This window comes from Vipera ursinii (genome assembly GCF_947247035.1).
Source record: "Vipera ursinii genome assembly, chromosome: 3".
Taxonomy (NCBI): Eukaryota; Metazoa; Chordata; class Lepidosauria; order Squamata; family Viperidae; genus Vipera; species Vipera ursinii.
Genome location: NC_139516.1, coordinates 52,542,819 through 52,664,714, shown reverse-complemented (window position 1 = coordinate 52,664,714; position 121,896 = coordinate 52,542,819). Strand labels below are relative to the sequence as shown.

General features: G+C 39.6%; 3 protein-coding genes across 5 annotated transcripts; 1 reads left to right on the top strand and 2 right to left on the bottom strand.

Moving 5' to 3' along the window:
• Nucleotides 1-1,290: 1,290 nt before the first annotated feature.
• GNAT2 (G protein subunit alpha transducin 2) lies at nt 1,291-25,095 on the top strand (the record flags this gene model as incomplete). 2 transcript variants are annotated; one of them, XM_083357811.1, is made up of 9 exons in its annotated part: nt 1,291-1,408; nt 12,120-12,162; nt 13,316-13,457; nt 15,977-16,134; nt 18,859-18,987; nt 19,646-19,775; nt 22,554-22,707; nt 23,746-23,960; nt 25,055-25,095. In XM_083357811.1, 8 exons carry the CDS (start codon nt 1,291-1,293, stop codon nt 23,934-23,936), a joined length of 1,065 nt encoding a protein of 354 aa, XP_083213937.1. In that variant the 3' UTR covers nt 23,937-23,960; nt 25,055-25,095. The 2 variants fall into 2 exon arrangements, with proteins under 2 accessions (XP_083213937.1, XP_083213936.1); XM_083357810.1 differs by lacking the exon at nt 25,055-25,095 and having other exon boundaries at nt 23,746-24,068.
• A 3,174-nt stretch (nt 25,096-28,269) lies between these two features.
• Nucleotides 28,270-61,303, bottom strand: GNAI3 (G protein subunit alpha i3). The gene is made up of 9 exons (XM_083357809.1): nt 61,094-61,303; nt 43,205-43,247; nt 41,531-41,672; nt 40,527-40,684; nt 33,227-33,355; nt 30,065-30,194; nt 29,401-29,554; nt 28,712-28,923; nt 28,270-28,623 (listed from the first exon to the last, which is right to left on the bottom strand). Exons 1-8 carry the CDS (start codon nt 61,209-61,211, stop codon nt 28,733-28,735), a joined length of 1,065 nt encoding a protein of 354 aa, XP_083213935.1. The 5' UTR covers nt 61,212-61,303; the 3' UTR covers nt 28,270-28,623; nt 28,712-28,732.
• A 9,385-nt stretch (nt 61,304-70,688) lies between these two features.
• GPR61 (G protein-coupled receptor 61) lies at nt 70,689-81,344 on the bottom strand. 2 transcript variants are annotated; one of them, XM_083360652.1, is made up of 4 exons: nt 81,294-81,344; nt 79,554-79,677; nt 78,912-79,035; nt 70,689-72,651 (listed from the first exon to the last, which is right to left on the bottom strand). In XM_083360652.1, exon 4 carries the CDS (start codon nt 72,272-72,274, stop codon nt 70,910-70,912), a length of 1,365 nt encoding a protein of 454 aa, XP_083216778.1. In that variant the 5' UTR covers nt 72,275-72,651; nt 78,912-79,035; nt 79,554-79,677; nt 81,294-81,344; the 3' UTR covers nt 70,689-70,909. The 2 variants fall into 2 exon arrangements, with proteins under 2 accessions (XP_083216778.1, XP_083216779.1); XM_083360653.1 differs by lacking the exon at nt 78,912-79,035.
• Between the last annotated feature and the right edge of the window lie 40,552 nt (nt 81,345-121,896).

The window sequence follows — 121,896 nt, the reverse complement described above, 5'->3', positions numbered from 1 at the left end:
GGTGGGAGGATTTGCTAAATGAAGATAACACTTTAAAGAGCTTAAGTGGCAGGGTGGAGAGAACCATAATAAGCCTGTGCAATTCTTCTTGCCAGCCTTTAAGGATTAAACTCACATATTGCCCATCTTTTGAATTATTTTGTTATTTTCTTCTTTCCAGGAAGAAATAATGGAAAACGTGTTCCTTTGAGGAAGGGCGGAATTCCACCCTTTATGCCAGCCTACACAGCCAGCTGATGCAATTGGAAACACTGAAATGCAAGACAGGTTCATCCCAATTCAGAGTCCAATGTTTCTAGGATTAATAAGTCATATTCCTTTCCTGTGTAAAGGACAAAACAAACAAAAACCAAAGGCCCCCAACCCTATCACTGTCTATCACTTCTATGTTCATCTCAGAATCTTTGGGTAAGGTCTTTTTTCTTTCTTTCAATCACATCAGGCTGACAAAACTGGGCCCTCGAGACAGTCTGTTGAAAAGTTCCCGATGGCAATCTTCCCTGAAGATGTTCTTGCTGCCATCTTTATTCCAAGAGCAGGAGGAGGAGGAGGAGGAGGAGGAGGAGGAGGAGGAGGAGGAGGAGAAGACTCTGTCTAGTAGAGAGTGAGAGATGCTGTCAGAGCCTGGTACACTTCCTGACTACGTGGGAGAGATCAGCAAGGGAATGTTGATAACTCCATCCAATTGCACATGCTTTCACTGCTTGGGATAACTGCTGTTCAGTTCTATAGGACTGCATGGGGACATTGGTGTATAATTTTGCCATAAACGGATACCTTTAAGTATTAGAACATACCTTAATAGTCCTTTATTTAAGAGACCCAGGAGTACTTTTTGTCAATAATGGTAATCCATGGTTTGCATGAAGGGGAAGGGGGCTGCTAACAAATTTTTACATTATATAACTCTCTATTCCATACTGCACCACTCCTCCATGTCAGTCTAAGTTCTTCTTTTCCCCGCATTAATCTTGGACATCTTGGCTTTTTATAATTGGATTTTGCAGGACATGTGATGAGATAAAAACTCCTCAGAGCTATCGTAACAAAACTGGGTTACCCTACAAGTGGGAGGGAGAAGGAGAGAAAAAGTGCAGGGCAAGGCAAACACTTTGACTTGATGCTACCTTCTTAACAGTCTTGGACCAGCAATCTGTCAGCGTACCGCTTCTAAGCACGGCACATCTAAGAAGCACCTTCTTTATCACTATAGCTGAGACCAACAATTTGAAGACCTGGAAAAAACAGGAATTGGAGGAGCCAAACAAAGTAGTAGAAGAAGAAGGTGATATGGGTAGTGGAGCAAGTGCTGAAGACAAGGAACTTGCTAAGAGGTCAAAGGAGTTGGAAAAGAAGCTTCAAGAGGATGGAGATAAAGAGGCAAAGACAGTTAAGCTACTCCTGTTAGGTAAGTGTAATGTAACAGGCCATTTATCTTCATGAAGAGGGTCTTTATCTCTTCATTTTTTGTGGCTCCTATCATCCTTACCTTGGGTGGGGTCAACAAGTGAAGACTAGTGTAGAACTACTCTTCCTGCACATTTTCTAAATGCTGTCCACAAAGCATTCTCAAGTTAGATACCAGTTGCTCAATATGAGCAACAGCAGTTCAGATGGAAAAATATTTAATTTGGTTAGATTTGGTTAGAAGTAAGGTTTGGGGTGATTCTGGTCTAAACAAGAAATTTAAAAAATTAGAAGCTTTGATTTCTGTTCCCAAGGCAAATCTGTATCAATGGCAGAAGATAGAACAGTGGGACAAATAACTGCAGTCCATTGGTTTTAATGAGAGGTCACACAGATCCTTTTCAGAAGTCAATGGCACCATGTCTGTTAGAAAAGATTAAGTATTTCCAAGAAAGATAATATAATGTTAAGAAGTGAGGAAAGATATAGCTTATGTTTCAGAATCAGTAAAATTCTCCCTCATGCTGAAATATTTTCCATGATTAAAAATAAAAGTAAAAGTAAAATTTTGGGGAGGAAGGGAGGAAGGATGGATTTCACCTAAAATAGTTTCCTATACAATTGGCTCTTTTCAAATGTGTGGTGAACTTGCTATGTAATCATTGTTAAATTTAATTTTTGCTCTATGAAGGAGGCATTGGCAAACAACTTCCAAAAAATTGTTTGCCAAGAAAACTGCAGGACCTTGACCCAGCAGTCATTAGGAGTCAAAAATTGACTAAAACACACACAGACACACATCCAAAAACCCTTAATTTTACCAGCAGTCCATAAGTACAGGGCATCAAAATGCATTGACATGAAAAATAATAATAATAATAATAATAATAATAATAATAATAATAATAATAATAATAATAATAATAATAATAATAAAATGAATTATTAAATATATATGCTTCTCGACTGCTAGCAACTCTGGTTGATTTACTATTGTTCGAAATATTTAACAACAAAAAAATAAAACAAAAAGTAGCACAAAACAGAAAAACAACAGTGGCAAAGAAAACAAGCCCAGAGGGGAATGGAAAGCAAGAAAGGGGTATCACATCCTCATCAAAGGCCTGAGCAAAGAGACAGGTCCTTAGCACTCTTCAAAATACCATTTGAATTTTGAGAACTCTTATTTCAGAAGGCAGGCACTGCTACAGAGAAGGCCTGCTTCTGGGTTCAGACAAATGGCTTTATTTAATTGGTGGAATTCAGAGCGCATACAAATCGAACTGGCCAGATGGATACTATGGGAGGTAAAGCGACCCCAGGTACCAGGTAACCTGTGCCATAGAGGGCTTTTATATGTGGCAACTGACACCTTGAATTGCACATGGAATTAAACTGGCAACAGGTGCAGAGGTGTTCCATAGGCATACTAAGGAATGTCTGTCACTGCCTATATTGCTGGATTCTGGATCAGCTGAAGCTTCCAGATGTCTAAAGCATGTTGCAGTAATCAAGCTATGAAGTGACCTGAGGATAAATGACTGTCTGAAGGGTCCACTCATCTTGGAAAGGAAACAACTGGCACATCAGGTGAAGTTGGCTAAAAGCCTTCCTAGCCATAGCTGTTCACTGAGCAGGAGCTGTGAGTCCAGGAAGACTCCCAAAGTGTGACCCCTCCAAGGTCAAAGTTGGAATATCCCCAGATCTGGGTGATCCAAACATCCACAGTTATTTGGTCTGGGAAGGATTGATGTGGATATGGTTTCTTCCGATCCAGACCTGCACAGCCTTCAGGCACTGGAACAGAACCGTGACAGCTTCACTTAGCTGGTTCAGAGTTGAAAGACATAACGATGTCATCAGCAATCAGTGGATGATCTCACCCAGAAGTTTCATACAAATGTTGAAAAGGAAGGGAGAGAAGCATGCATCACCCCACACATGAAGGACTTAGGGGACAATTTCTCCCTGCCTACTAACATCAAATGCAACCAGCCCAGGACAAAGGAAGAGAACCACTGTAAAACAGTGTCCCTAACCTATAGAACCAGCTTAGAAGGATACTATATTTAATGTTATTGAAAGCCATCGGGAGCTCAAGGAGCTCAAAGACAGATGCTGCACCGTCATCCCAGTCATCCCAGTTCAACAAGTGCAACCACAGCTGTCTTACTAAATCCCACTCTGGAACCTGACTGAAATGTTATCTATTTCCCATCAGCTGCAGGCTGATTACCTTCTCAACAACCTTCATCACATTTAAGATTTGGCTGCCCAGGTAGCCAGTTCTCAGTTGTGCCTTCATGCTGTGCTCATCTCATTTGTCCTGTGAGCCATATCCAACAACTTTGCATAATATAACATAATTGAAAGTGTTATGGCCATGACAACAGACATGCCCTCAGTACCATCCATCTCTACTGGTGCACAATAAAAGACATGTAATTAACGCTCACTTAACTTGACTGGAACATATGTCAGAGGTGAGGTGAAAATAACAAGTGCAACTACAACTCTGACTACCAGCTATTTGGGGCAGTTTACAACACGTTGGATTTTATTTCCTGTATTATCAGTGCCCTAATCCATCTGCTGAAGAATGGATATGGTAACCAGGAGCAACCAGATGCAGAAGCAACAATCCATCATCCTCTACCAACCTGAATGGCTATAATACATAATGTCTTTGGACCATCCTGTACACCTGATGGGTGCTTCAACCAATGTGCAAGGATTTTGCTGGTCAGCAACCCAGGATCATAATGCTGCTGAGAATGGAAAGGACATCTAGATAATACCTAAAAGATGCTTAAAGCTGAAAAATGCTTGGTGCTCTTCCTTCTGCTGACCTGTGCCTTGCAATAGCTGAAGATAGTTTGAAGTTCTCCCATACCACACTACCCTCTAGCCCAGGGGTAGGCAACCTTGGCTCTTTTATGACTCATGGACTTCAACTCCCAGAATTCCTCAGCCAGCCATGCTGGCTCAGGAATTCTGGGAATTGAAGTCCACGGGTCATAAAAGAGCCAAGGTTGCCTGCCCTTGCTCTAGCCCTAAATGTGCCTGCTTCAGTGGTGGAGGTGCGTGAGAGGCAGCACTATCATTGTGTGCTATAAACTCAAATTCCAATAGGGGTAGCTCCCTTATTCTATATAGCTCCTGAACCTTGACAAAACCAGGGCACACACATCTACATACACAGAGAGAGCTAACCAGAAGACTTGACTTCCCCAACGAAACGGGCTTTAACAGGAAGCTAGAAACAGAAATGTTCTTGAAAAATTAAAAAAAATAATAATTTTAGAAGTACCAGTATTAGGTAGTCCTCACTTAGCAACCATAAATGGAATCAGCAACTCGGTAGTTAAGAGCCACTGTCCTAACTGGGAAAATCACATGACCACAAAGGGTTTGTAATCTCACTTCCCCTTTGGTTGTTAAGCTGCAGACACTAAGCCCCCCCCCCGAAAAAAGCCTTTTGGATTAACTCTGCTTGTCACAAGACAGTTGTGAAGTACACAAATGGCAATCATGTGACTGTGGAACACTATAACCATTGTAAATGCGAGGATTGGTCACAAAGTTATATTTTTAGCACCATTGTAACTTCAAACAGTCGCTGCATGAGGAAGCTAGTAAGAGAGGACTACTTGCAATGGAATGGGTGGAAGGGTGATGTTCCCTTCCCTTTTCATCTAAGACAAATCACCATACACCCAACTATATTGAACCAAAACTGGTAGTAAAAGTATTAACTAAAATGAGATTGGTGCTAGATACTATTAGATATTATTAGTCACCACTGCTGCAACAGAAGCAACCAGTACAGGGTTGAGTCCAATGGCTTCTAGTAGCAATTTCTTTTTCGATAGTTTGTTCTCCACTCTTACACATGAATTGTTGACCTAGAATTGTTCGATCTGTCCAATGGGCTCTTTCATTCCTAAACTCAGATCACCTCTTCCCCTAACAAGTACAAGTAGTCCTCAACTTATGATCAGTTCAAAGTTACTACAGATCTGGAGGCTATTTAGGATCTTGAGTCGAAATTCCAATGGTTGGGCTCCCATCCATGAACACGTGATCAAACTTTGGGTGCTTGACAACCACAGCATATGACAGCTTTTTGCAGCATCCCAGAGTCATGTGACTTCATTTAAGAACGGTGTTGCTGAAAACCAGCATTTACTTCTGATTTTGGAAAGCCATTGGTTTATTTAACGACCACAGCACTTGCTTAACAACCATGGCAGCTACTTGACAACTGCTGTGGCAGCTAAACCACCACCAGGAAAAAGGTTGTAAAATCATGCCAATCACATGACTAACTGATTGTACAACCATCACAAATTATGACCATGATGGACTCCATTACATTGAAAAGTCCAGCGCTACCTATATAAGCCACTAGCAACAAGTCTCCCTTGTTTACTGACACAGAGACAGGAGAATTCAGAACTCCCCAACTGAAAGTGTGAAGACAACATTGAATGATAACTAAACCAGAATGAAACTGAAAAGACCTTTTTCCCCAAAGTAATTATGTCTAGAACAAAAATATCTGGGACACAGCTGTTTTTGGTTCGGTTTGGTTTGTGCATGAATCTCCCAAAACCTGTCTTATTCCTTTCAGGATTGCCTTTAATCCATTAACTGATGAGTTAAAACATGGAAGCTTCATTGTAACATGGCATTACCATTTCCCTGAGAAAAATACAAAAAATTGGATTCAAGTGCTTAGAATACTGTTAATCATTTTAGTCAATGAGAGCTCAAGTTAGTAGTGATAACTACAAGATTTTTTTCCTGAATATTATTAAATCTGGACTCAACCCAAATTTTTATTTTTTTTAAGTGTGATGCCAGAGACCTTAGTTTCTTATCTCCAGCCACATTTTCTGCTTCTGTGAAATTGACTTGTTTATGGAAATTCTCTGAGTATTAGCTTCAATATGCAGTACTCTTCTGATACACACATTTCTAGGTTCTCGATTGACACAAATATGCTAGAATTCAGTCAGATGTTATCTAGTTGGAAGTTGTAATCAGGTTCCATACATGCATCTATAAAGTTAATTTGTTGAATGAAAACTGCCAGCAGGTTAATTTATTTTAAAAAGTAGCACAAAGAATACTTGAGACATGGAAAATTTAGGCTCAGATGTGTCTTCCAGCCAGTTGTATGAGTTTCTAGTGGTTTAATATCCACTTAGCAAGCAACAAGGAATAATTTTTATGATTAGATCAAGGAAAGGGGTTGGAGTGAAAGAAGTCATGTCCAGTCTAATGTTCTCCCTATGCCAGGGATCTTCAAACTTGGCAACTTTAAGACTTGTGGACTTCAATTCCCAGAATTCCTCACCCAGACATGGCTGGCTGAGGAATTCTGGGAGTTGAAGTCCACAAGTTTCAAAGTTGCCAAGTTTGAAGACCCCTGCCCTATGCATTGAATTACAATCCTCATTGTCCCTAGTCACCTTGCTCAGCAGCTGTTTGTAATTGAGCTTCTAATTCAATATACCTGGAGGGCACCAGTTTGAGGAAGGCTTTAGGAGGGAGTGTATGAACAGAGATGTTACTATGGCTGGGGTAAAAATCTGCACTCTGCTTAATTCCTGGAGATTTAGAGGCCACAGTGAAGGCAGGCCTGGCCTACTCTGTTGCTATTGTTGCTGTTTAGCTCAGCCCACCCTAATACCTGAAATGGAAACCTCAGTAATGAACAGATGGAGGTTGGATGAGGTGTCCTCCCATATGTAGAATGAAAAATATTTTAATCCTGGCTTCTGCTGCATGGCTTCATGAGACAACATTGCTGTAGAAACAAGTGTACTACAGTTCATGCAGTAGAAGTCACATAGATCAGCAGTGCTGCTTGTGGAGGCAAGAGGCATGCATAATCGGTTCCTATGTGCCTCCTGGCAACATGGATTCATCACAGTAACAGCAGGGAAACTGGAATTAAAGTGTTTAAGCTCTAATTCTAAGCAGCTTCCCGGTTTGAACTAAACAAGCAGCTTAATGTGATGAGATCAAGAAGTGGTACAATGGTTGCTTAAATCAGTGAAGAGCAACAGAAGAAACATTTTGTTAAGAAAGAAAAGGAATGTGTTTTAGGAAGGCTGGTGCTTCTGGAAAGCAAATATCTAATGATTTGGAGTAAAAATATGAGCCAGCACTTGCAAAAATAACTTAGTCTTGCAGCTAGGAGTCACCGTATTTTATGTAAATGCATTTCTGAATATCTACAGTATATGTGTGCATATGATTACATTTTAGTAACTTGATAAAATGCTTAATAACCCAACCTAAAATAATGTTTTCTCAGTTTAAGGCTATTAGTAAAGGTAAAGGTAAAGATCCCCCCGCACATGCGTGCTAGTCGTTTCCGACTCTACGGGCTGGTGCTCATCTCCGTTTCAAAGCCGAAGAGCCAGCGCTTGTCCGAGGATGTCTCCGTGGTCATGTGGCCGGCATGACTAGACGCCAAAGGCGCACGGAACGCTGTTACCTTCCTACCGTAGTGGTCCCTATTTTTCTACTTGCATTTTTACGTGCTTTTGAACTGCTAGGTTGGCAGAAGCTGGGACGAGTAACAGGCGCTCACTCTGTTACGCGGCACTCGGGATTCGACCCGCCAAACTGCCGACCTTCTGATCGACAAGCTCAGCGTCCTAACCCACTGAGGCTATTAGTCCTCATTAAAACTGGAACTGTAGTTGTAGGTATAGTCAAAGACAGAGGGGAGAACATTTATAGTGCAATCCTATATACTGCATGTCTATGTAAAAATAAAACTCATTAAAGTTGGTATTACCTATAGAAATTCTGGGTATCAGGTTGAAGCCTAAAGATCTTATTTATTCCTGTATGCAAAATGTCTTGGTAATCAAAAGGCAAGTATTTCCATATAATGACAAATTACTACAGAAAATTCTAGCAGTGAATCTATATGAGCTTTTATCTTCACTAGATAAGCCTCCTAGATTATTTTTATGCAGACAGAGATATGCAAATATTTCATCCATATATGTTTCATATTTCATAGAAAAACCTTTTTGCATTGTAGTAAAGATTCTTGTAAGCAAGCTGTGAGAATAATTCATTCTGTTACAAATTAAGGTAGCAATAGAAATCATTTGGAAAACATGATCATACTTGGCCTCTATGTTATCAATCTACTTGAGTGCTTCCAGGTACAGGATTTTTAACAAGTCTTTTGAACGTTTATATCCCAACCATATTCATGCTATGGAAGATTCACCACAATAGAAGAAGTCAGACTGGGCCTGAATTCCCTCTAATTCCAGCTCGTGGTCACATCTAGTGAGATTGAAAAGGCACTCCCAAATTTCACCACAAAGAATTACAAAGGAAAGGCAATGAGGTTGTGTAAGGAAGCTGCTCACGGTGAGCTGTCCCACATCTGATTTGATTTCCATGGTAATTTCCTCCTTAATAATTAGTGTGACTGGTTTTTTTTAAGGACTGTGTGTCACAGTAACTCCCACAACCATTTTAATTTTCCTTCCTGGCATTTCATGCTGTTAAATTATGATCCTTCGTTTTTTTGTAAGCACGTTTAAACTATTCCATTCCAGAAGACCTTCTAGAACAGCGTTTTTGAAACTTAAGAACTTTTAAGATGTGTAGACTACCATTCCCAAAACTCCCCAGTCAGTGCTGATGAGGAACTCTGGGACTTGTAGTTCATATATATTACAATTACCAAGGTTCAAAACACTACTTTAGTTTAGGCAGTCATAACCGGCCCCGATAAGGAGATTCATCACCTTATTCTTAGAGTTTTCAGGGCATCTGCAGAGAGCTTATTTCCCCTCATTTTTGCCACTCTCCCTCCCAATCCTCTGATATGCTAGCATCATCATAGTTGTTGGAAAAGGTGCCCAAATGCAGAATGCTGTCATAGCCCCATTTCAAGTCTTGGTCACAGACTTGCCATGCAATGAAGGTTTCGTTCTGGGTGTCTGGGAAGCTTTTCATGGCTCTCATTGCTTTGGCTACCATTTTCTACACTTGTTCTTTACACACATTGGGATTTTTGGCAAAACGAGGAATAAATGGACAGAAATAAATGTGGAGCAATAATGGAGGACTTGTGTGGGTTGCTAGCCATTCTCTTTTCTTCTGTGACGAGAGATCCTTGTTTACCCATAAACCAGGAGGACACCTTGCAGGCCTAATAAGATGCTTGGTTGCTTATCTTGGAAGACAGCAACTAAACACTGTCAGACACTTCTCTGGGTTCAAGCATTGGCCCATGAATGCTCTCCACTAGCTCTAGGCTTCCAAGCATACAGCTGTGACTTTGCTCATGGCATCATAAGGTCATCACAAATTAATAGAGAGTGAAGAACACATTCATCATGCTTGAGTGGACCTGGAGATCAACCCAGAGAAAAACATTTCTCTATCTTTAGCTGGATATCATCTTTAGCATGCAATAACTTCAGTGCTGACATAACTCTGAGTGTCACAGAAATAACTAATGTATATTATTTATTTAATTAATTAATTTAATTTGTATACCGCCCTTCTCCCGAAGGACTCAGGGCGGTGAACAGGGCAATAAATACTAAAATACAAAAGTACAAAAATTAAGAAGAGATTAAACCATAATGCCCAATAAAACAGATAAATACATAAAAACATAATAAAATCCCCAAACCCATCAGACCAGGCTGGCTTGTTCAAACAAATAGGTCTTTAGATCACGTCGGAAGGAGCGAAGGTCGGGGGCCATCCGGAGCTCTACCGGTAAACGGTTCCACAGATCAGGCGCACCCACAGAGAACGCCCTCCCCCTGGGGGCCACCAGTCGGCACTCTCTGACCGGTGGCACCCTGAGGAGGCCCTCTCTGTGGGAGCGGACTGGGCGGAGGGAAGTTGACGCCAGCAGCAGGTGCTCCCTAAGGTACTCTGGACCCATGCCATGTAGGGCTTTAAAGGTCATTACCAGCACCTTGAAACTCACCCGGAAGACAACTGGCAGCCAATGCAGCTCGCGGAGCAGAGGTGTAACATGGGAGTATCGGGAAACCCCCAACACAACTCTCGCGGCTGCATTCTGCACCAGTTGGAGCCTCCGAGTGGTCCTCAAGGGCAGCCCCATGTAGAGAGCGTTGCAGTAGTCTAACCGATAGGTTAGTTATTAGTTATTTGTTCACACTGGGGCCTGCCTAACAGAGAGCATCTTTAAAAACATTTGGCCTAAGAGAGGCATTTCATTTATGGGAATGGGAAAATGTAGGCTGCTGTTTCCGTAGCCCGGGGAATTAAAGGGAAGGCTCCCTTTTATTTACCATTTAAACCAGTGAGGTTTTTTTAGACTCAGATGATACATCCTACTAAGCCAGGGGTAGGCAACCTTGGCTCGTTTATGACTCGTGGACTTCAACTCCCAGAATTCCTGAGCCAGCCTACCCCTGTACTAAGCTATGGTTTGTTTAAATCAGGTTTGTTTTAATCAAACAAAGCTGATTAAAACAGGTTTTAATTTTAATTAAAATAGAATGCTCAGAACGGAGTTCTGGCACCTTGTAGGGTAGGCAAGGCGGGTTGTAGGAACGAGTGTGAGTTCCGGCACCTTTTTCTTTTACAAAAAAAGCACTGGTTTTAATAAATTGCTGAGCCAGATCAATGACAGAATTTACATTAAATTAAGATCAAACAAGTCATATTATGGCATAGTACAGTGTATGAAGCTGGTATCCAATAGACTATAATATGGTTTAAGGTTAACTTATGTGAAACATACTGGTTTGTGTTAACAGTATATTGCAGAAGGTTAGCCAAATGTAGTTCGTTCAGTAGATATGATATAATACCATATTTGAGCTAAGTCAGTTTCACATGTCACCTTTTTAAGCTTTTTCCAAGCACTATAAATGTAGTCCTCAACTTACAACCATAATGAAGACCGAAATCAGAATTGATTGCCAAGCACTCTAATTTTGATCACATGACATGTGAATGCTGTGACTGGTTCTAACACACTTTTTCGATGTCATTGTAAATTTGAACAAATGGTTGAATGTCAAAGACTACCAACTGCTCTCCTGTAATAAGATTTAACCTACAAGTATGAACATCAGAGAAGAATCTTCTGAGATCACTGATCATTGATCTTCCTTCACAGAAAAATATGTTTCCCATGATGTTGTCTTTATGATAGGCCAGTCACAATGGCTAATTTTTCATGTTGCACTAAGCTATCATTCTATTTTTTTTTTACTTTTGCCTTTGTGCAAGGCATGAATCTAGCCATTTCTTGCAAATGATGGTGTATGATCTAGTTATAATGCCTGTTGTCTGTGCGTGGAAGCTAGGAGTGGTTGAAGCATATTTGGAATTTGAATGAGAGACAACAAGAAAATCTTCAAACTTAAGTAAGACTGGGAAGTTGAAGAATATTCTTGAAAAAGCAATGGTAAGCCATTATAATATTGTTGCAAAAGAGACTACTTGAATGAACCACTAAGACAAGCTTATTGAGACTTGTGCATGAACAAGGACATTATGGTTGATTTAGCAAACCAATCCACCATGTCCTAATAATTCTTCAGTATAATAGTTGAATATGTTTCCAGTTGTGATCTCACAATAATTACAGTAGGAAAGCAATTCATAATTAACTCAGACCATCCTCTGTCTGCAAAGCAATTCTGACATTAAGCTGTTTTTCATTCCAGGTGCTGGTGAGTCAGGGAAGAGTACAATTGTCAAACAGATGAAGTGAGTATCTCCTTCAAGATCAGCAATCAGGAACTCAAAAGTTAGCTGTACCCAGCAGCATTTTTAATTAGGTGTTGTCCCACATTGGTTCACATTTATAGATACTTTTCAGGTTGTTGGCAGCAGGAGCGGGCTGAGGCAGATAACTTAAACTGATTATGGAAGGCTTAGTACACATAAAAATAGCATCTGGTTAAACCAATTGAGGACAACGTGGCAACTGCTTGCTTCATAAATTGATTTTGAATAGGATCAAGAGGAAATACCTTTTCATAACAACAGTATGTCATGGAGCAATCAATAACTGCTCGCCTGCATATATGATTTAAAGAACTCCCATAAGGTTTAGGATGTCCCCTTTTTTTAGGCTGGTGGATGGAAATGACCATTTAAAGCCAGGTGCTCTTCCTTTAGCCTGGTTTTCACTAACTCTTTTTAAATGAACTTTGTAGGAACTAAATTAGGTTTAAGACTAGAGTAATTCTAGGTAAGTGCAAGCTGCACTGAAGACGGAGTGCACAATTATCCACAGGATAATTATCCACAAGATAATTATTTATTGCTACAAGATGTCCCCTCATCAATTGACTATCAAAATTGGAGTGGTGCAGCACTTGGCACTGAAAAGCCTAAAAGTGCTTCAGAGCGCATAGGGGTAAGAACATGGCCTTATCAATAACACCTTCTTGGGGGAAAGTGCATTTGCTTTTACCTGTTGCATGCAAGAACTCAGATCAGAGGCTGTGCTCAGCCTTCTTCAGCAGAAAACGTATGTGCCAAGCTGATGTTTTTGATTACCCAAACTGACACTAGTACTCATAGCTTGGAACAAACTAAGCACTCAAAATCCCTGCAGTTGGTAGAAGACAGAAGAGTTGATATGGAAGTCATGATGTTGAGAAGGTTAAGAAGGAATAGCAGAGGAGACCAGGGTTTAGACATAACAGGCTGCACCAGATGTTAACATTTTTACTTAGTGAATGAGTAACAATACTTGGATTTGTTTCCAGTCCTTGTTGAACCATACAGACTCCTTGGCAGGTGGAGAATAAAAGCAAAGGCAAAACTAGTACTAAAGCTTTGGAATAAAATCAATGGTAGCATTCCATATTCAAGACTTGAGGTTTCCCCCCCCCCCCTCTTTGTACTGCAGAATTATCCATCAAGATGGTTACACAGAAGAAGAATGTATGGAGTTCAAAGCAATCATATATAGCAACATACTTCAATCCATCCTATCGATCGTCAGGGCCATGACTACTCTGGGCATAGATTTTGCTGATTCAGGTCGAGGGGTGAGTGTTACCAACAGCACACTGTACTTCTAACATGTGTTCCCCTGAAAGCAATGACAATGGCTAGAAATTGGGATGCAATACAAGCAGGGTGGTTGGAGGTGTCAAAAAGTGGCTGCTATTGTATAACTGAAGTCTAGATATATTTTTTTGACATTGCCCCCCACTGCACATACAGAGCACAGAACATTTTTTTCCCCTTTTACATAGGAAAAATATTTTTGATTTGATCAGGCTGGGAACAGGATTGATGTGTATGTGTCTGTATATATCTGAGACAAGGTGACTGATACAAAGCTTTTTAAATTTGAATCTAAGAATGACCATGGGATGTTTAAATGATAGTCCAGAATACATATGCTGTCTCACTAATTTTATTCTATGGTTTATACATATTTTTCTTATCGGTTAAAAATATAGAAAACGAAAGAATGTACTTTTATATAAAAAACTAATATTGGAGGATATTTTAGAAGCCTAAAAGATGTACTATGTTCAGATGCAATATATAAGGATAGGATACATACACACAGTACTAGAGCAGGGGTACAAGTGAGGACCCAGATTGTTGGGGGCAATTAAGCTGACTGTGTAATAATGCCGCTTGGGGGTGTGTATGAAAGCCCTAATAAGCAGGCATATACATAAAATGAAGGCTACTGCTAAGCTTGTAAGCCGCCCTGAGTCTTCGGAGAAGGGCGGGATATAAATGGAATTAAAATAAATAAATAAATAAATAAAATAAATACTGACAACATGCATCAATTACAGATGGTCTGTGGAAAACAACCATACTCCAGACTGCTTTTTGGTACCAATACAGTCAATGCCCAAAAGCTTATGCCACACAAAATCTCTTAGCCTGGAACATACCACAAATAGAGTGAACACTGCATTTTGATGTAGTGTATTATGAACCGTGTAGAATAATTTGAACTTAGACAATGTGGTTTGTTTATGGTTCAGACAACTCCAGACATTTGATGAACTGTTTAAATCATGGTTCAGTAACCATGGTTAAGTGTGTTGCACAAACACGCCCATCACTTTTTTTTTCCTACACAACCTAAAGAAGTTAGCCCCTAGAAGTGTGCCTAGTGCCATCTGGTGATTAAAGAAAAGTTTTGGAGAGCATTGTTTGTTTTCTATCCATCAATGTGCAAAAGCTAATTCATAGAATAATTAGCACAGCACTGACCTGAGTTATTCTCAAAACAGTGTTACCTCTTACAGTTCATAACAGGAAGTAATATACTTTAAAAAAGAAAAAAAGAGAGAAGATACTGCTGAAAATGTATAAGACATCAATTAATCCAACCTTGACAACTTTAAGACTTGTGGACTTCAGCTCCCAGAATTCCTCAGCCAGCCAAGTCTTAAAGTTGTGAAGGTTGCAGTCCCCTGAACTAATCAACCTTATGGTACTGAAAATATCTGTGTTGGAAGAAAGCACTACACAGATTGCGCCAGAATGGCAATACACAATAGCACTTCACTAGAGGAAATACTTTTGGTGGACAATCCAGGCCAAACCAAAGTTTTCTCTCTGAAAAAAGCTGATGTATTGTCAAGAAAGTTATTACTTTCCTCTGTTTTTTTTTCTCATGTACGAATAATAAAAGCAATAGCATTTAGACTTATATATCGCTCTGTAGTGCTTTGCAGCATTGTCTGGGTGGTTGACAATGTCAGCATATTGCCTCCAACAATCTGGGACCTCATTTTGAAGGATGGAAGGCTGAGTCAACCTTGAGCCCCCACCAGGTTCAAATTCCAGGCTGTGGGCAGAGTTAGCAGCCTGCAGTACTACATTTCAGCCATTCCACCACCGTAGCTCAGTGTTCTTCCTTCCACCTGGTTCTCTGCTTTGGTGTTTTCTAGTTTGATGCGTGGGTCATATAAAGCCTTCCCAGCTGAAAACAGTGGACATCTTGTATAGGTGACCTCATAACTACATTTATTTATTTATTTATTTATTTATTTATTTATTTATTTATTTAGATTTATATACCGCCCTTTCCCGAAGGACTCAGGGTGGTTTACAGGGTATTTAAAAGAAAATCAATACAAAAGTTAAAACAAACTTTAAAAAGATTAAATGAAACCCTGAGAAAAAATAAAAACCCAGTTAAAATTAAAAATTAAAAAATTCTCAGCCTGGGCCAGAGAGCTCGAAGAGCCAGGTCTTCAGGTCCCGGCGGAATGAACGGGGCAGTCCTCAGCTCCACGGGCAGCTGGTTCCAAAGAGCAGGCGCGCCCACTGAGAAGGCCCTACCCCTGGGTGTTACCCTCTGGCAATCTTTAACCGGCGGCACCCTGAGAAGACCCTCCCTGTGGGAGCGCACTGGATGAAGGGAGCTTGATGCTGGCAGCAGGTGTTCCCTCAAATATCCCGGACCCTCGCCATTTAGGGCTTTATAGGTCAACACCAGCACCTTGAATCATGAAGATGAGCCTGGCATTCCATATCCAGCCACCAAGGAAACAAGATTGTGCTTATGGGCTCTGTATTTTTATAGGATGAGCAACGGCAGCTGTACTGTTTGGCTGATTCCATTGAAGAGGGTACCATGCCTGCAGAATTGGTGACTTGTATAAAGAAACTTTGGGCTGATGGAGGAGTTCAAGCCTGCTTTGATCGAGCAGCTGAATATCAGCTCAATGATTCTGCTGCATAGTAAGTCTGAGCCAACCACTGCATCTATGAAAGATTACCTTATTGGGAAGGCAGTTAGGCCCACCTCAGAGGATTGTGATAATGAGATAAGACATTTGTGCAATCACATTATCACAACTCCTCAACTTGATAATAGGAAATTCTCCTTGCACAGTTCCTTGTCTTTTCAGATAAAACCAGTTGTCTTGTCCATGCTTCAAAAAGGATTTGGAGAAGTGGTTCAGAATATGTGGAAAATTAGATCAACGTCTCTTTGAAACAGCTACGTGGATGCTTCAAAGGGTGTTGTGCTTGCATTTCTTAAATCCTGCCAAGAGTACTACAAAAATTTGTCCAGGCAGTAGCCAGGAGTCAATACTGACTGAAAGACAAAAAGAGAGAGACCCTTTTCAATCTAACCTGGTTTAGAAACAGAGAGAGAGAGCAACTCTATTGAATTTGCTTGATATCTCAACACTTTTGATGCTGTCAGTCACCATATCCTCCTGAGCCAGGGGTAGGCAACCTCGGCTCTTTTATGACTCATGGACTTCAACTCCCAGAGTTGACTCCCATGAGTCATAAAAGAGCCGAGGTTGCCTACCCCTGTCCTGAGCCATTTCTGTAACCTTGGCAGGGAGAGAGTTTGGGCCAGAACCAATATACTGTGGTAAAGCAATTCCATTCCTATTAATAGGGATGGTCCTAGAGTGTCTCCCTGCTTTTTTGTGGAATAATAGCAAGTATTACATTAATCCCCGTGGGATAGACATTAGCGAGAAATGTTGTCGGTATGCTGATGATGTTACTGTTCTACTTTTCTATAATGCCTGAATCAAGAGGTGTGGCATTTATTCTGGAAATTGGGGTGATATGGATGATGATCAAGAAGTTAAGGCTGAACCCTGGAGAATTAGGGAGTCTGTATCAGGTAACTGTAGTTCCTCAGAAAGAATGGATACATGGTTTTGCATGTTCCTAGAGTCATCCTTGCCATGGGACTCACAAGGGATTGCTGTGGCCAAAAACATCTATTTCCAGATTGTAAATGGGAAAAGTCCCTGCTCTAAATACCCAGCCCTTCTGTGAATGTTGTTTGGTTTTCACTTATTTTCCTTCATTCTGTCTTTTTTTAAAAAAAATGAATGTCCTATTTTATTCTTTTTAATCTATTGTGTATACTACAGTTTACTAATTGTTCAATTTACAAAACTGTACAAAGTAAAATATAAATATTAACTAGACTACCCCGATAACATGGATAAGGCTGATCATATTTATTCCTACATGCTCTATCCTCATTAGTCAATTTATTATAGTCCTAAGCTGCTTTTGCACTGGTGGGCAGATTTGTACTTTTGAAAGCATGTTGCGTGCGCTTTGAGGAAAAGGCCTTCACAGTGAGCACAGAGAAAATCTAGTATTGGTTCCAGCACGAGCCCAACGCTGATCAGAACTTGCATGGCTTTCTAAATCCTCTTCTGAAGATGCGTATTTTTATTTCTTAGGGAATAGTTGATTAAGATAAAGGAGAAAATGTTTTCTTAGATTTATTTTCAGCTTTCAATTATTGCTTTTCCAAACTCTTTAGGAAGGAAAAGATTAATAGAAATGTCATTATTTTGAAGTCAGTCAGGTAATAATTTAGAATTAGGGGAGAATTCAGGAAGGAGACATTCTAGTTAATAGTCTTGAATAAGTACAATGGAAGTTAGTGAATAAAGTTTTGAATAAATTAGCTCACAGCCCAAGGAATTCTTGTTAATCATATCTGATTTAGGCGGAAAAAAACAAGTACTGTAAGTCAAGATACAGCCCGCTAGTTTTCCATGGTTATAATCTTCTTTAACAATCAACAATGTCACTTCTGGGACTGCAAATCCTGATTATATCAGTCACTGAATTTCATTGTGCACTTGGTTTTGGGTATACATATCTGCAATATTACACTTACCTGATTGATCAAACATGATTCAAACTATTTATTTGCATAATTCTGTACTAATATTCAATTTCAAGGGGGAATTTAGCATTTTGGGACCAACTATTGCTACAATATAGAGATATAAGATGGGATGCATACACCTCCAAATTCCTACTGGTATTGCTGACTAAAAGTTGTGTCTCTTTTTGCCAATTAACATTTTGCAACAGAAGTCTACTAAATCCTTTCAGGCTTCATTCCTAAGCTAATATCCTTTATATGTGATGGGCTATAGCTCTTATCTTCCTCAGCCAGCATGACAGCCAACAAGATTTATCATTCAATATATTTAGAAGGCACTAAATTGGCAAAGGCTGTATTTACAAAATGTTTACGCAATTGTAAGAGTAAATGGAGCCAAATATATAACACTATACAATACAATAAATGGTCAAAAATCTGTTAATCTGTTAGCCTTAACAATATAATAACTTGCAATTGCTGTGCAGTCCTAACCAAACCTCGAACAGCAGAGGTTTGCCATTTCTGCTCTTGCTACATTAGCCAGCTGTTAACCAATGCTTATACCACATTTTCCTTAATGTTATATAAAGGAAAGCAGAATATGTTGACATTAAATCATAGTAATTTCAGTTTTATATTTCTGGAAGATATGAGTTCAAAATCCTACTCAAGCCATTAAAGCTTTAGGAAACTTTGACACAGTTCTATCAAATCATAATATAGATGGCATATGATACATGCTATTATATATTCCTACACCATGCTAAGAAATTAAATTGCATCTCATTCCTCTGTAGCTATCTTAATCAGCTGGACAGGATCACTGCTTCCAGCTATCTTCCCAGTGAACAGGATGTATTGCGATCCCGCGTTAAGACCACAGGTATCATAGAAACAAAGTTCTCTGTCAAGGATCTTAATTTCAGGTGAGCAAAACCTCTTGATGCCTTCCTTGCTCTGAAATGATAACTTTTTCTTTCTATTTTCTCCAACTAATTTTTAGGACATTTAAATCCTATTTGAGTTCTATTTTGCCTTTCCTCCTCTTGTATACACTTCAGAGTACTTCGGCATCCAGAAGTCTTTTTCGCCACACTTTTTTATCTAATGTGTAAAGCTGGCCATTAGCAGCAGGGCATTCTTAGGAGCAACATTAATTCCATATCTCTTTGTGCCCCTAGCAAAAGCTTAACTTTTCAAGGTATTTCTATTTCTAATTTGATATCTATTGTTTCAATTTTTTTTGTTAAATGTTTGACTGAAGAAACATTGTAGTCTTCACACCTTTGCTTAAGTAGATTGCCTCAAATTTGTGTCTTCTGGATGACTTCACGTTCAATCTCATAATCCCCAAGATCCAAGGATTTTGGAAACTTATGAATTGAAATCCTACACAAGTGCAAATTGTGGGAAGCTGAACAGTTGCTTCCATATGCATCTTTAACCAGTGTGATAGACTGCAAATATGCATCATTCTAAAGTTTCAAACATCTGTTCATTGAAACTACATTGCTTTGGGAAGATTTTCCTCTGGTTTCAAATGTTCCAACGTCATTTTTACATGCACGGTTCTTCTTTCTTCAGAATGTTTGATGTAGGTGGGCAGAGATCAGAGCGCAAAAAGTGGATCCACTGCTTTGAAGGGGTGACCTGCATCATCTTCTGTGGCGCTCTTAGTGCCTATGACATGGTCTTGGTAGAAGACGATGATATGGTATGTTTGCTACCTCAGGCTGTATATGCGACGAATGACAGTTCCAAACATATACTTGGTTCTGCTTTGAAATTCATCAGCCCCATAAAGAAAAACCTAGTTCAGTCATCCTTTCTACTTCATGCTGATAAAGAATGGCAGGACTTTATAATTGCATTAGCAGCTTGATTACAGCCAAAGAAGAGAAAATTAAAGGAACTTAAAGGTAGCCAGTCAGGTGGTTTTTGTTGTTTTGAAATTGTGCTGCTCTCATTCAAGCCCAAGTTAAAAAAAAAAACAATCTGGAATAAGAATTCCATTTCTAGTTTTGCTTAAGGAGTTGCTTGCTGTAGGTCAAAGTGGAGTCATTTTTTGTCCAATTTCAGAAAGTCTTTTATCATTTTTTAAAAATTATTATCTCTGAAAACCCACTAAACCCACTAAACCTTCACCAGCAGCTATTTGAAGGATCATCTCCAACACACACATAAAATATTTCAGCTATAAAAATGTTTCAGTTGCTTGTTTTTCAGCAAATTGAATTGTAGATGACACTTTCTCTCAATAAAGTGAGAGAAGATAACTAAAAAGAATTTGCTGAAATTAACCGCTGTTTTCTTGTAACCAGGGGAAAGACTACCTAGTAACCATAGATACAGGTAGTCCTCAACAATTGAGCCCAAAATTTATGTTGCTAAGTGAGAAATTTGTGAAGGGAGGTTTGCCCCATTTTACAACTTTTCTTGCCACATTTGTTAAGTAAATCACTGCAGCTGTTTAACTGGTAACACGGTTGTTAAGTGAATCTGGCTTCCCCATCGACTTTGCTTGTCACATGATCAAGGGACACTTGTCACATGACCTCAGGGACACCGGAACCGTCATAAATGTGTGTCAGTTGTCAAGCATCCAAATGTAAATTACACGATCATGGGGATGCTGCAACTGTCGTTAAGTGTAGTTATAAGTCACTTTTTCCAGTGCCGTTGTAACTTCAAACAGTCACTAAGCAAAATGCTCTAATTCGAGGACTACCTGTATTTCTTCTGACATGCGCTTAAAATATGCTTTTGACAGCAACAATTAAAAGCTGGCATGCAACAAAACAGTCAGAACTTGCAGCATCGTGCTTATTTCTGGGTCTCTCTCTGCCCTTCACCAGGAATGTTTCAGAGAGATTCTTAGAAAATAACAAGGTGAGGAAAGCACCTCATGGCTTCTGGAATTCTGTCCAGACCACTTAGCAATGCAGCCAGGAGGGAAGTGGGGTGAGGTGGGGGCTTCAGTTGAAACAGTCAGCAATGGATTAAAACCACTGCTGAAAGACTTCTCTCTCCTGGGGATGTACTATGGGAAGTCCCCCCCCCCCGCCCTCCAAGCTCATTTTCAACACAATTTTTATTTTGCCAGTTCTTCTCCTGCGCCTAAAATGTAGTCCCATTCCATTCCATTCTTTGCAGAGCTATTCTGTTAATAGACCAGTGGACAAAATTCGGACCACCTTCACAAATTTCTTGCCAACATTCCATTGGAGTTAGAATATTAATGGATGCATAGCTACAGTCTGTTGTTTTGTTTACAAGTGTGTCCAACACTTGAGGGGGGATTGGTGGGGTTTTTATTATTTTTATTGGGGTTTTTAGTATGTATTAACTGTATTTTTAATTGGGCATGTATTTAATTACTTTTTATCTTTTGTAATTTCTGTGTTTTATTCTTGCCCTGTACACCACCCTGAGACCTTCGGGAGAAGGGCGGTATAGAAATATTAATAAATTAAATTAAAAATTCAGAAATCAAATCCAAGCTAGATGGCAAAGAGCACTCTGAGAGACTAGATGAGGATCTAGACCAGGGGTCCCCAACCCACTGGTCCATGGATTGGCACTGGTCCACAGCATGCTAGCAAGCGGGCCGCATAAGCAACCAAAGCTCCATCCTCGGGATGCCGGCAGTATTGAAAACCACACCCCCTCTGGTCTGCAGAAAAGCCTTTCTCCATGGCACCGATCCCTGGTGCCCAAAACGTTGGGGATCTCTGATCTAGACCAAGTACTCCTTTGTCATATTCACTGGAGCAAGCATTTTGAATGTGCCTCTCGGGGCAGGTAGTTTAAGCTAGCATGACCTCAACATCTCAGTGATTTCACCATTCTGAAAAGTTGCTTAGCCTTTAAGATTACTGAAAGATGGAGCATTTCCCTTCCTGCAGAGGAATTAGGAGTGGCAAAGCCACAAAAACACCTCTGAACAGCTCATTTTCATCTTTCAGCTAGCATTATAAAGACTTTGATTAAATGCAATAGGTTGATAAGAAGATATAAAATCAGTTTTGTGAGTTCAGTATTATTTTGTATTCCAAAACCAAAATGCACTGGGGTGGGGGGAGGAATACAGGATTTAGATCAGCAAAAGGAAAGGAAAGGGCTGCTCCCTTGAGACACATTTTGTCTGGATCCAACCCACTTCTTGCAAGTTGTCTGAAATGTTGTTTTAATGTTAGCAATTATATATGATACTGTTTATTTTTTGGTAGCTTTTTGCATTTTTCAATGTGAAGTTAAGTCTACAAACAAACAAATTTAACTCTAAGGAAATCATCGGTAGGAATTTGACTTTTAATTTAATCACTGCTTCTTTGCTCCCATCACTGTTGACTGCATACCATATTTTGCATATTTATTGAAATGTTTATTTTTTGTTTAAATTAACAAACAGCAGAATATTTAATAAAATATTAGGTAGCCCCGGGTACCACTGTTCCTTTTAAACTTAACTTTTTAAAGTTCTTCTCTTTAGAACCGCATGCATGAATCTTTGCATCTCTTCAACAGTATCTGTAATCACAAGTTCTTTGCTGCCACTTCCATAATTCTTTTCTTGAACAAGAAGGACCTCTTTGAGGAAAAAATCAAGAAAGTACATCTCAGCATTTGCTTCCCTGACTATGATGGTGAGCTTGGGAACATTTCTCTCATTTTCATGAAAGCCAAAATAATTTGCTAAAACAGCTAAATGAGAAAAAGGCAGTTTCCCCAACTAAGTAACTTCCACATGGAATGGATTAACCACCAACATTCCCAAATAGCATGTCCAGCAGTTTGGCTGGCTTGAAGTTATAGCAGTTCAATACATTTGGTGAGGATCAGGTTGAATATACATAATGCCTAGAGTTGTTCGATATGAGATGGGCAGCAAATATATTTCATAATAAGTAAATGATACTTTGTACATTGATGAACAAAGTGCTAGGTTTGAAGTAATTTACTATTGAAATTGAAATGTACCAATTCAATAAGAAATTCACATACATACATTCAATTGATTCAAAAATGGCTTGTTCTATAAAATAGCACAATAAAGAACTTATTACAGTTAAGAAATGTAAGCTTTAAAAATGACTCGTTACATTTTAAAGGCTTGTCAGGCTTACTGTCAGAGAACTATCCATTTCAATTTACATGTTCCATTGAGTTACTTCCTATGCTATGTAACATTCATACGAAAGAAACTGGGAATATGAGCATTTTATTGGTTCCCTTTTGTTCAAGAACTGCTTATAACAGTTCTGATAATAAAATAGGTTGTGGGTTGACACACCAAAATAATGTAACACTAGTATCACATAAAAATCATGTTTCAAGATGCAGATGGAAACACATACGACTGGATTGAAAGATGTGTGGGATATTTTCTTTGGTGCAAGAAATCTGCTAAGTGATTTTACCTGCCCCCTCAATATGTAATCAAGGGTTGGGAATAACGTAGGCAACAATATGGAGGAGTAAGCAAATTGTTACATTTACACTGCCTTTCCTCCAGGAACTCAAGGCAACATGTAGCATATACCGCTTCTTTTTCATTTCCACCAGGAGAAAATATTGTTAGATCTAAGGCTCTTCTTGTAAATGGGTAACTCAGGATCCAAACTATAAGTGATACTTTTTAACACTTGTTTAGTTTATGTTTTCCTACTTCCTTTCCCCAACAGGCCCCAATACATATGAAGATGCAGGCAACTACATCAAGCTTCAGTTTCTTGATCTAAACATGAGAAAAGATGCAAAAGAAATTTATAGTCACATGACTTGTGCCACAGATACACAGAACGTCAAATTTGTATTTGATGCAGTAACAGATGTAATCATCAAAGAGAACCTAAAGGACTGTGGTCTCTTCTAAGATTGCAGCTTTTTAAAAGAAAAGGTAATTACATTCAATTATCAGTTCCGAAAGTAGGAATTAGGCAGTAAGTATACTTTAGCATTTCCTTAACTTATGCTTGTAACTATACTTCTGAACAGCAGTGCTTAAAGTCAAATGACTTTAAGCTGACTTTGTAATAATGCCGCTTGGGGGTGTGTGTGAAAGCCCTAATAAGCAGGCATATACATAGAATGAAGGCTACTGCTAAGCTTGTAAGCTGCCCTGAGTCTTCGGAGAAGGGCGGGATATAAATGGAATTAAAATAAAAAATAAAAAATAAATGTGCACAATAACTAAATGAAAACAGTAGCCAAGTCAGCTGGGCTACATATATGATAGGAAGCAGCAGTTAAACTGCAACAGGATGCTTGCATTAAAACTATGCAAATACTCTGCTATCTCACTTCTTTTGCCATAATAATGTATAATAATTATTACATCAGAAGAGTTAGCACCATTGCCAAATTCTTCGCTTAGCAATTATTTCCAAAACGGGTTTGAAGATACTAATGCAACAAAGAGAAATTTTAAGGAAATCACAGGTAATAAAGGTCCCCTGTGATTACAAAACAAGCTCATGTAAGCAAAATCAAAGTTGGTGCTCAGTAAATGACTCAGGAGTTTTTAAAGGTAAATAGTCTCTCTTAAATCAACTCCTAGTAACTAGTCACATTCATGGGGAGAGGAAGCAGGATTGAAAATGACATGGAAGTGGTCAGCCCTTGTCTTCTTTCAAGATGTTTTTTCAGCTTTTCAATATACCTGAGATTTCCTGCCAAGAACTAGCCAGGTACAATTCTATTTAGCTATTTCAAGGTCATCCACAGTGCTTACATGGTAATAGATGTGTAAGGATGCAACTGTTTCCAAAACATCTGCAGAATCTGTAGATATTGTGAGACTTCACATGCCATGATCACTGAACATGATTAGTAGGATGTTAGGCTTGAAGCTGAAAAACACCTGAAGGTATGCATGCATGTATGTATATACATAAAGTCTGTCTTTACATCTTTGACATTCTCTTGACAACTTCAATTTCAAATGTAATTTGATTTCATTAGTCAAAATATCATCTCATCTTCATCTGTCAGGAACGAGAGCTTCCAGCGAGCTTCACCATTCTGCTAAGCAGAGCCAACAGAGAAACCCATCATTCAGGAATCTACACTTCTCCATAGAAGATAAACAATTCTAACAAGATAACAGTTCTCACCCAAGATAAACAATTCTACCAAGAACATGCCATCAAAAAAGCTAATGGAACAAAAAGTTAAGAGTCTCCAATTTCTGAATAATTTTCTTTGATAAGTTTCCTTTCTCAAGTACTCTGCAATCTGTGAAAGTGGAAATTGTAACATGGGCAACAGTGAAGACAAACTTGTTTACAAACAATGAATTTATGTCAAACACTGAACCTCTGCATTTAACTATTTATAAATAAGCCATAATCTGTTCACTGGAAAAACACAAATAGTGCTTTGGGGTTTTATTTAACAGAACTGTTCATTTTAAACCAATGGTCTGAATGTCCAAGCCCAAAAACTGTATATTGTACATAGAAATGAGGCATTTCCCAAATTTACATCTATTAAAATAGATCAAACACACAATTTATTTGCAGTTGTCTGAAGCTGGTGCAATTAGAACCCAGTGTCTTAAATAAAAGTTTTCTAGAATCTAATTCAGTGAACTAGAATGGGTCTGTCCCCCCATACCAATTAAACTCATAGAATACAGCAGTGCTTCAATACCTGCTGTGGAGACAACTTGTCTACTTGTCCTACTAATCCTGTGGTAATGAACATACACATATACAGCTTTGAGCCATTGACATCACAGGGGCAGAGAACTTCTCCACACCCATATAGGGAACAGAGGGATACAAAAACAAAACAGTTGTATCAGGCTTTGCATCCTATTTAGAGCTCTGTTGTTTCTCAACATTTGTAAAAAGGTTGTATTGTTAGACAAGATACCACTTGCATTAAGATGCAACTGCAAGTTAATTCCTCATGCAGCTTCAAATAAATGTTAAGAGATAAAAAAATAAATTTGCATTAAAAAGTATGGGTGCGTGGTTGAAAAGTAATTTCTTCCGTTCCTCTTCATATTCCTTTTCCCCAGACATTCCTCTTCACATTTTCTTTTCAAAAATATCTGCTGTGATTCATATGCTGTTTACAAAAAACTGAAGTGGTGGTGGCTCAATACATTATTAATTCATACAGTATCTTTCCCTGATTTGAATACATATTCATGCTTATATGAAATTGGTCTTAAACCGATTAAGTAACCTGTAATATGTTCCCATTTTAAAAAAAAAATGTACATGTCAACCTTAGATGGTTGAGTTAATAGATTCATGCATTTATGAAGAGTGTTCTCCCACTGTACACTCAGAAACCTAGTAAGATATTTATTTTTAGCATCATATATATATATATATGATATATATGATATATATATATATATATATATATATATATATATGATATATGATATATGATATATATATATATATATATATATATATATATATATATATATATATATATATATATGTGTAGAACATTATCACTTTTTTTGCTAAAGTATTTGTAACAGTAGCAAGAGACCCAGGTTTGGTGTAGGGCAGGGGTAGGCAACCTCAGCTCTTTTATGACTCATGGACTTCAACTCCCAGAATTCCTCAGTCAGCCGAGGTTGCCTACCCCTGGTGTAGGGGGTTAAGGCACCAAACTAGAAACTGAGAGACTCTGAGTTCTAGTCCTGCCTCAGGCATGAAAGCCAGCAGGGTAACTTTGGGCCAGTCACTCTCTCTCAGTCCAACTCATCTCACAGGGTTGTTGTTTTTGTGGGAAAAATAGGAGGAGGAAGGATTTATTGGAGTTATTTACAAAAATAATAAAGCAGGATATAAATAAACCGTTACAATGTATCATTTCAAAATAGCCACTGTAATACTTTGTTGATGTGACAAATGATAAAAACTGACAACTGACTTGCCACCATTCTCAGATGTTATTATTACTCTTTGTAAAGGTTACTAGTACCAATAAAATGGTATTAAGTTGGTTCTGTTCTGTCAGCAACATCAATTTCACTAGTAGCTGGATTTGCCCACTGTTTTGCAATACCTTAACTCTGTTCTTAGGCAACACAGAGAGGGGGGGGGGAGGAAGGAAGGAAGGAAGGAAGGAAGGAAGGAAGGAAGGAAGGAAGGGAGGGAGAGAGAGAGAAAGAAAGAAAGAAAAAGAAAGAAAGAAAGAAAGGAAGGAAGGAAGGAAGGAAGGAAGGAAGGAAGGAAGGAAGGAAGGAAGGAAGGAAGGAAGGGTCTACCTCAATATTTGGTGCAGACTAATGAACTTTTGTCAAAGCAAGATATAACCCTACAACTATTTATATAACAGTTTAGCAATAGCAAATAATTAATCAGACTAACTAACATTTTAATTTGCAAAAGTCAGAAATGCAAGTAAGAAACTAACAAAGATTTGCATAAATGGCACCAATAAAGTTAGGAACTTGTAAGTTTTTTTAACTCACCATTTTAATATTGCCAATAACTACATCATCAGGTTGAAACTGTACATTAAAATTGGGAAAGAGTCTCAGTGTAATGGTTAAGCAAAGAATTACCCTTACTCTGCTTAATTTTCATTACAAGAAAAACAATGGCACACAGGAACTTGGCACCACATTTACATGCTGTTGGTACATTTCCAAAATCTCTTAAGGACAAAGGGCCCTGGTAAATGCAGAACAAATTCCACTGTCTACAAAACTCCCCACTGCTTTAAGACCAAACACATACACAACAATTAAGTGGTTGATACAGTAGCCCTGTAGCAGCATATATTCTCTCCCTCCAGCTCAGAATTTTACAAAGCACTTTGCTAACTGGTACTCACTTCAGAAATTTCATATAAGAATCAGATTTTATTTGCTACACCAGCTGCATACTCAGCAAATTGATACTCGGCATAAACCAGGCTAAATCCTCCCAACCCATAAGCCACACATAATTTGTTAAACCTGCTACAGGAAATCTACCTTTTAAGGAAGGGGAAAGCCTTATAGTATATGTAGCAGAATGTTGATGTAGTATATATTAGAAGTAAGCCACAGCTTTAGCCATAAGAATTCTAAGGCCCTTTTAAAGTAGTTGCAATACTAGCAAGTTCTGACCATACCAAGTATTAAAAATAAAAGGTTCCTGCTAAGAGGAATACTTTCTGCATGATCTGGTCACATCATGTGCATAGTTAAGTGTTTTTTTTTGTTTGCTTTTAAAATGTAAGATTCATTGCGAAGAAAATAAAATTTAATCAATATATAGTTTGATGGAAAAACTTTAAAAATAGAGCAATGATGACTTATTAAAGAAAGCTACATATTGAAGTTCTGGGATGAAAACTTCATAACAGCTGTACATATTTCAAATTATGCAATCCAAGTGATGCCTGGATGATAAAAAAAATCACACTTAACAATAGTTCCATTTTTTTTTTGGAATCTAACTTCACCATCCATACCAGTAAAATATCCCTAATATAGAAGATTGTGCTAAAGAATGCAAAGTTTTGCATGCTGTTTTCATTCTCCAGTCCTGTTCATGCTTGCAGCTGTCTCACAAGGGAGCAAAGAAACAGTCCACATCCTGAAAGGTAAAGAAGAAAATTCAAAAATTAGCACAAGTTCAAATGGCACATATTTGTGCAATGCTGAAGTTCAGGCTCACAATTTACCCTTTCTCTCTTTCTTTCCTTTCAGTACAGTCCACATTCCTTCAGATTGTTTTTAATTATGACATCTGTAACAGCATCAAACACAAACTGCACATTCTTGGTGTCAGTGGCACAGGTGAAATGCGTATAAATTTCCTTGGTGTCTTTTCTTCGGTTCAGATCTTCAAACTGGCACTGGATGTATGCAGCAGCTTCTTCATACGTATTAGAACCTAGAAAAATGACACCGAGCGTAAGAGCAGCTCTTAACGAATTACATCAAAATCTTCTCGAGCCCATCACCTTTAAAGCCCACAGTGCCCAACCACTTTACTCTGGAAAGTAAGACACACAGGGACTAACTCTGCTGCTGCTGTTTTCCAAATCTGATATTCAGAGGAATGCACCATCACGATCACCACTTTTAATGACTTTCCGAAAGTCCCCTTTCCCACAGTTAACTTTTTTTTCCAACGCTGTTGCAACCTTGAACCATTGTTAAAGGTATGGTTGTAAGTCGAGAACTACTGTATTCTTACTTTTCTTTCTTATTTTCCACATCATTTACTCTTTTTCTATTCTTTCATCTTTTAATTTAGATTAATTTTTATTCTTATAATTATCATCTTTAATGAAATTACTATAAAACACACACACACACACAAACACACACATGCTGACTTTCTGTTTTGCCTTAAGACAAATCTTACTTGGATACTCCGGATAGCAAATTGTTAGTGGACTCCTCCGTATCTTTTCCTCAAACAAATCCTTCTTGTTCAGGAAAAGTATGATTGACGTATCAGTGAACCACTTGTTGTTACAAATGCTGTCAAACAGTTTCATACTCTCATGCATTCGATTCTGAACAGAAAAAAGAACTAATGAAAGTCAGCATTGAGACTTCATATAATCAGCAACCCCAACCAAATTACTAGGGCAAATTTTGTCAAAAATAATCCCAACGTTAAAAGTAGAACCATCCCTTCAAACCTGCTAAATAATGTCTACATTTTTTTTCAAATGTTACAAAAAGCCTCTGAAATATCACTCTTTTTTTTTTGGCAGTTTTCTGTCAGGAACCATTTCTCCCCATGATTCTCAAATCATGTACGTAGATTTAAATGTTCACATTCAATTATGAAGAGGCAATTTTATTCTCCATAACCTCCCAACTTCAAATACATTCACTGCACAAATTATGGGAATGCAGACAAGAAAAGCTTGCCCCTATGCGCTAATGAAATATTACCATTTATAATGTTCGAGGAATAAAAATAGCAAAACATGGGCCATTTGATTAAATTATAGTGTAGTAAGGTGAATTTCTGTCGCAGTCCATATTATTTAGAATATAATTCTACAGCAACATACCATTTCTTCATCCTCAGCAAGGACAAGGTCATAATCACTGAGAGCTACGCAGAATATAATTGCGGTTACGCCTTCAAAGCAATGGATCCATTTCTTACGTTCTGAACGCTGACCACCAACATCGAACATCCTGGCAGAAAAATAAGGACTTGAAGATTCATTTAGCAAGAAAAAAAAACCCTAAATCCATCTGTTTAGTTATCACACAAATACACATGCACAATAGGGGCTCTTTAATAAGCTCGTAAATGATTTTGCCAGCCCTGAGATCTAAAAGTTCATTAAAATATCCACTGCTATATTAATTTTACCACAAAAATTATAAAAGGCCTTAATAACTTCTGTCTGAATCTGTTTGAACACATTACTTTATGTAAAGGTAAAGGTAAAGGTAAAGGTTCCCCTGCACATGCGTGCTAGTCGTTTCCGACTCTAGGGGCCGGTGCTCATCTCCGTTTCAAAGCCAAAGAGCCAGCGCTTGTCCGAGAACATCTCCGTGGTCATGACTAGACGCCAAAGGCGCACGGAACGCTGTTACCTTCCCACTGTAGTGGTCCCTATTTTTCTACTTGCATTTTTACGTGCTCTCGAACTGCTAGGTTGGCAGAAGCTGGGACGAATAACAGGCGCTCACTCTGTTACGCGGCACTCGAAATTCAACCCGCCAAACTGCCGACCATCTGATCGACAATCAGCGTCCTAACCCACTGAGCCACCGCGTCCCTCTTACTTTATGTAGCATTGGCTATTTTGATGCTATTTTTGCTTAATCATCAAATGCTAAATCATTATTTTTCATTTAGTGCTATAAAGGGAGGGGGGAAGACTATGATATAAAAATAGGATGACGGAAATAACATAATTACATTGTTCTAAAAAGCTCTGATACAAACCATATCCCTTTAAGCCCTCTTTCCTCCAGGCTCAAGCTTTTGTAACCTTTTGAGGCCTTATCATGAACACAGTAGATACTACACAAATAAAATAGTTAAGCTTTTTGTTCCAAGTGCTCAGGGCAGAACCAGCAAAAGCTGGCAGTGAAGAAACAATACTGACTGGCATTTCTTTACTACTTGACATTGTAGAGCTGGACACGGAAATATCTAGGCCTCCCACGAAAAAGTTACACCTAAGGTAAAAAGGTAAAGGTTCCCCCGCACATGCGTGCTAGTCGTTTCCAACTCTAGGGGCCGGTGCTCATCTCCGTTTCAAAGCCGAAGAGCCAGCGCTTGTCCGAGGACGTCTCCGTGGTCATGTGGCTGGCATGACTAGATGCCAAAGGCGCACGGAACGCTGTTGCCTTCCCACCGTAGTGGTCCCTATTTTTCTACTTGCCTTTTACGGGCTTTCGAACTGCTAGGTTGGCCAACACCTAAGGTAGATTATGCCAAAAATACTTGCCCCTCATTAAAAGAGAGAGAAAGAAAAAAAAATAAAAACAAGGGTAACTGAAGAAGAGCTTCAATGCTTTTTCAGTGGAATAGACTGAAAAGATTCTGCAGTACATAAATTACGCTGCATCTATGTTGTTTTCAGTACATATAATTCATAAACTCTGTCTCGTTCATCTTTGATGCAAGATTATCATCTCATTATACACAAGGGGTACACAAGGGTAGCAGAGGCTCAGCCACAGTGATTTTTCCACAGCTGATTATTATCTACAAGAGAGTCCTTGACTTATGATCACAACTGGCACCAGAACCTCCATTGCTAAGTGATGCAGTGGTTAACTGAATCAAGCCCATTTTACAACCACAGTTGCCGCAGTTGTGAAGTGAATCGCCACAGTTGAGTAAATTGTTGAGTAAATCATTAAGCGAGTCCGGCTTCTCCCATTGACTTTGCTTGTCCGAAGACTTCTGGGAAGGTTGTAAATGGAAATCACATGACCTGAGACACTGTGGAACCATTGTAAACGCTGCCAGTTGCTGAGCCTCAACGTTCTGATCACGTAACTGTGGGGGATGTTACAATGGTCATGTGATGATAAGTCACTTTTTTCAGTGCTGCCATAAATCAAACAGTCATTAAACAAATGGTTATAAGTCGAGGACTCCCTATTGCAATTTCAAGCAATACTTTACCCAATCCCAATTTCTTTAGGTTTACTTTTAGACTTTTATTACAGCTTTAACATTATAATCAGCAAGATAAGTGTGGCGAATGACGGGGAACTATTTGGCTTGAACAGAACCTTAAGCTGGCGTGAAAAGATGACTGTGAGAAATTCAGTCAAAGGAACTACTACCTAAGTCTAACTAAATAGCACCAGGAAGAGTGGCAGCCTGACAGACGTGAGTATGCCCTATGGTTTCACCATTTGGTTCTTAGACTATCTAACACTTTGGAACTCCAGGAACTGTGAAAGCAAAGGTTTCTTATCCCACCATGAAGCATGAGGATGCTGTGCACCAGGAATAACATGAATTTCTTATTGTTCGCATTCAATCTACATTTTGTTGTATTTTACAAATCAGATCCAGTAGTAGCAGAGCCCAGATGTTTGAAAGTATACAAAAAGAAAACATCACAAGTCCTATAAGGATCAATCAGGAGACGAAGTGGCAAACTACATGGAGCTACATGGTTAATATGTCATTCCGTCATGACATAAATAATTAGGTGTATCACAGTGGAAAATAACACAGCCCCATTCTACATCAAGCACTTTTAAGCATTTAAATAATTATGCATGCTCCTTGCCAATGTTCTCTACTATTGACTGGTTAATGCTATGTCTATTGTTTTGCTGAGAAAGCCATGCATTGTTCAGAGAGCCATGTTAATTTCAACTCCCACTGCAACACCAGAAAATAAATGCATGGCAAATTATAAAGTCTCTATGTGGGGCTTTTGTATTTTACACTTCCAATCAACAATATAAAACAGAAGCCAGTATACCATTAGTATACATGCTCCTGTAAAGCAAGGATTCTGTACCTGTGTTTGTGATCCCCACATAAAAGCAGCTGAAAAGAATGAAACAATGAAAATAAAAACGTGGATTTATCAAGAATCACTAGTAACAGAATCGGAAAGATACGTGAGCCAAAGTCAAAGACTGTACCACAAGTGCAGAAGAGCAATAAATTTTACACCAAGAAATTGTGGTTTAATAGTATACATAAATGGCAGCCTGCAACTCTTAATGCCACTTACTTGAAGTACAAGTCCTTGAAGGTGAAATGTGTTTCTACAATGCCTGTAGTTTTCACTCTGGTTCGCAGAACATCTTGTTGGGTTGGAATGTAGTTCTGTTGGGATATTCTGTCCAAATCATTTAGGTAGCTAAAAAAGAATGGGAATGAAGAGGGGACAAGAAAAGGGAAGAAAATATTTAGGAACATTTTGCAAACTGATACTTTAATACAGCATACGTTCTATAATTCTATGTTAAGCTATGTCTTAGTTCAAAGTTCTAATTTAAACGTATTTAAACTAGAATCAATGGTCATAATTTAGGTTCTTATAGGAAGCCTAGATAGAGATCTGCTTTAAAATATAATTTATAAAACAGCAGTCCAATACTTCACGCAAAACCCTGCTGAAGATGTTACCTACTTTGGTAATGAAATGTCCAGGACCTAAACAACAAGCTCGGAGAACAGACCATTGCCAAAACCTACAACCTGAGCTACAAATATTAACAACAATTTCTAGTCCAATAGTTTCCAGAACCCATACTGTAGTTCTCTATTTTTAAAGAAATTAGGATCTTGTATGCCTAGTATCAATGTACTTTCTATTTTTATTATTATTTAGATCAGAGAGAATCAGCTAGCTGTAGTTGTTGGATTCCAACTCTCACTACTCCAAGCCAACAAGGGGAATGGGAGTTGTAGTGTAACAAGATTTCTATGCCTATAGGTTGCCTGTTTGTAAGTTAAATATCAAAAAACAACCTTACCTTTGTACTCTTCAAAACAAGTACATTCATGGTGCCACACAAAAACAATTATAGTAGTATATTTCTTCTGTTGTTTAAATTCTCACAGATATTCAACTGCCCCCATGTTCACTTACAAGAAGACGCCACCTATACTCCAAGTTCCAGTGTTCAGTGGGAAAGTCTTTGTCATAACAAGCATTAAGAATATTATTCTTCTCTATTTAAATGTTCAAGGTCTTTCTCTATATTTTTGAGATGCTTCCAGTTTACCCTTTTAAAGTTTTTCACTTTTTTCCTACTTTCTCTCTCCTGGCTTGTTGCCTTCTTATTTCCTCATGTCCTAAACTCTTACATATGAGATGATGAATCTTATATTCAGTTATCCACAAACAGTTACAAGTTATTTAAGAAATGTGGTGCAGAAAGAATGGACAATGACTTCTATCAGAGTGAGGAAAGGGAAGAACAACATGCACAAACGGAAAATGCAATCCTGCCGATCTCTTATTATAAACACTATGCACAGCCAGAGCTACATACCACTGCCTGATGAAAGAAACTTCAGAGAAATCAGGAACTGGGTGTAATGCAGTGTTTAAGAACACAAAAGATGAACAAAATCCTCTGTTAAAATCTCACTAAGACACAATTTATCTAGGAAGCTTTAAGAAGTCTCAACTAGGACTCACATAATAGCCTATATTACAGTTATATTCCTAACTTTTAGGATTACCAAATACATACCGTCTATGAATTTCTTAGACAATGTAGAATAAAAATAGTATGAACATCAGATATATGGGCATTGGGTGTTAATATAAGGACCATTTACCAGACACCAAAGTTTGCAGTTATATCTACATATGTCTTAAAGCAGAGGTCCCCAACCTTTTGGGCACTAGGGACCAGTCCCACAAAGAGGATTTTCTGCAGACTGGAGGGTGCGTGGTTCTGTGTGCTGCCTGCATCCTGCGGATGGGGCTTTGCTTGTTCGTGTGGACCGTTTGCTGTGGCCCGGTACTGGTCCACGGACCGGGGGTTGGGGACCCCTGTCTTAAAGAACGAACAGATTTCTGTCTAACCAAAGATCGTATACCTTCAATTGTCTTTACCATTTAGTGAAGAAACATTTTGGGACCACAGCTTTAAACAATTAAATTATATAATGAAGTAAAAGTTAGCAGCTGAGATTCGATGCATGTTCTGAATTTCAGTGTGTATTTTCGGGGTGATCTAGAGTGCTGGGGGCTTACAAATAAGTCATATGTTCTACGTTCTACAACCATTTGTCTGAAATGGTATACGGTATAGGACAGGGGTAGGCAACCTTGGCTCTTTTATGACTCGTGGACTTCAACTCCCAGAATTCCACTAGTCATAAAAGAGCCAAGGTTGCCTACCCCTGGTATAGGATCGCGTGCTTGAGCAGGGGATTGGACTAGAAGACTTCCAAGGTCCCTTCCAACTCTATTATTCTATGTTCTATGACCAGACTTGCACAAACTAAATGGAAGCACTGTTACAAGCATGGATCTTTCCTGCTAGCTAGTGCCTTTCAGCATAGCATGTAGTACAGGTAGTCCTCGACTTACAACAGTTCATTTAGTGACCATTCAAAGTTACAATGGCACTGAAAATAGTGACTTATGACAGTTTTTCACATGACCGTAGCAGTATCCCCATAGACACACGATCAAAATTCAGATGGTTGGCACCTGGTTCATCTTTATGACGGCTGCACTGTCCCAGGGTCATGTGAGCACCTTTTGCGACCTTCTGGCAAGCAAAGTCAAGGGGGAAGCCAGATTCACTTAACAACCGTGTTACTAACAAATGCAATGATTCACTTAACAACTGTGGCAAGTGAAGTCATACAATGGGGCAAACTCACTTAATAAATGTTTCACTTAGCAACCTAAATTTTGGGTTCGATTGTGGTTGTAGCTCAGTGATTACCTGTAGTGTATTAACGGCCTTTGGGGAATGTGTGTTAATGCACTTCAGTAGTTTTACTTGTTATTTTACATGTATAACATTTCAGAATAGAAAGTGTTTCATTTAAAGGTGACAGACAAGCTAAAATTGACCAATCTGATACGGAATACAGTAGTATTCAATTCAGTACAGTACTGAGGTAGTCCTCAACTTTGGACCACTTGCTTAGTGACCGAATGAAGTTACAAAAGTTCCAAAAAAGATACTTACAACTCAGGTTCAAAATTTTAATAGCTCCGCCCCCTGCCCCTAGTCACATTTCAGGCACTTGGCAATTGGGCTGCATTTATGGCTGTTTGCAGGATCACACGGTCATATAATGGCATTTACTTTTTTTGCTGAAAACCAGTGTTTACTTCTGGTTTCCAGCAAAATAACACGTATTGCAAACAATGGATTTGCTAAATGACTATGGATTTGTTTAATGACCAGGTGGTTTACTTAATGAGCACTACAAACAAATGTCATAAAACTGGATGACCCACTTAACAACCTGTATTAATAAAACCTAAGTCAACAATGTATGAAAAAAATCATACATCTTTTACTGATATATATATATATATATATATATATATATATAAAATTTTTTATTTTTTTTATTTTATTTGTATACCGCCCTTCTCCCGAAGGACTCAGGGCAGTGAACAGGGCAATACATGTTAAAAAGACAGAATACAAAAATTAAAAAAGATTAAACAAGTGCCCAGAACTCTTAGATAGATTAAAACGCATTTAAAAGTAATAAAAACCCAACCCCCTCCCATCAGGCCAGGCCAGCTTGTTCAAAAAGATACGTCTTTAGATCGCGCCGGAAGGAGCGAAGGTCGGGCGCCATCCGGACCTCAACCGGAAGATGGTTCCATAAATCCGGCGTGCCCACAGAGAACGCCCTCCCCCTGGGGGCCACCAGTCGGCATTCTTTGACCGGTGGCACCCTGAGGAGACCCTCTCTGTGGGAGCGTATTGGGCGGAGGGAAGTTGATGCCGGCCGCAGGTGCTCCCCAAGGTATTCCGGACCCATGCCATGTAGGGCTTTGTAGGTCAATACCAGCACACAAGTAAAATTACTGATTTCATTCATGAGGGAAGTTGCACATTATAACCGAACTCTATGGTACTGCAAAGTTTGAGAGTCTGTACAGTGATCTTTTGATGTGCAATTCATTATGGAAATATTATTTAGCATTTTGACACCATGGCCTAGATATATCTTAGTTCTCTTTATTTTTTCTTTAATCAGAATGGTCCATCTTGCCAGAAATGCTTGAAAGAAAAGCACAATTGTCTAGCAATGTGACTATTCTACAGCTGGGGGGGGGGAATGTAACTTTACTAGTTACAATGAAACCCATTCCAACCTATTCCTTCTGTCCACCCGTTATTTGATCATACTGTATGTACATACCAGAAAATCAGAATATAAGTCTACTTTATGTCTTCCCTTATCCTTATCTCTCTCTCTCTCTCTCTCTCTCTCTCTCTCTCTCTCTCTCTCTCTCTCTCTCTCTCTCTCTCTCTCTCTGTGTGTGTGTGTGTGTGTGTAGGTTTATGATCAACTCACAATCAAGAGTTTTTCTAAAACAATACCTTCCTTTATGCCATTTGAAAACAGATTCTGAAGAGGGAGAAGTAATATATGCAGCATCCACTATCATGATAATGAATAAAGTTCAAAGCAATGTTTTTGAAGAAAAAAATATTTTACATATTAAATCTACCTTAGTTGATTCCACAGTAACTTTAAAAGAATAAAAAAGAAATCAATACTACTATAACAAAATAGCAAAAGCAATACTCTGCAACTGAAAGCATTTGGAAATTTCAGAATTCAATTTAAGGATATATATTTAGGCCTATAAAATTTCTGCAGGCATATTCCTAACTAGGATTATTGTCAGAATAAAATAAAGGGAGCATATGGTTGAAGAAAGGCTGGGACAAGTAGCAGGTTAAGTAGACGTAGGCTCAAGTATACCCTATTGTGATTCACCCAGCCATATGAAACAAACAAGTGTCACTGCTAGGTTGCAGTTTCAGGAGCAACTGACCCACTTATTCGAACAAGCTGGCCTGGCCTGATGGGGAGTTAATTTAGGGTTTTAAATATTTGTATATTTTATTGTTTTATTTTGGGCATTAATTTAATACTATTTTATTTATTTATTTATTTATTTTATTTTATTTCCATTTATATCCCGCCCTTCTCCGAAGACTCAGGGCGGCTTACAAGCTTAGCAGTAGCCTTCATTCTATGTATATGCCTGCTTATTAGGGCTTTCACACACCCCCTAAGCGGCATTATTACAAAGTCAGCTTAATTGCCCCCAACAATCTGGGTCCTCATTCTACCTACCTCGGAAGGATGGAAGGCTGAGTCAACCTTGAGCCTGGTGGGATGCGAACCTGCACTAATTGCAGGCAGCTGGTGTTACTTAAGGAGGCATTAGCCCACTGCTCCACCAAGGCTCTTTAACTTTTGTATTTTTGTATTTTTATTATATGCCCTGTTCACCGCCCTGAGTCCTTCGGGAGAAGGGCGGTATAAAAATTTAATAAAAACTAAAAACTAAAAAAACTAAAATAGCTTGATGCATAATTTGGACTATGTCTGAACACAATCCAAGTTTCTGAAATCTAACCCCAACAGCCATTAGATGATTCCAGCTTAGTTGTATGATTCTAGATTTCAGAAAAATGTCAACAACTTCCAGCACAAAACATTTAACCTAGACCCTTTAATGCCCACTATATCCCCACCTGTTTCTTAAGTCTTTAAATCATCAAAGAAATTTTAAACTCACTGTATAACTGTTTCACTGTTGAGGCATATTCTTAATTATAGATTTGATATTAATTAATTCCATTGTAGGGAGGGCAGAGTATGCTTACCTCCACTAAAAAACAATAATCTTTTTTTAAAACAATATTAGAATAGTTACATCATTCACATTTAATACTCTGGCTTCTATTAGAAAGAATACACTGATAGCATCTTGTCCTGCTTAAAAACTAAACAACAGACAAGCAAGCTGACAATTTAACCAAAGTTCAAGCCTCACAAGGTCTAAAACAAATTGCCTGGCATAAAAACACAAGAACTTTTCCAAGCCCTAAAAACAGCTTAGAGCTAAACATTTAACCCACAAGGGCCTGTGGATTGTTTCAATATATGATCTATGTCCTCTACTGCAGGGGTCTTCAAACCTGGTCCTTTTATGACTTGTGGACTTAACTCCCAGAATTCCTCAGCCATCGTGCCTGGCCGTATATAGCAGAACTATCAGTTTAGAGCAGATTAGGTTTTCAGAAGCAAATGGAATAAAACTAACATAGCAATTATCAACTTTTTTGCCCCTCATGTTTCATATCCTGGAGGATTACAGTGCTAATAAAACCTTTTGTTGACTTCAATTTAGAGAAACCATAGATCCTGAAACTCTACACACACACACACACAAAAAGAAACCTTGGTAAAGTAACTGGAACCTTTACAAACCATTATTTCAAGAAAGATTAAAATCCCTGACAGTTTGGACCCCATTACAGCTGCTTCAAGAAAGAAGAGAAGTATAGCAATGGGCAACCCAAAACATTCCTAATGATCCTAGTCAGTTTCATACCACTTTACAGGAGTTCTCTCTTCCACCTAAATGAATGTGAAGTCATGAAAGAGGTAGAGATACTGCAGAACCATAGTTGGATACACACAGAAGAGCCTTTAGGCTTGGTGGACTCCTCCTTTCTTCCAGCACTCTCCCTCCTTCAAAAGGATCCCTTGGAAACTAAAAGAGGGAATGAGTGTTTGTTTCCACTGGGGAAGGGAATTTGGGACAATTCACAATTATCTTTTAACTGTCAGCTATGTTAGCTTGGTTCATTTTTTCACATAGCTCCTTATCCTTATTCTATTTTTTTATGGATTTTAAACTGTTGATTAGAAATACTTCTCCAGTGACAAAATAATCAAAATTGTCTCCCAGTATCTTAGCAATGCAATTATTATGGTATAAACACAAACACTTATTCCTATGTAAACAAGGTACCTTACTGTGGATTTCCCCCATTTCAGTCAAGATAATAGGATGATGGACAGTATGGAAGATGACAAGTTTAGCAAGAGGAGGAGGGAAGAATCAATATCCCTTTGTTCTGTTGTGCACTTCACTTCTAACAGGAAGACTCCAAAAATGCAATTAAAAAGCAAATTTCCTAATGTCCTTTATAGCAGATGATAAGAGTAAATGTTGTTAGACTTGACCGTTCAGCCCTTTTATGTGACCCACAGAACTTGCTTTGATCAACTAAACATAATCCAGGGAATCTTCAAAGCCAAGCCTCCATCAACTGTCCATTTATTTAACAGTTTTCCTGAAATGAATTTGTATAGCTTCATACAGAGATTTCCCATAGCTTGTTGAGAAATACCACAACAAATCTTTAGAGGTATTCCTTCATGCCATAATAATGCTGCAAAATAAATAGTAGTTTTCAGATTATAACAAATATTTATGAGTTATTAAGAGCATGAGGTGATCAATTAAGCTACTTAAATCTATAAGAAAGTTTTCTTACTAGGATGCAGAATCATTAAGCTGATATTCTCTTGATCTGCTGAAACATGCTTGAACTCCTGGATCTCTCCATAGCCGTTTAATCACTCCTGCTAACTCAGGAGTCATAACTCCTTCCTCTGCACTTCCAGCCAGTACAAACAACTGGCGGGCATCATCCTCAAAAAAAAGAAAAAACAATTTAAATATTGCTGTGGTCATTTGCAATGGCATAATATGCTGCTGAACTGCCAATATCAGAAGTGCTATTTAGGTAAAATATAAAATTATCGGAAACATTATCTACTAGCTACCAAAAATGTCCTTTTTACCCCTTTCTCTGTAAAGCTTCCCATGGGAATAACCAAGTAATACTGAAGAACTCATTATTCGAGGCATAATTTTATATAAAGGATTAGAATCACCAAGAAAATGATAGTTGTGATGTGTATCATTCAAGTTACTACTCAAGTACAAAATTGTCACAACCTATCATTACCATAAACCTTTAAAAAAAACTCTCTTATACAAAAATTGATTCAGTGTCTCTGGAGTGCATTTTCTTGCCAATGTGCAAAAAGGCACATTGCCAGAAATTATATAACTGACAAATATGGTATATGTATATGGACTACCTAGGAAATTAAGCTATAAGGACAATTAAAACAATATTAACAGTAGATTAAGAAACACAGAATACATTAAAAAGTTAATTTAAAATGTGCAAATAAAAGTTTTTCCTAATACCTATAAGAAAGTAGGTAATAAGTTTCCAAGTGTACAACATTCCTTATGTAGGGACAATAATGAAAAGGTCTTATTTACTTTCAATACTTGTCAAAAATTTCTTGGTGCATGATCACATTCCACAACATTTTCATGTCTCCCAAGAAAATTATAATTGCAACTAAATTTTCAAAGCAGATTATCCCCAACTTTTGTGTGTTATATCAGGTGCCTGCCAAAACGGTCTTTTATTTATTTTTGAACTCTAATATTGTATACAAAACAACTATATATACTCACAGCTCTGGCAACTTCTCCAAAGTCAATCTTTAGTCTTCCCATTGCTCTTATTATTGCAATGATCGATTGAATTGTATTGCTGTAGACAACTACTCTGTATTGCTTGCATTCTTCCTCTGAGTAGCCATCCTCATGAATGATTCTGGAGAAAAACAGAATTAAACATAATCCTTTACTTATGACCAGTCACTTAATAACCATTCAGAGTTATGATGTACTCAAAAAAATGTACTTATGATGATCCTCAAAGTAATCACCATCCTTGTGGTCATTTGATTTGCATTTTGGGTGCTTGCCAGTTGGATAAATTGAATTTGAACTTATGATCCTGTGATTGATCTATCTATCTATCTATCTATCTATCTATCTATCTATCATCTATCTATCTATCATCTATCTATCAAATTTAGATGTCACTCATCTTGCGATGTGAGGTGACACTGAGCATAATAAAACATAATAAAACATGGAAATAAGAACAATTATAACATATAAAAACCGGTGAAGCAGTTATTCACTTAATATCACTTGATTTGCTTAATTACTGCGGTGACTTGCGGTGACCATCATAAAAACAGTCACAGAATTGAGTCCAGTCATGAAGTGACTTTGGGATTCATGGCTAAATGGATTATGACAGTAATTTTTGAATATTCTAATCTACATCTCACAGGATTGCCATATGACATGTGTTTTGACCATGCAATTTCAACCATCCTTACTAGCGTGGGCATGTTACAATGACAACAGCAATAGACAAACATACTTGAAGAATACCAGGTTGGAGAAGATTGTTATTTGGATATGTAAGAGGAAATAACCCTCTTGACCTCTCGTAGGATTCTTGGAGAATGGTCAAATAAATAATGACTACATTTAAACCTTTGCATCTACATGGCAGAGAGTATGGTTACTTGAGGGACTGTCTATCTCCCATAGTATCTGCCTAGCCAATTAGATCAAGCAGGCTTGGTGCACTTCAGGTTCCCTTGATTATACAATACCATTTATCAGGACCCCTGAAAGGTGTCTTCTGTATAGTATCTGACCTTTGGAATGAGTCCCCCCCCCCCTGACCCCACTCTGGTATTTTGAAGGACTTGAAGATCTGGCTTTTCACCCAAGCCTTTGGTGAGGATAAGCTCAGTTGGGTTGTGTGGATCTGTTTCTTTTTCATTCCAGCTTTTGTCATATTTGCCATCTTTTCTCCTTTATTATTGTCTACTCTCCCTCCCTCCCTCCTTCTTTCTTTCTCTTGTGAACTGCACAAAGTCATTGGGAGTCAGGTATATAAATCTTACAAATACGTTTAATACTTTACTTTGATTTCAGTTATTTAAAATGATAGCTTTTTATTGTCTTTTTTTCTATTCAACTCATATGACCTCTGAAAAGTTAAGGCTTTGAGCCAACCAGAAATATTTGGTACATGCTATGTAATAGTGAAGCTGCATCTAAAAAATAAAAAAGGGAGGGGGGCTTGCACAAACAGAAGTACCTTTTGTTTACGTAATAACCTCACCCAATCCAGTGAGATCCCAGTTTGCATAATTTATACGGTATACATTATAGTTCAGGTACTGTACAAGGAGGAAAAAGGCTCTTTCGTATGTAGGCGCTATGCTTCAATTCAAATGAATTGTGTCAATATCATATATTGCATATTTTACTTACTTCATCTGCTTCACTATGGTACTTTTACCAGATTCTCCAGCACCTGAAAGGACAAAGAAAAACTGAGATTATTTGATGTATCGTCTGAGCAAAAGTGATTTTTCCTCTACTAGTCGATGGATCCAGAAGCATCAAAGCGCTAGATATAATTTAAGCAATTACACATCTAAAGAACAATCATAAGTAATCTACTGACAGTTTACACTGAAGAATTCTACTTATTCTCCCACTATACAGCCATTAGAAGTGTGAATTACAGACTGGAAAATCTGAGAGGATATGATTTCAGTCAAAGGCAAAATCTGTCTCTATTCGTATTTTGTGGAATGCAAAAATTAAAAAAAAAGACAAAATTGGCCTCTCCAGAAAAGGACACACTTCCTCACTGGTTTCTTATGTATATATGGGAAATGATTGTGTCAACATCGTAGCTAGCTATCAATATAGTTAGTAAAGGCAGTAGAAGTAAGTTTGCATAACAATGTCATAGATATATGCAGATCACTCAAAAAGTGGCATTCAAATACTTGCCTCCTTCCCATTCTTAAAAACAGTTAAAGGTTCAGGTCTGTAAGGATTAACCTTTAAGACTTAATCTGACTCCCATTTACTCCTTAACAAAGGACTTAAATCTGCCTTAGTGAAGCTGATTTTTTTTTAAAAAAAAAAAAACAAAAACAAAAACCAGTTTGACCCAAGAGTACATATGGACTGGTCAAATTTGAGTCAGATTACTGAAAGCCGAGTTAAATTTCTAGCTATTTCAACAGAGCAGCATAGGTTTGTACTACTGATTAATGCAAGAGAAGGTAAAATGAAGGTTTGTGCTTGATCACCTTAAAAGAAGTTGAGCTGAGAAACTGAATGAAGTTCATAGCAACATTATCCGTGCCATCTTAAAAGAGTTCTGATAAGCAAAGTTAAGGAGATAGTACATTACATACAGTAGCTACATAAGACAATGCCAGAACTCACCACACTTCTAAATTCCTCAATTAGCACTGCCAATATATGAAAGTGAAATTGTACCACCTAATATGATCATGTACCAACGCAGAAGCAGAACAATACAGTAATCAAATCTGCAAAGCACTTTATAAGCACCTGATACAACTCACCACTAAAGTTGGTCTCCATTTTGATTTGTGAATCAGGAATGATATGTTCATGGAATGAAGCCTCATTTAAGCTTTGCACAACCCTAATAACTACTTAATTCATCACACACACACACACACACACACACACACACACACACACACACACACACTGCTATCATTCTCTACTGGAGTAATCATGTTTTAAATCAATTTGAAATAAAAAATCCCTCCAACAGCTTTTATATCTCACTGCCAAAGAGAGAGAATTGGAGATCCAAATCCCTAAATATCTTTGTCAGATTCCAGATAGATCTAACAAGTATTTCTTGTTTGAACATAGGTTCTTTATGTGTCAGATCAGTTATGGGTTTTCAGACTCTCAAGCCACATAACTAACACACATATGCAATGCAAATAAGGAAGGAGGAATATAGTGGGCTTGGGGTTTAATTAATTCGTTTTCTTCTGATATGAATCAACGGAAAGGAAGAAAAATCACCTTCTATTCTGCAACCGACAAACTGGAAATATTTCTTCCTTTGATCCCTTTCTCTACTTCTCCTTAGATTTACTATGAATATCATATACATCTACATCATCATCATCATCATCTTTAGCCATTGTCTATCCTCTGCAGAATGAAGGCTTCTTCTGCATGTTTCCAATCAATACGGTTCTGAGCTTTCTTTCATCAATTGGGCCCGCAATACTTGCTGATGTCGTCAATCCCTCTTGTTTTAGATTTCTTTTGTGAACACTTTTTATCAAGTGGCATCTATTCTATGACTGCCAGGGGTAGGCAACCTCGGCTCTTTTATGACTCATGGACTTCAACTCCCAGAATTCCTCAGCCAGCTATGCTGACTGAGGAATTCTGGGAGTTGAAGTCCATGAGTCATAAAAGAGCTGAGGTAGCCTACCCCTGGCCTAGGCCCACCTGCCATCAGGTCTTCTATGTGACCAGCTCATTTCCATTATATATTAAATAGTAAATTGTACCACAAGCATATTTTTTACATTGTGTATTTGTCGGTGGGTTCTCAAGTATTACAACACTGGAATTAAAGTAACTGAAGCCTATTATGTATCAACAATATATCCTTTTTGCTGCAGAGAATATAACAAATTAATTTGTTAGGTGAGCTTGGTATTATTCCAATTATTTCAGTGCTTTAGCTTTACAAAAAACAGGAATCCTGTGAGTTCTGTAAACTGAAAAAGGGTATGTAAGACCTCCCAGATTTCATAGAGCAGCTCAGATTTCCACTCAAAAGAGTCACTAAGTTAACAGAAAAGCCCAAGATTATTTAAACATCTGCCTACATCTAACAGCTTCCATATACAGACTCATATCTTACTATTAAGAAACAATCCCTTCAGAATCCAGTGCAGATTTGGGAAAAGGAAAGCTACAATTGGAAAATACAATCACTCAAAATTATATTATTCCCTATTCTATAATGGAAGATTCCATTCTTCGATCCTAGCTAGATCAAAGAAACTCCCATTATTAGAGAGAAATATTATTTGGAAACAGCTCCAATTATTCTAATCACCACCTCAATTTTTTGAGAACTGCCCCCTGTTGAACTTTAGTCCACTTCATCCCTTCTATGCTTTAGGACAGGGGTAGGCAACCTTGGCTCTTTTATGACTCATGGACTTCAACTCCCAGAATTCCTGAGCCAGCACAGCTAGCTGAGGAATTCTGGGAGTTGAAGTCCACAAGTCATAAAAGAGCCAAGGTTGCCTACCCCTGCTTTAGGAAATGTATAAAAACCATCCTCTTCCAGCTGGCAAAAAGGAAAGCACTTTACAGGATGCAAGTAGTGGAGGCTGCGATGGGTGTGTGTGTAAGGGGGAGAATTCTTTTCATTTATACTTGGGTTTAGCAGGATCTTTAAAATTATTCATATTAATCACCTAAAGCCTTTGGGGAATGGGACATACCAATATCATAAATAATTATCTTTCACTAAGGCTTGAAGTGGAGATGCATAAAATCTCAGGCAGTTAATAGAAAATAATCTCTCTATTACAACAAAATAATGAATTGGGCAGCCTATAAAATTAATAAACAAATAACTTAGTTCTTAGAATTAGATATCTTTAACCCGAAACCTTATTTCTTGGAATGATAATTAGTTGTAGTAATCTTGTTTCTTTTTATGTACTGTTTCCTAAGACAAACTTCAAGTAATGTTGGCTCAATATAATATTTAATGGTGTACCTATATTATAGTAAGATAACAAAATGTATATATGTATAATGTTCTTATTATATATTGAATTATATAATTCAGTATACTGAATTACCAATGGACAGCTTTGCTAAGTAGGCTTCTCTCAAAATCCTCACAGGACAATCATATATATGTCTATTCAGAAATAGCTGCCTCCTTCAATTCCCAAGTCAGAGGATGAACAGAGTGTTTAAAAAATTATTATTATTTCACAGGATTGCATCTATTACAGTTATAAACTAGAGGCAGGATGAAGCAGGAAGTATAGTGTAGGTTAGCTTTCTAGCTCCTGTGTTATCTTATTACACAATTCTTCCACTGCAGCAGGATTCTTAATACCTACTATTTGAGCAAAGGGAGAGGTCATTATAGTGTAACATACACCCACTCATCCAAATCTGTACATACGGATGTAAACTGTACATCTTGAACTGTAAGTTTAAATGTAAACTTTAAATTGAATATACTGATGTAAAACAAAGAATTATAAACAACATAAAAACACATGAAGATATTAATTCTGAAAGTATACAGTATTGAATGCATGCTATGCAATATTTTAGAACCAAATATTGCTACTTGTTTACATACTTTAGACTCTCCTGGGAATAATAATCTAACAATTACATTTTCCCACAGGGAAAAAAGGTTGTCTCTTAAGTATGTTATACAAACCAAGTAAATCCAGTCCTGGATTGGGGTATGGGGATTAGAGTTTGCATGTATTTCATCATTATAATCTTTTGTTTCAGGATCGATTCTCAGCTGTGGTGCTTCTGAATCACTTCTAATTACACTTCTAATATTCCAGTGCAATTTTCCAGGACATAACATGGGCAAAACAAAACAGAAAAAAAGCAGCAGACAGGGAAAACGTTAAATAATTTCTCTCATACTGCCACTTTTCAACTCCATTGCTAAGCTATTACAGCAGTTAAAGTTACATCACTCCAGATGAACTGAAAATATGCAGTTCTTGTACTGTTTGTAAGTTCCACCTCAAAAAGGAATAAAGGTATTATCTCTCAATGAGCAGCAAATTTTCTTTAATAAGAACAATTATATAAGGGGTAAATTGTCACTTTAGGGAAAGTATGCTGCTGACTTTAACTTTGTCTCTCCATTCTTTTAACACAATTAAGTACTATTACTACTCAATATCATCAAAAATATTGTAACTGCAAGAGTTTTATTACAAGCAATAATAAATGTCTTTTTAACTACAAATAGCTCTGGGCCTTCATATATATGCGGAGTATGGCATCTCAATTTTTTTTCTAACCCCCTTAACCGCTCTGTTCTGACTAGGAGGGAGGCAGTCTTAGAACTGAGGATTTGGCAGCATTCCAAGCTTCTGTCCAATTGCCTCACTGATTGGGAAATTTGGGGGCAGTTCTCCGAAGTTTTCAGATGGATCTGGGCCAGTTTTGAACTCAACCTTTCCTCTTCCGTTCAGCTTCTGGTTACTTAATGTTCTGACAGTCAGATTCTGAGCCCCTTTATAGAATAATGTTTCTAATATTATGTTGGGTTAGAGAGAAAAACAAGGCAGGTAAATGCATACAGCGCAAGGCTTCTGGGTTCTTTCCAATTCCTATATGCCTGAGAATTGGTTTGTGTGCAGGCACATGTACACATATTTTCTTTCTTCAGGGATTAATCAAGATGTTTATAAATACTGCCTGCACCTGGGTGTATATGCGTATATAAAAGACAGGTGCAACACACAATTCTTTTGTACATATATGTGTGTGTTTCTACATAAAGAAGCACAGGGCGGATTGTATACACTCTAATCTAGATCACACTACGAGGATGGGATGGGAGCTTAGAATGGAATAGACAGCAGTATTTGACATTGTTGCCTTTCCCGTAAATTGCACTGGGGAAATGTTGTTTCTATGCAGGCTCCTGCCCGATTAATTTTGGTGACTTCTCTTACCATACCAAATTTGGTCCTATTCAGTTTTGTTTTTAGAAAATTATCTAAACTGACAGAACAAACTGACAGACTTAAGAACAACTGCAACACTCTGACACGCATAGGCCTAATATATGTTGTCTCTTGCAAAATTCAGTTAGATCAGGGGTGTCAAACTCAATTTCATTGAGGGCCGCATCAGCATTGCAGTTGCCCTCAGGGGGCCGGGTGGGTATGGCCAGGGTGGGCGTGGCCTACTGGGTGGGCATGGCTAGAGTGCGTATGGCCTACTGGGTAGGCATGGCCAGCTCTACATCGTTCGCATCAAGGGTGCCTATGGGGGCCTGGGCAGGTGTGGGACAGATCTGAGGGTCTCTGGCAGAAGGAGGGTCTCTAGGCCAGGGCCAAGGCAGTGGGGGCCGTTCCCTCACTGTTTCCAGGATGGCTTCGCAGGCCACATGAAACCACTTCGCGGGCCGGATCTGGCCCCCGGGCCTTGTGTTTGACATGTCTGAGTTAGATAAACAAGTTATTTTGACTGGAATTAAATAAGACTTAAAAGTACTCTGGCTCAACTGGGTCAGTGGATTGTAGGGTTTCTCCAAATTACAGTAAGAAAGGGAATTTAAAAATAATAAACATTAAGTGAAGCAGGTAGATCAAAACAACTGCTCTCACATATCCAGGCGCTTTATGTAATAGGAAAATCACAAAACAATACGCGTCAGCTAACTTGAATGGTTCTCCACAACAGTGTTTTTCCTGGAAGGTTTCAATAATGGAACAAAAGGACAATAGACATGTTGTCTAATGCAGAAAAGAACATACTGAGAGGAATAGAGGAGGGGTAACAGCAGCATTCCTTGAAATCTTTTGTTTTCTCACTTTGTCAGGAAAATTGACAAGATTCCAAGGCCTACATAAAAAGAGTGAACATTGGATTTTATTTTAGCATCCAAACAAAGTATCGTACTCTTTCAGGCAGTTATTATTATACAGCACTATACCAATAGGCAGCAACTCATTTATACATACCCAAGGACAAAGTTAATTTTATATTTATTTAGTAGTTTTCATTGAATATAGACAGGATTATTGTTTGCGGGGAAATATGCAGTTTTTATATGAGTTAAAAGAAAGAGAAAAATATAACTGATTCAATACTTTATGTAACTGCTTCCAGAATAATCTTCACAACAAAAAGCACAAAGTGGTCACAGCATGTGTAGAAAAGCTTGCTTTCCCACCACTTCTGAAGAGAACAAAACTGCAACCAACATACAGAACAAGGACTATGATAGAAGTATAATCATAAAATATTCCGACATTTTTCTAGTGAAGGGGGCATTGTATTTTTGTTTACTACCGTGATATCACTTTTAATATCTTTTTTTTCTTGGTTAACGCATCAAGATTGATTTTTCAATTACATATTTCTCAAAGTTTTTGCCAAGCTATTTTTATAACATAGAAAACAGTAGTGATCATTATCCAGCAAACTAACAAAGATATCTGCAAAATAATAAAAGCTGTATTGAGAATTATGTAATAAACTTTTATTCTTCTTGGATTTGCAGGATTCTCCTTTCTTTTAAGGGAAGCAGAGTGTCAACGCTGTGACATACTGAACTGAAGCCATTTTTCCATTTTGTCTTCATTGCCACATTTTAGTTTAGAGATTTTAGATAAAGGAGGGGGAGGGGATGTTAAGTTTCTCAGTTAGCCATAACAATACTTCTGTATGAGAACCAAGGTCAGTCCTGATAAAGAGTTTTTGGTGGACTGAGAAGCTGGGAGGAGAGCCTGTGTTTTGAAATAATTGGTGAATGTGATTTATGACAGCAATTTGGGGTGAGAATTGCAACTTGATACTTTGTAGCCTAAGGGAGGGGATTTTAGTCTTGGGTTCACCTTTGTATGTGCCGATATCTAGTTTCCTAAATAAAATGTTCTTTAAGGAAGAAATCCTTGCCTTGAAGTTCTTTTAAATGGTTTCATCTATCAGAACCGTGATATAGCCATTTTATGTTGTTTGAAATTTAAAACAATAGAGTAAAACAATTGACCGCAATTTTGGGGGCACCAGGGACCGGTTCTGGGGAGAGGTTTTTCTGCAGACCAGAGGGGGCACGGTTTTGTGTACTGTCTGCATCCCTTGGATGGGGCGTCGCTTGTTTGTGCGGCCCAGTTTCTGGCATGCCGCAGACCGGTGCCGGTCCGTGGACCGTGGGCTGGGGACACCTGAATTAAAATACATTTGGTGTTGTGTAACAACCCTAAAAGATGGCATCAAAACTGTAACATGTATTGAAAAAAATGTCTATTTTTTGTTAATCTTAAATCCACTACCTAGAATAGGACCGAAAACCTGACGCCCTCAAATTGTTTGGGCCCCATTTTCCAAAAGATACTTACAAGACTGCCTACTCCAACCAGAAATAACCTGTCCTGGCAGAAGGTATCGATACTGAAAAGGAGTAGGCCAAGGCCACAAAGCACTATTTATTGACTATAGTCCTGGTTTATGTTACCCTTTATCCCCAAATTAAAATTGCCCCTTCTTTAGCAGCATTCTGGTAGATATAAGGACTGAGTTCTTCTGGAGGACAACTGCCATAGTTGTCCTCCAGAAGAAGCTACTAAACTTGCCATAGATTGCTATTATTGCCATCTGCTGTGGTTATTCTTATTGTGTTAAATTTTGAGGATGGCTCCAATAGAATTGTTACTATTATTGCTGCGGTTTAACGGGTTTACATTATTACTATTGATATTTAAGTACTGGCTTCTTATAAACCACCAGGAGTCCTTGGCAGATTTAGTGGTATACTAGACAATGTGTAACCTGTTGGATCATCCTCTGAGAGCTATTTCCTTATTAAACAGAGAAACAGAATCCTATGAGTGGATTGCTATTGTTTTGGTTATAAAATTAAAGAAGAAAGCTTCATTTTATTACAGAAGAAAGATGCATAGCAAGACAAATGCAGATGCTTTTCTTTTAACAATGGATGTTTTTGATGACAGCATTTGTGGTTGATCTCCCATTCTTTAAAAATAATCTAACGTTTTCACTTCTTTCTTCTTGGCTTAAAGTGACATACCACGATGCTGAAATACTGGTTTTTCCAAATAAACCAGCACATTCTCCCCAGTTTGTCCTCACATTTTATGTATAGTGAGAGCAAAGCATGGCTGAAGGATGGCGTCCTCACCTTCTGATAAATTAAGTGTAATTCTTGGTATCGTGACAATATCACTCTTGAATGCACTAATCTTTACCTTTGCTATAACATGATACTTGTGAAATTCTTCTGTGATCATCCAGGTTCCATTGCAAAACCTTGGAAGATCCAAGTTCCTTATTAAAATGATGGGAGATATTGTTTCCAGTTCTGGCTTATATGGTGGCAATCCAGAAAGCTCAGTTGTATCAAGGAATTCTGCTGAAAAATGAGTAGCATTAGCTCCTACATTGACAGCATTAAAGAAACAATATTCTTTCAATATTCCAGGGAACTATCTCATCCATGTGGAATTGTTTTTTTCCTAACATTTCATTAAGAGGACCAAAGATAGAGTTTTTTGTGAATATTTCTACAGGATTGTCAAAAGTTGGGTGGATAAAATTAATACATTCTTCCATAGCAGAACCATACATTCAGGTCATTCTACAGGTAGTCCTCAACTTGCAACTCAATTGAGCTTGAAATTGTGGTTGTAAGCCACTGAGGTCATAGGTTGAGGCAGCATACGACTGGACCACATTTTTCAACATTTCACCATTTTCAACATTTTTTCCTATGGTCAGTAAGCAAATCCATTTTCGCCAGTGGGCATTTTTTTTCTAGAAACCAGAAGTAAATGTCCCAAACTGGCAAAAAATATTATGTCATGGTCACATAATAGGAGACTACAAATGACTGTACAGGTGAGCCAGCTGCCAAGCACCCAAAATGTGACCACATGGCCACAATGGAAGGACGGCTGTTGCAACTTCAAAAACTGATCATAGGTAACCCTGGGGCGGTCCTTCATAACTTCAAAAAGGTGCTAAGGTGTAAGCCAAATATACTTGTATTTCATCATTTTGATTTTTGTCTTCTCCCATATCCAATATAAATTTAGAATATCTTTGTTCTCAAACACATATTTTTCTTCAGCTGAAACTTGACAAAGCTTCTTCATAAGTATGACTTTTTTTGGTGCATGAATTCTCCACATCAGCATCATCATTTCCTCTTTTCACAACTGGCAGAAGCTGACAGAAATCACAACAAATAGTTAAAGTTCACCCAAAGACCTAATTCTTGCCACATATATTGTGAAGAGCCCTGCCTATGGTTTCAAAGCTCTCCCTCCTGACCATGGGGCTCTCATCCTAGACATTAAGTCTCACGTGTTAAAGCAAACTTGCAGTATTGGAGGTTTTTTCAATGTTAAAAAGGGCATTTTCATTTACTTGGGGGAGTATCTTGAACCATGAATGTGCTGTCCTACCAGCATGCATCAAAGTTGCTGCAATAATGGATACTATAGCAATAACAATTATCCAGAGGTTGCAAACTGCCAGTTTCTCCCAGGAAACAGGAATGCACAACAGTGAAGGCAGACTTTGACATCATCAGAAATACTACAATAGGCAAGCCATGAATTTTGCCTCACTCTTTCTGTTAAGGTCTTGCTGCTGAAGGAGGGTATTGTCATGTTGAGGACCTCTTACACTAATTAGCATTTACCACATTTTCTCAAGTTGATCTTCTTTGTCCTCCTCCATCTTTTTTATTCTGTACCTTTCCTTGTGATTCTAGAGAGGTGCAGCCCTTTCCTTCCTCCATTCCTTTATCTCTCCTCCTCCTTGCTGCACCCCACTTACTTTTGTTATCATCTCTTGACCATGATACCCACCCTCTCTCTGCACATGGAATAATTACGTTATTTTAATGTGCTTTTTAAAGCCATAACGTTGCGCGTTGCCGTTCTCACCTCAGAACAGTTTATAGAATGCCTGATAAGCTTCTTCAGTGTGCTGTGGGAAGCTGTCAAGGGACATTTTTTAAAAAGGATCATGTGTCCTCCTGGGGGCTAGGGTGAATCTGCTCTACATGATCTCTAGCAGCCAAAAGAGGAGTTAGGCTACACTCAATTTCAGAATAGAAACAGTAAACAAAAAACAAAAAACAGGATGAACAAAGGCCAAAGTATAATGGCTAATGTATTTGACTGACACCAGAGAGATCTGGTTTCTATTCCATTCTGCTGCCAAGGCGGTCACTTGGTGACTTTTAGCTCAACCTACCTCAGAGGTGGTTACAAAGAAATGCAGGAAGATGCAGCACTATATAAGTGCCTAGAGTTCCTGAACAAAAGCAGATGTAGATATATGTGCATGTTTGTGTAGCAGAGAAAGGGCACATAAAGCAATAAAAATATCCGGGTCTTTCATCATGCACTTTAAAGCTGTTGCTTTTTAAAGAACCATACGATGAGTCAACCCCTTGTTGCTGTGTGGGGGAGGGAACAAGGGACTGTGAGACTGGCTTAGAAACTGTCACAAAACACGGAAAAGGAAGATCACATGAGCACAGCTGCTGCCGTGCTGCTTGGCTGGTGGAGATCAGTAGCACCGAAGCAGTCACAGTTTCCCCAAATTTCATTCCCTTGGAAGTCATGGGTCTCAGATTATGGAACGTTCTGTAAGTTAGTCCATTTGAGATACCTTGATTCAAAAATTGTCACCCTGTGATGCACCCTTTCACCCAGGTAAAAGTCATGACAACAATATTGTTGTTGTTGTTAGCTGCAAAGTCGTGTCTGAGCCATCGCGACCCTATGGACAACGTTCCTCCAGGCCTTCATGTCCTCTACCATCTTCTGGAGTCCATTTAAGCTCACGCCTACTGCTTCAGTGACTCGACAACAATATTAGAAGTATATAAATACAATACAAAACAGTACCATGCACGACAATACATAAATACAAGGCTGTCCCTTGACCATGCTAGCTACAGGAAATATCTGAAGAAGGGTTGCTAATCCCTACCTTGCAAGTCTATATTAATAAATTTACTATACAGTTTGGATAGCCTTTAAAAGTCTATTGAAAATGTCTCACCAGGAAAACCCTTTCCTTGAGAATGTGCCAACATTCACATTAGGTATGGATCCTCAAATAAAGTTTTTACCAATGACCAAATGCTGGGATATAAACAGCCAAGCCACCTATGGTGAGTTCTTCTTCTGATAATTTAAATGAGCATTTTCCCCAAACTGACTTTTTAATTCCAAAGGAAAAAAGCATTAAGTGTATGTAAAGAGACATAATATATTGTGTATTACAAAATAAGTGCAAATAGACCTTGACTTACAATCATTTATTCAGTGATTGTTCAAAGTTATGGTAGCACTCAACAAAGGGACTTATTACTGACCCTTGAAGTTACAGCCGTTTCAGCATCCCTGCGATCAAGTGATCAAAATTTAGGCTCGGGCAGCCCACTCACACTTAAGACTGCAGGGGAACTTCAACTCCACCTATTTATTCATCCTCCCCTACCCCAGTCCTGTGTGCAGTTTTGGCCTGGATACTCTGTGGCCCCTGCAACCTTAGCTGCAGTCTTCTTGCTCTCGCTGATAACCAAGCATGCCCAGCCTGACCCTACATGAGGCAGCTACTAGCAGCACAAGGCTGTCTGTAATCTACATGAGGTCATGCATGGTGAGTTCCTCAGAAGACCTGGGGAAGATGGCCTTACGCGGTTAGCAACTGCATCCTGAATGGGTGGGCATGCCTCAGCAGCAGCAAGAGCAAGAGCAAGACCAAGAGCAAGACCAAGAGCAAGAAAAGAGTGAAGGTCAGCTACAGCAGTGAAACACAGAGTGGTGAGGGCAACTCCAGCTGAGACTGGGCAGAGACAGCTGAGTCTTCCCAGCCGGCTGTGGTTTTGCACCACACTGCTGGGGGCGTCTGAGGCTTCCTGGGTTGGCTGCAGCTTCAAACCATGCCATACTGCTGGGCCGTGGCCTAGGAGCTTCGTGCAGTTCCAGAGCCCTGCTGTGCCAAGAAACCCCTGAGCCACAGCATGGCAAGCTGCCCCAGAGTCATGGGATGAGCCCTCGGCTAAGGACTGGTGGAATTCAGTGGAAAGCAACAATGGGCAATTGACAGCAATAATGTGATTGCTGTTGCTCAGTGATGCAGTTACATTTTATGACTGCATTGCTTAGTGATAGAAATGCCAAAAACCAAACTACAGCTATAATTAGGAAGAAAATAGCTGCTAGTGCCTGGAAAAGATAATAAAGGTATGGGAATTTGTTTGCAAGTCAAATACAAACTTTTAACTCAGGAATGTTTTAGATCTTTTGTAAATTTTAATATTTTAGTGAATTCTTACCAATCAAGACTATACACTAACACATAATTTATCACTCTGCACAACCTTTCTGTATCAAAGGCATGGCTAAACCTTTATATTAACAATATATTAGGAATCCTTACAGAGGATATTGAAATATAATTAAGAAAGAGATTATATCAGTTATGAGCTCAGTTATTATGGGCTCAGATATCACATAATTTATACTTCAATGCCACAGTTATATTTACCAAGAACTAAATGCTGAACCTGTTGGTAAATAATTGCAAACAGGATTGTAAATTTGTGCCAGCTCCTGGCGGTAATCCAGACAGGAAACCCAAACCATGAGTACTAACGCTACCTAAGGGCTACAGTAAGAGAAACTTACAAGTCTGGAAGCCCTTTTCCCCGCCCCTTCCCCTGCCTTTAGTTTCCAGAGAACTAGGGAAGGTCCCTTATGAAGTGCTTTCTCCACCCGCCCCCATCCTTACTTTGGACTCCGACTTCTCTTTATCAGACCATTGTCTAAGCTGCAGCTCTTCCTCTTCTCTCCCAAGGTATTCTCACAGCTCGTTACAGTTTTTTCCCTATGTACTGCTGACTTTTTCCAAAATGTATACAGAGGAACATCCATGATGTCCTCTGAACATTATTTTTAAATTATATCATGCTTTATAAGATTCTTTAATAAATCTACTTTTTCATTGCTTTATTATACCAAAACAAAGTGGAGAAAAATGAGGAAAAACACAAATGGGGGAAAAAATATAGTAATATGCTTACAGGAAATCATTACGCCTAGGTTTTAATACACAATTAAACCTTGATGACAGGGAATAATATTGTTCAATCTTTCCACTATGCTGACAGAGAGCCAGTTCATAAACAGGAAGCAAACGTATATGGGTTTCAAAGATTCAAAACATGGAACTGCACTGTCTTTCTAAAATGAAAGATAAATGTTTTTCGTTTTGGTGTTCCTTCCCCCCTGACCCCCCCCCCCTTAATAACATAGAGCTTTTCAATTTGCTCAATTGTATTTTTAGTGACTTGGGTAACATATAAAGATATTATAAATGACATTAGTGGAAATAAATAAGGCAACAATTCCTAAGCCCCAGTATGTAAGAGCTTGCCTCAAAGAGCAACCCTGAATCACAAAAGCGCTCCAGTTTTACTAATTTAAAACAGTAATTCAAACCACTACATACAATGTATGAACTGTATACGAGAGGGGAAATACTGTACATAAATAAACTTCCCCTAACAAAATCTTCAGAGAACTCTCCAATTTTTTTTTTATTTTAATCCCATTTATATCCCGCCCTTCTCCGAAGACTCAGGGCGGCTTACAATCTAAGCACAAATCAAATGTGCTTAGCAATAGCCTTCATTCTATGTATATGCCTGCTTATTAGGGCTTTCCCCCCCCCCCCAAGCGGCATTATTACAAAGTCAGCTTATTGCCCCCAACAATCTGGGTCCTCATTTTACCTACCTCGGAAGGATGGAAATGAAGTGGAAGGCTTGTTTAGTCCACTGTTTTATTTCAACTGTAACTAGTTAAATATTCTTAGGGCATAATGTTGATAAGTATCATATTGTTATATCATATGGTAAGCAAAATAACTTCCTAAGAATACAGAATTCTCATTTTTATCTACAGCTGCTAATAACCACGGAGTTACATTCAAACTAAGACAGTTATTTTTTACTCAGTTGAATATAAAGGAGACCAGATCATGATCCTGATCTCCACTGTTAATAATTTTTAACAGATGCAGCTCCATTTTGGCTTCTCTGAGAGTTTTGATGTTGGAAAAACAAGGGTTGACAAAATTTATCTTATGATTTTTCATGGCACTACAACGATCATAACACTACCTACCAAAGATGGTGGGTCAGGCCAAGGGAATGAATACAACTTTTCTGTTCTGAGCCTATAATCAATCATTTTGACTGCCTGAGTCAAAGGTAAATTTGAGTAATTTTATAAAAACACTGCTTATTTAATTATGCTTAATACTTCATGTGAAAGTGATTTTGTATCTGCATTATCCATTTCCTTCTTTTTTCAGCTCTAGAATGTATTTTTGAGATTGGCATGCTAAAATAAATTAGAAAAGAGCAACACAGAATTCTTAAATTATAACTTTAACTGGTGTTTTAAAAATCCCCCAAAGTAGATTTTTCTCATTTTCACTGCTTCAGCACACTAAACTGATTCTATTTCTGTGAAAAACCACCTTATTTTGAGCATAAAACAGCTGCAATAACAATTTTTGAAGCTTGTGCTCAGAACTGGGATGTTTTAAACTTGAAACATTTTCATAGTGTTTGAAGTAGCCCATGTTGTATCTTTTGTAAGCATTTGACAAATTAAGAAACAGCAAATTAAAAGGAGGAATCTATGATCTACTAAACATAAGTTGCCCAACTGATCTGGAGTGCTTTTTTCACACCCAAAAGAGCTGTTTAGGGTTAATATTTCACTGTTTGCCAATAACTTTGCATGTAGATTAGGGGTGTCAAACTGCCAGCTGGATGCATCATAGCAAAACCGCACCCACCCCATTGCTGGCAATGGCAAAAAAAGTCATGATACATTGCGACACATGATGTTGCGAGTTTGAAACCCCTGATGTAGATGTTCCTCAATGTTAAGTTTTATGCTAGATACATACTTGTAAGAGTCTCCCACTTTCTATTGATATTCCTAAGGAAATCTCTAAGTTTCTTATTCTCTGGCTTGTTTACCTCCATTCACTAATTTATAATCCTCTACTTCAGGGGTTCCCAACCCCTAATCTGCAGACTATTTGTTACCTGTCCTTGGCCTGTTGTGAATGGGCTGTGCAAGTGGCAGGTGGGCTCACAAAGCTCCATTTGTGCAAATGGCAGGCACACATGCAAAATGATCTTCTCCCCCTCCCCCCCCCCCCCGGCCATTGCTGCCACTGGAGCCAGAAAGGTTGGAGACCATTGCTCTATTTGATCTCATGAGTTATATGCTTTTATATAAGGCAGTGATATAGGCAGTAACTTTTCTACGGAAATTTTCTTATTATTTCTGATTTTTATTTTAAACTTTTTTTTAAAAAAAAATTGGACAGAATGGCAGTGTTGCTAGTTTTACTAGGTACCTGCTTATTTTGCTTGTTAAAAACAGTTCCATTTCAATAAATACCGGTACATTACAAATTCATACCATTTGTCCCTAGGATTTTTTCTAATTTGTCAGTGTTTTGCTTCAGTCACCATTGTGTAAAACCTACCGTACTTTAAAGGAACCACAAAAAAAAAAGAAAGAAAATGTAGTAGCAATATTGGTAACGGTAGCTCAGGTGTAATTTTTCTTGTCATTCCTTTTATAACAAAGAGCAGAGAAACCTTCTGCACTTGAAAGCCACCCCTTTTATAACCAAGACCATAGAGACCTACTACAAATGGAATTCACCATTTCTAGAAGTTAACCTTCTCTTATGATCCCATAGATATCTTGATATAACCTTTTTCTTTACTTCCTTTTCCATTTAAATAGTTGACGAATAAAGAATGTAATCCTCAAAGAAAGTACAGGTAGTCCTCAAGACTAGCTACTTAGTGACCATTACAAGTTATGACTGACCCCCAAAAGAGGATTTATGATCTGGATTCAAAGTTCTGACAATCGGTTTCCCTTTGTAGTCTCATGACCAAACTTTGGGTGCTTGGCAACACAGATGCATTTACCGCATTTACGGCAGACTCTATTAGTGTAGTCCCATGGTCACATGACCATATTTTAGAAGAGTTTGGCTAAAAACCAGCTCTTGCTTCCATTTTTGGCAAAAACGTGCCCTTGGCAAACTATTGGTTTGCTTAAAGACTGCACCCAAAAAAGTTCATAAAATTGGATTGTTCGCATGGCTGATCCATGTTACGACTTATATTATGGTCATATGTCAAGGACTACCTGTAAATGGACTTTCGGTTAGACCATTAACACAGGAAATAAAATGGCAACCCTCCCTCTGCTGTCCAGGGTGCTAGGGGTCTTTATCTCGGTTGAGTAAGAGGAAACCTCATCCGGTCTCCTTTGTCTTCGGTTCCAAAGCTGCAGTAAGATGGAACCACTATCAGATACTTCCTTTTTCTTTTAAAGACGCAGAGTTGTGTAAGTTACAATTGAAATCGTCTTTCAAGCATCCACGTAGAGACGCGCCTACATGCTTACCGTTTATATAGCAGCTCTTTTTTCCCCGCATTAACTGTTTGTGTAGTTAACTCTTTTAAAAGAAAAAAAAAAAGAAACGTTCGCTCGCTATCTCCTCATTCCACACACACCCCACCATCCAAATCAGATCTGACTTGTCTAAACCAGGGGTCTTCAAACTTGGCCCTTTTATGACTTGTGGACTTCAACTCCCAGAATTCCTCAGCCAGGCACGCTGGCTGAGGAATTCTGGGAGTTGAAGTCCAGAAGTCATAAAAGGGGAAGTTTGAAGACCTCCTGGTCTAAACAAACCGAGGCCGAACGCCTCTCTCTGGACCAAGGCTATAGATTTGGGGAAGGAAGGAAGGAAGGAAGGAAGGAAGGAAGGAAGGAAGGAAGGAAGGAAGGAAGGAAGGAAGGAAGGAAGGAAGGAAAAGGAAGGAAGGAAGGGAGGGAGAGAGAGAGAGAAAGAAAGAAAGAGAAAGGAAGGAAGGAAGGAAGGAAGGAAGGAAGGAAGGAAGGAAGAGAAAGGAAGGAAGGAAGGAAGAGAAAGGAAGGAAGGAAGGAAGGAAGGAAGGAAGGAAGGAAGGAAGGAAGGAAGGAAGGAAGGAAGGAAGGAAGGCCTGGAAACCTCTCCTCCCATCGAGCTGCCTCGGAAGAATCGCCTAAAACTGTCAGGCTATAAAAGCCGTTCAAAATCCCGTTCGGACAAGGCCTTTCAAGCAACAACTCCCTTTCAGCTGAAAGGAGGCAGCGCGGATCCCGAAGATACGCCTGGATTGAGGTCGGACTCACTTCCGCTGTGCCCGCCCGGGAGGGGGGGAGGGGGGTAACGAAAGTCCAGAAGCCCCGAAAAGCCCACCCGCCCGAGGCCGCGGAGGAGCAGCCGGGACGCAGAGCGAACAAAAGCCGCTAACGAGCGAACAGGCCACCCGGTGCGGCCCCTCACAGCCGCCGTCCCCGCCGCCGCCGCCGCCGCCTTTCCCCTCACTCTGCCCAAGACGCTCAGCGGGGCAGGCCCAGGCCCCACCCTCCGCCTCAGCCCGTTCTTCCTCCTCCTCCTCCTTACCGAGCAGAAGCAGCTTCACCTCCTTGGACGCCTTTTCGCCGTCCTCGCGAAGGTTGCGGTCGATCATCCGACTTCGCTCGGCCGCCGCTTTATCTTCGGCGCTCAACGTGCAGCCCATGGCGGCAACGGGACGGGCGACTCGGCAGCCCTGGCGCTCCTCAACGGCCGCAGAAGTCGGCAGGGGAGGAAACCGAAGAGGCGGGGATGGGGGGGGGGGAAGAGAAGCGCCACCGGAAAGCTGCCTACTTCCCTCTTTCCAATCGCAGCCCGAGCGAAGCGAATGGCCCTCTGGGAAGTGTAGTCAAAGCGCGGGTCTTGGCTCAGCGCCAAGCACGGAAATTTGGGGGGGGGGACGACGACTTCTGGACGCCCGCTGCGCTGGGCGCAGTGCAAAGTGGGAGCTGTAGGACCCGAATCGGTCAACGATACCTGAGTTTGAAGGCGGAACGTCTCGATTGGAACAAAACCTTACATTTTGTTTCCCCCCCCCAAAAAAAAAAATAATCAGGAGTTTAGCAATACCTTTTCCGACTAAGCAATGTTATTAAAAGGCATCAGTTTTCCATGAATTGCAGTGCACTTCATGACAGGTGCATACAGTGGCTAAGTCAGGGGTAGGCAACCTCGGCTCTTTTATGACTCGTGGACTTCAACTCCCAGAATTCCTGAGTCAGCTATGCTGACTCAGGAATTCTGGGAGTTGAAGTCCACGAGTCACAAAAGAGCCAAGGTTGCCTACCCTTGGGCTAAGTGAACCGTAGCTCACCAACGTTTATGCTTTTTTAAAATGGCTAGTAGTTGAAAAACACGGTATTAGGTTCCTGGTTTTTTGTTTTTTTGTGTTTTTTTTGCCACCATAGACTAAGATAGCTTTTCTCCTACAAATTTTTTGTACCCCGATCCAAAGTCAAGAGAAGCAAAGCAAGGATTTCGTTAAATGTTTGTTGTTATTATTAAGAACTTGTAATTGATATACAAATGCAGTCCTAAACTCATGCACAGTAAATATTATAAAGTGCATCATCTTGAGATTTTAAAGGTATTTTACAAAAACACATCTGGGCTGCAAAAATTGTAATGACCACTAGAAGTTGTCAAAAGTTTTAGAGTTTTGGATATCTCTTGGTGGTAATCTAGTGATTGGGTATTTTCGGCCTATATATGGCAACTGAAAGCCCCCAGTCCTACTAAGGGCTTGATAGATTTCAGTCCAATGTGGAAAAAACACAAAATCCCAGCACAACATACTAAGATATAATGGGATTTATTTGGTTTTGGCTTAAATTTGATGGTCTTTGTCAAAAATCAGCTGTTAACATTTACAAAGCCAAAGAGAAGTTGAACCTATTGCCCAGGTGTTTTCCTCAGAGTGTTGGCAGATTCCCCTCAAAGGTTGAGCTCACTTTATAGCAGGGGTGTCAAACTCGCAACGTCACGTGATGTGTTGTGATGTATCGTGACTTTTTTGCATTGCTGGCAATGGGGTGGGCGCGGTTTCGGCATGATGCATCCGGCCCATGGGCTGGCAGTTTGACACCCCTGCTTTATAGAATCATAGATAAACATTTATGTTCTTGTACACCTCAAAACTCCTATTGAAGATCACATTCTTATTATATATGCAACAGTGTGAAATCACAGCTGCCAGTGGGGTTAGCCTTCATACCTATCAGGTTACTTCCTAGAATGTTGTAATGTATCAGCGTAGCATTTGTGTGGATTCAAGCAGTGTGGCATTTTGTAACTGACAGATGGAAATTTTGTCAATGCACAGATTTTCTAAGCATTGTTCAAGATTTGGGGGTATGGTCCCAAGTGGTAACCACTAGCATCGCCATGGCCAGTTTATGTCATAATCTTTTAACTTTGATTTTCAGATCTTAATACTTTGCAATCTTCTCCAATTCTGTTTTCTATTCTACTGTAGCCTGGTATTGCCAATCAATAATCTATGCTTTCTTCTTTTCAACTATATGTTGAAATAATTTACAAAATAATAGTAATAATAATATTAAAATGTATATGGTGCCCAACAGCCAGTGACTCTGAACTTTAAGTTCTGGTCATCCATAATAGTTTGTACTTTCTGGACTTCTGGGTGGCAAGGCTCCGTTGCCGGCAGCCATTTAGGCTGTCAGCCCCGTCATTCCGTAGAACCGCCGAAAACAGCGCCGATCAGCTGTTTTGGTGGCTCGGAAGCCCGCTACTTGGAAGAAGAGGAGGGGGTGAGCGCCCAGGCAGGGGTAGAGCTCTCCCAGACCGCCAGAGTTGAAACTCTGGTGGTTGAAGGATTGAGCCGCCCCGAAGCCTGAGTTTGCTCCGGACCTCGGGACGCCTCTGCTCCAGGGCTTTGGAGCAGAGCAGGATGCAGCAACCATCCCTGCCAGCGAGAGTGAACTTTGGATTACTTGGATGCAGGGAGAGCTGTACAGGAGAATCATGTCAGAACAAGTATATGATCTTTAACTCAGTGGATTTTGTGGAGATTTTTAAAAAGTGAAAGTGCGCAACAGAATCGAGTGGGTGAAAATGGCTGCCAAATCATCTAAAGTTCCTAGGAGTCCGGGGGCTTCCCTGGTGCAGCAATCTTCGTTACAGGCTTTAATGCCCCCTCCCCCTGCACCTGCACCTGCACCAGCTTTGACAGTAAAAGATTTGCAGGATGTTTTGCAAGAGGCTATGAAAAAGCAATCCCAACAATTAGTTGAACTTATGGATGACCAGGATGTCACCCAAGCCAAAAATTATAGGCCAATATCACTTTTGAATACGGACTACAAGATATTTGCAAAATTTTTAGCTAACAGATTAATGAGGGTAATACAAGTAATTCATGGTGATCAAACTGGATTTATAAGTGGTAGACAAATGAAGAACAACGTGAGACATATTGTAGATTTATTGGAATTTTTGGAAAGAAACAATCAGATCCCTGCAGCGCTGATCTTTTTGGATGCTGAAAAAGCCTTTGATCAATTGGATTGGCAATTTTTGATGAAAGTATTAGAGAAAATGGAATTTGGGGATAAATTTTTACAACCAATTAGGGCAATATATCAAAAGCAAACAGCCCATACAATAGTTAATAATAGCCTGACTGAATTATGTAATATTGAAAAAGGTACAAGGCAGGGGTGCCCGTTGTCACCTCTATTATTTGTTTTAACATTGGAAATATTACTGATTAAAATACGTGATTCGGATAAAATTAGGGGAATCCAAATAAGAGATCAGGATTATAGATTGAGGGCATTTGCAGATGATCTGGTTGTTACAGTAACTCAGCCCGATTATTCAGTTGTAGAATTGATGGAGATAATAACGCAATATGGAAAAGTTTCTGGATTTAAGATCAATATACAAAAAACTAAAATATTGTCTAAAAATATGACAGTATCACAAAAGGCTGTTTTAGAAGAGCTAACGGGATTTGAAATAGTTAAAAGGGTTAAATACTTGGGGATATATTTGTCAGCCTCAAATGTGAAGTTATATAAAAATAATTATGAAAAGTTATGGGGAAAAGTACAAAAAGAATTAGATAGTTGGAAAAAATTACAATTATCTTTACTGGGGAGAATCGCAGCAGTGAAAATAAATGTTTTGCCAAAATTTTTATTTTTATTTCAAATGATACTTATACTTAAAAAGGATTTAAATTTGGAGGAATGGCAAAAAGGAGTTAATAAATTTGTGTGGGCAGGGAAAAAGCCACGAGTTAAATTTAAGATAATGCAAGATACGCGTGAAAGAGGTGGTCTTAAAATGCCTAATTTCAAATTATATTATGAGGCTGCTGCTTTGTCAGCGATAAGCGACTGGTTTAATTTAACACAAGTGAGATTATTAAATCTTGAGGGTCATGATTTGTTATTTGGATGGCATGCATATTTATTGTATGATAAGAAGGTGGATAATGTGTTTAACATACATATTTTAAGATATGCTCTGTTGCGAGTCTGGAAAAAGTATAGACATAAGTTAAATTATAAGATACCTATTTGGGCAATACCTAAACACGCAATAGAAAATATAAATGTTGGATTTAAACATGATGTGACTACATATAAGGAAATTTTAAGTCTTGAGAGGAATGTATGGCAATTAAAGTCATATAACATTTTAAAAGAAGAAAAGATTGTACAAACCTGGTTTCAGTATGGGCAATTACAGGCTAGATGGAAAGAGGACCAGAAAACTGGTTTTTCAATGATTGATGAAAATTTGGTAAAGCAAATTAGAGATCAAGGTCAAGCACATATAAAAAGGATATATATTGCATTGATAGAAATTGATTCAGAGACGCAACTTGTTAAAGACTGTATGATAAAGTGGGCTCAGAATTTTCAAGAAGTTATCACAATGGATACTTGGGAAAAGATCTGGGTTAGAAATGTAAAATTTACACAGGCCCAAAATTTAAGAGAGAATTTTTATAAAATGTTTTATAGGTGGGACTTAGAGCCTAAAAAATTAGCAAGTATGTATCCGAACTGCCAGCCCAAATGTTGGAGGTGTGGTTGTGAGGATGCAACGTATTTTCATATATGGTGGACTTGTAAAAAGGTTAAAGCTTTTTGGATTAAAATTTGGTGGAACATGCAAAAAATATTTAAGAAAAGGATAAAGTTTTCTCTGCAACTGTTTTTATTGGGTATTATCACAGATACCACCATTGTAGACACTAAGTTGATGTTGAATTTAATTACGGCAGCGAGACTTTTAGTAGCGCAATACTGGAAGAAGGAAGAACTGCCGGCTATAGAAGAATGGACTTTAAAAGTTTCTAACTTGGCAGAAATGGCAAAGATCTCTGCGTATTTGAAAGACCAATCGCAACAGAGATACATTGTGGAGTGGAGGAGATGGATTGATTATATTCAGAATAAATATGGGACTAAAAAGTTTCACTTAGCATTTGAATAAGTAGCGGATTTATATGATGTATAACTAGCTTGTAGTCATTTTACTAAGCGGTAAAGTGCGATAGAATTTAATATTTTATTGTTGTTTGCATATTTTAGATTATGTTTGTTTGTATTTTTATACCCTGTATTTAGCTCTGGGAAGTCGGGGAGGGGGGAGGGGAGGGAAGGGTTGGGGAGGGTTGGGGAGAGGGGAGGGGGAGGGGGGTTTGTATTCAAAAATGTATTGTAAAACTTTTCAATAAAAAAAATAGTTTGTACTTTCTGCCTCCTGGCCTAATCACAAAAAGATTTAATTTTTTTCAGAAAAAGAAATTATTTACATGTCTTCCTATTTTTTTAGCTGGACAGCTTCCCATTTTGCAAACTACTGTGCTAATTTTTTCAAAAAAGCCAACAACATGAAGAGTGCCAATCTTCTAAATTTGGGGATTAGAGAAAATAATATCTGCTTATTATATTTTAACACCTTTGAGCTTTCTCAGCCTAAAACACAGGCTCTATTTATGGAAATTATTTCTTTTCTTTTTCAAAAGGATATTTATTGCATAGATTTTAAGAGCAACTCACAAAGAAAACAAAGTTTATTACTGCCATTTCACAATTTGGTTTCCAAATAGGGAAGTTATCTGTACAAGTGTTGCCCTCTAGCGTCCTCTATAAAGTATTTCTGAAGTATTGAACATACCGTAGGTGATTGACAAGAAATAAGATGTAGAATATATTCTACTTCCTTTAATGAAACATTTATTTCTGTAATATTGAAGCGAAAGGAAAAGATCTCTGCAGAAATTATTTACTGTCATATGATTTCTTTGTTAAAAGTAATTGCAAATATGTTGATGATAACTTTGCTTAAAGGCAAAAAAAAATCCCTTTTCAAGCATTTGAAGCACTTCAGAGAGGTATAACAAGGACTGTGTTTCCATCTCTGTGTATTAGATATGCAATGTGGTGTAAGGGAAATTGTGAAACATCTATAACTGTTATTTCAAAAATGTGTGCAGGGACTCCTTGATTTACATTAGTAACCATCCAAAGTTACAATGGTACAGAAAAAAGGGACATGACCAATCCTAGCAATTATGACTGTTGCAGCATCTCCACACTGTTGTGATCAGAATTCACACGCTTGGCCACCTGGATGTATTTGTGATGGTTGCAGCATTCCAGGATCACGTGATCAGCATTTGTGACCTTCACAACCAGGTCCATCAAGGAAAGTCAATGGGGGAAGTCAGATTCACTTACCAACTACATGATTCACTTAAAAACTGCAGTGATTCACTTAACAACTGTGGCATAATAGGTCATAAAATCAGGCACAACTCATTTAACAATTGCCTTGATAAGCAATGAAAATTCTAGTCTCAACTGTGGTCCTAAGTCAAGGATTACCTATACAGCTAGGTTCTATCTATATTTCACCTGTTGAAGAAAAAACAGAGGATTTTTCTGGATCATGTTCACAGCCATTCTTCAGTGCCGTAGAGGGAGGCTGTCCATTTATTTGCTGCTGTAATTTTTAGGAAGAAGGGCTGCCCTGAAGCAGGAACTAATTTGAGAAAGAGACTTCCTTGCCACAAACATCACTAATTATAGAAAATTCTTAGGGACATTTGGGGTGTCAAAAAAGTCAGGATGTCATTGACACTCAAGTTCTTTTATTTGGTCTGCTTCTTTTAAATAGTTCAGATCCCCCTAACTGTATTGTATTGTGCCAATTTCCAACTGAAGTTTTGGTAACCATTCAACATTCTTTTGCTTCCTGAGACTTTAGTGTGGCAGAGCCTAACAAACAGTCCTTGTAAACATATGTAAAGTTAAAGGTAAAGGTTCCCCCGCACATGCGTGCTAGTCGTTTCCGACTCTAGGGGCCGGTGCTCATCTCCGGCCTTGTCCGAGGACGTCTCCATGGTCATGTGGCCGGCATGACTAGACGCCAAAGGCGCACGGAACGCTGTTACCTTCCCACCGTAGTGGTTCCTATTTTTCTACTTGCATTTTTACGAGCTTTCGAACTGCTAGGATGGCAGAAGCTGGGACGAGTAACAGGCGCTCACTCTGTTACATGGCACTCGGGATTCGACCCGCCAAACTGCCGACCTTCTGATCGACAAGCTCAGCGTCCTAACCCACTGAGCCACCACGTCCCTAAACATATGTAGACTACAGTATATAAAAGAAAAAATGAACACTGAGTCAACAAACCAGCACAACAAACTGAAACAAAACAGCTCTCGACACACATACACCTCATTGCAGAGCATTTTTAGGTCAGAAAAACATACTCCTGGTGTATGAGATCTCAGGGTTACACTAGTTACTAGTATATGAGAGTTAGGAAATACCCTTATGCACTGCAAATTCCTGGTGTACTTGTCCATTTTTTATACTCTCTGAAGTGACCAATTTTGCTTCCTTAAGAGTTGTGAATATACAGTATTTGGCACACCATGTAGTTTTAATATCACCATCTGGCACTTTCTAGAGAAAGCAATTCCCAGAATTCTGAATAAGCATGGCCACTGCTGGCAGGGAATGCTGGGAATTTATTTTCTTACACAGATGGAAGACACCAGATTATGGAAGGCTCATTTTTGATGTCTTAGGCTACTGTATCCAGAAGAACTGAACCAAAAATACTCACTATTGAAAATAAAATGTTTGCAGCTCAAAAATATAGCAAAAATAATATTTTGTTCCCTCGCGAATCACAGGACTCATGTGAGATCAACAACGAACAACTTACAAAGGAAAAAAAGGCAATTGAACAAATGTTCTTTCAACCTACTACTTAATTTGAGGAAGCAAGTAGGGAAAGACATTCATTTCTGAAGTACCAGCAATTCTTTATATAAAATTATGCTAAAACTCTAGCTACCCCAGGCCAAAAGGTGGCACTAACTTATATAAGTGATTCACCCAAATGGGTTTGAACTACAGCTTTCTATGGATGGGTATCGTTTCAGTGCACTCTGTAGACGGCACAAATTAAGACAAGATGTGTGACAGAAAAAAGGATGTGCACTAGGACTGGATACACAGAAGGAGTTAGGAAGCTTTAATTCATTCCTGGAATCCTAGACCTCTAGGCCAGAATTGTAATATGCTATCAGAAGGCCCCACAGGAAAAGGGGAAATTATGCTGGAGAGGTAATAGAGAAGCAGTGGGGCTATGAAATAGCCCATGAGAAGCAGCAATGACCTTGGGTGGGCATGAAATGGACTAAAGGAACAGGTGGTCATCCAGTTGTTGCTGAACAACATCTCTCAGGATCCCTGCCCAGCGTAGCCAGTGGTAACACAGCTAAATGTGTTTGTGAGCCATATCTAGAAAACTGTAGGTATTCCGCTTCTGATCTAAGTAACGAGGATCATATATACAAAAACCTTTGTTTTCTTCGCATGTACAAATACAGTGAGAGAGAGAGGCAATAAGCACAAAGCCCCAGGCTTCAGCACAAAAACTGCTAGTAGATTGGGGGTGAGGGTTACCTCTAAATGAGGAAAGTCACTGGTAGATATTACGTGTATTTTAATCTGTTAAAGTCAGTGTCTGTCTTTTTCTGTCAAGTGATCCAGTGCAATTTATTAACTGTTCTGACTGCATTCAAACTGTAATGATAGATTGCAAAGAAAGCAAACTACAGGTAGTCCTTGACTTACAAACATTCATTTAGTGACTGTTCAAAGATACAACAGCGTTGAAAAAACTAACTTATGACCGTTTTTTTATACTTAATATGTTTGCAGCATCCCTATAGTCACGTGATCAAAAATTGGACACCTGGTAACCGGTATGTATTTATGATGGTTGCAGTGTCCTGAGGTCATATGATCACCTTTTAAGATCTTCTGACAAGCAAAGTCAATGGGGAAGCCAGATTCATTTAACAGCTGTGTTATTTAACAACTGCAATGATTCACTTAGTGACCAAGGCAAGAAAGGTTGTAAAATGGGGCAAAACTCACTCAACAACTGGCCTGCTTAACAATGGAAACTTTGGGTTCGATTGTGGTGGTAAGTGGAGGACTACCTTTATGTAATGCTTGCGTGAACCAGATCATAGGCTTCATTTTACTAATGTCAAGTCAATGCAATTAAAGTCATAGTTCTAATCTATTTCTGACATTGGCCAGATTCTGCCAGCATTGAACCAAGAGGTTTATTTTATTTTGGCTTAGCGCAACAACAGAATCCAGCCACTGAGATCATCCATGGCTTGTTTACTTTTAACTACAGAAGAAGCTTCCTGTGACTTCTTTAGATTTGTTGACTTCTTTAATAGTAAGACAATGTAATCCTTCAGAACAGGAGAATGTGGGATTGTAAAATGTGTTCCTACCACATAATCAGTTGTTCATCCAGTTATTGCTTCTACCTAGCCCTGAGCCTTTGTGTAGCTCAGTCATGCCTGGCCTAAATAACAGTGAGCCCTCTCATTTATAATCCTACATGTCAAAGCCAGCCTTGATTAGAAGGTGGATGGAAGGAGTCCAGAGCAGAAGATAACAATTACTAGAAGAGGGAGGGAAGAAATGAAGGAACAAACAAACGAAAGAAAGAAGAAAATGTTCGGAATAGTGATGTTTCTAACTGCAAAGGTTAGGAATGAGTTGATGGGGTGGGTGAGCAAGTACCATACAAGTACCTGTATTAGTCAAAATTAAATGAAATTAATTGGATACTAATAGCAGCTGATTTTGTGTGTGTGTGGGTTTGCTTGAGCGACACGTTGCAGAGAAAGGGTTCCAATTTGCCATGGTGTATTTATTAAATACTCCCCCATATACAAACGTACACATTCTTCCTCAGCTGCTATATTCTGCATTTCACACATCAATAAAACAAGATTGTCAAGTGCAAAAAAGAAAAAAAGAAACCTAGCTACAGCTCAGGCTTTGGTGAATGTGCTACTCTGATGTAGTTATCAGAGGCAGTGATATCGCTGTTCATGTGCTGCTCCAGGAACTCTGAGGTCTCTTCTGCAATTTGCCCTGGGATCCGGAAATCAATGGTAGCTTGGTCCCTTCTGGGGCTAGGCTGGGTAAGAGCATTTCTGGCCTCAGCATGGCAACCTGTCCCTTGCAGGAATTGCAAGAAGTTCTCCTCAATGGAGCCTTCTCTGCTGGGTAACCTGAGATCCTCCTCTGGTGGTTGCTTGAAAAAACAGGTGAGGTGCTTGCTGAGCTCTCCTCTGATCTGTCGGTTGAGGCATCCATAGAAGAAAGGATTAGATGTGAAGCAAAAATAACCAATCCAAGTGACCACATTCTCCGTCTGCTGGCCAGGAAAATGGGAGCTCAGCACCGAGTAGAGATGGAAGGAGAAATAGGGCAACCAGCAGAAGAGGAATTGTCCCCCTACTGCTAGGAGGATGATGACAGCCTTTCCACCCCCAAACGTCCTCTGAGGGGTAGTTCGAGGGGCTCCTGAGCTAGTCACCATTGTGGACCTACTACTAAGAGATTCTGACCTTTGCCGTGGGGTTTCCATCCAAGTGGGGAGTGGACCATGGTGCATGGCAGCTACTCTGGCCACTTTAAACATATTACAGTAGACCACCAAAATAATGGAGACCGGCAGGAGGAAGTAGAAAACAGCAAAGAAAATCACAAAAAACTTGCAGTAGGCACTTCGGCTCCACTGCAAGGAGCAGGTCTGTCCATTGTAGGCTGGGGATCTATTGATACGGTCTTGGGAAAGCCATCCCAGAATGGGGATGATGGACATAACTACTGCCTTGATCCAGACACCAACCAGGACACAGACCACCAGGCTTACAGTCATTTTGACCTCATAGCGCATGGGGTGCACCACATAGTAGTAGCGCTCTATATTAATAGCTGAGATTGAAAGGATACACATGGTGATGAAGCAAACACTCAGGAAGAGATAGGTATGACATATGGCATCCTCAAAGACTGTGCCATCAAAGAAAGTTGAGCTGGACAGCATGGCTAGAGGCATTAGGGTAACAGCAGCCAAAAGATCCACCAAGCAGAGGTGGAACACAAAAACAAACTTCCTCAGTGCTGGGGTTTTGATAATGACCGTCATAATTGCTACATTGCTCACAATAGCTGTCAAATCAATCAAAAGCATGAAAAAGAGACCCACAGACTCAGAGGCCACATCTCTGGGCTTGGTGTCTAGGCTAGAATTGAGAAGCATAGAACTTTGGGATGTCTGAAGCAGTCTTCTGATCCTGGAAGGATTCCGTACCCACGGGTTGGGAAGAGAAGGCTCCATGGAGATTAGCTCCTCCCTTTACAAGTCCATCATCCATCCTATTCTGGGTCCCCAGAAAGTAATCAGAGAGAATCAAGAGAGATGGTGGTGCACAAGCAGCCACTAGCCATATCGTTTGCCAATATTCAAGTCCAGAATGTCTTTGGGGTACTTATACCTTCCAGTACCACTCAGTTCTCTGAGCCATTATAATTAGGGGCTATGCTTATTTCAGCAAATCTGTTTCATCTTGGTTGTATGTCATAGGATATAATAGCATGGCAGTGTAGAAAATCCATGGGACCCAGTCTGATTATGAAGAATAGTCCCTTCCTTGCTAAGTGTATAAGGCTTTACCGCATCTTGCAACATGCTGTTTCCGAGGCAAATATTTGCACCTGAAAGAAATACATATATATTTACAGATTAAACACTGTGTCAACCAAAAGCTGTTCACTGGCAGAGTTACATTTGGGGCTGACTGAAATGGGCAGTTTTGCCTTTAAAGCAGATTTTCCTTTTCAGGGAAGCTATTTGGATGGTTGCTGTGGTAGTCAGGCCCTTTGAACTTTCTGGAAAATGAAGAAGGTGGTCTGTTTCAGGGGATTTAACAGTGGATGCTCTCAAGAAAAGAGAGTGGGATTCTAAATTCATCCCCCAGCCTACTGAGGGTTGAGTCCTAAATGAGAATGTGCATCTAACTATATATTTATCATGCATAAAAACAGAGTTTAAGTTGGTTTCTGAATATGAGGTTTTTATTTTATTTTTATTTTATATGTTCCCATCCCATTTTTTCCCCACGTTAATAATTTGAAAAATGTGGGAGATATCTCAGCAGTGGAAAGATGGGGTAGAAGAGAGTAGAAATCCCAGTGGGGATGATCACTAGCAACTGAGAGAGGAATATATTTAAAAGACAGAAGAGATACTGTATATAGCAGACCAGCATTCTATTTGGTTCTCTCCTCTTTTAGTCAGCTCTCTGCGGGTAATTACCACATGCTATGATTGCAGATGAAAGAGCTAGCCTTGTGTGCCCTACTAAAAGATGGGTAACTACTCTGAGTAAAGTGTTGCAAACCTTTGTGAGTATAGCATTGTTGTAAATCAGCACCCACCCATCCTCCTAGAGAAGGAAATATTTTGGGAGATATTAAAACAGGCATAATATTATATTTCTCCAAAAGGAATAATGGAGAAAAATCTTAGGCAGAAACCAGCCCCCAGTCTCTTTACCCCAGGCAGGCCAGCTTTTAAAAATGCAGATTTGGGACCACCTATTCATAAACAAAATGCCTTCAGCCATAGCCCCAGAGAAGATTTGAGGTGATGGGATTAGAAAAACAAAGACTCCAAGGACAGGAGTCTTTAGGACATAGCAGGAGTAACCCACCATCATTAGAATACCATAAGGACACACGTCAAAGTACAATGCACAGGAACAGGAACAATCTCAACTACAAAGCCCAAAGAAGGTATAAAAACCCACCCATTCCCAACTTCAGTTTGTCAGCTGTCCCAGAACTGCATGCTGTTGCTCTTCTGCTCGTCAATAAACAAACCTTCTTTCCAAATAGCCTCAATTTTTATTTCCAGTGCCTTAGCGTCCATTTTGTTTACTCCCAGCTTGGAACTGGACCTGAAGTTTTTTCTTTCAACAGCATCAATTATGACTGCAGGAATTGTCGAGATCCATTAAATCTTACTGACCAGAAAACTTCTTCAAAGATGATAAAAGCCTTTTCTTGGGGTTTGGTTAAAGATACACTATGTTTACTATTAGTATACAGCCCACTCTCCTAAACAAGCTGACTCTGGTGGACTCAACAGAATTCCATGATAAGCATTTTTAAAATGTTTGTTGGGACTGCCCTTCTTCAAGAAGCTTTAAATTTCATGTGATAGCCATAGGCTTGTTTCATCAAACAAAGAAATAAGGCAGGGAATATCCTTGACTTAATTTTTTTCCCCTTTGGACTTAAGGCAAATAGTTCAGATACTGCAAAGCAAGAGTTACAGTTGCTCACTATCATAATGCGGCCATCATCTGGTGATGATGATGCAGCTCTTAATATATTATTCTCTTTCTATAGGAAAGGAACCTTTACAAAGGCAGTTTGTCTCCACAGTCTTTGGAACCTCTTGAGTGAAGATCTTGTCAAGGCCTTTGTTCTATGTAGTGGTGAAATGAAATGGACCACTAAGAAGATCATTCTTAAGAGCCCTCTCTAGTGTTCTGGAGCAAAATTTTCTAGGATAACACTGAGTAATAAAATGATGTGAAAGGCAGCTAGAAGGTGAATACTAGCTTGCCATTAATTGATCATGTATATAATTTTTGCTTTCCATTGCATCCCCGAGTAGCCACCCAAGGGAACTTTTTAGAGCGATTAAAAAGTTATATACCCTGTAAAACAGGTTAGAGACCTCCAAAACCTGCTGCGACAGACCTGCAAAGGCACTTTGATGATAAGTGTCAATCATCTTCATGCCAATTTTAACATGGGTTTGATACTGAGGTATAAAGTTCATCACTTGACTTGATCATATGGAACCATTTTCAACATTTGAGGCAGAAGACATGGACAAAATTCTAATATGTATCCTCTTGAACCCTGCCAGTCTTGATTTAAAAAAAAAATCCAAAGAAGGATGACTAAGTGGATCGACAGAGTGGTGAATATGTCTTTCTGTGATCTAGTGATAGCAGCTGGTTGTCTATCCTCTCCTAAATAAACCCTCCCTAGGTCTAAGGATTACTCCAACTATTGCTGATACATGTCCTTTGCTAAGGCAACATGCTTGAGTGGGTGATGTCAATGTTGCTTTATGTATTCTTAGAAGAGATTGATTACATTGACTCTTTTAAATGAAATTTAGGCATGGTTGGGGACAGAATCAGCCTAAGTGACCTTGACAGATGATTTCCTGCAAGAGCAACACAGAGGGAATATGACTGATTGATCCTTCTTTGTTTTTCAGTATGTACTTTCGATCTCATTGATCAAGATTATGCCTGAGAACTAATAGTGCTGTATTATAGCGGTTCATTTTCTATTTTTAGTGTTGATCTCAGAAACCAGCTACTGCAGGGATGTCAAACTTGCCAAGTCATGTGACGTGTCAGACATATCGCAACTTTTTTGCCATTGCTGGCAATGGGGTGGGCGCGGTTTCGCTATGATGCATCTGCCCAGCGGGGCGGCAGTTTGACACCCCGGCTTTATAGAATCATAGATAAACATTTATGTTCTTGTACACCTCAAAATTCCTTTTGAAGATCGCATTCTTATTATATATGCAACAGTGTGTGCTGCCTCAAGGTTTTATGTTGTCCAAAATAGTAATTAGCATTAACATATTTTGAGATGTTGAGTTATCAGTCTGCTGTGGATACTCAATTCTAGTTAGTTTCAAAAGTTATTCAAATCATTTTTTTCAACTTTGCACAAGCAAATAATTTTATTAGCTGTCATTAAAGGAACTCCACTTTTTCAGATATCCATCTGAGCTTGAAAAACAGGTGGAGCTGCTGTAAGAGTAGCATTAACTTTAATGAGTGGATTCTTTAAAACAACAGTATCTCTTTATTTCAGGTTAGGGGAAAAAATCATACTGCTTTAATATGTGGCAAGGAAGTGATTCAGTCATGCCAGATCCACAGTGCTTCTTCCAAAGTACACAGAGCCCTCATATAAACTATCTGAATAATAGACTGCATATTTTGAATTAGTATTGGGACAAGGTGATGAGAGGGTTGAAGGCCAAGAAACAAGACAGTAACTATCCAAGTAAATGATCCCTAGAAGTGGAGATTCTTCCTGCCCTAAATGGGATGTCACTTTTAGAGTTCCTAGATAGGGAAAGACAGTTTCTGTTGTTCATATACTGGTCACCTCAAGATAGATTACTGTAACTGTGTTTCATCCAAAAGTCGTAGTTGATGCAAAATATGGTGGCCACAGGAAATTATGTTGTAACTTAGAGTGAGATGGCAAAATACAAATGTAACTGCTGTTAGGAAGATTAGAAAGTGCTTCTTTATAACTTTTTCTTTCATTTTTCTATTTCTTTATATATTTTAATTACTTATTATTTTTCTTTACTTTCCTTTTTTATTTCAAAATTTTCTTTGTAATTTTTTTAAATAAAAATTACACATGCACAAAATATAATGGTCATGTTGTTGAAGAAGACATGCGGATATTCATATATTATACCTCTGTTGAAGCAATTGCAAAGGTTGCCAATTATTTATTTATTGCAGGATCCAATCTGAGTCAGTCACCAGAACCAAAGTTTTATTTTTTCAAGCTTTTAGGCTCATGCTGGGAACTTCTCTCTCTCCAGAATATGTGCACTGGGCTGTTCTACATGTTGTACTTATATGGTGCCTGGTTGTGTATAGTTTTTAATTAGGGTGTTGGGGGTGGCTATTAAGTCATTTATTTATTAAAGTGATTTTTATTTATATCCCACCTTTATTATTTTTTAGAAATAACTCAAAGTGGCAAACATCCAACACACCTTCCTCTTCCTATTTTTCCCACAACCACAACTTTGTGAGGTGAGTTGGGCTGAGAGTGACTGGTCCAAGGTTACTTGGCTGCCTTTCATAGCTAAGGAAGGACTTGAACTCACAGTCTCCTGCTTTCCTGCTTTTTGGTTTAGCTGTAACCACTAGACCAGTCTGTCTCTCTGTTAGCTCACAATCCAGATTCAATGTTTTACTTCTGCATAAAATATTCTAAGCGATGGTTTTTCATGATAGATCTGGGTGAATCTACTTTACAAGGTTCTACCTTGACATGATCTCTGCATAATTTCCTTGCTGAAATCTATAAGGCACCAGCAGCTATATTACTGAGGAATCAATCTTTTCACCAAAACATTCACTAAGTCAATGTTACAGAGGAATTGGTCTTTTCCTCTCCCCCTTTTAATTAATGTGATTTGTATTGTTTTAATTTATCGTGTATGATTACATTTTTCCCTTATTTAGAAACCACTTTTGAAGATAATTATGCAGAAAGCTAAATACTGTAGAAGTACACAAATAGTAATGTGATTGCAAATATTTATATCTTAATAATCTGTTTGAGTTCAAATTACAGTAAGTTAAGCACTATTGCATAAAATATGCTAGCTATGTTTACACATAACATTAGACTATAAACCTTGGTGCATCAGCGACAATGGCTCTATTCGCACATTGCTCTAAAGTTAAACCAACCAAAACACCCCCATTACATTTTAGCAACATGTGTAATTCCAGCAAAGGCCCTGGGGACATAGGTTTCTTTTAAATGACAATGCTTTCAATACCACTTTCCCTAGAATAATTTCCATAAAATTCCCTGTTTAGTTGATTGGCAGTTTCCTGCTCCACTGTGGAGTTTTTTTTGGGAAAGCATGAGGGGATTTTAGTGTATTTCACAATTTACCTGGTTCAGTTTTAGATGATAGTACAGGTCGTACTTAATACCATTCATTCAGTGGCTATTCAAAGTTATGATGGTGCTGCAGCAGAACAAATGGTAGTTATCAACAATGGAAGATTGAAATCTCCAAAAAGCAACAGCCTTGGGGACTCTATTGCCAACCAAGATATTGCTAACTCATTATCTGTTGCCAAATGATCATGTAAGGATTTAACTTTCAGAATTTAGTAAAATCTTCCCTCTTTTAACTGCATCTATGTAAGCTGGCAGGCTGCAACAAGTGCCTGCTAAAAATGCAATAGTTTCATGCTGTAAGTGTTGATTTAGAAACTTGAAGCCATTTCCTTCAGGAATTTTCTCTTTCTTTCAGACTGTTATTGAAGGATGAATGAATTTTTCTCGGTTGTAAGGATTTTCTTAATGTACCTTCACAATTCTGAGAAGGCCAAATCAGCCAAAGGGTTTTGCATATAATATTTCAGTGAAATGATCCCCTCACAGATACAATGGAGCCGACAGAAAATTGATAAAGAGAAAATCCTCTAACTCTTTGCTCATTAGTGCCTTTATGTTTGTAAGAGAAATATCACATCTTTTTAAAGGGAAAGGGTTTGATTTTGTTTGTTATGAAACTTGGTTGTAAAGGCTATATTTTAACTTTGGTACATTATGGTATATGGTAACAGAAGATGACTGGCAGGATCCAAGAAGTATAAAAACAAAATAAATTAAGAGAGATGAGTAATAAATAATAATAATAATAATAATAATAATAATAATAATAATAATAATAATAATAATAATAAAGTTGGAAGGGACTTTGGAGGTCATCTAGTCCAACCCCCTGCTCAGGCAGGAAACCTTATACCATTTCAGGCAAATGAGATTTCAGTTCAACTGAGGTGAAAGGCTTTTTTAATCATTCCAGATAAAATCCTGCCAGTGATTTCTGATCTAAGACATTCTTGTACTACATACACTCACAATGTCCACCTGGAACATGACAAGATAAAAGCTGCCTTGTCTTCCTATTGATTCAGTATTAACTAAGAGTGATCCCCTTGGATTTCAGAAATAAAGATTTCCCTGCTCTTTTGAACTGGAGGTCCCACTGACTGATGCACAACAAGGCATAGAAGCATTTCTGAAATCCAATTTCCAGAAGATGTAATTCAGAACAAGCTAATTATGGGGCACACATACAGCTTACTTACATTTATTGTTTGAAGACAACTGAACGCCAGGAAATTAGAAGAAATGAGTAAATCACTATGATGAAATTATGGTCAGGCTGATATCCCCAGTGAGAATGATACCAATACATTTTTCTTTAAACATCTGCAATTAGAGGACATAGTGTGGATAGTGCAAGTTAGCTCATTCACCATAGCACAAACTTCCGCCACAGACTTGTTAATTATTATGGGCCTGAGGGCTTTTCACAATATACTGAAGGTTGCATTTTAAAATGTGGCTGGGCCAGGAACCTAGACCATGTTTGAGGGGGGTACCTAGAGATTTAAGGTGTAAAATGAGTAACTTAAATTCCAGTAAGGCTTAAGGTTCTAATTTTGCTTCTTAATTATTGCCTTCTCCAATCCTCCAATAGAAAAATGGGCCAATGTTTCTGGCCTCACCTATTCTTGGCATTCCTGCTCTATCATGTTAGTTTCCAAGCACATTAGTGAGACTATGCAACTTAGCATGACTAGCAGGCAAAACAACACCTCTTACAAGAATAGACAGCTTTGGTGCATGAGATAATGCAGATTTTCTTTTCTACTTGAGCCTCCCAGGCATTTGGGTTGCTTATGGCCCATATCAAACCTGAAGAATCTGCAGAGGGCACAACTTACCCACTTGAGTTGCTCTGAAGCAGACAACTTCTGACCGGTCATCTTGCTTTCAAGAAGGTCCATGTTGGTGTCCTGGAAATATCCCTTTGCACTCCAGTTCAACAAATATGTTTGGAGTACAGCACTGGTGGGAAGTAAAACAAAACAAAATAAAACAAAAGCAAAGTGTGTCTATCTATGACTTCAGCTTGGCCCTGGATAATATTAGCTTATTCAGTCTTATTTGGCTTCACCCCATTTCTTCTGGCCCAGTGGCCAAAACCTGGTCAGGTCTAGCAGTATCCCTAAATGGAGCAGAGACCGATTCTGGCCTCTAGTTGTACTCTCTGGCACTCTTCTGGCACTTCCCAAAAGTCACTATTTGAGCACTTATTTAGATGTTTCCCCAATGTAGCTTCTTCCTTTCTCCATCTCTTCACCCAAAACTCTCAACCAAGCAGCTCTTTCAATAGACAGGGATGGAAGCAGGGACATCCTCCTTATTCCCCCTGGCAACTCTACCTCCAACTTCTCCCTCATCTTACCAGATGAAGATGATTTCTTTCATTTAGTGTTCCTTCAAAAGAAACGAACACCCACAAAGTGTTTATCTTTTCTATGAACAGGAGAGTTTTTCCTCATTCCCTATATTTCATAATTCCTCATGAACAAATATATGCTCCTTGATTATTTATTTGCAAACCAAAACTATAGCCCATCCCACGCATAACAAGGCATACAGTCAAAAACAATCCAGGCCAGAAGAAGGCGTAACCAGGAATGAAAATATAACACATATAAATACAAATTTCCCACAGTGCCGCGTTCTCTCTAACCTGAGAAAAACCTCAAGTCTTCAAAGCCAGGACTTAAAGAAGGGCAGGATTGGGGCAATTCAATTATCCAAGTGACCCAGTGGACAGATGCCATGACAGAGAAGACATGCCACCCATCTCTTCTCAGATGGCCTCGTTTTAAAGATGGGACCCACAGCATGCCACTGTTAGACTTTACTGGATGGTTCCTGTTCACAATAGTTCCAATATCATACCCTCCAAATGTTTTCAACTGCTGAACATTCTTACTGGCAACTCTCCTCATCTATTAGCAGTCATACATACAAGGTAAATAACGGTCTTCAAGAAACACCCACTCTCATGTACAAGCTCAAATCCTGTTCACGTGGATTTCCTCCGCTGTCCTGCCTCCAGCCTTGTGCGAGAAAAAGAGTCCCCCAAAAGCTGGACTTTCCATTCTTCCTTCTGCTCCTTTCCACCTGAAATGAATGGACATCTCCCGCCCTGGCTGAAATGCCATTACTCTTGCCCACTGTTCCTGCTCAAGAAACCTTACCCTAGGCTACTCCTACTGCCGGTGTAGTACTTGGAGACCAGCAGTAAAGAAGCAGGCCTCAGTTTGTGCCAGAAGGGAGAAGAATAAGTATCCTGAATGGAGAAAGGAATAGAAGAGGTTGGTCTTGCTCATTTCTTTGCTCTACTGCTAGAAAAATCTGCTCCCAGCATCACATGCCAAAGGAACCCACCCCAAATAGCTTATGCTCTCATTGCTCTCTTCGTGGTCCTGTACTTATCTCTGCCTCAGCATCTTTGGGAGAATGGACTGGCTGCTAATCTACAGAAAGCATATACACACAGTCACCTGGATGATGGGAAAGCACTAGCAATATTCTACCCCAGATGCCTGCAAGTTGCTGTCCGGCCACAACTGACCCTCCTCTCTGCTCCCAGTTCCAGTTCATACCTTCCCTGTGTAGACTTCCAGCATACTGGATATCTCCTGCTTCTCTTCCACTGTAACTGATGCACAGATCCACTGCAGTGAAGGGTGAGAGGCAGCCAGGAGAGTCTGGGAGAGTCTCAGCTTCTGGGTCCTAGAGGCCTCCTGATTTCCAATCCAGTCTTGTAATTTCTCCTGTGCACAGCCCTGTAGGCTACAAGTGGTAGGGCAAGTAAAATGTCAGCCCTTAAAATGAAGACATGTTCACGATGATTATTAAACCATTCTGATCCGGCCCTAAAACATCAGGAATTAAATGAAGAGAACGTTGATTAAAATACTTCTGTGAAGTTGACCTCCATTTACTTTCTTCCAGATTTCAGAATCAAGATTTCCCTTCTCTTTTGAAAAAGATCAGGGAAACGAATAACGAAAAAGAAATTTTTTTTGGTACAAACGTGAAAATATCTTGCTCTATAAAACCCAACGTTTTCCATATGTGGGAACTAGCTGGAGCTTTTTAAAAAAGGCTCTGAGTTTTGTTTTTTACTGTTGCCTACCATAATAAGCAGGACTGGTTGCGACTTCGCCTTCTGCCCCACAGAGGGGCTTCCAGCCTCCCATATCTCTGTGTGAAATAAACATGCAATTGGTAGTCCCTTCTAGGTTACAGCTGCTGCTTCCTGACAGCGGTTCACACAAGTACAGCCCTGCATCAAGCCAAACCAGGTCAACAGTTAAGTGCCTTTAAATTGCCACATTTCTTCCCGTGTCACGACTGGGCCATGCTGGCTAAACACAGCAAGCATCTGAAAAGCGTTAGAGATGGCTTCCCTCCCCCCTCTTTTGTTTTGCCTTTGTGTATTGCTAGCCCAGTGGAATATGGCAACACCTTAAATCAGAGGTCTGCAACCTCAACAACTTTAAGACTTGTGGACTGGGAGCTGAAGTCCACAAGTCTAAAAGTTGTCAAGGTTGCAGACCCCTCCCTTAAATCATCTAGAGAACTCTATGACCCAGTCTCTCCAGTTCAGCTGGCTTCAAATAGATATTCCCTAAGTTCTCTCACTTCTCATGCCTTTTGGAAAAGCTATGCCCCCCCATTTGAAACTTGCATGCTCCCCCCATATTGCACAATGTCATGCAATCTTTATAAACCTAATGTTCCCTTTATAAGAAAGATGGCTTTTGTTTTTATATAATGTTTTTTTTAACTTTGGGAGGCTGCTCAGAGTTGTTTTGGATAGTCTAGAACAGGGGTCCCCAATCCCCAGTCCATGGACTGGTACCGGGCTGGGGCATGCCAGCAACCTGTCCGCACAAACAAGCAAAGCTCCACCCATGGGATGCAAGCAGCACACAAAACCACACACCCTCCGGTCTGTGGAAAAACCTCTCTTCATGGAGCCAGTCCCTGGTGCCCCAAAGGTTGGGGACTTCTGGTCTAGAAGGCCAATAAGTAAATAAATCATAGGAATTTAAATCCTAAACATCTGGAGGACCAGCTTGAAGAAAATGGCTTCTTTCCAGGGCTGGCCTCAGGCACAGTTGCATCTAAAATAAAAGTTAAATAAAAATGAAATGACAGTTGACTGCTTTGATTTCAGTTGAAAGCAGAGAAATTACTCAGATATGATACTAGAAATTACAGGGGGGTTAAGGTCATATTATGCTACCATCAGATTAATTTAATTCAAATATGAATTATTAACTTATTTAAAGCGTAATGTTATTCTATCAATGACTGTTTTTCATCCAGTGCAGGTTAATAACATTGATTGCACTAATTTGTACTAGTTTGCACAGAGCAGTTGGTTGTCCAGATATACAACTAACCATATATTTTTTAGGACAGGTTTGTTTCCTGACTCATACTAGAATCAATGCTCATGAAACTTTCAGTTTTGGAAATGTACAGCAATATGGCCTCCTTCCATGACCTGAGCACAGCACAAAACACCAACCACCTTGTAATACAGAGTTTACCATATCCGTTAAGAGGCAAGATATTGATGGGTCATGAAACAAGTGCAGGGTGCAACTCATATTATTATAGCAGATCTGGGAGTCTGTAGGGGACGCTAATGATCTGATTTGCATTATTGCATCATGTGACTGACATTCTTCTCATCATTGCCCCCACTTTGAAACTCTTTCACGAGGTCCTGAAGACCTGGTTTTGCCAACAGGCCTGGAGAACCTACAGTGGGGTGGAGCCCATCAAGTGGCTTATTTAATTGACTAATTGTTGTCGCCCAGAGGGTGGGGTGAGGTTGTTGCTTTTCATTGTTTTTATATTGGGTTTTTATCTCTGTAAGCCATCCAGAATCACTGAGTCAGTTGGGCAGCCATATAAATTTTCTTAAATAAATAAATTGTGATTATGTCATGCATCATAACAAAAAAAAAATCACCCTGCAAATGTTGAGAAGGATGTGATTTGTGGCTTCTAGAGGACCTCTGGGATGGCAGACTTTCACACAGACATTTAGAAGCAGAAGGCAGAAGGAACAGAACAATCTTTCAGGTCATCAAGACTTAGTTTTCCCACTGCAAGACTTATATCTTAAAATACATCATGTAAGTTGAGAGTACCTCTGAATGCTTGAAAAATAATTGCACTTTTGTATCTTAAAAGCATCACTTGACCTAACATTCAAAGCAAGTGATGCAATATAGATAGATTTCTACCTCAGAAACAATAATTTTAGAATGAAGTGTATAGCAGTATGATCTTAGCCTGTTTACCTACAGGTAAGGGTTTAATGGGATATATGTTTAATAAGCATGTATAGGATTCCCATGTAAAGCTTTCAGAGCAGGGCAATGTTTGTCTTCTGTCAGAAACACTTTACTTAGGTTCAGCAGACTTGCCCAGACAATACTCACAACACTGTGTGATAAATATAGCGTTGTTTCTCACACAAACCTCACGACTTCTTTGGAGGCTACAATTTAGTTCTTAATATATATAGCAGAGGTACAGCTTGTTGGATTTCCTCATCAGAAGCGCTTATTCATACGATTTGTATATCGAGCCCTTGTTTCTCAAGGCTCGGCAGGAACTCACAATGAGTCTAAAACATGGGGTGGAGTTTAAATATGGAACACCAGTCTTTTTTTTTTCCCTAAGGGCTTTCTCTCAGCATGTCATGCAAGCACAGACACCGTATTGCCTACTAATGGCAACATAAACAAGTCACATCTACAAAATAGGATGCAACTGATCAAAACTCACTCTGCCACACTCTCAAGTGATCAATCCTGGGCTGGTTTCTTCTCCATTACAGTGCACCGCTTTCTTATTTCCTGGATTTTGGTTTGCTGATGGAGAAATAGGCCCCATCTGTTTTGACTTTAACCATTCTGGAGACTGGAAGAAAGACAATGATAATGGAATGTTATGATGTTGAGTTGAATTGCTCTCGAGTTGGCAGAAAACAATAGTGGCATGATTTCCCCCCCCCCCCTATTGTCAGTCTCTGTCTCGCACCTTACCACCACTGTTCCCAGTCACTGCAATCAATTTCCTTCTATTAATATGGGCTACCATATCTCAGATTTTATCCATCTTCTAGCTACCCTTGGACAGTGTCAGAATACTGGGCGAAACACTACATTGACATTAGTACACTAAGAATGTCACAAGCTTTGGGGGGGCATTGCAGAAATGTAGCCAAGGCGTGGAGAAAGCAATTGATGATTGAACTGATACGGAATGACCCATCCTTCTCCTGACCTCTTGATTCCTTACAATTAAGAAAGAAAGCAAAGTAGAGCAAACACTAATTACTATTGTTGTTGATGGCCTGCAAGTGTAGCAAATCCCACTTTTTAAGACCTTATAGTTGCAAGTGAATAGCTTGCTGATCTATCAGCCGTGGTTAACAAACTTCCATAACTGTGTTGACTAGTGTCAGAAGAATAATTTGGGGTTCCAGTTCAAGCTGGGATTGCATAAGAATAAATAAAAATGAAATCCAGACAGCTGTGAGGAAAGGAGAAATATTTATTCCCAAAAGCAAAGGGGTCTGCTTTGGGGACAGCTGCAGAGAAATGGGGTACAATGAGATTGTTTTATTGGAGAGCTTGTCCTAAATTGGAAGTGCATACATGCTGATTCTAGAGTGACACTTGAGGAGTGTGTGTGTGTGTGTGTGTGTGTGTGTGTGTGTGTGTGTAAAATGTAGGTATATGTCATCTATGATGTTTATTCTTGTGAACATGCAGTTCCGCTGGAAGACCAATGCAATTAACTCTATTTGTGTTTACAAACCTTATCCTTTGATATATGGATTAGGTCTGTGTAATTTATTTGGGGGGTTGAGGAAGTTTGATTAAAACATTTTCCCCCATTTGCTATTTTGCTTGATCAACTTAGTTTCAGCATGACTGTCAATTATCTACTGAAGACGCTGATTCTCAGTGCATTGTGGATTCTGTTAATGTTGTAAGGGAAGATGGAAACAGTATAAAGAATGAAATATATTTTGATACAAAATTTCCCACACCAGAATACCATGTCACTTTGTAGCTTACCATAATGATTTGAATCACCCAAGATATTAAGAAATAGCTTGACTTTTAGCTTAGCCATGCTTTCTATTTTTGCAGAGAGAGATTTGTATCTATTTTGCCGACTTCATATCTAATGGATGATGCAGTAGCCATCAATGACAAATTGCATTTTGAACTACATTTCTCTTAATTAATTCATAACAAAGTTATTTCTACTTCACAGAGAAGTCTATTGTGGATTATTTCGGTTAGATAGTTAGATTTATATAAATAAATAAATAATGTGATGGTAACAAATGTGCCAGTTCTCCATTTATGAGAATAGGTGAATCACCTTATTTTTCCTCACTCTGTCCTTGTCAGAGTTTAGAAGACAGACAACTCAAAATAGTCAAATAATAATAATAATAATAATAATAATAATAATAATAATAATAATAATAATAATAATAATAATAATAATAATAATAATAAACAACTCAAAATAGTCAAATTCTAAAGAATGCTGTTGTGATTGTAGCTGACTTTCAGGCCTAAATGCACAAACCACCTATTCAGAGTGAGGGTTAGCTTTGATCACCTGTAGACTTAGATTTCTTTCTCTGCTATACAGGAAAGCTTTGAATGACAGGCAACGGTCAGGTGGATTTTTTTTCTTTAGAAGCTTATTTTGATATGTTATAATGAAATCAAACTTTTCATAGCTTTTGACAGAGTGCTTCATTTGTAGAGGATCAAGACTTTGTAATATAATCAGAAAAATTTCTACTAAGTAATTTGCAGGTAGTAATACACTGTGATCTGAACAGTTCTCCAATTTACTGTATCTCCTCAAGCACTGAAGGTTGATATTTTTAAATTAAAAAGATTGATGCTATTTGTCTTTTATATGATTGGTATAATCCTCTAGTCACATACTTCTAGCTATATAGCCAGGAAGTAGCAGTATACAAATTATTAGACAACTTATGACCCGTTGGGTCATCCTTTAGGGAAAGGGAGTTCGGATGTTCCCACTTCTCTTTTCACACAGAATAATTAGGCTAATGATATATTTTTACCCCAGTGCTGCATGGTGGTCCTATCTCCTCAGAAAAGTGTTTATAACATATACCTGCAGAGATGCTACAACAGCCAGGACTTGGCAAATAAAACTGGTCTGAACATGGATTTTTTTAATGCATTCTTTAAGTTAGCAAATTTGAGGATCCTATACTATTATACTACAACCAAAAAGTGTTGTAGTATAATGCACAGGGAAGGGAAATGAATTCTGACTTCCTACCAGCTTCTCCATTGACTTTGTTTGTAGGAAGCTGACAGGGAGTATCGGAAATCACAATCACATAACCAGGGGACCCTGCATGAAGTTCACGGAAATTTCAATTCCACAGGAGTAATGAGTCCTGAATTTTTTATACTTTCTTTAAGTTAGCAGATTTTAGGTACCTTGAATCAAACGTTGTACTGATATAATACACTAACTAATGGGCTAACTAAAGGGAGCAAACAGACAAACAGACAGGAAAATAGATTTAGTAAATAGATTTACTAAATCTATTTAGTAAATAGATTTCAACTTTTTATTTTTTTTACTGAGAGTCAATTTGGGGTTGTGATTTAGGCTGTAATCTAGAAACTGGGAGACTGTGAATTCTAGTCTCTCTAATGATCACTTGATTTTTGAAGCCCTGTTCTGGTTGCTTTAACACACTTATTTTATTTGAAATTGGAAATTATGGTTTGTAATGTATATTACAAATTAAACTCCCAGGAAAACTTATTGGATATATCCCTATCCAACTAAGGCTCATCTTATATTGTTACTCCAATATCTTTAAGAATGCTCAGTAACAAATATGTATTTCCCTGCAATTTTAGCTGTCTCTGCTATAACAAGTTAACTGATCAGAAATTATAAAGCATTTTTAAACAATTTGGGGGCAGTGTTTTTATGTTTTATAAAGATATCACTTTTTTTCTGAAACAGCTCTTTAAAGCAGCTTTCAATCCAAAATTAAATCAATCTTCCAGTTTTAGCAACGCAAAAGACATAAACAGCCAGTTTGGTGTAGCAGTTAAAGCACCAGCCTAAAAACGAGGAGACCATGAGGTTTAGTCTTGCCTTAGGCACAAAGTTAGTTGAGTGACCTTGGGCCAGTCACTCTCTCTCAGCCCTAGGAAGCAGGCAATGGCAAACCATATCTGAAATCTTGCTAAGAAAATTACAAAGACTTGTCCAGGAGTCAACACTGACTTAAAGACACCAAAAATAAATAAATAAATGATTAAAATGTTAAGGGTTGATGTGTTAAAGAAGAGTGATGAACTTATTGAGGAAATGAAGGGGTAGCCGATGAAGCTGAAATTGCATCTGATAAAATATGATTCCAATGCATCATATTAATAATGACTGGTCGCTCTGTACTGAATCCAAAGTTTCCAATGCTTTCAAAATTCATGTTAAGTAGCTTCCAGTTATCATTTACAGCCAGGTAATGCACCATCTTGCAGTGTGATACTTTCATATTATGTTCTCTGTCTCTGGAGGCTCATGACGTTTCATCCAGAAGTTGCAATCCTATTCGCCATTTGTACTGCTTTAAGGAATCAGCCACATGGCATCGTCTAAAAGGCCTTGGATAGCGGCTTGGTAGCAGACACTTGGCTTCAGCCACCTGTCTAGCAGCAACTGAGATTTAGGTCACCTGTCTAGTAGCTCTGAGCTCCAGATGGCTGTGCAGGCTGCAGCTATTGCCCCATTGTTGGCTGTCTTGGCAAGACTAATTATTTCAAAGTATTTCACTCCAGTCTATGTAAGACTACTGTATCTGTGCTGTGAAAAATTGAAGGTTTTAATTAGTTTTCTGTATCTCTTTGCTGCTCTGTTGGCTGGACTTTTACAGATAGCCCTAAACTACCAGGTTTAACCTATAGGGACAACTTGCTGGCCAGCCTACGCACACATAGTTCCTAAAGAAATTAGACCACCAGTAAGCCAATTCATCAACGTTCATAGAACACAATTTTCATCAGACACAAATATGAAACTAAGAAAGCAAATCAAATAAAACAATGTAATTGAAGAACTGAATTACTGATTGGAAACCATTAAAAATCTCCTCCCTGCTTCTGTGTTGGACCTGCTAACTTCATCATTCTCTTATCTAAGTAGTCTTCCTCTCCCACCAGCAGCCCAAACCATCACTCCCTTCCTGCAGAGAAAGGCAAAAAAAAAACACCAAACCAAAATAATTTAATTATGGCTGTAAAAGGGTCAGATTGTTGGGGGCAATTAAGCTGACTTTGTAATAATGCCACTTGGGGGGCTGTATGAAAGCCCTAATAAGCAGGCATATACATAGAATGAAGGCTACTGCTAAGCTTGTAAGCCGCCCTGAGTCTTCGGAGAAGGGCGGGATATAAATGGAATTAAAATAAAATAAATAAATAAATAAATACTTGCCACTTCCTTGAAGATACAACCTGTGTTAGCCAAAGCCATCTAGAATTCAACCACTCATGGCTTAATACAGTTTATGTAAATCCACAAAATATCTTGGAAGCAGTGATGGTGATTTATAATACTTGGGTAGACTGAAAATGAGGAGCAAAACATCTGCTAAATGTGAAAGACCCTTCCAACTGCAGTCTGAAAAGTAGTTGAGGGAGCAACAAAAGTGGGAATGCTTCTTTCTGCTATAGATAGAAATAACAATAGCAATAGCACTTAGACTTATACACCACTTCATGGTGCTTTACAGCCCTCTCTAAATGGTTTACAGAGACAGCATGTTGCCCCCAACAATCTGGGTCCTCATTTTACTGACCTCGGAACGGTGGAAGGCTGAGTATACCTTGAGTGGTTTAGAACCTGCAATACTGCATTCTAACCACTGCAACACCACAGATCCACTGGCTTCATCTCTCCACAGGCTATGAAGCAGCTGATATATCATTTGTTTTTCCTCAACTTTTTCTTATTTCCTCATTGTTTCTAGTATTGGGTAATTTAATATTTTAGGTGCTGCAATGGATTCAAGTGACTTAAGATATAGAAAGTTATAGAAAGATATAGTAGTAGTTAGTTAGTAAGTTAGTAAGCTTGTAAGCCGCCCTGAGTCTTCGGAGAAGGGCGGGATATAAATGGAATTAAATAAAAATATTTCTAGTCAAGAATTAGGCATCAGTCATCTAGTTCTCTGGGAATCCACAATGTTGCCAGTAACATTAGACTTTTATTTAAGATAATATGGCTTCACGGAGCTTCAGGGTGGTTCACTTCAGTATTTGCAAAAGCCTTTCCTTTCCTCATTTTTCTTCTTTTTTAAAAAAATTTGCATTAGAAGGTTTAAAAACAATAGTAAAAATTACAACAAATGAGAACAGAAAAGTAAAAGAAGAAGTAACAGCAAAGTGTAAAAGTGCAGTCAGAAAAGAGAATAATAAAATAGAAAAAGAAAGATATAAAAAAGATACAGAGACATAAAGAAGAGGATTCCCATGTTCCTCACAGTGGTTATTAAGTACAATTATATTTTGACCCCTTTCTCTAAAGTTACATCATGACTGACTTCTTTCTAATATCCTGTCTTCCATAATCATCAAAATCCTAAATCATGTTCATTTTTTTTATTTTTACACAAAAAAATCCATAAAGGTCACAATCAGTCACAATCAATGTACATACTGTCTTTTCTTTAATCAAAGAAGTCAGTTTATGCATCTCAGTAAGATCTGTCAGTCTTACCAACCATTCCTCCATACTGGGAAGTGCCAAATCCTTCCAACTTTGTGCATAATAATCTTGTCATAGTAATCATATATTGAAATAATCTTCCATGACTCTTTTCCAACTGTCAGTCCTAAAAGGAAAAGGCCTGGCTTCAATATAATTTTTTTAAAAAAAAAATTCTATGTTTCATTGTATATGAATCCACATTTTTTTTAGCTTTTTTATATGTTCACCAAGCATGATAGAACGTCATACACATTTCCAACATATATTTGAAGTGTCTTTATATATTCCAGATAATTTCTTTGGCATCCTGTTTCAACAATACATTATTTTATAAAAATTCTCCTTAAGATCATAATAGAATGTATATTTTAACCCTTTTAACCAAATATTTTCCCATTGATTCAACTGTGTGTTATAATCAAAATTCTCAGCCCCACGTTATCATACATTCTTTGACCTGTTCTTCCTCTGTTTCAAAATACAGGTAGTCCTCGACTTATGACCACAATTGAGCCCCAAATTTATGTTGTTAAGTGAGACATCTGTTAAGGGAGTTTTTCCCCATTTTACCATATTTCTTGTCACAGTTGTTAAGTGAATCACTGCAGTTGTTCAGTAAGTTACTGCAGTGATTCACATAACAGTTATCAAGTGAATCACTGCAGTTGTTAAGTGAATCACAGCATCTGCTAAATGAATTACTGCAGTCATTAAGTTAGTTAAGTTAACAACACTGCTGTTCTTAAGTGAATCTGGCTTCCCCATGGACTTTGCTTGTCAGAAGGTGATCACATGACCCCGGGACACAGCTACAGCCATAAATATGAACCAGTTCCCAAATATCTTAATTTTAATCACATGACGGTGGAGATGCTGTAATTGTCATAAGAGTGAAAAACGATCGTAAGTCACTTTTTTGAGTGCCATTGTAACTTTGAAAGGTCACTAAATGAATTAAGTTGAGACCTACCTTTACCTTTTTTCAGATTTCTAATAATCCATGTATTTAGACTTGGGGAAGAGAACTTAGCACCTTTCGCTTCTCCCTAGTAAGTCGTCCTGTGAGCTACGATACGATGATTATCACCTTATAAATACACACCATTAAGTAAGGAAATGAATAAAAGTAGGGCAAACACGGTCTACTTCCATTTCTATAAACTGGGGGGGGGTAGCTTTGCGGGGTTAATTAAATTATATTCATTAATCTATCATCATTTGTACCGAGGCTGATCTTGAATAAAAATCAATCCCATTAGTTTTTCTCATGTTACCTGTGTCATGTGCAGTTCCCATTAATGTGGCAGGGGAAAAAAAAGATTTCAAATTGTGCTTGCATTCTGACAAAGAAGTCTTTGATTTTGCATTACTAGCCAATACGCATCAAACTAAAGAACCGTGTGTGAAAATGTCTTATTTATGTTGCTTTCAGATTAGAAGCCCCAAAGCAAAAGGAGGATTACATAAAAAAATGCAAGAATGGACGTTTATGAGGGAAGTTTTGCTCCTGTCCCCTAGGAATCCTGTCCCAATCACTGTCATATTCTAAACCAGGGGTAGGCAACCTTGGCTTTTATGACTCGTGGACTTCAACTCCCAGAATTCCTGAGCCAGCACAGCTGGCTCAGGAATTCTGGGAGTTGAAGTCCACGAGTCATAAAAGAGCCAAGGTTGTCTACCCCTGTTCTAAACTATTCTCAGGCACTGCTTATACTCTTACAAATCTAGCTTTTACAACCACACAAAGGCTATTGGCTTGTTTTTTGTTTGAGTTTAGTGGAAATCATGTTTCTCTGGAGGATAAATTCTGTGCCCAATACAACGATTTTTCTGCCCACTTCTGGTATTTTGTTTTATGTATTTTGGCTGAAAGACGCTTTCCTCTCCAAAGTGCTGGCAAGAAATGAATCTTCGCCGTGCAAAATATGCTTCTGCCACTAAGCTATTAGCCCCTCCCTTAGGGATATATGTTGCTATTTAGGGAAGTGAGCGGCGGTTTATTTTTATCTGTCCCCTCTTTTCTCCTGCATCATCTACTTTCATTGCAGGCTGACAAAAATAGTACCAGGCAGGAGATTGCTGCCAGTTTCCTGCAGCAATAGACAGACCCTGAAAGCTGCGTTTTCAGCCTCTCATCCGCCATACCTTTGCACATTGTTAGACATTTAGCAGCTGCTGACTCTGTCGAAGTCGGGCTGAGTGCCTTCTAATCTTTTATAACTCTCAAGAGAGTCTTGGTTAACTGAGGATCTCAGCCTGAAGAAGACAATGCATATTCATGGTGCAGCTGCTACCGGTCACGTGTAACCTATTGCTAGGTTACAAGGACCCAAAAATAAATCCTTCAGTTTAGATTAGACCTCAGATGAACTGCTTCCACCACTGTGGCAAAGACCAGAAAGCTAGTTATAGCATGGATATTAATGAGGAAAAGAAAAGGCAAGGCAGAGCAATAGTGAGGAAAGCCTCTGATGGGTAAAGAGAGGGTTGTCCCTGATTCGGGAATCCTCCTTTGGGGGGCACATATTTCCCTGTGCAGACATTGTTCGCACAGTTGCTCCCGATTTGCTCTCATCATCACTGCAGAGGGCAGCAGAACTCAGCACTGTCACATCATCTTGGAAGTAGGACAGATTTGCACCATAAGGTTGGTGTACTCATGTTTAGTACCTCGTTAATTGCCCAGTTGGATACCATCCTTTGAATCAGACTATTTCCAACATCAAGGACTTCGACATTAGATCCGATCCAAAAAGCATTTGGCATGTGTTGTAATACATGAGAAGTGTTTCAGCAAAGGGAACATAGGAAACTAGTTGTGCATCCCCTGCTGATCCTAGGTTAATCTCTCTCACTGTATCTTCATGTGTAATCCATAAGAAAAATATGTGAAAATACATGGTCCCACAAACTATTTCTTTTGTTCAAAATTAGAGGGCATAGTTGGAATAGCCCATATATGTGGGCTATTCTCCACCATGCTCATTCTTTTCAAATTGCAGACCAAAATGTTTAACCTTTGAAAGGAAAACCATGCTAAACCTTACTTGATGACTGATGAAAACAAGATAGCCATTCTTTCTTTCAAGGAAGTTGTGGCCATCTCCCCAAATGTTTGTTCTCGAATTCCAAGGGTGTTTGTAACAACCACAAGATGCCTTTAGGCTGGGAGAATCAGAATCTTCAAACTCTTCTTCAGCTGATTTTTTTCCAACACTTGGGGGGGGGAAGTTTGGTAAAAAAAATAATGGCTGAGGACTTGCAAGCCAACCAATGTCCCATTTTGTTATCTTCTGGAATTGGACTAGATTAATTTAATTCTAGAAGGCAACCATGCTTTTTAATTTAAGCTCTACCACCCTCCAAAAAAACCCTCTAGAAAGCTTACCCAAATGATTGTTTAAAATATTGCTTTATTGATAAGTTAGTTAAAGCCAGGCAATAAATTGAACCCTTAAGATTATTTGAATGGATCAAAAGCTACACACACACACACACACACACACACATACACACACTTTTTTCTCCTAAATAAGAAATATGAAGAGCCAAAAGGTAGCCTAGTTCCAGATTTCCATCTTTTGCCCATTATAGAATCACAGAAATTTCCAGCTTGCTACATCGAAAAGCAGCATCCTGGGCTTTGGAAATGATCAAGATCCCTAATTAAAATCTACAGCAAAAAGCAATGTATTTTCCAAAACACACAACTCTGAAATGCATGATCACAAAATATATTTATTTAATGTAGGGAAAGATGCAATATTATTGTACTGTTATCTGTGAACAGATGAAATACTTGAAATATTTATCTGGTATATTTGTGTTTGCTCAACCTGTTGATCATCTTCTGGCCTTCTATACACTGGTTTTAGAATTGATTCAAAAATAATGTTTTATTTTAAATTCTGTATGTGGATCTAATTCTTCTCAACTAATGGTTCCATTATAAAAGTTGACTGTATGTAAATACAGGTAGTCCTTGACTTACAACCACAAGTGAGCCTAAAATTTCTGTTGTTAAGTGAGACATTTGTTAAGAGAGTTTTGCCCCATTTTATGACATTTCTTGTCACAGTTGCTAAGTGAATCACTGCAGTTGTTAAGTAAGTTACTTAACAACTCTTAAGTGAATCACTGCAGTTGTTAGGTAAGTTACCTAACAACTCTTAAGTGAATCACTGCAGTTGTTAAGTGAATCACTGCAGTTGTTAAGTTAGTTAACAACACTGCTGTTGTTAAGTGAATCTGGCTTCCCCATGGACTTGTCAGAAGTTCGCAAAAGGTGATCACATGACCCCGGGACACAGCAACAGCCATAAATATGAACCAGTTGCCAAATATCTTAACTTTAATCACGTGACCGTGGGGATGCTGCAGTTGTCATAAGTGTGAAAAACTGTCATAAGCCACTTTTTTGAGTGCCGTTGTAACTTTGAACGATCACTAAATGAACTGTTGTAAGTCAAGGACTACCTGTATACATGTAAAGGAGTATGTACAATCACCACGCCACACTCCCATGGTTGTATCTTCCAGAATTCTCTGGTTGAGGATTTCTTTGAGATGGAGGTAGCCAATTTTGATGTCATTCCTTCTACTTCATGCTTTGCACTTGCTTATTGGTATTTGCATTGCAATACATGTTGTTAGCTAAGTTTATTCAGGTAACTATTTGACATGATATGAAAAACTGAATAAAATTGAATCATTCGTTGTTATTGCTTGTGATAAGGTTTTTGAGAAAAACTCAAAATGGAGACAGCTACTTTGGAACAGCAATGTATAGTTTTATTGTCAAGTGTGTATTGTCTTTTTTGCCTTGTAGCCACTTCATACAGAGTTGCACTTAGCTACTGAAAATGTGTTTCTATACCAAACAGAGTCAAACAAAAGCTGACAGCTTTTTCATGCACCTAGGAACCAATTTATTCAAAGACATCTGGACAAAAGCATAGGAAAAGCTAATACTGAGGACCTAAAAAGGAGGTGAAAGTAAATTCCAAGAGAAGGGTAAGTATACACATTCAGAGTAGTTGTGGGGCACATGGAGAATCTTCACCTCCATTGAAAGAATTTCAGTAATACTTTCAAAGCCTTTTAATAAAACCTATTACCATCCAGTTTCATTTCAGAGAATGAACTATGAAATATTTTTCAGCTTGGCATGTTGGCTGAGCTTGAACACAGAGGGATAACTGGGAGAGCAAGAAACTTCACATGGGTACACAAACACATAAACACAAAGTTATGTGATTTGCATTATTTGTGATCCTGAGACTGGCTGCATGTGGTCATGTTACTGGCAAAGGTAATAGTGGAGATGGCAGAATCACAGCCTCATGGGGCTTGGCTGCTGCTTGGTGAATCCAGGGCAGCTCAGGAGCTCCTGGTCCCTATGGCAACTATGGACCTGCCTCAGGTAATATAGAACTCAGTACATATTGGGCACTAGGTCTGTGTTTTGTCTTGGGGCAGTTACAGTGCAATCTACTTTGTGAGGTTATTAGTATCACTTCATTACTATGGAGAGATCATTCTTTGGATGCCTTCTGATTTGCTAACACCACACCCAAACAAGGAGACCCATCCTGTTAGATTAGCCTATCCCAGTTTACTGATGGACTCTTGGGTTTTCCATGACGATCTGATGGTGATTCAGCTGAGGCCTTGGTAGGCAGGTGACTGAGGCCCTGGACTAAATTGCTGTTATGCAGCTCCTATCTGTGCACCAATCCCAGGGTGCACCTTGGTTTTCTGGGAGTTCCACTGAAGTGCCACTCTGAAGTTTACTCAGTGAAGTTCATTTTAAAAATAGTAAAAATAAGGAATTTAGGATTGTTGTTCTCATTCACAGGCTAGAGGAGTTAATCCTTGTTCTCTATGCCTTAACAACAATTCCCTCACTTTCCAAATTGTTATTTGAGAAATCTGTTCATACCTTCCATAAAGCTACATTACAAATAAATGGGTTTGAATCCATTTAAAACTGGGAGTTACTGCTGAGAAATTCCAGACACTGCATCTAGGAAGAGAACAGATGGACCTCTGACAAAATTTTAATTTTTTAAGATTGTTCAGGGAAAGTCATCAATAGTTTACTTAGACTGAAAAAGATATAGGTAACTTAGAATTCTTTGAAAACTATGTGTAGTACAGCTTTCTCAAATTCTCTTGGAGGGACCTACGTACACGTTAAAGACATACAGAATTATATACAAACTATATTTCTCAAAAAATAGAAAAAGAGGCTTGGCATAACCATTTTCAAAGAAACCGTCATGTAACTGAGACAGTTTGTCCCTGAGAAATGCAGTCCTTTACAATGTATTCTGGTATGTGGAAGTAAGAGAGAATAATGAAGAAGAAAACCCTGTGGCTACTGTATACATTTGTTCTTTAAAATTCAGCAGCAGCCTCATTTCAGTGTTTTCGTATCATTGGAAATATTCATCATCCAAGACTTTATTGACATCATGAGTACATAAGGTGCGGTACTTTGCCCCAGTCTAAGAAAAGAAGGATCTGCTTAATGATATAATCATCAACTCCAGGAAGAGCAGTCAATAGTCTACTACTTACTGAGATGCAAAACCTTTGTCTAGACTAGGCTTCTCCAATTTGGTGTCCTAGATCTGTTAAGATTTCAATTCCCAAAATGTTTGGCTTGAAATCAAAATCCCAACCCATTTGAAGGTTATAGACACATTACATCCAAGGCTGTAGTGTGTCAAAATGCAGGGGAAGAGAAGGAAACAGAGAAATTACACAAAAGTTCAGCACAGAAATTTGAACCAGCTAGAGCTATCTTTGGATCACAATGGGAAAATTGGAGGAAAGGACTAGAGCTTCCCCACTGTCAACCAGCATGTTTAGTTCATTTTATGAGATGTTCAGCTTATGATGATGATAACTTTATTGTCACTTTGAATGTACACCAATCGGCATACATCAAAATGAAATTTTGTTGCGTACAGCTCTCTAAGGGTCACCACCTCCGATATATACTCCTTGTTCGTGGCCCGCTCAAATTTCACATTGTCCATTTTAGTCTCTAGGGAGTGAACGATGGCACACAGGACAGATGGAAATGGGGCTCCATGTGGATTAGCCCTCAAATTCGCTTGTATTCTGACAACCTCGCCTTCTTTCCTTTTTCTGATCCTGACTCTTCCACCTTTTCCTTAAAGAGGCCTTGCTTCTTTTCGCCCCTGGAGCACGCTGCTGCCGCCACCAACCCCTCCAAAAGCCTCTCTCTCTTCCTCTGGGCCTGCCGACAGCCTCATCCAGTTCCTTCGCTCCATAAGCTCCAGGTCCTCTCCTCCTCTGCCTCCTCTGGAAACAGCCCTGATTTGCAATACAATCCATCACTGGGCCAGCAGTCAGATCTTGCTGCTGGTAGAACAAATTCAAACAGCGCCAATGACTTTTAACGGTCTCACCAACAGTTCCAAAACAACTAGAAACTTGCCATGCCAGCAAAGATTGTCAGTCGTATGTCGTATGTTACCTTAGTTCCACCATGTTGCTCAAACACATTAAAATCTTCCTGATCATGTGGCCTATAGCCCTTACTATCCCTCCCAAAACTATTTGCCTTCAAGAGCCAATGCAGCCGCAGCCATTCCAGGCGCCACCATCTTAGATCAATTGGAAGATATAAGAAAAGTAGTAGAAGGGGATTAGAAGATCTCACTAGGAAAAAGTTCTTTCCAGGTAGGCTAGGATTTTGAGTTGCATTGACGGCATTGTTTTTATAGGAGGGAGTATCAGTCATATGAACCCTGATGTGTAGAATGCATCCAGGATTGGGGCAGCTTGGGCTCAGGGTTATGGTCTTTGTGGGAATTCCCAAAGGTACCTTTCTCACTGGAGGAGTCATTTGCAGCATTCTGTAGGAGTAAATGAATGATGGATCTTTTTACTTGTGGAGGGTCTCCTAGCACTTAACATCTGTTGTTTCCAAGGCAACTGACGAATACATCTCATGGCAATAAGGCCGGTTCTGGCCATTAATAGCACTACTTGGCAACATGCCCCACGCCTCTTATTTGCTGCTTTGATATGCATGCTATCTTTGATCTCTGCTGGGGGAAGGGGTACGAACAGCAGGGAAAGGGGGGATTCATTTTCTAACACAGCAGACGTTAACCCCCCCCCCCCCACAACAGAATCTGCAAGCTCAGGCCATTGGAAGCAAGGCAGAAGCAGCTGAAAAATGGGGCTGTTAATTGGCAGCTCCAATGTAGCAGGAATGACACAGCATTCTATTTCTCACTACCACATGCTCACTTTGTAAAAGGGAAAACCAAGCACTGATTTTGACTGGAGCACTAGGAGACCACCATGGAAGCTGGAATCTGGTTTTTTCCCCCACTGTTTTCATTCTCCCTCCTACCTACCATTAGCTAGCTACCATATCTCTATCAACTGTCTTTCTCTATCATCTATCTATCTATCTAAGATAGATATGAGCCTAGACAGTCACTTGTCGGAGATGGTATAGCTCAAGGGCGTCAAACTCAATTTCATTGAGGGCCGTATCAGCATTGAGGTTGCCCTCAGGGGGCCGGGTGGGTATGGCCAGGGTGGGTGTGGCCTACTGGGTGGGCGTGGCTGGAGTGGGTGTGGCCTACTGGGTGGGCATGGCCAGCTCTACATCGTTCGCATCAAGGGTGCCTATGGGGGCCTGAGCAGGAGTGGGACAGATCTGAGGGTCTCTGGCAGAAGGAGGGTCTCTGGGCCAGGGCCATGGCAGTGGGGGCCATTCCCTCACTGTTTCCAGGATGGCTTCGCGGGCCACATGAAACCACTTTGCGGGCCGGATCCGGCTCCCGGGCGTTGTGTTTGACATGTCTGGTATAGCTTCTCCTGCTTCAGCGGGGGGCTGGACTAGAAGACCTCCAAGGTCCCTTCCAGATTCTATTCTATTCTATTCTATTCTATTCTATTCTATTCTATTCTATTCTATTCTATTCTATTCTATTCTGTTCTGTTCTGTTCTGTTCTGTTCTGTTCTGTTCTGTTCTAATTATCTCTCAATCCACTGACTTCCTTCCCTTTCCTTTTCGGTCCATCAGCAGAAAGTGGGGGGGGGGGGAGAAACCCTGTCAGTTACTACAGGTAATCCTCAACTTACAACAGTTTGTTTAGTGACCATTCAAAGTTACAACGGTACTGAAGAAGTGACTTATGATCATTTTTTCACACTTACAACCATTGCAACATCCTTATGGTTACGCGATCAAAATTCAGACACTTGGCAACTGAAACCTATTTATGGTGCTTGCAGTGTTCACCTTTTGTGACCTTCTAACAAGCAAAATGAATGGGGAAGCCACATTCACTTAGCAACTGTGATGCTAACTTAACAACTGCAGCGATTCACTTAACAAACGTGGCAAGAAAGGTCATAGAATGGGGCAAAACTTAACAAATGTCTCACTTAGGAGCAAAAATTTTGGGCTCAATTATGGTCATAAGTCGAGGAGTACCAGCAGCAATGTATGGAATGAGTCTCTTAAAACTTTTCACTATTTCTCGGCTACTTCCCAACTCACATCTGCTATGTCCCATTCTGCTGTAACCTAAGCTAGGTCAAGTTTGAAAAACAAAATCAGAATCACGAAGGCAAATCGTAAGAAATTTTATGTGAAATTTCCCTTCCTTCCTTTATATAGGCAATAAATGCCAACTTAGAGATTTTTCTGTAAGCAGTCAGTTTTATCATCTTATTGTTATGCTTTTTTGGCTTTCACATTATTTCACTGCCACATTATTTTGCAATTACACCAGTTATCTGTAATGCCATTCCACTGTTTCACTCTTCTTGGAAAAACAACAGAGTAGAAGTAACTCCAGAGAGGAGAGAAGAATATTCTGTCATTATTGAGAAGCTAGTTAGTCCTGCAGGGCAGTTCAAATGAAACTGACCAGTAGATGGGCATTATAGGAAGGGGAGAGTGATTGAAAATGACAAAAAATGACAAAAAATGGCCAATCACCAACATACCCATTATTCTGTGGTCAATAAAATCAGAAAAAGTGGGGCAGCTGAATCTCAATAAGCATTTTAAAGGACTTCCGGTGGCGGCGCGGCGCCGAAGACAGCCTCCCCGGGCTGCCCGCGGCTCAGCTGAGTTATTTTCGCCCGAAACAGCGCCGATCAGCTGTTCGGGCGAATTTGAAGCCCCCTCCTTGGGAGAAGAGGAGGGGGTGAGCTCCCAGGTAGGGGTAGAGTTCTCCAGGGCCGCCTGAGCTTATGTTTTGGGCGGCTGAAGGATTGAACTCCCCCGTAGCCTGGGCTGCTCCCAGCTGTCCAGCGCCTCTGCTCCTGATTTCTTGGAGCAGAGCCAGGCGTCTGCGACCACCCCTGCCTGAAGGAATGACTATGGATTAAAGGAGCAGGCAGAGCGATACAAGAGGAAAAGGTGAAGAGGATTATTATATTTTACTCTCCAGCTTGATGGACTTTTTTGGATTATAAATCTGAAGTGAAAGTGCGTCATAATTGGTAAAAGATGGCGGCTAAACCACCCCCTAAAACTCTTCGGAGTGCTGGAACTTCTCCGGTGCAACAATCATTACTGCAGGCGCTGCATCCTCCTGATGTATTGACATCAAAGGACTTACAAGATGCTCTTGAAAAACACACCCAGGTAATTTTGGAATCAATTAATGATAGATTTGCACAGATGGAGGAGAAATTGGAGAAATTGGAGGAGAGAATGGAGGAGAGGATGGAACAGAAGTTCAGAGTGATGAAGGTAGACATCTTGTCTTCAGTGTGTAAAGTGGCTCGTTGTGTGGAAGAATTGGAGGAAAAGCTAGAAGATTTGACTCAAAAGAATGCTATATTAGAAGCAAAAGTATTGGAGAATGAAGATAAAATGGAAAAGGAACTGAGTCTTGCTCAATATTACCAGATGCAGTTTGCCATTAGAATTAGAGGCTTAAAGGAGAATATTAAGGAAGATCTAAAGCAGCTGGTTTCTGAGGCTTTCGAAGTAGTATTGAAACAGCCAGCATCTGAAATAAAAGGAGGCATGGATAAAGTGTTTTGTGTGAATTCATGGATTGCTGGACAGAGAAAGTTGCCTAGAGATGTGGTGGTATATTTTGCAAAAAGGGAAACTAGAGATGAAGTTATACGAGCTGCTTATGATACTAAAGTTGTGATTGCTAATCAAGAAGTTTTGGTCTTAAAAGAAATTCCTCCAAAGATTTTAAGGAGAAGGAAGGATTTTACATTTCTGGTGCAAGAGCTCAAGCAACGAGATATAAGGTTCAGATGGGAGATCCCAGTTGGGTTGATGGTGACGCACGAAGGTAAAAGGTACCGTCTGGTTACTGTGATGCAAGCGCGTGATTTCTACAATAATGTTTTAAATGCAACGCCATTAACACTTCTGGAAGCTGAAAAGGGATCTGGAGAAGGAGTGCATCAAGAGGCCGAAGATGGTCAGATAGAAGACAACGGTGTTGGAGGAGATCAAGATATAACTTCGTCGGATGATCCTATAGAACAGAGGGTGACGCGTGCTGCTGCAAAACGATCTAAGAAGAGAAAATAGCAGGATTTGCAGAAGTCTATGGAATTTCTATGACGTATTTATAGTCAAGTATGGGAGGTGGGAAAAGGTTTGGGTGTAGACGCAATATATTTTTATATGTGGTGGTTTTGTGGAAAGGGTGAGGTTTTTTGGATTAAAGTTTGGTGGAATATACAGAAGATTCTCAAATGGAGGTTAAAGTTTTGTTCGCAATCTTTTTTTTTTTTGGAATAATTAGAGATGTGGCACTGGAAGAGGAACGGCCGATTATAGAAGAGTTGACTTTAAAGTTTTCTGATTTGGTTGAGGTGGCGAAGATTTTGGTTAATTTGAAAGATTATCTGTAAGAACGTTATATCATGGAATGGACAAAATGGATGGAGGAGGGAGGGGGAAGGGGGTTTTTTTAAAGGAAAATTGTATCTTAAAACTTTTCAATAAAAAAAAATAAGCATTTTAAAATATTTTTCAAATTATAGAGTGAAGAATTACCCATTTTCTCCTCCAAATGCAATAGTGGAAGCTTCCCTTTCTCTCTCCTCTACCTTATTAGGAGCTTGGAAAGAAATTGGCATCAAAAACAAAAGTGTCAGCAGAAAGATGTGGAGAAAAATTAGGAAACAAAATTCGAAGAGAGCAAATGCTGGGAGACAAATAGGTACGGTGGAGGGTAATTAGTGACTGGAAAAGGGGGGCCTCCAAACAAATACACCTCTGATCACACCCACTATTGGTTTCATGACCAGGGCAATGAGTGATAGGGCATAGCAAGTGTCCAAATTTGGCTTAGTGTCCAAATTTGGCTTAGTGTCCAAATAAAGAAAAGTACTACTTTTATACCAATTGCAGCTAATGAAGTCTTAAAAATTGTCAGACCCATTGGAGTGGGTTGGGGGACAAGATACAGGGAATATTGTGTGACCGAGGAAGGGATGTGGTGCTTTGTGATACAATAGCTCAAGTCAGTGGTGGGATTCAGCCAGTTCACACTACTTTGGCAGAACCGGTAGCTAATTTTTTGTTGCCCGGGCCCAGAATGGACTTCTGGAAGCTGTATCCACACAGAGAACCGGCTGTTCACATATTTGAATCCCACCACTGGCTCAAATGCAAATAAGGGCAGAACCATTATCTCCACGCTCTGGCTGCGCCCTAGAAGATGGAAAGAAGAAGAGACACGCAGCTATTTGGATTCAAAGTAGAAAAGATTGTAGTGCCCTGTCCCTTATGTCAGTGACTCTCCTTTCCTGAAGAAGGATGAGAATTCAATATGTTATGACCTAGGCTGCAAGAAAAAACGGTGGGTGGGTGGATAGGGGGGGACTGGGGCATAGCTTTCAAAAGACTTGCACCAGGGTTTCTGAGATTTCTTGTCTTGCAATTGATTCACCAAGCCACATGGGGGTAGCATTGCTGTAGTTTCCAAAGCCTGCACCTACAGCCTGTCAGTGGAATTTATTTATAGGAAAGCAAATGTTAAGTAAATCGCTACTATATACTTCTCTGCCATTTAGTTTTTCTGGAATACGATAGGATAAATGAGGTCTACGTCAGTGTTCCCTTATCAACACATTGTTCCTCCTGCTATACATATGTGTCCTTGCAACTGGGTGAAGTCTAGTTAGATCTTGGCCCCTTTAAAAATAAAATAAAATGTAATTTAAGCACTATTAGGTCAGAGCCAGGTTGATATTAGTATGTGTATACACACACACACACACACACACACACACACACAAATAACAAGGGCAGTTCCAGCAGAACTAGTTTCCATTGTTAGGTGAATGCCACACAATCACAACGTTCTTCAGTCATGTGATCTCCATTTGCAATCTCCTGCTGGCTTCCCATTTGACTTTGATTGTGGGGTGTTGGCAGGGAAAATTGCAAACAAGTGATCGCAAGACACTGTGATGTCATAAGTGCAAGCTGGTTGCTGAGTGCCCAAATTATGATCACGTGACCATAGGGATGCTGCATCATCTGCAACTACAAGGACCTGTCATAAGTACCCCTCATTCAGTACTGTATTAACTTTGAACAGGTACTGAACAAGTGGGTGTTAAATAAGGACTACCTGTATATTGTTCTTATGCCATTCAAAAATGAACAGTCGAGGTCATCTTCATGTAAAACTTTAACAAACCAAATTTATTTACTTTTTATGTTTTCTCTAAATCAGCACATTTACAGTAAACTTTTTTCCATTCATACATTTCTCAGTGACCTGCTGAAGAGCAAAAATCTACTCTGCACCCCCTCAAGGTTAAACTGAACAGCATGTCCCATAGTTTGCTTACAGTAATCTCTAAACCTTTTCAGTCAGAATCCCAATTAATGCCGTCCCAAGCACATTTATCAAACTAATCCACTTATACTACATTCAATATGGCTACTCTTCCTTGAATGTAGGGGAATAACAATAGCTTTCTTCATGAAATACAGATACAGTCTTGATAATGTAGAGAGTAAGGAATATGACCTTGATGGAGATATGCAAGAGCTGTTGCCAAAAGACACCAAAGCATTTTTAAGTTCAAAATAGCAGATAACATACAAAAGTGGTTCAGACAGATGCCTCCCAATTCACTGAACTATAAGAAGGAAGAGAAAGTTCTGTACAATACAACCAGATTTGCAAGATACTGTTATTATAGCCAACCTCAATAAAACAGATTGTGCAGTTTATTTCCTGGTCTGATCCATCTAGTGAAGTTGACATATACACACATTTAAGTTGCATAGTTGCTCCATGAGAAAACTACAACCTTATTTCAACATCTCTCCAGTTATACCATCTGCAGCTACAGCTTTACCATTTGTCAACATTCTCTTAGCATTTATGACTTCTTTTTCATAATTGGTTTCTAGATATCAGGATTTAAAAGCAGTTTGGTCTAGTGGTTAAGGTATCAAGCTAGAAATTGAGAGAATGTGAGTTCTAGTCCCATCTTAGGCATGAAGAATCGGCTGGGTGAATTTGGGCCAGTCATTCTTTTTCAGCCTAACCCACCTCAGAGAGCTGTTGTTGGAAAAAAAGAAGGAAGAAGGAATATTAAATATATTGGTCATCTTGGGTTATTTAAAAAAACAATAATAAAGGTGGGATAAAAATCAAATAAATAAATTGCATAGCATTAGTTTCAATTCAACATATCACTGTCACTCCTATACAAATCTCTAATATGCTCCTCCTGACATTTGCTCACTTTAGTTTCATGTTTAGGTTTTTTTCAGCCATATCCAAAATATTTTTATATTAATTTTTCTCTGTGTTTGGTCTTTTTCACATTCTCATTTTTTGCTGTATTTCTTTTCCTACATGTGGGGTTTTTTTAACCTCATCTACAGACTTGTTTAGTTCATCATTCCACCAAACAGTGTTTCTTTCATACTTCCTTGTGGATTAGCTCCACACACTTCTGTGGCACTCTTTAACATTATTTTTGTCAAGCGCTGGGGAAATCAGAAATTCCAGGCAGTTCAAATGGGTATAAAGATTTATTGCAAGCTTAAGCTGTCTACAAAAATCTGAACTAGAAATGGTCAAAGTAAATTGGCAGTAGATAAGAGTCAAAAGAATTCAAGGTGGGGTGGACTTAGATCTCTTGTGGGGCAAAGGAACTCATGACTGATGACATGTTTGACCCCACCCTTCGGCTCAACCTGGTCATCTCCTACGGTTCTTTTTACTGGGCTCCAAGCACATACAACACTCTGTATGTCAACTGTCCAGTTGGCAAATGCAGAGAAACAAACTCCTGGGACATTATTTTACCAAGAGTATAAAACTTTACTGAATAAACCATATTGGCACAGAAGAAGCAAAGACAGCTCTGGATTTCCCAAGCAAAAGCAAGAGTAGTTAATCCCACCTTCCCCTATGGACCACCCACAGTCCATTATGTACACCAATCACTTCTGTTCATTTTGTTATGGGAACCAGCCAGCCATGCTGGGACATCTGTTCAGTGTGTCCTTGAGATGGAAGCAATGTCTCACGAGAGCCAATGAGTGCTTGGATGCCATTCTCCTCATCCTTGCATTCCATTCCACCCACTCCCTTTTACTGTCAAGCTGCAAGCAAAGCAAAATGTAAGTGAAAGTGCAAGTCAGTCTTGACACTGTCATTACATCTGTTTTTCATTCATTCTGTCAGGAGATTAATGTACTTTCTACTACTTTTTCATAGACAACTTGTATCATCTTCTCCTACAATCACCCTAATTTTATTCTTTTCTTTAATTTCCTTTCTTTTCTCCCAGCCCATTTCTCCCCAACATCCACTATCAAAAAATGGTCTGTCCCATTTCAAAATCTCTCGCTGCCCTTCACTCAGGAGAGCTGATCAGAAACCAAAACCAAAAATTATTACTTATAATTTAAGACAATAATATGCATGCCCAAGTGTGTAAGGAAATGTCATAGCATGAAGCAAATGATATAGCAAATATTTGACATAAGTATAGAGAACTATGGTGGTAAGCTTGAAGAAAATAGAGAGAAGTCATTGGGAAAACATTAAAACATTAAAACTTAACCAAGGAAAACAGGAAGGCATGAGAAAGAAACTCAAGATTGTCCCATCTCTTGACTCCCTTTGGTATAAGTGGGAGAGATAGAGACATGCTTTCAGCCTTTCAGGATTCTGTTATTATAATCTCTATCAGTAAAGCAGAGTTCCAGTATTTCTTGTGCTGCCTATTTTCTAGCTTGATCTGCCTTGAAAATCTGACACCAAGCTTTAGTAAATCACGACATCACAGCGTTTAATTTAAATATGCTAGCAGATCTTGATATCTCTGGCAATTCATCTGTATACCTGTATCTCACATAGAAAATGTTTTTCTCTTTTTCCCCCCCAAGTCTTTTCCAGTATTCTAATAGTAAAGGGTTTTTGTTTAGAAAGCTGTAAATAAGGGAGTAAAAAGGTGTTACCATGGCAGCTTTGTATATGGACAAGGCAGTTAGATAGAATGATCCCAGACTGGTCCACAAGATTTTTTTAAAAAAATGTTCTTCCATGAGAGAGGAAAAAAACAAATAAAAATTTAACAGCTGGGTGATATCTTGATTAGAATGCCATACACGACTGTAAGCTTTCAAGTGCTGCAGAACTCTTCATTAGTTTAGCTGGTGCAAAAAAGGAGGGTGATGGACAGAAATTTCCTCCAAATTAGCTTAGAATTATGACTGAGATCAACAGCTCCAGGTCATTTTCAAGGTGGAATGTGCAGACTGAATGCATTATGATAAATTATGAATTCTGACATTTTAACTAGTGACTGTGACCCTTTTAACTTTGTTACTGATTATACCATCCCTGATTTCTCATTTAAATATCAGAACCTAAAGTATCAGTATGGCTTACTCATACCAATGAAATGTGGATATATGGAGTAGATTTTTCCTCCTCACTGTATTTTCCATCTTGGAAAAAAAATTGGATGAATAGAGAAGACAAATCTCTCTAAAGACGAGGGCCAAATCTGTCCAAAATTGGTTACAACTGAATTTAGAATTTGAGCAATTCTGTTTGACAGGCTTTTATCTCACAGATAAAATCCAGTGTTTAAGCCAATAATGGTAAACTTCATTAGAAAGCCATTCTTCCAGAATCAGCAGATACATATGAGATCTGCAGGCAGGCTTGGGTTAAAAGTTGATGTTTTCTTCTCTCAGGCTTCTTGGGAAATCATTTTGTTTGATGAACTTATAATATCCCAGTATGACACTGAGCCCTGAAGAAGCAATCTGGATTTTGCTAAGTGTGTTGCCTAGCTGCAATCTGTTACAATGGACTGCTTGCCCTAGCAACATCTTGATTCTGTTGTGTCCGCTTGACATAGACTTCATCTCTTCCCAGTTGAAGAGCAAGACATCCTTATGTCACTCTTAGCTGGCCAGGGCTAAAAGTAGCATACTGTATTCACTTGGATTCAAATACTCAATGTCTATAAAATCTGCTAGGCTTTGTCATCAATTACCTTGGAAGGCAGGTAAATGATTTGAAAAGGATGTGCAGAGCTACTCTTGCAAATAAAACACAAGAGTTTGCACGGAAAAACAGGATTATGAGAGTAATGAATTGTGCACAGCAACCACACAGATACACTGAGTTGTGTAAAGAGTTTACTTGTAGGATAAAGTAATAGCACAGTCCAAGAAAGAGTCCAGGTCATACACAGATACTTAAAGTATAGCCGATAGCAACAGTCCAAGGATTATCCACTACAGAGTCGTCTTACCAGGCAGTAAGTCAAACCACATTAATCACAGTTTTTCAGGTTCTGCATACAGTAGCAAAACAAACCACAAACCACGACAAACAGTAATCAATAGCAGAGAGACATGAATTGTAACAGAGAGAGAGAAGCCGTGTCTCTAGCTCCCTCTTATGGCCATTAGGGACATTGCTGACCAATCAGCAGAAAGTATAGCACAGTGCATTCACTATTAAAGGTATACATTACAGCTTTAACTGCAACCATACAGTCTTGGTTTATATATTGCCAACCCAACCAGTTAGGCAATAGACATAGTCCTAACATGATTACAGTGATTTGAAACAAAGGCAATAGAACCAGAATGGAGACAGCACACCTGAAGCTTGTAGTTTTCATATCAGTCAAGAATAGATCAGCACTAGGACTCAGAAGAGGAGAAAGTCCATAGAAAGTACAAAAGAATATTAGTTTGGCATGGTTTACAATTAACTAACCATAGTTGTTTTAAGAAACCACAACTGAAACTTTGTATCTTGGGGTGGGGGGAGTTGTTTATTGTATCTTGACTCCTGGCAACAGTCTGGACTGGTCCCTGCAGTTTTCTTGGTAACATTTCAGAAGTGGTTTGCTTTTGCTTCTTCCTAGGATTAAGAGAATCACCCAGCTGGTTATTGCTCTAAGGCAGGATTAGATCCTACAAACTCCTGGTTTTTAGCCTGGACCTTTAATCACTACACCAGGGTGCTGCAACCTTGACAACTTTAAGACTTGTGGACTTCAGCTCCCAGAATTCCTCAGCCAGCTGTGCTGGCTGAGGAATTCTGGGAGCTGAAGTACTCAAGTCTTAAAGTTGTCAAGGTTGCAGACCCCTGCCCTACACCAAACTGACTCTTGGCCAATTAAGCAAATTGTGATTTGCTTAACAATAGTGCCAGAAAAGGTTGTAAAATTGGGCGCAGTCAAGTGATGCCTCATTTAACCATTGCAGCACTTAAGAAAGAATTTTCTGGTTCCAGTTGTGGTCAGGTAGTCCTCATCTTATGGCCACAGTTGGGACCAGAAAAACTCATTCTTAAGTGCTGTAATCATTAAATGAGGCATCACTTGACCGCGCCCAATTTCACAACCTTTTCTGGCGCTATTGTTAAGCAAATCACAAAGGCAGTTAAACCAAACATCACATGATCATCATGATATGTGATCTTCCCTGCTGGTTTCCTCATTGATTTTGCTTGTTGGAAGCCAATTAGGAAGGTCACAAATGGTGCTCACTTGGCCCTAAGAAGCGGCAACTGTTGTAAATCTGAGCTGGTTACTGAGCATCTATATCACAATCCCGTGGCACAGGGACACTGCAGTGATTGTATGTGCAGGGACTGGTTATTAGCAACTTTTTTCAAGTGCCATCATGACTTAGAACCATTGTTAAATGAATGGTCATAATTTGAAGTCTACCTACACTGGCTGAGGAATTCTGGGAGTTGTAGTCCACAAGTCATAAAAGGGCCAAGTTTGAAGACCCCTGACTTATCTTATGAAGATTATAAAATCTTTTCTTTGTTACATGTTGCACATTGAATATTTTAATGGAATTAGTAATTATGGATAGTCTCTAACACAGGGGTGTCAAACTGCCAGCACGTGGGCTGGACACGTCAAGCTGTGCCCACCCCATTGCCGGCAATGGCAAAACTGTCCTGATATGATGCACGACATCACGTGACATCGCAAGTTTGATATGTTTACTCTAACACAACCAGCAATAAACCCCAAGCAACTTTGCTCCTGAAATGTTTTGCCCTGTTTTATTTCTCTGAAGAAGAGAGCCATGCCCTGTCCATTCCTCTCTGTTTCTCTCTTGTCTTGATCCACAATCATGGCTGATGCTCAGCATGCCTGCCAGCATCAGTCTGTGCCATGAGCAGACTCACTGCACACCAAGGCTGCAATTTGCTGGAGCAGCTGGTGTTTGATTAACACTCAACAGAGCCAGAGAGACTGAGCTGGCAGTGCTATGTTGGAAAAGCAGCTCCCCTCCTGAACCAGATATCCCCCCCCACCCCGCCTACCCTTGCCTCACTTTGGCTATTTTTTTAATAAGTTTTATTAATTTTTTAAAATTACAATCTTTAGAGTTTAGTAAACAACATGTTGTCTGGGTTTACAAATTTCACATTAAGTTCTTCAATATAAATCTATTCAGTACTGCACAATCCAGTATTTCTTCCCCATATTTTTTCCATTTTCCCCTCATTAGACAATTACAATTCTTGGTACTACTGATGTATACAAAATTGGATATAGACATCTTCATCATATTTTACTAATACTTCACAAATAACAATAATATCAATTCATAAGTCAATATCCTGTTTTTTGTGCTCTTATTAAAGTTTGATTTTCCACCAATATTTAAAGTATCTTTGTCATTTATGACTTTCTCAATATTATTTACATTTATGTAGCTAAAATTTTTTATTCATACCAATCCTCCTCTTATTTTCAAATTTCCCATATCAAAAGAAGAACATAAAATGCTATTTTAATTCTAAATCATATCTTCCATTATAAACATCTAGTTATATCTAAGGGTCACCCCTTCTTTTAATCATATTAAAACAGGCATGTAAACAGATAGAGCCTCCTCTGATAAATCAAATCCTCTATTTTTTAAATCTAACTCTCACTTTCTTTCTTTGCCAAGTAGCTTTATAGGCCAAGGCAATTAAATCGCCCAAAAATTTTCTTTCTATTTTTGTGAAAGCTGCTTGCCACAAGGAAGACAATTTAGGTAGAGTATTTTGGGGGGGGGTCGGGGAGGGGGGTAACTCTGCCTATCCACATTCCCTAAACTTTTCCCCTGCCTGCTCTATGTTCCATTTTCTAGAATCTTCTTCCATGTCATCAGGTGTATTTTGGAGAAAGGAGTAAGGGGTCTTTTGTATTTTCATTGTTATAGGTAGGTCTTGCAGTATTTTATTTGTATACGGCAGTCCATATTTTCCTTCTCCTATCTCCTCCATCTCTAGGTCCGTTTCTTCTGCTTCATCCTCTGGTTTCTGGTTTATTTGTTCATACTTTGCAGTCATTATCTGGGAACTTTCCAGTGGTAGCTTCAGTTTGGAGATTTGGTCATTAATATCATCTAGGTTATTTTTAGTCTCATTATGGTTTCTTTTTATGTTTGATGAATTAGCTGTAGCATGGAGAATATTTCCTTCTGAAAGGTATTTGTTTTTTCTTGAAGCATCATTCCTAGAAATCCTCTGGTGTCACCAGTCTCAATAATAGCAGAACAAAGTTTCCTCTAGTTTTCTAGTCTTTATATGTACCCATTATAATCCAGTCCTAATGGCAGTATTTTATAGTAATCCCTTGTCTCAAGTATCCTGAAAATTTTCAGTCAGGCAAGGTTGTAATCCCCAATGTTCCAAGTGTTCAAAATGTTCAACCTCCCTGCACCCAGACTTATTCAAAAGTTATTTTTTTTCTTTCTCTTCCACTAGCTCTTGAGATTAAAAGTCCAAGCTCAGTAGTTATTTATAATCCAAGAAGGTCAGGATGATAAATATGCCAAAATATTTTCCTTTATTGCCAGCTGTTCTCCCTTCAGCTGAAAGTCACCAAGTAGCCAAGGGGCTAATTAGTGCTATACTCAAATCCACCACTAGATGTCACTCAAAGTCCATTTTCCACTCTTAAAACAAAGGGTTGATTTCTTATATTTCTTATATTTCACCTCAAAGATTTTTTTCCCAAAGAGAAAATCTTAACAATTTTCTCAGTTCTAAAATTTATCAAAACTGTAGCTTTGTATAACTTTCACTTTAGTATTGTGCATTTCTGTCCCCCCTAAAAAATTTAAAATGCCACTTCCATTCACATCCAGAGGTTTTTAGCTTTTGGGGAGCCTTTCCCAGGAAATTCAGTTGTAAAATAGTAAAGAAAGGATCAATATTCTCACCCAGTTCCAAACATGCTGTTTACGATGTGCTAATTGAAGCTTTTGTTCTTCAGTTGTCAGCAGCTAATGGCCGGCTGCAGAGGTGCGGCCAGTCTTTCCCCTGCTGGTTTAGAGGGCTTTCCTTGGATCAACGGAAAAGACCGCTGTCTCTCCATGATCAACAAGGCACCCCTCCTTCTCGATCACCTCTTCAGGGCAACTTTAGGCCCTTTTCAGGGCCCACAGCAGGGCAAAATCAGGAACAGAAGGCAGAGCCCTGCCTTCTTACATCCATCTTACCATGACGCAAAACCAGAAGTCCTCTCTTCAGCTACTGTTGAAGCCCTGGAGCCAGTCTATCTCTCAGCTACTGATCTGGCTAGGAAAGGCCAAAGATTCCCCGCTTTCCAGGTGCCAAGGATGTACAAAGCACTTTATTTGTGCACAGCCAAACACCATGAGAAAACCAGTGAGCAAACATCTATCTCTTAATTTTAAACATTGCAATGAGCAGGTATGAATCACATAAAGCCAACATAAGAAAAAATGAGATCTTCAAGAGTGTTTCAGTACACAGTTCTACAGTTCTAAATTCATAAGAGATATTTTTTTCCTTATTCACAGTATATCCAACACTTACACCCAAAGAAAAAGTGGGAAATAATGAGAAAATCAGAACAAAGATGTACAATTTAGAAACAAGAATGCCCATTGGAGCCAACCTATTAAGTTCTGCATTGAAATTACTTTGGGAACTATAATTTCTCTCTCTCTCTCTCTCTCTCTCTCTCTCTCTCTCTCTCTCTCTCTCTCTCTCTCTCTCTCTCTCTCTCTCTCTCTCTCTCTCTCCTTCTCTCTCTCTCTCTCTCTCCCCACTCTCTCTCTTATCTGTGTATCTTGACTGAATTTCAAAAACAAAAAGAAATAAAAGATAAGCAAAGAAGGAAAGTCAGGAAGAAAGCAAGATAAAAATGCAAAACATAAAAAAACAAAAAATAGAGAAAGAATGACTTTTTTGAAACAGATATAGATAAAAAAATCAAACTCTTATTATAAAGTTAACAATAGTCTACATTATTTCTATAATCCAATATTATCATCAAATCGTAAAATCAAAAGTTCATTTCTTTCAGTTTCTCACAAAAAGTCTAAGTCATTACCAAGTAAAACTAAAATTGATCAAAATCTGTTTTTAATCAAAGCTGTTAATTCACCATCTCCACCAATTCCACCAGCCTCACTATCTATTCTTCCATTGCAGATATTGTGTAAGTCCTTTCACCTTTTCCATATAGAACTCTTGCCATTCTTTCACCTACAAAACAAAACTCTGTAAGTTCTTTCAATCTGTTTGTTCACTAATTCCAAAAGAAAAACCTCTGGTTATGTACATTCACTTTTAAAATCTTCTGAATTGATCACATATTTAATCCCAATATTTCTAGCTTTCATCCATGTGCACCAAAGATGAAAAGATGTACGCTCAGTTTGACTAGATTTCAATATATATTCTTGACAATGTATCTAGTGTCAAATACCAATGATATAATATTTTATAAGATTATAATTTAGTATAAATTTCAGCCTTTTATTCCACATATTCTCCCATTGATTCCACTGTAAATTACAGGGGTGTCAAACTGCCGGCCCGCAGGCCAGTTGCATCATACGGAGGCCGCATCCACCCCATCTCTGGCAGTGCAAAAAAAGTTGCAATATGTCGCAACATGTAACGTGACGTGGCGAGTTTGACACCCGTGGGATATTATGTCCATTTTTGCCCATTTTATCATAACATCTTTAAATTGTTCAATCTATTTCCATTTTCAGAAAAGGTTTATACATCTTAGCAATAATATGATCATCATTAGTGCACAATTTCACATCAAATTCAATCTTATCATTTCCAAACTCATAATTATTCTTATCATATTTAAATCTTTCCATTAGCTCAACATAGGAGAACTACTGACATATATAACCTTCACATTCCAGGTCTTATCTTGTTTTTAACTTAAATTCTCCTTGAGAAAAAGTCATCAGTATAAGTTAATCATTTTTGTTTGACTATCATATTTTTAGAGTGATAACTGGATTATCGGCAGGAAGGACAAGGGAGACGCGTCTTCGTTAACAGGTTTATTTAGTCAGCCCGGACAAAGACAGAACAGAGAAAACATGCCTTATATAGGCAGCTGTCAAACAGGACAGCAAATCAGCTGAGCGCGTTTCTTCCCGCCAAGGAACAGGGCCAATGGGTCAGCTGGTAGGTCAGAATCTCCCCAGTGATAGCGCGGGCGCGTTAGCTGGGGAGGGAATCCCGTCAGCTGGTTTTGGTGGGCGGTTGGAGCTTTGACAGCTAGCCGCCGGTACTGCGCATGCGCCAGTTTTGACAGCTTGCGGCTGCCGCTGTTGGCTAGCCGCGGTTTTGACAGTTCGCGGCTTAATGCGCATGCGCGGCGTTTGACAGCTGTCAAACGGCCGCGTGTATTTGTAGGCCGCGGGAGCGACTGCGCATGTGTTGCTTTTGACAGCTGTCAGTGCGGCCGCGTAATGCGGCCTATGACAGCTGTCATTATAGTTTGAAATATGTTGCACCCCTTTCCCCCCCCCCTTGAACAGGAACAAGTAACTTGGATTAACTTCTAACTGGTGTTGGAACTTGTTGGCGAACTTCCGGCCCATTCAAAATCTGACAAGTATGCTGGCGGCCTCTTCTGTCGAGTAGATCTGCGAGGTGAAGGTCTTTCTACTGCTGCGGGGGCTTCCTCGGGGGTGTTAGGTGGGAGATCGGCAGGAGCAGGGATGTCTTCTGGGTGAATGGTGCTGGGGGGTGCGGGGGTTTCTGCCGCTGTTTCTGGCATGGAGGTGTTGGGGGGTGACCTGGGTCGGAGCTGATCTGCATGTCTCCGAAGTGTGAGTCCCCCGCCAACGTTAATCGTGTAAGACAAGGGGCCAGTTTGTTCGATAACTACCCCTTGGGTCCATTTATCCCTTCCCCCATAATTTCGGGCCCAGACATTTTGTCCCTGCGTGAATGTTTTGCGTGGCGGGCTGTTTGTGTTTTCTGCCGCTGGCCTGTCTGGGTGCAGTCTGTCAAGGCGAGTTACCAGCCGGCGACCCCATCTTAGTTCTGCTGGAGATTTCCCGGTGGTGGAGATGGGGGTGGTGTGGTGTGCGAGGAGGAAGCGGGCGAGGCGACGGTGCCAGTTTCCGATGACCAGTCTGCGCAGAGAGTCTTTAGTGGTCTTCACCATGACCTCTGCGAGGCCATTACTGGACGGGTGGAACGGGGCCGATGTTGCGTGCCTAATACAGTTCCTCCTCGTGAAGATCTGGAAGTCACGGGATGTAAATTGAGGTCCATTGTCAGTAATTATTACGTCTGGAAGACCATGGGTTGCAAAGACTCCCCTTAAAGCTTGAATGGTGGCACTTGAGGTGGTGCTTGAAACCGGGAGAACCTCCAGCCATTTAGAGTAGCTATCTACAATAATCAAAAAGGTCTGGCCCTGGAATGGTCCGGCAAAATCGAGGTGTATGCGGGACCAGGGGTTGGAAGTGATCTCCCACTTGTGAACTGGGGCGTGGGGTGGGGCGGGTCTGGTTTGCTGGCAGAGATAGCAGCCGGCTACGTGCTGCTCAATGTCCTTGTCTAAGGATGGCCACCAGACATAACTGCGAGCTAGAGCCTTCATTTTAGAGATGCCCGGGTGGCCCTCATGGAGTGTTTGTAGAACCTTGGTTCTGTGGCATGATGGGACTATCACTCTGCATCCCCAGAGGATGCAGCCTAAGTGGGTGGAAAGCTCGTGGCGTTTCGTAAAATATGGTTGGATGAGGGGGCCGGGGCAGGATGATTGCCATCCTGATGTGACCCATGAGAGTACCCTGCTGAGGGTGGGGTCCCTGCTTGTGGCGTGTGCGATGTCTTTTGCTGTTACTGGGCATTCTGACAGTTCTTGTATGGCCAGGACGTGGCCGGCTGGGGCTGGGTCAGGGTCTATTTGAGGCAGTGGGAGTCTGCTGAGGCCGTCAGCGTGGGACATTTCTTTTCCAGGTTTGTAGACTAATTGATAGGAATAAGCGGATAGAAATGTAGTCCAGCGAAGCATTCGCGGGGACAAAATTTGCGGGGTTTGGCGGTCCCATGTGAAAATACCTAGGAGGGGTTTGTGATCTGTATAGATTGTAAAGGGTCTGCCATAAAGGTAATCGTGGAATTTTTTAATTCCAGCTACTATGGCCAGGGCTTCTTTATCTATTTGCGCATAGTTGCGCTCGGGTTTTGATAGGGTCCTAGAGTAATAAGCGATTGGGGCTTGCGAGCCATCGTTAAGGGAGTGGCTGAGGACTGCCCCAATGCCATAGGGTGAGGCATTGCAGGCGATGCATAAGGGTTTAGTTTCGTTGTAATGCGATATGGTTGTATCGCTAGAGAGTAATTGTTTTAGCTGTTTAAAGCTGTCATTTTGAACTGAGGTCCACTGCCAGGGGGCTCCTTTATCTAAAAGCCTATGGAGTGGCTCCGCTATGGTGGCTTTTCCGGGCAAGAAGGAGTGGTAAAAATTTAGGAGCCCTAGGAATGCCTGGAGCTCTGTTTTATTTTTTTTTGGGGGGTGCGGCTTGGATTGCTTGAATTTTTGCATTGGTAGGGTGAATGCCCTTGCTGTCTATTCTGTACCCTAGAAAATCTGTGGAGGGAACTCCTATTGAGCATTTTTCCCGTTTTAGTTTTAATCCAGCTGCCCTGAACCTTTTAAGGACTTCGTGGAGCCTGGTTGCTAGTGAGTGGGTGGAGTCGCCCGCGATGAGAACGTCATCAAAATACGGGCAGACTCCGGGGATGCCTTTGAGGGTTCGTTCCATGACTTCCTGGAATATTCCAGGTGCCACAGAGATGCCGAATTGGAGGCGGTTCACTTTGAACGCCCCTCTGTGCGTCACTATGGTTTGGGCATCTGCTGTTTCCCTAGTTACTGGGAGTTGGAGGAATGCATGTGCTAAATCCAATTTGGCAAAAATAGAGCCGGAGCCTATTTCTGAGAGGACATCCCTTACTGATGGGACTGGGTATGCATGGGGATTGAGTGCGCGGTTCAGGGTCGCTTTATAGTCCGCGCATATTCTCACGTCCCCATTGGGTTTGACAGGTGTCACGATGGGGGTTTCCCACGTTCCGCTGTCAGTGGGTTCTATGACTCCTAATTTGAGTAGGCGGTCTAGCTCCCTGTCTATTTTTTGTTTTAGGGCGAAAGGGACTTTTCTAGCTTTTATCCTAATTGGTCCTATCTCCGGTTTGAACTTAAGGTCGATGGGGGCTCCGTTGTATTTTCCCAACGAGCCATCAAAAACATCTGCAAAATTTTTGCAGATATTTTCTAGGGTATTGGTGTGAATACGATTTGTCCCTTCGAGGCGAATGCCTAATGCCTCAAACCAGTCTAATCCGATTAGGTTGGTTCTGGGTTGTTTTGTTATTTGGGCTGTTAAGTGTCCTGAGAATTTTTTAAATTCGACCTTCAGGGTGGCCTGTCCTTTTAAATCTATTTGTGCCCCTTGAAAATCTGCCAGCATAACCTTGGAGGGTTGGATGGGGATGCGGTGATTGGTTTTGCTAGCTATTTTCTGGAGGGTGTCCCCTGACAGGATGGAAACGGAGGATCCTGAGTCGACCTCCATTTCACAGGGGATTCCCTGGATTTTGACCCATGCCCTCACTTTGGCTCGGGGGATGTTGTTCGCTGGTAATTTGGTTAGGGAAAATACGGACCCTACAGCTCCTATGGGAGGGTGGGGAGGGGCAGTCCTACCTGCGGGGATCTCGTCAAGATCGTGGAGGGTCTCCCGGTTTAGGCTGCGACAAGCTGATCGAATGTGGCCGGTCTTTCCACAGCCGTGGCACTTCGCGTTCCTAAACCTGCAGGTAGCTCTGGCATGGCTTCCGCCACAGCTGGCACACTTCGCCCTGGTGTTGGCCTGCATTTTCTTCGTGTTGGGGGCCGTCTGTCGGTCCTGGTTGCGGTTCTTTTCCCAGACGGCGGCCATCCGGTTGAAGCGGGAGAGGATGGCATCGACCCCGGATTCGGGCTCCGGCGGCCCCTGGTCGAGCTCCCTGGCCTGATGGACGGAGGTGCCTGGGTTTTCGCCAAACGTCTCGGTTTCGTCGCGATGGCTGTCTTCGTACGCCATTATCTCCAGCGTGAGCTCTGCGAGGTCCATCGTGGGCTTTGCCACCAGCTTCCTCTGCAGACGCACGTTCTGGAGACCGGCGATAACTTGATCGCGAATTCGGTCCTCCAAGTCGGGGAAATGGCACTTGTGGGCGGCGTGCCTGACGGTTGCGATGAAAGCGGTGGAGGTTTCACCTGGCTGCTGCTTCCGACGGGCGAAATAGAGCCGCCAATACAGTTCTGACCGCCTTGGCATGAAGTGTTTGCTGAGGCGGTCTGTGAGCTCGGCATACGGTATGGTGGCGACTGGGTCCGGGCTGCAGAGGCCAACAGCGACGTCATATACTGCTGGCCCGCTAAGGCATAGGAGCGCAGCGGCCTTGTGGCGGTCCTCCGTGATTTTATTCACGAGGAGGTACCCCTCGACCTGGCCCAAATGCGACTCCCATCCTTCTGGGTGCCGGACGTCGAACTCCCTCACGTGTCCTAGGTTTGCCATGCCGGTTCCGCGGTACTTCGGGCGCCTGGATGGTTGGCTTGTCCGGTCGGTGACTTAGCTAGTGACTTCAGCGGTTGACCGGACAGCAACGCTCCAGGGCCGTGACTTCAGCTAGTACCGGGATCCCACCTTCGTCGCCAGGTGGATTATCGGCAGGAAGGACAAGGGAGACGCGTCTTCGTTAACAGGTTTATTTAGTCAGCCCGGACAAAGACAGAACAGAGAAAACATGCCTTATATAGGCAGCTGTCAAACAGGACAGCAAATCAGCTGAGCGCGTTTCTTCCCACCAAGGAACAGGGCCAATGGGTCAGCTGGTAGGTCAGAATCTCCCCAGTGATAGCGCGGGCGCGTTAGCTGGGGAGGGAATCCCGTCATCTGGTTTTGGCGGGCGGTCGGAGCTTTGACAGCTAGCCGCCGGTACTGCGCATGCGCCAGTTTTGACAGCTCGCGGCTGCCGCTGTTGGCTAGCCGCGGTTTTGACAGTTCGCGGCTTAATGCGCATGCGCGGCATTTGACAGCTGTCAAACGGCCGCGTGTATTTGTAGGCCGCGGGAGCGACTGCGCATGTGTTGCTTTTGACAGCTGTCAGTGCGGCCGCGTAATGCGGCCTATGACAGCTGTCATTATAGTTTGAAATATGTTGCAATAACCATAAATGGATTTTAGAAGACAATCTTGCCTTATACTTAAATTCTCAGTATGGCACATATAATGATTTTTTAAATATACATTAGCCCTACCACAAATAGCCCTACCAGCCAAATCTTCAATCATGTCCTTCCAAATCCAATGGACAACTATTTCCAAAAGTCCCCACTCTTTCATCCATACTAAACAACAAGCTGTGAAATACAATTTCAAATCTGGTAGTTCTATAACTTAGTATATTATATGAGTGCTTCCAACTGTGATTTATTCAAATAACCATGGTTAAGTAAACTTTGATTTAGTATAATGTGTGAGCAAGTTATAAATTGGTCTGAAAACTGAATTGTCGAATGCTCATTGAAAAACAGGACTGGATCCTGGATCGGCTGAATACCCATGTTGCTTTATTCTTGTTTGATTTAAGCATTGATGTTGTTGTTAGTTGAGAAGTCGTGTCCAACCCATCGTGACCTCATGGACAACATTCCTCCAGGCCTTCCTGATTTAAGAATAGTTTATTAAATGTCATTATGCTTCACACCTTGTGCTAATCAAGAGTTTTTTAAACTTACCAACTTTAACATGTGTGGACTTCAATTCTCAGATTTACCCAGCCAGCATGCAAGTAGATGAATAGATACCATATGTAAACATGTGGAAAGGTTACAGTTTTCCATGTACATTCTGTGATGCAGCATGATGTCATGCCAGCCACATTATCTTGGAAATGTCCACGGACAATGCGATCTCTTTGGCATCTTTCTTTAAAGGCAATGTTGGGCTACCGTCCTATCTAACAGGCTCTGTCCGCATCTTTCTTTCATCATCTCAACATTACTTTGTCTGAAGAGGCAATTAAACTGTCAGAGTATCAGCCATTCACTCTGTAACTTCCAGAAGAGCATGATGAAATATGAAGTCATAACCATCTTTCTGAAATAGCATGAAGATTATTGTTACAAACCAGAAATTATCTGCCATCAATTCTCAACAGAAGGCTGGAAGTGCAATTGCTTAGGGCAGAAACTGCATATATTTTCTGAAAGCTTTCTTCATGTAAAATTGACAGCAAACAAAAGTTCCCAACACATCTTCCATTAGCTAATTATGGCTTTATCACATCCTGAATTCTAGCCAAGTATGCATCCTTCTGACCACTGTAGCCACTAGAGGTCAGTAATGCATCTCAGTCAAAGAATCTGATTATTTTTCTGTTTACTTCAAACCCGATCCTTAATTGATACTTGGAGATCAACTAGATGGGATTGCAAGAACACCATGATTTATCTTCACATCTACTGAACTTGTTGGTTTATGAATCAGTGCCTATATGAAAATAATCACTGTACACTCTATCTCTCTATATTAGCATATTCATAAAAGTTTTAGGATATTTATTTGTAAATTTCATATCTATGTTACAGCTTATCTGGAGCTGGACTGGTCTTTACTAAACTGCCAAAGAAAAATGATAGGAAAAACTTCTCAGAATTTGGACTTTTAAAATATTTTATTGGATTGGGGTTTAAGGCACCCATTTCAATTGCTACAACTCCCAACCACTTTTGGAATGCAGTCCTCATCAATACCATATAAATCTGGTACTGGTTTGGAAACCAGAGAAATTGCACATTCATAACAAGAGCCAATTTGCCTGTTCTTTTCTTATGAAGCAAACCAGGCGATACTTTGCACTGCCAAAAGGGGCATCCAGAACATAAAAACATTAGGTTATATTTTCTCTTTCTTACCATCTCTAAGTAATTCTGTTATATTCTGTTCCTTCCACAACAAAGATAACAATAAACGATCAGAGAGAAGCAGAGTGTTGGTGCTATACTACTATACAATAGAACAGTGTTTTTCAACCTTTTTTGGGCAAAGGCACACTTGTTTCATGAAAAAAATCACGAGGCACTCCACCGTTTTCCGCACCGTTGGACCTCCCCATGGTCGCTACACGAACGGTCGTAAGTCGAGGATGGCCTGTGTTCTCAAGGGGTTGGACTAGATGACCTCCAAGGTCCCTTCCAACTTCTTCTTCTTCTTCTACTTCTTCTTCTTCTTCTTCTTCTTGTTCTTCTTGTTGTTCTTCTTCTTCTTCTTCTTCTTCTTCTTCTTCTTCTTATTATTATTATTATTATTAGCCTCTTTATTTTATTTTATTTTATTTTGGGGCTTTTGTTTGTTTTTGCTGTGAAGGAAAAGGAAAGCTTACATTTCTTTTTAATTTATCTTTCTGTATTTTCTTTTTTCTCTTCTTTTCTTTCTTCCTTCCTTCCTTCCCTCTCTTCCCTCCCTCTCTTTTCTTTCTTTATCTTCC

Excerpts from the sequence above, each read along its gene's own strand:
- GPR61 (XM_083360652.1), bottom strand. The coding sequence starts at position 72,274 with ATGGAGCCTTCTCTTCCCAACCCGTGGGTACGGAATCCTTCCAGGATC.
- GNAI3 (XM_083357809.1), bottom strand. The coding sequence starts at position 61,211 with ATGGGCTGCACGTTGAGCGCCGAAGATAAAGCGGCGGCCGAGCGAAGT. Across the intron at positions 41,673-43,204 it reads ACCATAGTGAAGCAGATGAA|AATCATTCATGAGGATGGCT; the intron begins GTAAGTAAAATA and ends GTTTTTCTCCAG. Across the intron at positions 28,924-29,400 it reads TTGCTATCCGGAGTATCCAA|GTTCTAATACGTATGAAGAA; the intron begins GTAAGATTTGTC and ends TCATTTTTCTAG.